This window comes from Molossus molossus, unplaced genomic scaffold (assembly GCF_014108415.1).
Source record: "Molossus molossus isolate mMolMol1 unplaced genomic scaffold, mMolMol1.p scaffold_m16_p_26, whole genome shotgun sequence".
In the NCBI taxonomy this organism is placed as follows: Eukaryota; Metazoa; Chordata; class Mammalia; order Chiroptera; family Molossidae; genus Molossus; species Molossus molossus.
Window position 1 is genome coordinate 3,953,697 of NW_023425362.1, and position 140,373 is coordinate 4,094,069.

General features: G+C 59.6%; 1 protein-coding gene across 2 annotated transcripts; it reads right to left on the reverse strand.

Annotated features, from left to right (window-relative positions):
* Positions 1-620: 620 nt before the first annotated feature.
* LOC118641141 (proline-rich protein 5) lies at positions 621-89,555 on the reverse strand. Of its 2 annotated transcripts, XM_036278201.1 has the most exons (15): positions 89,138-89,555; positions 80,626-80,706; positions 75,790-75,838; positions 74,572-74,629; positions 39,235-39,378; positions 28,694-28,781; positions 23,539-23,670; positions 22,554-22,640; positions 20,297-20,395; positions 19,191-19,301; positions 7,911-7,984; positions 4,999-5,076; positions 3,905-4,033; positions 2,475-2,578; positions 621-935 (listed from the first exon to the last, which is right to left on the reverse strand). In XM_036278201.1, exons 1-15 carry the CDS (start codon positions 89,272-89,274, stop codon positions 621-623), a joined length of 1,686 nt encoding a protein of 561 aa, XP_036134094.1. In that variant the 5' UTR covers positions 89,275-89,555. The 2 variants fall into 2 exon arrangements, with proteins under 2 accessions (XP_036134094.1, XP_036134095.1); XM_036278202.1 differs by lacking the exons at positions 621-935; positions 2,475-2,578; positions 3,905-4,033; ... (6 more) ...; positions 28,694-28,781; positions 39,235-39,378 and adding exons at positions 63,737-64,679; positions 65,796-65,931; positions 69,489-69,629; positions 70,011-70,102 and having other exon boundaries at positions 89,138-89,547.
* Between the last annotated feature and the right edge of the window lie 50,818 nt (positions 89,556-140,373).

A 140,373-nucleotide genomic window follows, 5' to 3' on the forward strand; every position in this document is an offset into this window, starting at 1 on the left:
GTTGTCCTCTCCCAAGGCAGACACATTCCATGGGCAGCAGTGTCCTCCCAGCACCCATGACCGGGCTCCATACGCTCTGCTCCTGGAATGGCCAGGACTGCAGGGCCGGAACGTCCTGGGGCCCTCGGAAGGCCACCCCCTTTACCGCCCCAATTCTCCACCCTCCCCACAGCCACCCCTTTGCAAATAACTGCAGAGCCTCCCACTGTGATCCGCCTCGGCCCCAGGGCACGGGCACACAGGACAGCAACCAGAGTGGCGGCCCCTCTGCCGCCGGCCCCTCTGCCGCCGGCCCCTCTGCCTCCGTTGTGGGAACGCACCCGGTTCAGCCTCCTAAAGCTCCCACAAGACCAGAACCGCCCAGCTGACCGACTGACAGCAGCTGCTATTTTAAGTGACGGGTTTGTAACGCAGCAGCAGTGGCTGCCGGGCACAAGGCCCTGGACCGAAAACGCCCACGTTTACTTAGGCCACGTGGAGTTGACTCCGCCCACAGCTCGGGAAGGTGGGGAGGGGGAAGGGGGACCGAAGGACCAGGACCTGGTACTGTCACTGGCAGCCTCACCAGGAGGTCTTTTAATGGCAAGTTTACAAAACACACGTGTGCAGACGGACAGACCTCAGCGTGACATTTCCAGCACCAGGGGAGTCTCCCGGCGGCTGCCAGGGGACCGAGGCTCGGCGGGCGCGGCGAGGCCTCTGGCGAAGGGGCCGCCCTGCTCTCCTGCCCCCGCCGGGCCGGCCCCCCGCTCCCCGTGGGCGTCCTGGGCGCTGAAGATCTTTCCGTAGTATTCGATCAGCAGTTCGGTGAACAGGTTCAGGGGCACCAGGGCGCCCAGGGAGGACACCCCCTGGGACGGCCAGATCAAGTTCAGCCCGAAGACACAGGCCAGGTTGGAGCTGTTCATTTTGTTACAAAGGCTCTCCCGGGACACCTGGAAGACACACGTGAGACGGGTGACCTGGGGTCCTGTGCGGTGGGGACAGCACTGGGTGGGAGCCAGTGCTGGACCCTGTGTTGCCACCGCCCTGCTCCAGGCCTCAGTTTCCCCATCTGTAAAAGGAAGGGATTGACCTCGATGCCCTGAGGGACCCTCTGGCTCTGACCTTCTATAGTCTCCTAGGAGCCCTCAGCCTCCCCCAGACTCCTCTGACTCCGGAGGACTCAGGTCCCCGCAGGTGGGGGTGCTAGCCCCACGGGCACGAACATGGCCCCTGGCACCACCCAGCCCCTTTCTCCAGGACTGCCCCTGCTCAGGAGACGACTGGGGGGCAGAGGCCCCCAATAAAGGTCATGGGCATCAACCGAGAGCAGCCGGTGCGGTGTGGCAGGGGTGGGCATGGTGGCCTGGCCGGTGGCACGGTCTCTCAGTGGACTTATTGCCTGACGGGCCTCGGGTGAAGTCCTCCGGGGCCAGGGGTTGTTCAAAGGCCCTGGTTGGTGTGGGTGCTGCCACGGGGGCCGGGGGGAGTTCAAAGGCCCTGGTGGGTGTGGGCGCTGCCGCGGGGGCCAGGGGGGGTTCAAAGGCCCTGGTGGGTGTGGTTGCTGCCGCGGGGGCCAGGGGGAGTTCAAAGGCCCTGGTCGGTGTGGGCACTGCCGCGGGGGGCGGGTGAGGGGTGTTCAAAGGCCCTGGTGGGTGTGGGCGCTGCCGCGGGGGCCAGGGGGAGTTCAAAGGCCCTGGTGGGTGTGGGCGCTGCCGCGGGGGCCAGGGGGAGTTCAAAGGCCCTGGTGGGTGTGGGCACTGCCGCGGGGGCCAGGGGGAGTTCAAAGGCCCTGGTGGGTGTGGGCGCTGCCGCGGGGGCCAGGGGGAGTTCAAAGGCCCTGGTTGGTGTGGGCACTGCCGCGGGGGGCGGGTGAGGGGTGTTCAAAGGCCCTGGTCGGTGTGGGCGCTGCCGCGGGGGCCGGGGGGTGTTCAAAGGCCCTGGTGGGTGTGGGCGCTGCCGCGGGGGCCGGGGGGTGTTCAAAGGCCCTGGTGGGTGTGGGCGCTGCCGCGGGGGCCGGGGGGTGTTCAAAGGCCCTGGTGGGTGTGGGCGCTGCCGCGGGGGCCGGGGGTGTTCAAAGGCCCTGGTCGGTGTGGGCGCTGCCGCGGGGGCTGGGGGGTGTTCAAAGGCCCTGGTCGGTGTGGGCGCTGCCGCGGGGGCCGGGGGGTGTTCAAAGGCCCTGGTGGGTGTGGCGCTGCCGCGGGGGCCGGGGGGTGTTCAAAGGCCCTGGTGGGTGTGGGCGCTGCCGCGGGGGCCGGGGGGTGTTCAAAGGCCCTGGTCGGTGTGGGCGCTGCCGCGGGGGCTGGGGGGTGTTCAAAGGCCCTGGTCGGTGTGGGCGCTGCCGCGGGGGCTGGGGGGTGTTCAAAGGCCCTGGTCGGTGTGGGCGCTGCCGCGGGGGCCGGGGGGAGTTCAAAGGCCCTGGTGGGTGTGGGCGCTGCCGCGGGGGCCAGGGGAGTTCAAAGGCCCTGGTGGGTGTGGGCGCTGCCGCTCACCTCGTGCAGGAAGCCCATGAGGTAGCTGAGGACGGCGAGGTTGTGTTCCGGAAGGCTCTGCAGGATCTGGCGGCAGCGGGTCACCCGCAGGCTGCTCTCCACGCCTGCAATGGCGTGAGGGTCCTCGCTGAGTCCTCGGAGGGGAGGCCGGGTGCAGGGAGCAGAGGTCCCCCCGCGGGGCCATGCGGCTGTTCTCAGCAAACCCTCTCTCCCAGCTGCTCCCTCGGGCAGCGTGGCTACTGCCTCCCAGGGACTGATCACTGTACAGACGGGACGTCTCGGCCAGAGGCCGGCAAACTACAGCCCAAGGGTCTGGGGGCCAAATGGCCTACTTTTATCAACAAAGCTTTATTGGCACAGCCACAGTCATTCACTGCCTACAGCTGCCTTTGCAGAGTTGAGTCTGGCCCACAAAGCCAGAAATATCTGCCATCTGGCCCTTTACAGAAAAGTGTGCTGACCCTGCTGTCGACCAACGTAACCCCTTACGATCCCCGGTAGCTCAGGTCCCCACACCGACCAGGGGGCTGGATGTGCTGTCCCGGATTCTGACACCCCCAGTTCCCTCCTGACTACATCCCCCCTGAGCTCTGCAAACTTTAGGTCAAAACTCACCAATCCACACGCAGTCCTCATTACGGAAGCACACCCACAGACTCCAACACACACACTCACACACTCACGCATACTCATACACACACTTGCACACACACTATCACACTCACGCACTCACACATGCATACCCACACATGCACACACACGCACTGTCACACACATGCACACACACGCTTACTGGCATGTAACACACATGCACACATACTCTCATATACACATGCATGCAAACTCGCACACTCACACACGCACACTCACACACACTCTCATGCCCCAGTCCTCGGGCGTGCCGACCTCCCGCTACCCTCGGGAGGGGTCGCCATAAACACTGATTTACAAGCCCAGCCACGGCTGAAAGACACAGACTCCCCTACTATGAACGTTCTTTTCTTTCAGGAAAACAAGCTGTTTTGGACAATTTAAATGAGCACGGAGTTCCCGTGAAATGAGTATTTCTGCGGAACCGATGAGCCTGGAGCTCACCCTCTTGTCCTGGAACCCAGCTTTCCAGCCTCACCTCGTCTTTCTAAGAACACGGTCCCCCCCAGTGGCTCCCAGCACGAGGCCCACCGCCAGCTCTGACGGCGGGCCCTCCAGAGAGAACACCCTCAGGCGAGCAGCAGGGACCCGCTCACTGACTGTCACAAGCCACCGTGTACGCGGCTCCTCCTGTGTGCCAGGCACCGCGCCGAGCTCACCCCTGGCCACCCTGCTGCTCAGCCCACCGTGGACGCTGGTGGCCTGGCTGAGGCTGGCAGAGTCCAGGTGGGGGCGGCCCCTTCCTGGCCCTTGGCGGGCGCCCCTGGGTGGGTACGTACTGGTGATGCCAAGGATCTGCTCATAGGCCTTGAAGGTCAGCAGCGGCTGGGGCAGCTCTCGCAGGAAGGTCTTCAGGACCACAGCGGGGACGTGGACGTCTCCATAGTCGTCAAAGTTCACGGCCTTCCCTGGACAGAGCAGCGTACGTCTGAGTTGACTCTGGGCTGCGGATTCCTGCTTCAGAACGGGCTCTGCGGCAGTGGCTTAACCCTCCCGCGGGGCCCGGCCGGTGCGGCTCAGTGCTTGGGCGTCGACCCCGCACCAAGAGGTCGCCGCTTCGATTCCCGGTCAGGGCACACGCCCAGGTTGTGGGCCTGATCCCCAGTGGGGGTCGTGCAGGAGGCGGCCAGTCGATGTTCTCTCTCATCGATGTTTCTCTCCCTCTCCCCTCCCTTCCTCTTTCTCTAAAATCAATAAAGAAAAAAATTTTTAAACCTCCCGCAAGGAAGAGTCTTATGCTGAGTGACGTGTCTGGGGGACAACTCTGTCCTCTGGAAGTGGGGGTGCTGACACCCCACCCTGCTCTGCGTCTCCAGGCCACCTGCTGAGGCTGGGGCATGTGATCGATTTCTCTGCTGCGTGGTTGGTGCCATCTGGGATGGGGGGCCCTGGCTCTCAGTGTCCCCGGTGCCCACACACGGGGCTGAGAAGGGCTGGCCCGCAAGTGCCCAGAGCCGCCCTGCCGTCTGAGTGCACATGTGACTCTGCAAAGGACAAAGGAGCAGAGTACAGGGGAACCCCTTGTAAGTGAGCTGTCTGCCTGGCTGATGTCACGGCGCTGTGCTGGGCTCTCACTCCGTGTCCCCTGCCTGCAGGGTGCGCCCCGGTACCAGAGCAAGCGCTGAGCCGCCGAGTTGCTGCCCAATGGGCCTTCACAAAGCACCTGCCCACCTGCTTGGCGTGAAGCCTTGAGAGCAGGATGGCATCGTGGGACCACCTGCCCCGGGAGGCTGCCACGGGACTCACCTGGGCCTCTGCCCCGGCCCTGGGCTGTGCTGGGGGTCGGGGGACAGAGCTATGCTGCCTTGGGTATCGGGGCTCTGAGCCCCGGAGGGCAGGAGGCTTAGGGCAGGGTCTCTGGAAGCCGACTCACCTTGATTGTAGAGCCGCTGCACCTCGCGGACCGTCTGGACGCTGGCGGATCTCCGGAACAGGCCCTCGGTGCGCAGTCCTGCAGGGACAGCCCCAGCGTCTCAGGCCCGTGACCGTCCGGCGGCTGGCAGGGTCGCTCTGCAGGCTGCTTCATTCCCCACCGCCATCTGCCACCCCCACCTCCACTGAGTCCTCTCAGTGCAAACGTCTCCGTCTCCCCCATCGCGCCTGCCGCCCGCCGTGTGGCCCCAGGAAGGGGGACGGGAAGAGCCCGGCCCGCAGCCAGACGGGCCGGCCGGGCAGCTCGGCCTCGGAGAAAGTGCCCAGCCACTGGCTTGGCTGCCTCGTCCGCAGCTCGGCCTCGGCCCTGCCTCCCAGTGCGCAGCGCGGGCGGGCAATGCGCGGCGTGTGAGGCACCCAGCGGGCCTCCAAACACGCGGCTCCCCTTTCTTCCCACGCGTGTCCAGTGCTGACCTAACACGCCAGCCGCTCACTGCACGTGGTGACTCACATGTAACTTCAAGTGAAATTAAATAAACTATAAAATCCAGCTACCCTAGGCCACCCCCCTAGGTGGGCAGCAACCCCCATCTGGGAAAGCAGAGACCCCCGTGTTCTCCCTCCCGCTCCCCAAGCGTCCTCCATTCTGAAGCTGAGTGAGCGAGTGAACACGCATGTCCAAGTCTGACCAGCTCCTGCGGAAGCCTGTCCCTGTCCGCACCAGCACAGGACAGCTGCCGTGGACCCTCGCACAGACCCTCACGGTCCGGCCGCTCTAGCCGTCTCCAGCCTCCCGCCGGCCCATGCCCCTCCTGGCCCTCAGCCTCTCCACGTGCGGCTCCCTCTGTCTGGGGGGCTGGGACCTCTCTTTCTTGGCTAAGTGACTGTGGTAGCAAGAATTCTCAGATGGTCCCCCGATTCCAGGACCCTGGGGTACACATACCTTCTCCCAAGTATTCAAACACTAATCTATGTGCCACCGTGAAGGCAGTCGACCTAACAACACAGCGCTTATCCTGGGTGGGCCTGGTCTAATCAGGGGAGCTTTGGGAAAGGGACCAGGTCCTCCTACAGAAGACAGGCAGTCAACGCGCGGGAGTCAGTGCAGGGCCCACAGCAAGGAAAGTGAGACACACAGGCCTGTGGCTCACAGCCAGCAAGCAGATGGGCGTCTCAACCACAGTCGCAAGGAACTGAATTTGGCCAACAGCCTGAGCGAGTGTGCAAGGGGATTCTTGCCCAGAGCCCCCAGAACGGGACTGGCCCGGCCGGCACCTTGACTTTAGCTTGGCGAGGCCGAGCAGAGACCTGGTGTGCCGGGACTTCCGACCTGCAGAAACTGAGGAACACGTCCCTGCTGCTTAAACCACCGAGTTTGGGGGACTGGTCACACAGCAAGGCAGCCAGAGCCGTGACCTCACGGTGTCTCCCTGTCCCCATGACCAGCTCACCCGGCTGAGGTGAGACCCGGGCCGTCACATTACAGCTCCACGGGGCAAAGGTGGCGGAAAGACCACCCACCCGCCCGAAAGGCAGGCGCTGCACTGCGGTCACCGCGGCAACCCCGGCGTCTGGACCGTGCTGGTCCAGGGGCTGTCCACGAGGAAGTGGTCGATGCGGTGCATCCCACAAACGTACTGAGCGCCTGGGGGCTGTTTGTTTTGTTTGCTCTTTTACTTTCTTGTTTCTTTATTGACTTTAGAGAGACGAAGGGAGAAAGTACAGAGAGATGGAAACATCGATGAGAGAACATCGACTGGCCACCTCCCGCACGCCCCCCACCGGGGATCGGGCCCACAACCTGGGCATGTGCCCTGACCGGGAATCGAACCAGTGACCTCTTGGTGCAGGGTCGACGCTCAACCACTGAGCCACACTGGCCGGGATATGTTTGGTTTTAATAAATAAAGGAGTAGCCATATTTTAAAAAAGAGACACTCCCACACTGCCCTGGCTGGTTTGGCTCAGTGGTTAGAATGTCAGCCAGCCCATGGACCAAAAAGTCGTGGGTTCGATTCTGGTCAAAGGCACGTACTTCCGTTGTGGATTGGTCCCTGGCCCTGGTTGGGGTCATGTGGGAGGCAACTAGTCTATGTGTCTCTCTCACATCCATGTTTCTCTCTCTCTCTCTCCCTCCATCCCTCCCACTCTACCCTAAGATAAATGGAAAAATATCCTTGGGTGAGAATTAAAAATAAACAAAATGAGAGACCCTCCCCTTCACAGTTCCTGCCTTTGGTCTTTATGCACTTTTGTCCACTCCTGAAACACACAACAGGAAGCAAAGCACAAGAAATGACACTTAGTCAAAGTGGAGATGGCTCAAAATGACCATCAGACGTCCGGCTGCAGGGCGCAGTCTCACAGGGCTCTGTGTGATTCCGGAGTGCAGCTCCTGGGGCACTTCCTGTCTGGGGGACCCCGCCCCCGCCCCCCAGGCGGCCACCACTTCTCCCTTCACCTTCCCTGTGGATCTGAGCTCTGGCCACAGGTGTCTGGGAGGAGCCACAGGCTCAGCCCTCCAAGTCTCTGAGCACATGGATGGGCTCTGCCAACCAAGCTTATTGATTGTGTCAAAAGAGTCCCTTCTATGGAGGCTTTTACATGTGCCACCTCGTTTGGGCCCCACAACAACCCTGTGAGTCGGGTACTATTATTAACCCATTGGACAGATGAGGAAACAGAGGCCCGGAGAAGGTAAGTAACTGGCCCAAGGGCACACAGCTAGTACACAGCGAAGCCAGGATTCACATGGGACAGTTCAGGTCCACAGCGCAATGCTCAGCCACTGTGCCTGAGCCCAGCCCACCCTGGTCACCCACCCTGCACGGGTTCCCACTCCTCCAGGTCCCTCGGCTGGGGTGCCCAGGACCCAAGACGGTCTCCCAGGGAGGGGCGCCCACTTCCACTCACCTTTCTCTCTCAGGTACGTCACTGTGAACCTCAGCACCGGGGGGATGAGTTCGCCTTGATTTTTATCTTTGAGGCTGAGGGGAGAGAAAAGACAGCAACACTTTTCACCTGGGCTTGACGGGTGATCACAGAGCACGGGGCTCTGGTCCTCTGCACATTCATGGAAACACAGGACCCAAGAGCCCTGCAGAGGGACACAACCTCAGCCCTCGGGAAGTAGGTGGTCTGGTGGCCAAAAGAGTGGCAGAAAGGATAAAACTGAAAGCGTGTGTCTGAGGGCCAGAGACGCACATGATACAGGGGAAACCTGGGCGGGGAAAAGGCTTCAGGTGGGCAACTTCTGTGCTGGGTTTTGAGGGATGAGTAGGAGCCTCAGAGCACAAAAGAGGAAAGGGCATTTCCAATACAGAAACACAGAGAAGGCCCAGAGGTGAGAGATTTGGCCATGAGGGCAGAACCAGAGAACCTGGTCTGGATGCTGATCAATAAAAAAATATCCTTGATGAAAACCCAGTATGTTGCCTTAGACAGATAACACTCAGCCTCTGATTGTACTAATCTGATACAGAGTCACATAAAGAAACTTTAAAACATTATGTACAAACATGAAAGAAAGGCCCTTCCAAACACAGACACATACCCCACCCCACCTGGCAGAATCAGAATCTGGAGCCAGAACCACCCACAGTGAATCGTTCTACGGTGCCCGCTGGGTCCCACTTCACACATTTCTTTCTTCATTTGCTGACTATTCTTGCCTCTAAGGTGGCGTCTTTGAGAGACCTTGGTGGAGGGAGGGAAAGGGGCTCTGAAGTCAGACATACCTGGCTGGAATCCTGCTCTGCCAATTTGTAGCAGAGAAGAATGCGTGTTTTGCTATTCTTATGCAATGTGATCTTTAAACATCAACTAGGGTAATTTGGTTGATTGTGTTATTTGAGTTTTCTAGACTACTTATTTTCAGTCTACTTATCCTATCAACTATTTAGAGAAAGGTATTAAAGTCTATTAGAATTATGTACCTGTTTCTCCTTTCAATTCTACCAAGTTTTGCTGCATGAATTTTAAAGCTCTGTTATTAGTCCATACATTTTTAGGATTATGATGTCTTCTTTATCATGATGAAATGTCTCTCCTCTTTGTTCCTAGACTTACTGCTTGTTTTGAAGTCTACTTTGTCTGATACTAATACAGCCACTCCACTCCCACTTTCTTTTGGTTGGTGACTACGTGGTATGTCTTTTTCCATTCCTTTACTTTTACCCTATAGAGTCTTGTATATTTTTATATTGTAAACATCAGTAAGATCTCCCTTTTAAAAATCCAATCTGAGAATCTTTTTAAAAAAATGTTTTTATTGACTTTTTAGAGAGAGATAGAAACATCGATGTGAGAAACACTGATCTGCTGCCTCTTGAACGCCCCCTACTGGGGATTGAGTCCACAAAACCAGGCAATTGAACTGGGACCTCTCAGTCCATAGATAATGCTCAATCTACTGAGCCACACAGGCTGAGTAAGAATCTTTGTCTTTTAATTGAAATGTTTATGCCACTTATATTTAATATAATTATCATTATGGCTAGGTTTAAATCTACCATGTTGCTAGTCGTTCTTTGTTCCTGTTCCCTCATTTTAGGGCTTTGTTTTGCAGATTCATTAGTAAAACTTTAGGATCCCCTTTATCCCCCAAATATATTAGACATATCTCTTTATTTGTGGTAGGTCTATTTTTACAATATTTTTACATATATTTAATACGGTATGGTTTCCTTTCAAATAATATTATACTACTTTACTTATAGTGTAAGCACCTGACAAGAGTACACGTACACTCTCCAACCCATCCAGTGTTGTCAATGTCATATATTGTATAGTACTCCAATATGTTATAAACGCCACGCTACTTCGTTATTACTTTTGACTAAACAGTCAATTTACTTTCAAAGCTATTCTTCAAGTAGGAAAATAAATTTCTATTTACTCATATGTTTACCATTTCTGGCACTCTTCATTTATTTGTGAGGATCCAAATTTCCATTTGGCATTATTTTTCTTCTGTTTGATGGTCTTCTCTTGACATTTAAAAAAAAAATTTGTTTTCTTTATTAATTTTTAGAGAGAGAGAGAGAGAGAAACATTGATGAGAAAGAACATAGATTGGCCACCTCCTGCATGCTCCTCTCACTGGGGATCGGGCCCACAACCTGGGCATGTGCCCTGACCAGAAATTGAACTGGCAACCTCTTGGTGCGTGGGTCAACACTCAATCACTGAGCCACACTGGCCGGGCTTGACATTTCTTATAGTGTACGTCTGCTGGAAATAAATTTTCTCAGCTTTAGTTTATCTGAAAAAGGTTTTGACTTTGCATTCATTTATGAAAGATTTTTGCCTGGTATATAATCTTAGTTTGACACTTTTTTTTTTTTTCCCTTCAAAAGATGCGAACTTTGCAAACTGAAAAGAGAGATTGCTCCATTGCCCCCTGGCTTACATCTTTCCATTGAGAAATCTGCCGTCACTCTTATCTGTGCTCTTCAGTATGCTGTATCCCTTTTTTCTGTTTATTTTCAAGTTTTCTCTTTGTCACTAGTTTTGAGCAATTTGATTATGATGCTCCTTGGTGTATTTTTCTTCATGTTTCTTATGCTTTTGGTTCATTGAGCTCCTTGGATCTGTGGGTTTACAGCTTTTATCAAATAATAGAAAAATTTTGGCCATTATTTCTTCAAATATTTGCCTGTTTTCTTTTTGGGACTCCAATGATACATACACTAGACTGTAATATTAATATTATGCCACAGGTATTTTTGTTCTTTGTGCTTCGTTTTGGATCATTTTTAAGGCTATGTCTTTAAGGCCAATAACCTTTTCCTCTGCAATTCCTGATTTCCTGTTCATCTCATCCTGTGTATTTTTTTCACATTAGAAATTGTATTTTTCGTCTCTGGAAGTTCCACTTGGTTTCTTTTTAAAATCACTCTTCATCATCCTTGTGTTTTCTCCTACACTCTTGAGCATATGGACCATATTTTTAATAAGTTTTCATGTTCTTATCTGCAAATTCCATCATCTCAGTCATTTCTGGATGTGATGATTCATTTTATGTGTCAATTTGACTGGGTCACAGGGTTCCCAGCTATTTGGTTAACCATTTCCCTGGGAGTGAATATGAGGGCGCTTGGGGGTGAAATTAACACCAGACTTGGAGACTGAGTCAAGCAAACTTCCCTCCTTAATGTGGATGGGCCCCATCCAATCTGTCGAAAGTCTGAAAAGAACAAAAGTCTGAGTAAGGGAGAATCTGCTTTTTCTGCCTGTCTTCAAGCTGGACTCTGGCTCAGAAGGAAACTATACCCTCGGCTCTCTGGAGCCTCGAGCTTCCAACTGCAGCTTTGGGCTTCTCAGCCTCCATTACCATGTGAGCCAATTCCTTATAGTCAACTTCTACTGGTTCTGCTTCTCCAGAGAAACTAGACCAACACACTGGGTTTGTCTGTCTGGATTGATTTTTCTCCTGGTTATAGAGCAGATCGCCCTGCTTCTGGGCACAACTTGTCATTTTTCCTTGAGAATGTTAGCGTTGAGTGCTGGGTTTCGCTGTGTTCCTTTGAAGAGAGACGAACTCCGTTCTGTCTTGCAAGCGGCCATTCGGCAGCTTCCACTTGCGGTCTCCGAAACCTGTGGCCGGAAGCCCCGGCCTGCCCTGTAGGCAGTGTGGCCACCCTGAGAATGTCAGGCTGGGAGCGCTGGACTGCTGGACTCTCCTCCGACCTCTCCCAGTGCCTCACAGAGCACGTTTGCCCGCCGAGCTCCGCCCCAATGCCAGGCCCACAGAAATCAGGACACGCAATGACACGGTTGTGGATTGAAGCTGGCAGGTGCCGGGAAAATTTGTGACACAGCAATAGGTAACAGGAAAACATGGTCATGAGTGGACAGAGCCAGGACTCAGACCCATACGTCTGAGCCTAGAACCTGGGCTCTTACGTATTATCTATTCAGTTTCCGTTGTTATTTCATTGACCCAAATTAGAGGTCAGAGATGGATGTGGGGAGAGGCCAGGTGACCGTCAAAAGGTCCTGCAGCTGGGAGGTAGCAGAGTGGGAGGCAAGGCCAGCCTGGAAACCACCCCACGTTCCTTCTGAGACTCACCAGGTGGATGGCATATCGATTCTGACTTTCATTTTATTCCAGACCGACAGACATTTAACCGTCTGGTCCACACAGCAGTGACAGGTCCTTGCAGGTCCCAATCTCGAAGGAAAGTTCGGGTCCTTGATTTCTCTTCTGCTGACGCTGTGTAGCCGGGACACCAAACAAGCCAGCAGGCCAAGGAGCCCCGAGGACCATCACTGCCTCTGTGGGGTGGGGCTGCCACAGCAATGTGGGCGCGACCCCCGCCCCTCCCCAGCGGGGTTTCCGTGTGTCCCCTCTGGGAAGCAGGAGGTCCAGGGCCCCAGCGCGTCCAGGTGGCCTCTCGGCCTCCTGGGGAGAGAGGATCATGATGGATGCGCCCTTTTCTCTCAGGGCAACTTCCAAGCTGCAGGCTCTTTCCTCGTCCAGTCCTTTGGGAGCCAGACCCATGCAAGTCCTGGCCCTGTCCCGAGGGATGACCCTCAGCCCAGCTCTTAGCCTTTCCAGACTCAGTTTCCCTGTCTAGGAAGCAAGAATGCTGGCGACCTCCCTGCAGAGCCACAGACCTTAGATGGTGGCGGATGGGAATGGCTTCGTTGAGCTGCCAGTCACAGGTACTGACGACTAAAATCACTGGCGAGCCGGGGGCTGAGGGACGTCCCAGGACAAACACAGGTGGCCCCTGGCACGAGTCGCACAGCCAGAGAGCCTGGCTCTGTTGATTCCAAAGCCTGGGCCCGGTACCGTTCCTGGGAGGGGGCTCAACTGAGACACTGAACAGGCCGGACCCCGATGAGCTGTGATCGCCGTGGCTGCTAAACAAACCCTCTGTCTGCAGCGTAGCCGCTGTTTTGTGTTTCAAAAGCAGACGTCGGGAGCGGGAAGGTGAGATTAGGAGGCACTGAGATCCCAGCAGGGAGGGTGTGCCCAGAGCTGCAGGGCCCCAGCCAAGCACTCTTCCCGGCCGGGCATTAGGGGCACTGACACAGCCTGCGCCTCTTACCGCCACCCGCAGACGGGGGCCGGCACTGAATTACTGCTCTCAACAGAGCAGAAACCAGTGTGGACTCCTCCTCCCCTCTGCTCCCCGACTTGCTGGCTCGGAGAGGGGCTTGTTCCAGGGACTGGCTCAGTCAGTGCAGGGAATGACAACTCCAGGGGACTCTGGATAAATGACCCACGTGTCCTGGCGGGGTGGGGACGCCCAGGGAAGCAGGGGGGATTCCTGCACACCACGTTCCTCCCTGTGTATCTCCGTGTGTGTGGGCCGGGGCCAGGTCTTTGCAAGGATGCTTGGGCTGCGCTAACCCACATCTTAAACTAAAGTTCCAGGGTGCATGCAGAGAGGGGGGCTCCTGGAGGCAGAGCACAATTCACCAGGCGGCACAGCGTGCTCCTGGCCAGCCGTCTGCAGGGGGGTCACGCACAGGGATTCTCAACGTAAGTCTTGCTCGTACCCCCTCCCCGTGGGAGATGCGCTGTGAGCACGTTCTTCCCCTGGCTTTGCAGGGAAGGGATGCAGGATAAGGCGAGTTTGCGGCTTTTTAGAAACAGGAGGAAGGGGGAGGGAGGAGGGGTAACCTGAAATGATAACAGGGAGGGTGGGGCAGACCTTTCCTCCTCTGAGCCGGTCATTTGTCTCCTGTCCCCTCCCAATTTCGGAAACAGGCTGGATGGTCGGCGAAGGTCTCAGCCACAAGTCAAGCAGGAGGGCCTGGGCGCCAACAGAACTGGGCAGTGCCCATGAACACCACAGAAAGCGCCGTGCTGTGAGGACCTACTGTGCGCCCGGCACGCTACTAAGCCCGCTGGCTTCATCCCTGTGACCTATTTTTATAGAGGACAAAACAGACTCAGAGAGGCTGAGGTTTTATCTGAAGTCACACAACCCAGGGTTCAAATCAAATCGGATTCCCAGGCCCCTGTACCTGGAGCAATTGAAGGCTTATATTCTGAGGTAGGGGTTCGGTGGGGTGCTGGGAGGCCCTGGAATGCTGCACCCCACCTCTGCACAGCTGGCCCTCTTTGGGAGGCGGATGGGCAATAGGGACAGGTTAGCATCATCAGCCAGACCAGTCCCCCGAACGCCAAAGGGTGGGGGGGTCCTGGCAAGTCAGGCTGGCACGTGACTTAAAACCAGAGCCTACAGAGGCCTGTGCCCCGCCCCCCACGGCCTTCCTACATAGCACACCACACTCTGGGCACAGCACCTGGTGCTGCAGACCAAAGACGATGTCCCTGAGCACGCAGGGAAAAAACAGAAAGTAGACACCTATCACCTCTCTCCTCGCAGAAGTGTGTCCTAGCTCAGCTGAGACCTTCCACTCTGCAGGGAAACCGAGGCCCAAAGAGCCACACGGTCCTGCTGGTCCTCCTTGCCAATGAACAGAACATCCCTGAATCTGCCACCACGGGGCATTAACGAAACTACAACACATCCCGGAAAAAACTGAAAAGGTCCAAAGCAATGGAAAGACAGCCCTGCTCCGGATTCAAAGACGCAACCTTGTTACGATGGCAAACAACCTTGTTAGATGGCAATCCTCCGGAGTGGAGCTAGAGACAGCACAATCCCTCCTGATCCCAGCTGCCTTCCTGCAGAAACCGACACGCTGATTCTGAAATTCACATGGAAATCCAAGACACCCGGAACAGCCAACATGATCTGGAAGAAGCAGCAGTTGGTCGACTCACACTTCTGATTTCGAAACTTACTAAGTTTCAGTGATAAGACGGGGCCACTCCAGCAAGCAGAGCAATCAGAATAGAATGGAGAGTCCAGAAATCACATTTATGGTCAATACGTTTTTGTTGTTTTTATTTTTTTAAATATGTTTCTATTGACCTTTTAGAGGGAGAGAGAGAGAGAAACATTGATGTGAGACAGAAACATCAATATGAGAGAGAAACATTGATTGGCCGCCTCCTGCACGCCCCCTACTGGGGATTGAGCCCGCAACCTGGGCACGTGCCCTGACTGGGAATCAATTGGGGACCTCTCAGTCCATGGCACCATGCTCAATCCACGAAGCCACACCGGCTGGGCAGTTTTTGTTTTCAACCTTCACCAGAGAATACGCTCTTTTTTATTTATTTATTTACTTACTTATTTTTTTAGAGAGAGAGGAGAAGAGAGGGAGAGAGAGCACAAAACATTGATGTAAGAGAAACATCGATTGGTTGCCTCCTGTGCACACCCGACTGGGGATCAAACCTGCAACCTGGGTATGTGCCGTGTCCAGGAATCGAGCCCATGACCTTTCAGTGCATGGGATGACGCCCCAAACAACTGAGCAACTGAGCCGCACCAGCCAGGGCTGGTCAATTCATTTTGACAAGGGTGCCAAGGCAATTCCAAGAGAGAAAACCCGTCTTTTCAACAAATAGTTTGTATAGAGTCATCAGGGAAGGCTTCCTGGAGGAGGGGACTATGAAAGAGGAATAAGAGCAGGCAAAGCGCTGCTCGGCAGCAACTGGCTCATAGAGTCTGACACTCTGTTGCTAAGCCCCAGCGGTCCTGGAGGGTGAGGAGGGAGGGTTTCACTTTCAGTTACAGAGAAAGAAACTAGGGTTGTCAGCTTGACTTCCCAAAGCTGGGGATTGCCAGAGCTGGGACATGGGCTCCCCTCTTCCACCCTAAGGAGCCCCCCCCTTCCCCCCAGGCTGCACCTGCCCGGATAGGGTTGTATTAAATGCACAGGTGCGTATCCGTTCTCTCTCTTCAGGGATGGCAAGCCAGCAAAGACCCCTGAATCTCTGACTTCCCCACAATATACTAACTTCATTAGCTTGTTCTAAGACGATAACTTTCTGTCGTGGGCTTTTGAACTTAACTCAGCCAATTAACATTTGCGAATAGGATTTGGTTATGAATTTTAATGATGTTTATTCATTCATCGCACAAGCAAATTACATATTTGGTGCTTTATTTAATATGCTTATTGCCATTTTATTATAGTTGTTCGCAATGAAATTGCATAAAATATTAATTTAAAGAGGCGATCGCGAGGATTCTCCCTCGACGTGGCACAGGTTTTCAAAGGTCACTCAATGCTCCCCACCGCCCCCGAAAGACAGAACGAACCGACTTCTACAGTGACTGGTCCTGTGTCGGAATGGACCGTGGCTTTTATAAGGGACTCTGCTAACACCTGCCTTGGATCTGGGGCTCAAACGCCGTGTCAACACATTCAGAGAGGCGCCTGCTCCAAACCCAAGACCACCGGGCCCGCGGGCTTCACAGAGCAGAGGACCACAACGATGACCAACTGTGTCCCCAACACTCGGGTGGGGTGGCTTTTGAAACCCATGAGATGGGCATGTTTTGGGGTTTTCTTTCTTTTTTTTTTATCCTCATCCGAGGACATTTTTGCATTAATCTTCAGACACAGCAGTAAGGAGAGGGAGGAAGAGAGAGAGAGAAACATCGATGTAAAAGGGACACATCAACTGGTTGCCACCCGCGCAACCCCAACCGGGGCCGGGGACAAACTGCAACCGAGGTACGTGCCCTTAGCGGAATCGAACCCGGGACTCTCTGGTCCGCGGGCCGATGCTCCAACCGCTGAGCCAAACCAACCAGGGCTGGGTTTTCATTTTTAAAGTTTTATTAGACAATGGGGGTTCTGAACAACGAGGGAGTCAACCCAAAAGGTACTGCGAGTCATCAGGTGGAGGGGTTGATGATGGAAAGGCCAGTGGCCCTGGCCACACCACCAAGGACTCCTGTGTGTCGGGACACACCAGCACAGCAGGATCTCAGGATGGGCCAGAAACAGGTAAAAGGGTCACAGGTGGCTTGGAAATCCCAGGCCTGCTGGCTGGGCATCTCTGGGACCCTCCTCTGAGGGCTGAGTTCTCACCAGCGCCCCCAGAGGGGCCCGCGGTCACTGCAGCTGCATTCTGCACCCTGCCTTCCCGGGGCCTTTAGGGGCTTGGGGTCACACTCATTCAAAAAGAGGTCTTGCCCTGGCCAGTTTGGCTCAGCGGTTAGAGCGTTGACCTGCGGTCTGGAGAGACCCGGGTTCGGTTCCCGCTAAGGGCACGTGCCTCGGTTGCAGTTTGTCCCCGGCCCTGGTTGGTTGTGCGGGTGGCAGCCACTCGATGTGTCCCTTTCACATCGAGGTTTCTCTCTCTCTCTCCCTTCCTCTCTCTCCCTCCTACTCTATCTGTGCAAAAAATGGAAAAATATCCTCGGGTGAGGATAAAAAAAATAAAAATAAATAAAAAATAAAACAAAAAGAGGTCTTGCCCTGGCTGGTTTGGCTCAGCGGTTAGAGCGTCGGCACGTGAACCAGAGTCCTGGGTTCGATTCCAGCCAAGGGCACATGCCTCAGTTGCAGTTCGTCTCTGTCCCTGGTTGGGGTTGTGCGGGAGGCAGCCAGTCGATGTGTCTCTCCCACATTAACGTTTTCTCTCCCTCCCTCTCTGTCTGAAGATAAATGTAAAAATATCCTCGGGTGAGAATTAAAAACAAAAAGGAAAGGATGTGTCATTTGGTGAACTTTGGTTCCAGGTACAGAGGAAGCTCCCATCTGACATACACTGTACTCGCTAAGTGCTTATGAAATGCCTCTTTAAGGGAACACGACTGTGTGTGTCTAGTTGGGGGTCTGGGGGTGAAACCCAAAGGCCCAGAGCTGCATTTTTATTTTTTATTTTTTTTCTTTATTGATTTTAGAGAGACAGGAAGGGAGGGGGAGAGAGCTAGAAACATCGATGAGAGAGAACATCGATTGGCTGCCTCCTGCACGCCCCACTCTGGGGATCCAGCCCACAACCTGGGCACGTGTCCTGACCGGGAATTGAACTGGCGACCTCTTGGTGCATGGGTTGATGCTCAACCACTGAGCCACACCAGCCAGGCTCAACAGGCTTCTATGTAAGAAACACAGGAAGTGATTGACTTGCGTGGGCTGAGCTGTCTGCCCACCAGCGTCTGGCTCTGCTTTTCCTGCACAGTGAGGAGAACGGGTCCAGCTGCCCCACGAGGCTGGAGGGTAACCCCCTCCCTGGCCATCCAGGTGCCTCTGTGCCAGGCCACTGCTCGGGACAGAGGGAAGATGAATGAACAGCTCAGCACCACCCTGGCCGGTTTGGCTCAGCGGTTAGAGCATAAGCCTGAGGACTGAGGGGTCTCGGGTTCAATTCCTGGCCAAGGGCTGGTGCCTGGGTTGCGGGTTTGATCCCTGGCCCCAGTGGGGGTCATGCGGGAGGCAACCAATTGATGTGTCTCTCTCACATCGATTTTCTCTCTTTCTCCTTCTCTCCTTCCACTCTATCTAAAAATCAGTGGAAAATATCCTTGGGTGAGGATTAACAAAAATAAACTCACCAGAGACAGGGAAAACAGCCTGAGAGATTCCGGAGGATAGCCTGCTTGGATGGGGCTGCCATGGAGGAGGGCCCTGTGTGCAATCTAGAGTATCAGGGAAGGCTTCCTGGAGGAGGTGCCCCTGAGCTGAGTCTTAAAGAGTCAAAGATGGCCCCAAGTGGTGGCCCAGAATCCTTTACAAGGAGTGACGAAAGGTTAAACATCACATCATCCAACTCATTCATTTCAGAAATAAGAAAGTTGAGAGGGGGAATGAGTTCAAGGTCACGTGGCTAGTAAGGGAGAGAGCAGTCAGGAAGGACAGGACATGCCACAGTGACAACGGACCCTAAATCCAGCAGTGGAACCCAACACAAATACACCTCTTACTTGTGTTCTGTGTCCCACACGGGTGTCAGCAGGGGACAGACTGTGGTCACACGGGGATGTGAGGTGCCATCTCGACCTGGCTCCCACCCCCACGGGACAAACCGCACACTGGCTCGAGCTCCCTCCCGATGTGACCTGCCCCCGCTGCTCCTGTCTCCTGACCAGGGCAAGGCACGCCGCCACACTTCACTTCCGAGGTGGTGAGACGTGTCCCTGCTGTGGCCGGCCAGCCACCTGGTGAGCAGCGGTGACGAAAGCTGGGGTGAGAACCCCAGGTCCCCAGTCCTCTGCATGCTGCTGGGTCCCCTGCGCGCAGCTGCAGACACGCACACAGCAGCCGGCACCCGGCCTGGGGACAACCTGCCAGCACGCAGAAGCGTCCCATGGCCCCAGCCCCAGAGGAAACAAGAACAGGCCTCGGCCCTGGCTCACTTACTACTGCAGACTGACACCGAACTGCTGGGTGGGCAGAGGGGGCCGCGGCGGCGGCGTCTTGGCGGGAGGGAGCGACCTGCCCTTGCGCAGGTCCCGGAGCTTCTGGTCGTACCTGTGGACACAGCAGGAGCCGGCTCTCACCTGCAGGCCTTGGACCACCAGGGGCCGCCGCCAATATTTCACCCACGTGCGTCTGCACAGACTCTCCCTCTGGGGCAAACACCCTTCCTCGGCTTCGTGATCCAGCCAGCTGTCCCTGCGAAGCTCAGGAGTCACCTCCTCCTAGAAGCCTTCTGTGATCCTCCCTCTCCACTCGCCCCCTCCCTAGCTGGGTTCAGGGCTTCCTGCAGCCTGTCATCACTGCCTTGTGGCCCCTCCTGCCTGGGAGTGTCCCGAGGGCAGAGAGGCTCCCTACACAGCTCAGCCCTGTACCCAGAGGGAGTTCAACATCGCCACTCCCCCTGCAAGGCTGCTGACCACACCTGCGTGCGGCTTGGCCAGGGAGGGCCCTGTTCTTTCAGGGGAGCCCCAGAGAGGGAGATGCAGAGGTGAGAGGGCACCCCCAGCATCAGGGAGCCCGAGGCAGGGTTTAGGGTGCCCGAGGCAGGGTCTAGGGTGCCCAGGCAGGTCCGAGGGCGCCCAGGCAGGGTCCGAGGCATGGGCTTGATTGGGTCCTCTCTGCACTGGCTGTCGGGCGAGGGCCACATGCGTTCTGGGCTCCTCTGCCCCCCATGCCACGGGACTGACGGGGAGCATCACTGCGGTGTCGAATAACCAGCAGACACACCACCAGGCTTCGGCCACACGCCACCGAACGCGCTGTTCCCCCGGGCACCTGTGCTGTTCCTGAGAACACCTCAGTCCGCAGTGTCACCGCCGCCAGAGCCACCCTACTCTCTGCTCCAGCCGCTGCGCGGAGCAGCACGCGGCAGGTCTCTGTCATTCTCTAATCCGTTCGCAGTGGTGGGCGAGGAAAACACCGGTCAGCACGCACCTCCCTCGGCCCCTTCTGCCGAGCCGGCATCCTGCCGGCACGCGTGGGACGTGGAGCCTTCCACACGGACGGGACGGGACGGCGCCGAGGCCGTGGGTCGGGGCGTGACTCACCGCACGACTTCCGGGGGGATGGCCAGCTGGTCACACTTGACGTGCTCCCGGAGGTCACTCAGGCAGTTGAGATAGGTGACTTTCTTCCCAAACTTGTGGCTGAAAAGCAGAAGAGACTGAGACAGGGAGGGTGGCGGCAGGGGCCGCGGGTGGGGAGAACGAGGCTGCTCGGTAGCAGGTGTCCTCAAACCGGGAAGGGCCGAGGCCGAGGCCGAACCGTCCGCTCGGCCGCCTTCGTAAGATCTCAGATGCACCAAGCGCTCGACAGACTCGTCCAGTATGAATCTGCCGGGACCCTGCAGACGTGCGGGAGCCACAGGGCGCCGCAAGGGCGGCCCAGAGAGGGTGGCTTCCCGCTCACCCATCTCCTCTCCGTGAGGGTCCTGTGGGGGCAGGGACCACACCCGAGTCCCCTCCAGGCCACCGTCACCCTGGGAGCCAGCATGGCCACAAGGCCAGACAAACCCTGGACGAGTCAACTCACCCACCTGCAGGCTCAGTCCCCCCGTGAAAACTGGGCTTCTCCCTCCTAAAGGCGACTATGGGTGTAAAGCAGTCACTGTCCAGGCCCTGGCGGACATGACGACTGTGTCCATTGCTATGTTTTCTCATTTACTTTTAAGTGATTTTTTATTTTTCAGTTACAGTTGACACACAGTATATTGGTTTCAGGTGTACAATCTAGTGATGAGACATTTATGTAATGCGGGAAGCGATCCCCCGATAAACCTAGCGCCCACCTGACACAGTCACTACCACACTGTTCCGTGTCCTCTGCTCCCTGGGCTGCAAAGGGGGACAGGAGGGTCGAATGCGGAGCCCGCCCAGCGCCGCTCCTGCCAAGCGACCACCACCGACTGGGCTGCTTGTTTTTCTTCTTTAATTTTTTTTTTTTAATCCTCACCTGAAGATGTTTGTTTTCTTATTGATTTTAGAGAGAGAGGATGGGAGAGAGTAAAATCAAGGTGAGAGAGAAACGTGGATCAGTCGCCTCTTGTAGGTGCCCTGACCGGGACTTGAACCCACAACCTTCCGGTGCATGGGACGACGCTCCAACCAGCTGAGCTCGTCTGCACAGCTTCCCTGAAGAAGACTGACTTACACAAAGCTGCGCTGTTCACCCACACACCGGGTGAGTGTGTACGCGTGCGCCGTGACCGTCTCCACAAAGTGACGAGCACGGCCATCGCCTCAGCTTCCTCCTGTCCCTTTGTGTGTGTGCGCGCATGCGCGTGTGAACACGACGTGAGCTGCACCCTCTTACCCAGCTTTCAAGTGCACGATGCTGCAATGTTACCTCAGGTGCTATGGCGCCCAGGTCTCCAGAACCTCCCCATTTTTTATAATTGAAACAGAACTGTTTTATTAGGAGCCCTGCTTGAGCCTACAGCCGGTGGGAGGCCCAGCTGCGTGCACTAGCTCCCCCTAGTGGATGAGGGGGAACCAGACCGCTGCCTGGACCCCCAGAGCCATCTGCGGGGACAGAGGTGTCAGCGTCAGAGCTTCTGGGAGGCTCCTCGTGCCAATGCAAGAACCTCTCATCGTTCTGCCTGCATTCCCGGTGCCCCTCTCTGGCCGGCCATGCACTTGCTAGAGCCCAGGCTCCACGAATGGCAAGCAGGGCTCAGGACTCTGTACACTGAGGTGGGCAGCACAGGGTTCCTCCAGTCACCTCACACCACGAGACACACTGGGTAGTTCCTTCTCAAGTCCCAGAGTGGTCCAGAGACTGGAAGGGGCTCAGAAGGCAAGTGGGCCCTGGAGAGCAATCTGGGAATCACAGATGGTGTGTGTGCATGAGTGTGTGTGCACATGTGAGCACAGATGGTGTGTGTGCATGAGTGCGTGTGCACATGTGAGCACAGATGGTGTGTGTGCATGAGGGTGTGTGCACATGTGAGCATAGATGGTGTGTGTGCGTGTGTGAGCACAGATGGTGTGTGTGCATGAGTGTGTGCACATGTGAGCATAGATGGTGTGTGTGCGTGTGTGCACACATGTGAGCACAGATGGTGTGTGCATGTGAGCAGATGGTGTGTGTACATGTGTGTGCAGATGTGTGAGCATGAGTGTGCATGTGAGCATAGACAGTGTGTGGTTGAGTGTGTGTGAATTTGTGAGCAGAGACAGTGTATGTACATGACTGTGTGCATGTGTGAGCACATGTATGCGTGTAACGGCTCACTGAGTGAGGTCGCTGGGACCTTGGGAAGCCAGAGCAGGAACGTGGACAGTGGTCAGCAGAGGGGCCGCATACCTGATAAGGGGTTTGAGGACGTTCCACAGCACTTTGATGAAGTTGGTGGGGTGTACGACATAGAGAGCCTTCAAGTTCTTCTTGTACCTGAGGGAAGGCGCATGACTTCAGAGGGTGCCACCCGGAGACACACCTGAGCCGATTCAAGGACGTCGAACCAAACTTAGAAAGGGTTCGAACTCGGGGGACAACGGGCCCCCCCACCCACCACAGCCCCCAGGCGTGCGCACAGCTGTCTGAGATGACCGACCAGAGCTCACTCTCGTGGAGGCCGGGTGGGCGCACACCGGACGGCAAGGTGGCAACGCTCCGAACATGGAAACTGCCCAGACCCTTCCTCCCCCTTCTCCCCTGGGAATGGATTCTGGGGCAGCAGGGAGCCCACCGGGCGGGTCACACAGGCTGCGAGATGGGCCACAGCATCTCACACAGCGGGCGCCAGGCACCCACTTATAAACGAGGTGCTTCTTAGCTTGCCTCCCTGCCTCCTTCCTGAATAATTCAGTCCGAAGCCATCAGGCCGAGCCAAGGCAGCTGGCGTGCACGGGGCGGGGACGGAGCGTGGGCCCGCGGGGTGTCAGATCGGGCCTGCCCACTGCTTTCACATAGCTCGCGAGCCAAGAAGGGCTTTCCCCTTGCACGTGGTTGAGGAAAAATGGAAAGGATGAGCGTTCATGACATGACATGAAAATGGAGTGACGTTCCCATTTCATCGTCCGAAACGACTTCCATGGGCACGTGCTCCCGCCTGCGTGTTCACGCACCGGCGTGGCCGCTCTCGCTATGCGGCAGAGTTGCGTGGTTGCGACCAAGACCCGACCGCCTGCACCAGGACACTGACTGCTGGCCCAGTGAGGACACAGGTGCCACCCCTGCCCCCGTGGAGCACGCTGGGCAGAGTCCCTGGCCCTAAAGGAGGGGACCCGTTACCCCAGGCTCCCGTCTCCTGCCCCGCCCCTGCCCAGCGAGGGTGGCGGGCACGCACTTCCTGTCGAACTCCTTGTAAGCGTTCTGCAGCCAGCGCAGGGCCGGCTTGTTCTGGCTGTTCAGCCCGTAGTGGAAGTAGACAATGGTGTAATCGCTCTCCACGTACTGGTCCAGCGTGTACTTCAAGTACCTGGGCACGGGGCACAGACTGGGTTATGAAAGGCACCCCTTCTTACTAGCACCAAACAGGCTCCCCCACGACGGAAGCTGGGGTGGCCCAGTGGGTGTCAGCCCTGGGCCATGCGGAGACACATCTGGGGCCACCCTGAGAGTCCACTCACCGGGGGCCCGGTCCTCACGGGTGAGGTGGCAGGATGTTAAGTCACTTACCTGAGGTCGCACAGCTAGTAGGTAGATGTGGAAGGCCAAGAACGACCCCCAAATGGCATCCAGGTCAGATCCCTGGCAGCAGGGACTGAGGCTTCCTTTGAAAAAGGGTCTTGGCCCTGGCTGGTGTGCCCAGCGGTTAGAGCGTCAGCCCGCGGACCAGAGACCCGGGTTCGGTTCCCGCTAAGGCCATGTACCTCAGTTGCAGTTTGTCCCCGGCCCCAGTTGGGGTCGTGCGGGTGGCAGCCAGTCGATGTGTCCCTCTCACATCGAAGTTTCTCTCTCTCTTCCCCCCTCTCGCTCTATCTGAACATAAATGCAAAAATGTTCTCGGGTGAGGATAAAAGAAAAAGGAAAAGGGTCTTAGCAGATGTGATTAAGGGTCTTGGGAGAGGAGCTGATGCTGGATTACCCAGGTGTCACACGTCTCCTTATACAGCAGAGGTCAGGAGAGGGAGTCACAGAGGGAGGCGGACACGAGGAGACGGGGGACGAGCAGGGGGTGCCAGCCTCCAGCGCAGGAGGGTGACCGCCAGCCTTCGGGAGCCGGAAAAGGCAGGAGGTGTTCTCTCCGGGGGAGCAGAGCCTGCACACACCCCGACTCCAGCCGCCGGCCTCCAGCACTGCGAGGGGGCGACTGTCCCTGTTTCATGCCGCCTAGTGTGTCTCAACAGCCACGGGAAAGCAGCACAGAGGCAGGACTGGGCCTGGGACTGGACGGGCGCACCCCTCCCTCTGCATTTCCAGAGGGAGCCGTTCCCTCTTTCTGGATCAGCCCCGTGCTCTCATTTTCCCGCATCGTAGGATCCCGGCTCCGCTCTGCTCTTGCCGTGACCACATCCACAGAACAGGCTCCACGGGCCTCCAGTCACTTCTAAGGAGTGGTCACCCCGGGCACCCTGCGGTCCAGCGTCCAAACCCCCACATCACTCGGGACGTCGCACTGGTCATCTCGTGCGTGGCAGGAGGCCGTGGCAGGGCGCCGTGGCAGGAGGCCGTGGCAGGGCGCCGTGGCAGGAGGCCGTGGCAGGAGGCCGTGGCGTTACGAGAGGCGCAGCCTGTCCTTCACCCGGCCTGGCATCCCCGGGAGTCGCCGGCTCCCCGGAGGCCGTGGCAGGAGGCCGTGGCAGGGCGCCGTGGCGTTACGAGAGGCGCAGCCAGTCCTTCACCCGGCCTGGCATCCCCGGGAGTCGCCGGCTTCCCGGAGGCCGTGGCAGGGCGCACACCCGTAGACACCGTGTGCCAGGCAAACGCAGCCTGCTGGAGCTCTGGGTCCGTGGTGTGGACACGCGTCCCCAGAACCACCCAGGAATAAACCCCAGCAGCTGCCACCCGTCTGCAAGGGCTCGACAGGCCTGTCCTGCTGGACACCTCGGTGGGGCTCTCTCCTTGCACAGAAGGCTGTCAGCGCCTCCTTGGCTGGTTTGATTTCTAAACAATATCAACGTGTCCTCTGTGCCGGTGCTGACCACGTGGGCCACTGCCTTGTGTCCACTCCCGTCATTCTCACGGAGACCCCGCGAGGCGGGCGCCACTCTGACCTCTTCTTACGGAGCAGCCTGCCGAGGCCGGCGGGGGTCGGGGAGGGCAGGGCCTGGAAGGACAGCGTGGCTCGGGGTCCTCTGGCCACACTGCCCTGCCCAGTGCGCCCAGCGGGACTTCACACTGCCTGTCGTCCCGCTCACCCAGCGTGGAGCCACGTCAGCACCCGGACGCCCTCTGGGGGGATCCATCGGGGGAGATTCACTGAGCTCACCCCAGACAGAACCCCCGTGGAGACCTCCAAGGGGAGCGCGTCCGGAGCCGCTGAGAATCCCTCATCATTTCCGGGAGGGTGCTCGCTGCTGCCTTTCTCAACCCTCCCCGAGAGGCTCGGTGGGTGGAGCGCCACCCCATGGACGGAGAGGTCCCGGGTCGATTCCTGGTCAGGGCACATGCCCAAGTTGCAGGCTTGGTCCCCAGTCGGGGGCGTGCAGGAGGCAGACGATCCATGTTTCTCTCTCCCCCCTCCCTTCCTTTCTCTCTAAGGAAACTGGGGAGTGTCTTCGCTCAGCTCGCCCGTCCACCCGGTCACTCCTAGTAGAAGCAGGGACCTTTCCTGGCCCCATGTCACCCCACCCCGGTTCTTTCCATCGACACGCGTGTTCCTCCGGGCACTGGACACATCTGCCGCGCATGCTGAGCACAGGACGTCACTGACTGCAGTCGCTGGCTCAGCTCCACAGGCGTGGGCTTATCCCCTCACCCGTTCCCAAAACAGGAGCACACATCTGGCAGGGGGGCGCCCCACCCGGGAGGAGGGGTGACATGCATGGCAGGCATGTCTGCTCAGAGGCCGTGGGAAAGCCTGAGGGGTCTTCCCAGCACCCCCGAAAGCCCACAGGGCACCTGCGTCTAAATTGGAAGAAGATGCTCCCGCCTCCTACGTGTGAGGGCACCCCGAGGGCACCTCTCCCTGGGGCCCCTGTGCGGGAACAACTGCACAGCGGTGCACAGCGGTGCGCTGACCACCCCCTCCGGCAGGGAAGGTCCCCGGGCAGGTGTGGGAAGAGCACGGCGTGCCAGCCCGGCTCATGTCTGTGGGCGGGGGTGGTGCCCACAACTTCATGTGGAACTGAGCAACCAGGTGGCACCCTGGCAGCGTGGCGCGGCCACCACCTCTCTCCAGGTCCAGATGTTTCCATCAGCCCCGAGCACGTCCATCCCCAGGGTCTCCCCGCCCCTGCCGCCAGCCACCGCCAGCCGGCCTTGTGGGACAGGGGTCCTTCCGTCTTTACAAGAAGACAAATTCTGGACTCGCTCCTGGCCCAGGAGAGGCACCGTGGGTGCGGCTGACCCACGGGAGTCAGGGGTTATTTTATTTATTATTTTTTTAAATCCTCACCCGAGGACATTTTTGCATGCATCTTCAGATAGAGCGGGAGGGAGAGAGAGAGAAACATCGACGTGAGAGAGACACATCGAGTGGCTGCCACCCGCACGACCAACCAGGACCGGGGACAAACTGCAAAACTGAGGTACGTACCCTTAGCGGGAACTGAACCCGGGTTTCTCCGGTCCACTCTAACCGCTGAGCCAAACTGGCCAGGGCCGTGGATTATTTTGTCACAAAAGGAACAAATTGAGAAGGGAGTGTGTTGAATCTCGGAGGACCCAGGACAAGTGCTGTCCTGGGACCAGGTGAAGCTCTCCCTGGGGGCCCCGTGAGCCCTGAGCTGGGATACAGACGGTGTCAGCTCCCTGGGGGGGGCACATCCCGGTGGCAGCCATTGGGGCTGAGACTGTCCCGGCACCTGGGCCTGGCAGAAACTCTGCCGCCACCCCTGTACCCCGAGCTGCCGCTGGAGGGGCCTCAACGGATCGGATGGATGTGTGGGTCCGGGGACTCTCACGAAGCACCCGAGGCTTCCAGGCGCTTCTCAATCCAGCCGGGCTTTGTGGGCTGGGGCTCCAGGTGGCGTGCCCTGAGCTGTGCCCTGGCAGTTGCTGGGCTCTCGTGACCAGGATCTGGGGTCTGGGAGCGCAGACACAGCCTCCCGCTGCTGTGGCCTTCGAGCCGTCCCCAGCCACGAGCGAGGCCCCCTGGCCGCCGGCACCCCTCTCTGCCCCTCACAGGGGCACACAGATGTGCCCAGAAACGCCCAGAAACGGGCCGGGGTTCGGCCACGGGATGGCACACAACGCGAGAGTGTCAGAGAGCAGATGCCAGGCAGGGGCATCTCCAGGGCCCCATGGGCACAGGAAGTGCCCAGACCTAGCCACCCGCCCTCGGGCCGCCGCAGGTGCCTGGCTGCACTGGCCTGGCAGCGGAACTTGCTGAACGGAGGACACTTGATTGAAAGTGGCCACGGCGGCCTGTGGAGCAGGGGCTGCCCTCAGCCAGTGGCTTCCTCCCCCCAGACAGTTTGTCACCGGCCGAGGTCTCCCGGACAGAGTCGGCAAGCGGTACCCTGGCCTCCCCAGCCCACTGGTCCCACCGGGAAGGGCACTGGCGGCAGCGTGGCCCTCGCACGAGCACGCAGATGCCAGCAGCAAGGGACAGGGTGGAGGAGGAGTGACGGCGGCCAAGGCCACACAGTGAATGGGAGGTTCTTCCTTCTGAGCAGGAAGCTAAGCAAATGCAGAGGGCCTGGGGTGAAGGGTGGGGGCTCTGGGGAAGAGGGAGGCCCAACAGGGCCTTGAGGCCTAAAGCCAAAGCTCAGGACTGGCCCTGAAGCCACCCTGGGCTGGAGGCAGCTGTCCTGCGGGCAGGTTTGGTGACCTGGCAGTCAATATGACATCTTCCTGGGGAGCCACTAGTCAATCTACGTATGTTAGCCTTTGACCCTGCACATCCATCTGAACATCCACCTGTTCTGTGCTGAGAGACGGCGGGGCATGTGCATGGGGAGGCGTGTGCACGGGAGGCATGTGCACAGGGAGGCGTGTGTGGAGGGGTGTATGTGCATGGGGAGGCGTGTGCATGGGAGGCATGTGCACAGGGAGGCATGTGTGGAGGGGTGTATGTGCATGGGGAGGCGTGTGCACAGGGAGGCATGTGTGCATGGGGAGGTGTGTGCACAGGGAGGCATGTGTGCATGGGGAGGTGTGTGCATAGGGAGGCGTGTGCACAGGGAGGCATGTTTGCATGGGGAGGCGTGTGCACAGGGAGGCATGTGTGCATGGGGAGGTGTGTGCATAGGGAGGCATGTGTGCGTGGGGAGGTGTGTGCATAGGGAGGCATGTGTGCATGGGGAGGTGTGTGCATAGGGAGGCGTGTGCACAGGGAGGTGTGTGTGTGCACAGGGAGGCGTGTGTGGCGGGGTGTGTCACAGGACGGGACTTACTCCAGCAGGCGCCTGTGGTTCAGCTCGTGGGAAGGGGGCATCCGGCAGCAGCTGAACGTGACGATGCGTCTCCCAAAGTGGTCCTCCCCTGTGGGAAGACACAGGCATGAGCCTCGCCAAAGCACCAACACCCAGGCTGCCTCTCTCGGACATAAGAGGTGCAGGCGGCAAGCACATGGCCAAGGCAGCACCTGCCGACCGAGCATCTGCTACACGACGCTCGGGGCGTACTAGCCACATTCATCGTCACCACCAGCCTCCTCGCTGCAAATGGAAAACCTGGCCCAGTAGCCCAAGTCACCAGTGCAGAGCCACAGTCAGACACGACAGGCCTCAAAGCCAGTGTGTGGCGCTCGCTGCTGCCTCGCCCACAAAGGTAAGGCACTTGCCCTGCGGACCCCAGGACTCGGGACCCTGGAGAAAGCCGGGTGGCTGGGGCAGCTGCTCCAGGTGTGCGTCACAGGGCACAGGAGCCCTCTCGGAAGCGTGGCTGCTGGGTCGTGGCCCCCGGCGTGTCCCAGGCCACCCTGGGATTGTCTGGACACACGGTGCTCGCCCCACTCAGGACAGCGGGGGCGGTCTCCTCGAGGGCCACCCTGGGTCTGACCACCTGTGCCCCCGAGTCCAGGCTGCTTGTGCCTTGGCGGAATTATGTCCACATAATGACTGAAGGGCTGACTACAGAAAGATTACAGGACCCGACGAAAGTAAGGCTGTCCCACCCGCCTGGAAATGGGCACTTCGAACGCATGTTCTTTGTAAACAAGTATTTACATCTGGTTTCAGATGTTTACCTGAAGTGAGGATGATCACAAAGCAACCTCATGCCCTTCCAGCTCTGAAAGGTAACGTGTCAGGACCACATACACACATGCGTGCACATGCATATGCACATGTACAAACACAAACACACCTACACATGCAGAGACTCACGAACACGTGTGCACACACATGCACATGCATAGGTGCACATGCACACACACATAAACACACGTGCGCACGCACACACAGACACACACACACTCTGCCGGCCCTGCCCCGCTGCCTTGCAGGACACCTGCTTATTATTCAGGACACGAGCGCGTCTTCCGGGAGCCTGGCAGCCACTCCGCGCGCAGAAGCCAGAGCCGGTTCAGTCCCCACCCGGCGGCCTCGGGGTTCACGGGCTCCTCACTCGCCGGTCCCCATCGTCTGCATGGCGCCGGAACCGCACATCCACTCGCGCGCTTGCCAGGGGGGCGTTCCCCGTACGAGACCTTTGGTGGCTGTGCCCGGGGCACACTGACCCCCACAGCACTCCACCACCTCGAAGGCCGGGGCCCACGGTCCCCGAGACTGGGCTCGCCGCTGGAGCGAGCAGGAAGACAGCTTTGCCTCTGAAGCTGTGGAAGGTCAGACACGGGTGGCACTATTCGTCCTGAAATGAGACCACGTGGGAGGTCCTGGGATGCGCTAAATAATTTGGCAAATAAAGGGTCAGCTCAACCATCATTCTCTGAGGGCCCACCGTGTGCTCGGCTGGGGGGAGAGTGATCAGACACGGCCCTGCCTGTCCCCAGCCCCTGCCTGCCCTCCGGCCCCTGCCTGCCCCCCAGCCCCTGCCTGTCCCCAGCCTCTGCCTGTCCCCCAGCCCCTGCCTGCCCTCCAGCCCCTGCCTGCCCCCCAGCCCCTGCCTGTCCCCAGCCCCTGCCTGTCCCCCAGCCCCTGCCTGTCCCCAGCCCCTGCCTGTCCCCAGCCCCTGCCTATCCCCCAGCCCTGCCTGTCCCCAGCCCCTGCCTGCCCTCCAGCCCCTGCCTGTCCCCCGGCCCCTGCCTGCCCTCCGGCCCCTGCCTGTCCCCCAGCCCCTGCCTGTCCCCCAGCCCCTGCCTGCCCTCCAGCCCCTGCCTGTCCCCCAGCCCCTACCTGCCCTCCGGCCCCTGCCTGTCCCCAGCCCCTGCCTGCCCTCCGCCCCTGCCTCCCTCCACTGCCTGTCTCCCAGTCCCTGTCCCCCCAGCCCTGACTTCCCCCAGCCCCTGTCCCCAGCCCCTGCCTGCCCTCCGGCCCCCGGCTCCTGCTCCTGCCTGCCCCCCAGTCCCTGTCCCCCACGCCCCTGCCTGCCCCCCTGCCCCTGCCTGCTCCCCAATCCCTGCCCTCTGGCCCCTGCCTTCCCCCTGCCCCTGCCTGCCCCCTAGTCCCTGCCCTCTGGCCCCTGCCTTCCCCCCTGTCCCCCCCACCCCCCAGCCCAGGAAAAGGAAAGCTACACGGGAGGCAGGTTCCCGCCAGCCCCACAAGCCCCTCTGAGCGGGCAGAGTCCCCCGACAGCCACACCTGCACATGCAGTGACTTCTGCCCGGGGTCGGGTCACACTTCACAGGTGAAGGGCGCTGTCCTCCTTAGGACGGCCCTCACTTCAGACACCAGCAGCAAGGCGGGGGTCCCCAGGTCACCCCATTTGTGACCAGCTGGCTACAAACTGGAGGCTCCCATCACCCCTGAGGATCGGTCATTCACTAGACTGACTCAGAACTCGGGAGAGGGCCACACCCACAAACACGGCTGATTCCAAAGGACACAGCTCAGGACCAGCCCAGGGGCAGATGTGCAGGAGGTCTGGGGTCCTGCACAGGACACCCCCGTGCCCTCTCCCCATGGAGGCCGGACACGGACATGTCGTCACCACCCAGGGCGGCTCAGCCGTGCCGAGTCCAGGCTGTTACTGGGGTCTCGTTCCGCAGACATGACTGAATCATGGTTCGATCCATCGATCCGCAGGCACCGCTGATCGAATGGCCGCTGACTGATCTCGGTCTCCAGCCCCTGGGAGGTGACAGCCCCATTCCTCTAACCCCACGGCTGGTCCTCCTGGCTCGGCAGCCCCGTCCTGAGTGGTCCTGTCCGCATAAACCATCCAGGGGTCCCCCAAGAGGCGCCTCCCTGGCACAAACCATCATGAATCACAGACACCCCTCTCACTTGGGAAAGTCCAGGATTTGGAGGCTGGCTCCCTGGAACGAGAGAGGAGCGCCAGCCACACTCTACCAGTGGCCCAGACCCTGCGCCCGCCCGTGGTCAGCTCTGCCCGAGGGGCGCACTCGGGGCTAGGGAGGGGCCGACCTCCAGAACCAAGGAGCAGGTGGGCCTTGCTGGGACCCTGGTCCCGAAGGGCAGCCTGGGGTCTGGGCGACGCTGTCGTGTCTGACACGGACACGCCTCCTGGGCTGCAGGCACCCCCACGGGAGACGCTGGTGGGAAGCAGGGCCGAGGCCACCGGGACGAGGACGGTGAGGGTGAACTCTGACCTGCTGGCACTAGGCAGCCGGCGAGGAAGGACGTGGGTCGTTTGGGAGACCCTCTGGCTGCAGGGTGAGGGACGGCCTGAGCGGGCCATGTGCGTGGAAGGGGCTGAGGAGATGGGGACAGAGAGACCTCCAGGACTGGGGAGTGGCCAGCGACGGGGATCAGGAGAAGGCAGCAAGGGGAGGCCCCCGTGCCGGCTTGGACAACCAGGCCATTTGCTGGAGTGGGAACCAAGAGGAGGAGCCGGTCCATGCAAGGGGGTGGTCATCAAGGAGGTGACGATGGCCTGGGGTGGGGGGACAAGAAGCCAGAGTGAGCATGAGGAGCAGCTGCCCAGGTTGGCAGATCCCAGGACAGAGTGAGCTTCGCCCACCAAAGCCACCCGACCAGTGTCCACTCAGTGTCCCGGTGGGGACACGGGTCAGGCACCATCTCGGCTGAGACACGGCAGGAAGCAGAGCATCCGCAGCCTCACGACAGCGACCGACGACCATCGTGAACTCAGGGAGAGACGACGGAGAGCTGCCCAGGGAAGAGGGAGACGGCAGGGCCATCTCGGGGCCACGGGTGAGCAGGAGGAGGTTTCCGGGGAGAAATCTAATGCTGGACTCTCAGAGGACCCCAGAAACCTGGTGTCTAAGAACCAGAGCCCTTCGGACAATGTCAGGACAAGGTAGGTTTGCAACCAGCACCGGCACCCTGGCCACAGGCACAGCCCGCCCCCCTCCCGGCTCTGGTTCCCTGGTTTGCAGGGCGGGTGGGGCTCACAGCCTGTCGGTGCACGCGGGACCTCCTGGTTAGCTGGACCTGGCCAGAGGGGTGCGGAGACAGAGCACCAAGGCAGGGACGGCTCAGGACAATGCCCTCCCACCTGAGATATCTGTGCTCGGTCCCGTCAGCAAGAGGGTAGGAGGGCACTGACCAGGCTGGGAGCCCCGCCGCCTGCCTTCGGCCCTTGTGAGCTCCGTGCGTGCAAAGGCACTGAGGCAGGGACGTGGAGATGGGGGGAGCCCAGCGCCCACCTTGGGCCCACTTCCTTTCCCCAGGAGCACCCTGCTTGTATAAAGCAGCGATTCCTTCACTCATTCATTCAATGAACACGTATTGAGCACCTACTGTGTGCAGGGTGCATGGACCACCATGCCGCTCCGCTGTGAAGGGGAGATGCTGGGGAAGGCATTTTACCCCCCTCACAACCGAAACGGCAACTCGCTCGGCATTTTCAACAGATTTCTAAACGTCCAGCCAAAGTAACGACACGGCGTTATCGACATTCAACCAGCATCCAACAGAGCTTCAGCGCGTGCGGCGGGCGTGAACAGGGGCCCTTACCGTCTCTCTACACCGCTGCACTTGGAAAGTTCCACGGTAAGAAGCGAAAAAGGAGGGAGGGAGAGAGAGCAAAGGCCGGGCACCCCGTCCCCTGGGACAAAATCCATCCCTCAGCAGCCGGGCAGCCCCGGGCCACCTGCTCATCTGCAACATGGAGACAAGAGGACTCTGAGGGGTGCGGAAGGAGTGAATGAATAACTTGAAGTTGGCACAGCACCGGGGCACCGTGGCAGCTCGACCATGTGACCTGCTACCACCTGCCAGGCAGGGCGCTGCGTGCCAGAGCTGTCTTCATGCTCACGCTGGCTGACTCCGAGGGCGGCACCCCCTAGCCCTGGGAACCCCGCGATCCCAGTGGGGAGGCCCCCAGCCTCCACAGCCTCGGGGACCCCGGGGACATCCAGCCTACGCCTTATTAAGCAGTCACCACGGCAACTCTGTTAACAACATCAGTCAATATGAGTAAAGACCCCTTCACTGTTCTCCGGTAACACAGGCCAGTGTATGGAAAACAGACTTCAGAATGATATAATACGGAAGGAAATGAAAACTATCAATGAAATGCAAATTCTGCAAGGCCTGGGTCTAATTCATGACCATCCTTCTCCCTCGCTGTTTACAACACATCGTTCAGGGTCTGGGGCGGGGACCCCAGCTCATGAGGAAGGAGTGACTCCTGCTGCCTCTGCGCGCTCCAGAGCGTCCTGTCCCTCCAGGCCCAGAGGCTGATTAAATGCATAAGGAGGCGGCAGCAGCCCCTCAGGGAGTGGCGGGGGCGGGGTGTTGGGGTTCTGTTTAAGGCCCCTAACCTTTCTGCAGAAGTAAAGGGATTCTGAGATGCCTTCTGTCTGCCGCCCGCAGGGAAGCCCCGCTGGGTCCCAGGCGTCGAAAGGAAAGATGTGGGGTCACCCGGCAGGACCAGACCAGATCCCGTGTGTCCCTCTTTTTCTCTTCTCGTCCCTGAGATTGCCCCCTCCCGATCCTGGGGTCCAGAACCTTCCTCTGCCCGCGCCGCTCTCCGCCTTCGCCCCTCTGAGCTCGCGGCCGGCCCCAGACCGGAGCTTCGAGATGAGCGCTTCTGGAAATACTCACATCAGCTCGTGTACAGAGCACTACCTGAGCCCAGAGCACTACCTGAGCCCTGAGCACCTGGCTGCTGGCTCAGCTGGTTGAGAGGGTTCGTCCTGATACCAAGGTTGCGGGTTCAATTCCTAGTCAGGGCACACACAGGACTCAACCACTAGCCCTGGACGATGTGGCTCAGCGGTTAGAGCATCGGCCCTCAGACCAGAGTCACAGGTTCGACTCCGGTCAAGGGCACGTACCTCGGTTGCAGTTTGTTCCCGGCCCTGGTTGGAGTCGTGCAGGTGACAGCCAGTCGCTGTGTCTCTCACATGATGTTTCTCCCCCCCACTCTAGCTGATGATAATAGAAAGTATAGGGCACGTACCTCAGTTGCAGTTTGTCCCCGGCCCTGGTTGAGTCATGCGGGTGGCAACCACTCGATGTGTCCCTTCACATCGATGTTTCTCTCTCTCTCTCTTCCTCTCTCTCCCTCCCGCTCTATCTGAACAAAAAATGGAAAAATGTCCTCGGGTGAGGATAAAAAAAAAAAGAAAAGTATCCTTGGATGAGGATTTAAAAAATAAATAAGTAAAATAAGTGGGTGAGAACCCTACTCCACAACAAGAGAACTACCCGGGGCCCCAGGACCGCCGCCGGGGCCGCCATCCCCAGGCAATCACAGCGTGAGGACACGGGCTCACGTTCAACTGTGACGATTTCCTACCGCGTCTTTAGGGAGAGCCTGAGCTCAACCCCCAGGCCGCCCACAGTCCCTTCATGGCGCTGAAGGAGCCACAAGGAACCCTGGGGACCCCCGCAGCCTCCCACCAGGAAGGAACCGCCAGGCCCCGCAGGCTCCCCAGCCCAGCGGGTGGAGACGAGAGTCATCAGAGAACCAGCCAAGTTACTTCCCAGGGACCCCGCCTCCTACTTCAGCCTTTCCTCTGCGCCCCTGGAAACCCCACCCCATCCTGCAAGGGCCCCTTCCCAGCTGGGCTGCCCTAGTCCTCCGGCAGGTGGCCGCCATCAGCATCCTCCACGTCCAGCAAAGTCACTCACAAACCCCGTCATGGTCCTGTGCCACGTCCCCAGGGCCACCGCGACTGAGAGCCCGCGGCAAGGCACTAAGTAGGTAGCGTGGACGACAGAAAACACTCCCAGGTAAGGGACGCGCTCTGCATGGAACAGCTGGAGGAACAGGCCCTCGGCACCGAGGCCCAGGAAGAAGCTGGGGTGCTGTCGGGACCATACCGGCACCAGGCAAAGCCGGCGAGGAGGAGCTAACGGAGCACGACCTCACACAGCGAAGGCCACTTCGTGAGGGCACCATGGTCAACACACCAGAACACGACACTCCCTGGCTGGTGTGGCTCAGCGGTCAGTGACGGCCTGCGCTCCCAACAGTCTCGGGTTTGACCCCCCGTCAAGGGATCGTATCTGGGTTGCAAGTTCAATCCCCGGCTCCAGTTGGGATGATTGTAGGAGGCAACCAATTGATCCCTTTCTCACTCTCCCCCACCTCCCTCCCTCCCTCCCTCCCTCCCTCCCTCCCTCTCTATCTAAAAGTCAATGGAAAAGATATCCTCCGGTGAGGATTAACAACAAAAAAGACAACACTCCTAAGAGCATGTGACCCTGGAAACGAATGTTACAATGTTACAACGTTACAGCACGGGCGAGATGGACAGAACCAAAGGGAGGAACGTCCGGTCCGAACAGCCACCGAGGGAGCAGACTCGGTTCTGCAGCAGGGGACAGAGAAAGTCTGGACACGCGGTCCACCCCGCCCGAACCGAAACTCTTGGGCCCAGAACCCCTCAGTGCTCTGAAACACGACCCGGGACCTCAAACAGCTCTTCCAAACCCAAGCAGCTGTTTCTATAGAAAGTTACCATCTCAGAAACCTAAAACAGAAACATTTTAAATACTATTCATTCCTATTAGAAGAATAATAAACCACCCAGCCGGTGTGGCTCAGTGGTCGAGCATCTATCCATGCGCCAAGAGGTCGCCGGTTTGTATTCCTGGTCAGGGCACAGGCGCAGGTTCTGGGCCAGATCCCCAGTGGGGGGCGTACAGGAGGCAGCTGATCAATTTCTGTCTCACCAATGTTTCTATCTCTCTCTCCATTCCTCTCTAAAATCAATAAAGAAAAAAAAAGAATAATAAAGCATTGCAGGTTAATATGAAGAATATATATATATATATATATATATTTTATCCTCACCCAAGGACATTTTTGCATGTACAGATAGAGCAGGAGGGAGAGAGGGAGGAAGAGAGAGAGAGAAGCATTGATGTGAGAGAGACAGACACATTGAGTGGTTGCCACCCACATGACCCCAACAGGGCCGGGTACAAACTGCAACTGAAGTACGTGCCCTTAGTGGAAACCAAACCCAGGTCTCTCTGGTCTGCGGGCCAACATTCCAACCGCTGAGCCAAACTGGCCAGGGCGAAGAACATAGTTTTGATTTCTTATGAAAAGTAACTACAGGCTGTCCCCCCAAAACATGTATACACACTTTAAATAATCATAAAGCCAGTGTTTAGTAAAATACATTTCATTTTCAAAATGTAACAGAATCTATTGCCACCCTGTATATTTGGGACACTCTGTATATTTCCTGCCTTCCTTTGGTGGGACGGGATCTGTGGGTCCATGTCCCCCACCTGCAGTCCAGCATCCATCCCTTTCACCCAAACCCTAAAGGTTTTCTAAGAGGACATCTGGGGCTTGTTGTGGTTGGCCACCTGTCAAAGCCCGTCATCTGTAGGCAACAAAGTTTTCGGACATCATAGAATTTTCACTGATACATCATCTAAGGCAACAGAAACAAAGGAAAAAATGAACTCATGGGACTACATCAAACTAAAAAGCATCTGCACAGCAAAAGAAACAACCATCAAAATGGAAAGGGAACCCACTCTATGGGAGAACATCACTGCCAATGATACATCAGATAAGGGGTTAATTTCCAATGTATATAGAGTGCTCATACAACTCAACAAAAAGGAAGACAAAGAAACCAATTAAAAAATGGGCAGAGGAGCTGAAAAGACACCTCTCTAAGCAGGACATACAAATGGCTAAGAGACATATGAAGAAATGCTCAACATCACTAATCATCAGAGAGATGCAAATTAAAACAATGAGGTATCTCTTCACACCTGTCAGAATGGCCGCCATCAACAAATCATCAAACAACAAGTGTTGGCGAGGGTGTGGAGAAAAGGGGACTCTAATACACTGCTGGTGGGAATGCAGACTGGTGCAGACACTATGGAAAACACTATGGTGTTACCTCAAAAAATTAAAAATTGAGTTACCAATTGACCCAGTGATCCCACCTCTAGGATCATACCCTAAGAAGCCTGAAACACGTATCAGAAAGAATATATGTACCCCATGTTCATAGCAGCACTATTTACAATAGCTAAGATCTGGAAACAGCTCAGTGTCCATCAGTAGACGAATGGATAAAAAAGCAGTGGTACATGTACACAATGGAGTACTACGCAGCTGTAAGAAAGAAAGATCTCTTATCCTTTGAGATGACATGGAGGGACCTGGAGAGTATTATCCTAAGCAAAACAAGCCAAGCAGAGAAAGACAAATATCACATGATCTCTCTTATTTGTGGAATATAATGAACATAACAGTCTGAGGAACAGGGTAGATCCAGAGACGTGGAAGTGGGGTACAGGCTGACAATCCTCAGAAGTGGGGGGCAAACCACAGAACTTATATGCATGTATGCATAACCGATGGACATGAATAACAAAGCCGGGGATGGGGTGGGGGGCTGGGGAGAAGGGTGTCAATGGGGAAAAAAGGAGAAACATCTGTAACAAAAATTAATTAAAAAAAAAAAAAAGCCCATCACTTCGGCGTTCTCCTGTGCTCGGCAGACACCAAAATGTTTGCTTTTCGCATCTCTGAGGACTCTGGCTATTGAGACCCCTGCTCATCAAGAGTCCAGCTCCTTGGGGACAAGAGCTAACTGGAGGGACAGAGAAGGGGGTGCGCTGGGGTCAGCATCACTGGGCTCAGGGACCCCGCGACCGCCGGTAAAGCATTACTCCTGGGCGTGTGTGAGGGTGTGTGCAGAACAGACCGGCATCTGATCGGAGGCCGAGTAATGACCACCCTCCCCAGCGCAGACGGCCGACCCACCCGGTGAGGGTCCGCACAGGGAAGGGTGGAGGAAGGGCGGGCGTGCTCTGCACGAGCTGGACAGCCGTCTTCTCCGGCCCGAGGATCCTTGTGGCCTCAGCGCTGCTGGTTCTCGGGCCCCTGGCCTCCGACCGGGACCGTCAGCTCTCGCGGGGCCCTGGCTCACAGACGGGGCTTCTGAGCCTCCACAGCGTGTGCGCAATTCCTGCAGGAAACCTCCTCTCGCCGACGTCTCTCTGTACCCCATGGGTCCTGCTTCTCTGGAGGGCCCGGACTATCGCCCGCACGCCCCCCCGTCCCCCCCCCAGGCCTAATTAAAGTGACCACTGCCTCCCGCTGAGCGCCCACGGGGCGTGGGGCGGGTCTTGAGTTTTTGCAGATGTTTGTTGCTTTCATTGCCACGTGGCGTGGCTGTGTCTTTGGTTAATGAATCCATGTCATCTCGGTCTCTGCTTGCCAAAGAATGGCAGGACACAGCCGGGGCTTCTCAGGACACCCGGCCTGGACCCGGACAGGCGTGTCATCTGCTTCTCCAAAACGCTGGCAGGAACGTCAGTTCCTGTTGTGGTTTTCATTCCGTGGGCACAGCCAAGCGGGAGGGAAGCAGCCCCAGTAAGCCCACCCCATGCCACAGGGCCCACAGGAAGGCTGGCACTGTCCGTGTCCCTGGGACCACCCAGCTGAAACTCACCTGCCACCTGCAGGATGCCATGTCTGGCCACATCGTAGAAGGGGTGATTCATGCTCAGTGCTGGGCCCTGGCTGGCTGTGGGCTCCACGGAGGGTCTTCTCACTGTGCCCAGAATGGCTGCCTCCTCCTCATCTCTCTGCAGCTCTACGCGGACAAGGAGGACCAGAGGAAGTCAGCTGTGTTCTCCAGGAAGCAGGAGGACATCTTTCTACAGGACAGTCACCATGCCTCATCTGTGCACCCACTCAGTGTGTACCCACTGTATACCCGCCCGTCCTGTGCACCCTCTGTGCGCTAACCTCTGCTGTGCACCCACTACACACCCAGTGTGTACCCACTGTATACCCGCCCATCCTGTGCACCCACTATGCACCCACCTCTGCTGTGCATCCACTATGCACCCACTCAGTGTGTACCCACTGTATACCCGCCCGTCCTGTGCACCCACTATGTACCCACCTCCACTGTGCACCCACTATGCACCCACTCAGTGTGTACCCACTGTATACACACCTGTCCTGTGTACCCACTATGCACCCACCTCCACTGTGCACCCACTATGCACCCACTCAGTGTGTACCCACTGTATACCTGCCCGTTCTATGCACCCTCTGTGCACTAAACTGTGCTGTGCACCCACTACACACCCAGTGTGTACCCACTGTATACCCGCCCATCCTGTGCACCCACTATGCACCCACCTTTGCTGTGCATCCACTATGCACCCACTCAGTGTGTACCCACTGTATACCCTCCTGTCCTGTGCACCCACTGTGCACCTGCTCGGTGTGAGCACCGTGGAATAAGAAAAATGAGACCTGAGGGCTGGATATTGGCCTCTATTCTGACAGGAGTGGAAACTGAGGCTCAGGGAAGGGGAACGACTTCCTAAGGTCCCACTGCTAACTGGCAGCAGGGTGTGGACTCGAACTCGGTCTCCCAGCTCCGAATCCTGACCCGGGCCCTTCTCGAAAGATGCCACACTGGCGGCTGGCGGAAGCCGCGGCGGGGCTGAGGGCAGACACTGGCCCTGCGCTATGAGACGGGCAGAACGTGCCGCCTTCCATGGTTGAATTTTAGAAGGGGCGGCTCCTTCATGCGCCAGGGGAGGGTCTTTCAGAAATCTTTCCAGCTAGACAACAAGGGGGACCTCAAATTGCAAGTCAGGGTAGAGTCCGGTCCCCAGATGCACCGGGTTGAACAGTGTCCCTCCTAAATTCCTGTCTCCCCGGAACTCCGTGCGGCCTTACTGGAAACAGTGCCTTCAGAGAGGACGTGAGTAAGGTGAGGTCGCACTGAGAAGGCCGGGCCCTGGCCCCAACATGGCTGTCTTCATAAGAGGAGAGGCCACGGAGGTGCCGGGGAATAGGAACATACTTGTACCTATTTCGGCCAGCTCCTCCAAGTCCAGCCGGGACATGCTCTGCGGGTGGGCAGGGTGGCCCAGGCACACTGTCGTGATGCCACCTCGGGGGGGTCTGGGCATGGAGTCCTTCCGACACCCTGAGGAAGAAGCACATGGAACCCAGGGCATTTCACACATATCCCTGGACAGGGCTCCCTCTCACCAGCCAGCCTGTGTCCAGGAGAGCAGCGTGGAGGGCAGTGGGGGTGGGCACGGCATCTGCAGGGCCCACGGGCGTCCAGGACACCATCACGCCTGCCTCGCCACCTCCCTCAGAGATACGCACACTCACTCCTGTACCCATTTTATGGAGCAGGTAACTGAGGCCAGCAAAGATCTTTTAGAACTGCTCATGGCTGCACAGCTGGCCATAATTACAGCCAGGAGTTATCCTGAGCTGGAGGCAGCTTCAACACCTGCGAAAACCTAAAGATATCCATTTGTATCCACACAAGGAAACAGTGTATGTCTGTAAAAAGAAACGAAGTATTGATACCTGCTACAATGTGGCCAAACCCCGAAAACAGTACCTACAAGTGCAAGCAGCGGCTGATACCTACTGCCTGACTCCACTCACAGGAACTGTCCAGACAGGCAAAGCCAGAAGGACAGGAAGTAGTGCGTGGCTGCCAGGGGCTGGGGGAGGGGAGCTGACAGAGATAGCACGTGTCCTCTGAAGGTGAGGATAATGTCCTAGAATTGACTGGGGTGACGGCCGCACACAAATGTGAACACACCAAAACCAATGAGCCGCACACTCTCCATGGCGAATTGTGTGGTCTGTGAATTTATCTTAACAGTGGTAGTATTGTTTTTTTTTAATTATCAGTCCTGGCCGGTTTGGTTCAGTGGTTAGAGTGTCAGCCCATGGACCACAGAGTCCTGGGTTCAGTAACCACTAAGGGCACGTACCTCGGTTGTAGTTTGTCCCCCGCCCTGGTTGGGGCCATGTGGGTGGCAACCACTCGATGTGTCTCTCTCACATTGATGTCTCTCTCTCTCTCTTCCTCCTTTCTCTCTCCCACTCCGTCTGAAGATAAATGCAAATATGTCCTCAGGCGAGAGAAAAGAATAAATAAATAAATAAATAAATAAATCATCAACCCTGGCTGGTTGCTCAGTGGTTAGAACATCGGCCCGCAGACTAATGAGTCATGGGTTAGGCTCTGGTCAAGGGCATGTACCTTGGTCTTGGTTCATCCCTGGCCCTGGCTAGGTCATGTGAGAGGCAACCAGTCGATGTGATGTTTCTCTCCCTCCCTCCCACTCTATCTGATGATAAGTGGAAAAACATCCTCAGGTGAGGACATGAAAATAAAAATAAATTAAAAAATTAACAAAGCAGGGTGAAAACAGCACATACATTTGATCTAGGATTTTAATAGTAAAAAAAACAAAAGTACGTTGTTTTTAAAATGCTGTTAAAAGTGGTTTGTCAGTCCCTTTATTTTTCCACGCATGTCCTTGTCTTCACCTTTGCAGAATCCTGGTCTGCTCTTAACATAAGATAGTTATTTGAACTAAACACTCATGATTGACAGTAGAAACATTTTTAAATATAAGCATATTGAACACCTCGCCTTCCTCAAAAAAGAAAAAACCCGTTAGCTAAGTGCCATGTTCCATCTCCATTTCCCAGGTGGGAAAACTAAGGCAGAGAAGGGGTCACGGCCCAGGTCCCCGGCCGTCGAGGGCAAGGCTGCGGGAGGGCCCGGGGGGCAGGATAGGGTCTCTTTGTCAGCAGGGCCACTCGGCCAGCCCGACGTGGCCACACCTGCCCACTTTAGGGGAGAAGTCAGAGTTTAACAGCTGCCAATGTTTAAACACTGGAATCTAATTTAAAAATGAAAGAACAAATCTCCATTGCTCTACTCACACCCTGCAGGCCGGGCACACACCCTGCAGGCCGGGCACCAGAAGACCCGGCTAGAGCGCTCTGAGCAGAACAGCCCCAAACCGGAAATGGCCCAAGTAGCCACAAACAACGGACACCACTGTGACACACGGGGGATGCCACGCAGCTCTGCCAACGGCCCTCCACAGCTCGCGCCCCAACGTGGCTGGTCTCACAGTCACGTTGACCCAAGGGGCAGATACGACAGACGATGTACTGGGAGATTCCGATGTTCAGAAGTTCAGAGCCCGGCAGAGCGAACTCCAGCGAGAGGCCAGAGATGCTGCCTGGGGCAGGGGGCACGGGGGCCGGCCTCTGCGTCTGGGTCGGGGTGCTGCTCCTGGAGGAAAGGGGGGGTGAGCGTGGATGGACTTGGTGGCTGAAGCCCAGACGGCAGCGGGAGAGGGACTGAACATGGGACCTTTTCCTGCCCAATCACAGCAAGTCCCTTGAGCTGAAGGTCAGTTCAGGAGCGACCACAGGACCCCAGCTGGTCCAATCGGAGTGAATTTTAAGACGTCTATAAAAGCTGAGAAGAAATCATTTTTAAATTTCTTCTGCTGGCCCTGCCGGTGTAGCTTAGTGGTTGAGCGTCATCCCATGGATGAGAGGTCCTGGTTTACTTCCCGGTCAGGGCACAGGCCCGGGCTGGGGGCACGATCCTCAGAAGGGGGCGTGCAGGAGGCAGCTGATGGATGTTTCTCTTCCATCAATGTTTCGATCTCTTTCTCCCTTCCTCTCTCTCTAAAAAAAATTAGTAAAACACATATTTTTTTTTAATTTTTTTTTATCCTCACCAGAGGACATTTTTCCATTTTTTTTTTGTTCAGGTAGAGTGGGAGGGAGAGAGAGGAACAGAGAGAGAGAGAGAGAGAGAGAGAGAAACATCGACGTGAAAGGAACACATCAAGTGGCTGCCACCCACACAACCGACCAGGGCCGGGGACAAACTGCAACCGAGGTACGTGCCCTTAGCGGGAATCGAACCCGGGTCTCTCAGGACCACAGGCCGACGCTCTAACCGCTGAGCCAAACCGGCCAGGGCAATAAAACACATATTTTTAAAAAATTTGATAAAACTTTCTTCCGCTGAACCCAAATGCAAGAGGCTATAGGCCTGGAGTTTCCAAAGGTCACCACGTGGAACTTGAGAAAAATGAAGCCAATTGTAACCAGGGTAGTAAAAATCTAGGAAAATTCCTGGGCCAGTGGAATGGGGAAACGGAGACAAGCAACTCAAACAGGGCCAAACAGTTGGGCAGCTTCAGCCAGCTTGTGAATCGTAAGACCTTATCTTCCCCAACCAAGGACACTTGAGAGCAAATGGTTATCTCTCCTCCCTACCCAGAGAATACACAGCTTAAGTCACCCTGGAACTGCTAAGGCAGAACGGGGAGGAGGAAGGAAAGAAGGGAGAGTTTATCTCACTCACTAAACAGAAGTCAGCCATTGGGGGGAAGGGGCAGGAAGGGGGAGTTTTTATCTCACTCCTTAAACCCAGAAGCCAGCAGCCTTGGGGCTTGTCAAGATAAAATCCACCAAGTGTTTCTCATAAATTCTGGGAAAGCCATAAACAAAATGAAAGGGCAACCTTGAGATCTAGTCTGTATCAAGATAATAGTGGGATTTAAAAACCTATAGACAGAAAAGTATAAAGCCCTGCACTCCCACTAGGCTCACTCCTCAGATTAGCTGAGGGCCTGTCTGTGCTTTAGGCCAGATATACTTTGATAGATTCGCTTGCTAAGTCATTCCTTTGAATTCTTTCTCATGAGCATGACAAGAACGGAGGGGGGAACTGCCTTCTCCCTTCTCCTGGGGGGCTGTCCCATAACACCTTCTCTGGTGTTTCTGGTGCCTATCACACAATGGCAGAAGACAGAGCCGGAGAGGGAGAAAAAGTCCCTAGAACACTGTACCTGGATCCAGCTGTACCTGAATGTGAACATGCAATGAATCTCCTTTTCTGCTTGAGCCAGTGTGGAGTATAGATGACCCGTCACTTCTAACAAAATGAGAGCTAATGTTTTTTCTCTTTGAAAAAAACCCAGTGCATATTGAAACACCTGCCGAAACTGCCTCAACAGTCTCTACTTTCTGAGAATAAATAATCAGTGCCGCACTGGGGTTCTCTGTGGTTGTGGACCAGGTACATGCACTTCATTTCTGAAACTTCTGGGTAGAATCTGGCTCAGCAAGAGAGATGTGCCACGTGACCCAACCCCCCACCGCACGCCACGGGTGTCTCCACGCCACGGGACATGATGAGAAGCAGCCGTACCAAGAGCACATTCAGCAGGGCCCCTGAGGACACTGCCTCCCCTTGACCCGGCTTCTGTGCCGAGCAGGTAACGCTCTTAAAACCTGGCCCGCACCGCGTTGCTGGGTAGAATCCCCCGGGCTGGCCTGGACCCCACAGTCCATTCTCAGTGGCAAAATGGTACGACGACAACATTAAAGGACTTGGTTTAAGGGAGAGGGGAGTCTCCCAAAACCCTGTGGACAAGTTTTGTTTCTGCACATCCTCCTCCAGTCTTGGTCCACATGCGTCCATGTTTTATTTATTTTTTATTTTTCATTTTTTTTATCCTCACCCGAGGACATTTTTCCATTTATTGTTCAAATAGAGTGAGAGGGAGAGAGAGAGAGAGAGAGAAACATTGACGTGAAAGGGACACATCGAGTGGTTGCCACCTGCACGACCCAATCAGGGCCGGGGACAAACTGCCACCGAGGTACGTGCCCTTAGCGGGAACCGAACCCGGGTCTCTCTGGACCGCAGGCCGACGCTCTAACCACTGAGCAAACCGGCCAGGGCTGCCCATGTTTTATAGTCGCACCCAGACTGCACACAGATGTTATAATCAACTCTGTCCATGTGCTGCATGTACACACACACATTAACCCAGAGCACCCCAGATCCCAGAATATTCAGCCCAACACCCAGGCCACCAAGAGCACGGCCAGCGCCATCTGGGCGGGAGGGGGTGTCTCTTGCTGCCAGGAGGAGGGGGGCTCAGGGACGGGAAAGGTGTGGAGACAACAACACTGTGTGGAGATAACCTGTGCCGCTCCCATCACAGACTCCGCCGGCCTCGGCCTCAGCCAAGCTTAGCAGCACACGGCGGGACAGCCGGCCCAGGCCACGCCTGTGACGAGCTCTTCCCCTAGAGGTCTACCTGGGCCCTAAGCCCCAGCACTGTTGTGGGGACAGGAGGAAGGACAGCATGCGGAGGAAGCAGACAGACAGCTGGGCGGCCTGGTTAAAAGCTGAGTTAGGCTGGTGGCCGGTGGCCGGTGGGTGGAGCGCCGTCTGGTACACCAAGGTTGCGGGTTTGATCCCTGGTCGGGGCGGCGGGAGGCAACCCCCAATGTTTCCCTCTCACATCAACGTTTCTCTCTCTCTCTTCAGTCAATAAAAACATATCCTCAGGTGAGGATTTTAAAGGAAACAAAGTTATAAAAAGAGAGAGCAGGGTGGTGGGGGGTCTGTTCTAGACAGAAACAAGCCAAAGAGACCTGACACCCAAAGGTGACGTGTGAACCCGCATGGAAGTTTGGTTTGTAAAACAGCAGTGAAAACACCCGGGACAATGGGCAAATCCGAACAAGTCCTGAGCAGTTGACAGTGAAGGGTTACTGCTCATTTCCCAGGTGTGAGATGATTAACAGGTCACACGGGAGGGCGTCCTTCCGCAGGGAACAGTGGAGGCCTGCCTCCTACTTCCCAACTGTCCAGAGAGGGAGAGACAGAGAGAGAGAGAGGGAGAGACAGAGAGAGAGAGGGGGACAGAGACAGAGGGAGAGACAGACAGAGAGACAGAGAGAGACAGAGACAGAGGGAGAGAAACAGAGAGACAGAGACAGAGAGAGAAACAGAGAGGAAGAGACAGAGAGGGAGAGAGACAGAGAGAGAAACAGAAACAGACAGAGACAGAGAGACAGAGACAGAGAGGAAGAGACAGAGAGGGAGAGAGACAGAGAGAGAAACAGAAACAGACAAAGACAGAGAGACAGAGACAGAGAGGAAGAGACAGAGAGGGAGAGAGAGACAGAGACAGAGAGGAAGAGACAGAGAGGGAGAGAGAGACAGAGACAGAGAGGAAGAGACAGAGAGGGAGAGAGACAGAGAGAGAAACAGAAACAGACAGAGACAGAGAGACAGAGACAGAGAGGAAGAGACAGAGAGGGAGAGAGAGAGACAGAGACAGACAGAGAAACAGAGACAGAGAAACAGAGAGAGAGAGACAGAGGAGAACCATTACCAACGGGACCATTTCCGCGTCTGCTGAGGAGCGCGTGCCCGCTGACACCCCTCCCACGCTCTTGGGCACAGAACCATGTTTACGGAACCAACTGCAGAAGGCACGAGAGGGCGAGGGCAGCCTGTGCCCAACTCCATCACCACATCTCTCAGAGGACAAAACCCAGGCTGATGGGCTGAAGGTCCATCAGCCCCAACCACCCACATTTCACCCAGCCATGGACTTGCTACCACCTCCTGCCCACAGCACCCCAGGGCTATGTCCCCTGTTCTTCGAGGTCACCTGACCCTGGAGGCAGGGAGGCAGATGGAGTGACAGCCAGCTGGCCCGGTCCTGGGGCACACACAGGATCAGGTTTGCTCCCTGGCAGGATGTGGGCATGCGCCAGGCAGGGGAGTCCAGAGCCGCCCCACCTGGGCCCCACCTGAGCCCCAACACCCACCTTCTTCCAGTAAAAAACCCACCACTGCCTTCCAAGCCCACCCTTCCCCAAGCGGGGTGCAGATCAGCGGGGAGTCGGGAGGGCGCTGGGGGTGCCACCCAAGCCGGGACCCTGTCCTCACACTGGCCGAAACCACTCCGTACCCGCAGTGAAAGTGAGAAGGAAACTCAATCGCCTGTGCCCACAGCTCTGGGCGCAGCCAAGGCCGCTGGTCGGCAGGGAGCCGAGAGCTCCGTCTTCGTCTGTGGCATCAGCCAGCCTGGCCTCCAGATGTGGGGTCCCCAGGGCCGGTGCTGCGGGGGACTCGCCGCCACCGTCCTTCCACCTGCACATCACCACAGGCAGGAGGGGTCCCCGAAGTCTGATGCTGGCAGGAGGCCGCCTGCCCCCATCCCTGCCCTCGCCCCCCAGGCCTAGATCCCGTGGCCCTTCTGTGGGCCAGCCTGGAAGGCTCTGCCTGTCTTGAGCAAGACAGGCAGCTTGAAAGCCATCTTCTTGGGGCACCAGGCGCCCCGACTGAAAATGCAGGGGTACCTCCCGGGGACTGCCCAGCTCACGGGAGGGCGACGCAGGGAACACGTCTAGAACATTCTGCGTGAGGGCCTTGCAGGAGGCCCTGAGACAGTCCTCGGCCCTGCCCTGGGGAAAGGCCTCCCCGCGGCACCCAATGCCCCAGGAGCACCGCCGAGGTCCCAGAGGACGCTGAGGTCGGGGCTCGGAACCCCAGAAGCCTCTGTTTCTCCTCCAGACCCTGCTGCAACCAACAGTGACGTTCAGTCCTTTTTTCCTGTACAGGCTCCAAACCTCGACCCGATCGCCTGTCTCAAAAGGCACAGGCACCAGAATGTGTTCTGAAGTTTGCTTGCTTAGACGGTTCACCCATAACTGTGCTTCGTGGTGGCACAACGCTGGTTGCCAGGGAGGATCTTCGGGGTGGGGGAGCCCTGCGAGGCCCGATTCCCCTGCGGTGGAGAATAAAATACGGCCGCCCACTGGCTCAGGCGCCCCATTGGCTTGCACCAGAGCCTGGGGCCTCTCCCGCCCTGCTGCGCGAGGTCAGTGTGGAGGGGCTGGTGCCGCCGCTGAGGGGCCTGGAGCTCCCCGGAGGCCGCGCCCTGCTCCCATGGGCGCCGCATGCTCGTCCCGGGGGCCCCGACTGCGCCGGAGGCAGTGCATTCCCGCACCGGGCGAGGCTGGTCCCATCTGCCTGTGGTGGGCATTTGTGTCCCGTCGACGTGGCTGGCCTGCGGTGCCCACCGTGTGGTCAGACGCCATCCACAGTTCTTTCTCATCTTTGTTTCGGGCCAGGGGGCAGGTCTGTCCTAACCAGCCAGTCCCCAGCCTTCTTTGTAAAGGGACCCCAGCCTCTTCCCGGAGAGTCGTCTGAGCTGTCACTGAAATCTCAGGCTACCAATTAATTTCCCCGAATTCATGATGACCTGTCCCCCCAGGGGCTTCTTGTCACTGTGCGGAAGGAAAAGGTGCATTGTCTAGATCAGAGGATGCCCCCGGGTCACCTACCCCTCGGGTACCTGGCTCACCCTCGGGGGAGCTCTGTTACAAGCCTGCGAGTTGTAGATAAGGAAGGCAACACAAAAATAATTGTCTATAGACATGCAAATTTGACTGCATCCTCTCCCACCCTCCCCCCTCCTTCCCCAATGGCCCCAAATTTGCTTCCATCTGCACTTTGAATATTTTGACCTGTAAATGCCTGTCCTTCAGACTTGCTTTTCAACCAGTGACAACATCTGCCAGGTTCCCTCCTGAGTCGAATAAAATCTTTAACACATGTTCGTTTTCACATCGTACGACAACCATATTGTATCCTTTCCTGAAAATCACCTTTTCATGTAACTGTGCTGGGGCTCCCGTCCCCTGGCAGTGAGCAGGCACCGAGTGAAGGAAAGGCAAGTCCATCCCGCCTCAACCTCCACCCGAGTCCACGCCTCAGCCCTTCCCCTCCGCGAGCGGGTTCTGAGCGGGTTCTGAGCGGGTTCTGTGCGGGTTCTGAAGCCCCGGGAGCCTCCCCTGGCAGGAGCCATCAATCAGCACGTGACTAGAGATGTGGTCGGCGGGGATGTCACGCCACAGAGATTTCCAGTCACCCAACTGTTCTATTTATAATTCATAGCAAAATGGTTTGTTGCTATAAAAATATATTTGCACATTACATAAATAGAGCCTCACAGCAATTACCTAAATGCTGTAGTTACAAATTAACAACTACTTACCGCGGGCAAATTAGCACCAGGTTTCATTTGAGGGCATGGGGGGGGGGGCTCACTATGGCATCTGCTCAGCCCCCTCCAGTCTGGGAACAGGGCGCTCTGGAAAGGGGAGGGCGCCCCCACCATCCAGGCCTAACCCCGTATTTCCAGGGAGGACACCCAGAGAGAGAGGGGCTGAAACAGGGTCACACCTGAGGCAGGGAAGCGAAGCCAGGTGGGAGGGGGCAGGAATTCTCGCTCTAAGGGGGTCACCACTAAGCCGGGATTCCAGGGACTCCTCGCAGCACCCCGCAAATAGTAACTGTCACCCCTTTGTCTCAGCTGTCACAGACATACCGACACCACCCCCACTGCCCACTCCTCACAACCCCCACTGGGTCCCTGACTGGAGAGAATGTAGGAGCAGGGTAGCAGGGCCAGAAGCCACAGGACCGGGCATGACCCTGGGTAAGACAGGTGCCAGCAGCGAGGTCCAAACAAGCTGTGACTTGCTGCACAACCTTGTCGGAGGCCTGCCCCCATGTCCAGGGACCCCCGGCACTCAGAAAGGGCAAGGGTCTGTAAAGAACTATTGGGGTCACCCCTGCCCTCCTGCGGTACTCGCAGACAGTGACGTCAAGACTCAGGGCTGCTCCCACGGCCTCGCCCTGCCTGGGGTGCCCAGGTGCCCATTCAGGTGTGCACCTCTCACCTGCACAGCCCCCCAGCTGCAAGGAGCTGCCCACCCCACCTCCAAGAGCCCACCTGATTACCCGAGAGTAATCCTGTCTCCCTCTTCAAGGTTTGTGGGGAAGCCAAGTTGAGACCATCAGCATATAGCTATTTCCCTGGTCACAGGGATGAGTTCATTCAGGCCCTTGAGGCACCAAGAAAAGTTTCCAGGTGCTTCTGGGAATGAAGAGCCCCGTGTCACGAGAGGGCCACTGGAGGAGTCTCTCCACACAGCTGTGTGTGAAGACGAGCCCTGGAATGGCTGCAGACAACTCACTGCCCCCTTGAAGATCCAGAGGCCCACAAAAAAGGGCTGGCATTGCTAAGCCCTGATCAAGCCATGCCTGATCTCCATAGTACCCCAGAGCATTTCAGCTATATGGCCAATGTATCCCCCTTGACTTTCGGGCCAGCTCAAAGTTGAGTTTTCTGTTCATTACATTCGAGAGTGTTCTGTTGCCCCTGGCTGCCTCACCCACCCCAGGCCGGGAGAGGGGCTTCCTCCGGCTCTGGCAGCCCTCAGCTCCATCCCAGGCCTCATCAGCCTGCACCGTGTGTCCTTCTTGACTTAGCACTGTGTGCTCTGATAGCCAGGGCCATTTCTAACTCGCACCCGAGTCTCAGCACTCACCTAGGCCAGGGACGTGAGCAGCAGCTTGGTGGTGGTGGTGGTGGTGGGGTCTGTTAAATGAGAGACAGGCTGGGTCTCACCAACATTCCCAGGTCATTGCCACTGCCCGCCTCGCTCATTCCATTCTCTGCCACCCAGGCTGCTCTGTGCCGGAAGAGGACACAGGGGGGGCCTCTGCCACAATCTCCATCATCCATACTCAGACCTGCCAGGGTGAGGGAGCCCTAAGCCCTCTCCTCTCCTCCCTAAGGGATGTCAAGTCTCATGCTCTGCCTCCCCAAGCTGAGATCTCAGAACAGACCTCTCCCCAACTCTGGACTCGAACATCCCAACAGTCTGCTCCACACCTCCCATGGCACCCTCTGAGTGCCAACAGCATCCTGTAGTTCTTTGAATAAAATTCAAACCCCAACAAACACCTGACGATGCCTTGTAGCCTGGCTCTGCTGCCCTCTGGCATTCTTCTCGTACCACCTCCATTTGCTTCTCTGCTCCAGCCGCTCAGGCCTCTGGTTGCCCCTTAAACACACCATGCCGTTCCTGCCTCAGGGCCTTTGCTCATGCTGCCTCCTCTACCTGGAACATGGGCTTCTGGCTTCTCTGGGGAGTAAGTCTCCATGAATGGTCTCTATTATTATCACTGGCTCAAGTCCAAGTCTGAATTCCCATCTACCACCCCACTGGCCTCCTTGGAAACGGATGTGGGATTCACAAGGTTCCCATAAACCTACTCTCCACCTTCAGATGCCTCTGTACAGAAAGATATGGTTCTAGTTCAGCCAGGTCAAATGCATTCCCTTCAACCAGAGAGAGAAGCGCCCCAGGTCCCAGGGGACGGTCAGGCCACTCTGTACCTCCCAGACCAGGGTCCTGGTCCCGACCTCCTCTGTGCCCCCATCCAGTGTTGGCCGCCAGCCCCTACGCTGACCTCTGGGAGCGGGTGGGGCTCCGGGGTGAGCAGGTGGGAGCGAGGAACTAAGTGAGGTGAGCTGGCGGCGGCCTCAACCTCCTGGAGCTGTCCCGTGGACAGATGCACCGGACCCTGCCCGACAGTGTCTCCTTTGCTTGTCTTTCTTCTATGGCCAGGTGGAGGGGGGGGCACCTCCTCAGAAGTTTCTGGACTCCCGACCTGCCAAACCAGTTCCTTCTGAGGGACAGTCACCAGCTCCAACCGGAAGCGAACTTCTGGCCGCCCTGCTCTGTCCAAGGTCACGGGAGAAAGTGACCGCTTGGCCCTCAGCCTGGGCAGGAGCGGGTCCCAGACGTCCCTTCCACACACCTCCCGGAAGCCCTGCCCCACCCCAGGGGGCTAATACTAGGAAGTGCAAACACACATAAAGGTGGCGTGCCCTGTTTCAGGCACTTGGCACGAACTGATTTGATTGTCCCAAGAACCCTACGGGAAGGTGTTGACTTCGTCCATATTTTACAGATGGGGAAATCAAGGCACAGAGTGGCCAGCAACTCTGGTTAGCAACTCGAGGTCACAGAAGAAGCTGTTTACCGCACCGCCAGCATCGTTCACTCGGAGCCTCGGGACAACCTGCTGCTGCTGATGCCCGAGTGAGAGGTGAGAAAACGGGCCGCAGAAGTGACCTGGGGACAGTCCTCCGCCAGATCGCCTGCCTGCCAGGGACCCAGACACCTGGACAGTGGCCAGACCCAGCTGTCAGAAGTCCCAGGAGCTGGCACACGAAGATGGCTGGGGCAGGACTCAGGACCGAGTGCCACTGCAGTGAGCCCCGCACACAAGGGCTTCTTTGAGGCTGTCCCCACTCCCCAGTGCCTGGCCCAGAGGGGGCCCCGAAAATGTACCCCAGGAGACCTGGGAAGCTTCTGGGTTGAGGAAACGTTAAGTCATTTATCCGAAGAGAAATGGAAAATAGCACTGTTATGCGCCATGCTAATGTCACGCAGATTTGAAGGGCAGTCCTGGCAGGCTGGTGTCTCCACAGAGGGCAGACTGCAGTGCCCTGGGAGGGGGCGGAGCCGGGGGGGGGGGGCTGTGGACACTGCAGCCAGAGCACGCTTCCAGGCCACTCGCCGGCCCTGTGACCTCAGGGAGTCACTAACCCTCCCTGCCTCGGTCTCCTCATCTGTAAAAGGGGACAGTAACAGCCCCAACCTCATGAGGCTGATGTGAGTGAGGAACGAGACAGTCAAGCATGCTATTAGGGCTTGAGAGCCTGGTGACGGTGACCATGACCATTCTGGGGCAGCACGGCCAACAGGGTCACTGGAGGGTCAGGAGGCCAAGTCCCAGAGAGGGAAGGTAACCTGCTCAAAAACAAGTTCTCTGACTTGGCATGTGTCTCTTACCTTCCTGCTGCCCCGTGCCTCAGTTTCCCCGTCAGTGAAAGAGGGTACAATCAGGGAATGGGGTGGATTGAATGTGGTGAGAGACACGCATCAGGCACCTCCAGGGTGGCCCGAGCTCTTGCTGTCCCCTCTTCACGTGAAGCCACCATTGACGGTGTTCCCAGGACCGACTCGGCTCATTAGAGAGATGCCCTGTGTCCACGGGACGTGTAGTCAAGTACATTCCCAGACCCTAAAAGATCTCAGTGAGGTCACATTTGAATGACTCAGTGACATCGTCCAAGTCAACTGCTCCCAACTCCCCCTGTCAGGTTCTTCACAGCCATTTCCACCCCCACTTTACACGTGAGTTACCTCCAGGCACCTGCAGTCCCCCCGTCTGTGTGACCTCAAAGTGCCATACTCTTCCCTGCCTGTCTCCGGTCCTTCTTCCACCTCAGTGGTCCCCTCCTCCAGGAAGTTCTCCTTGACCACTCAGAAGCCCTGGCTTCCCTCCATCACAGAGAGCAGACTCTGGGTCCCCCGTGGGCAGGGACTGGGGAGGCAGTTGTTACAAGGACCAGCTGGGGTCCGGCTAGTGCCCCGTGTCCCCCTACACCCCTCCCTCGCGGCCCTGGCGTTGGTTTGACGAATGCTTTGTCACCGCATTAAAGGAGGAACCCACACACAAGATTCTAAAACTGCCACGGGAGGCCATCAAAGGATGCTCACTGTCGAGTCTTAAACTTTGAGTCCTCACCCGGGCAAATGTGAACACTGCATTTCACAGCCCTCTCTGCGCTCAGCACAGCCCAACACAAACCTCAAGGTCTGCAGGCCTGTCCCCAGCCGGCCAGGTGCCCGCCCGGACACACACGGACGCCCAGAATCCCTCCCTCTGCTTGGCTGACCCTCAGGGGAACCTGTGTTCACCTGCCGCCTCGCACCCCTCCCAGGGCAGGGGGAGCCCCAGGCCTTCTCAGGGTGCCCCAGGCCAGGGTTTGAGAAAAGGGAAAGCATCCAGGGCCTCTCCCCTAACGGGCGATTTTGGAAGCTGACTACCCGCTTGATTTGTTTCTGGCCTGTTAGCTTTTGGGGTTCCATCGCGGTGCGGCAGGGCTCTACCTGTTTCCTCGGCTGGGAACCGGGTGATGCCTGCCGCCTGCCTCCCGGCTCGGGGACAGGGTGAGTCTGCAGAGTGCGGACCGGCCGAAGGGAGACCCCGATTTAGGGGAGGGAAGGGGGGGCAGCGAAAGTTTGGGCAGGTCAGCCCAGACGGACCAGCACGAAACACAGAAACACCGGGAGAAGTGGGGGGCGGGGGGCGCAGACGCCGGGGGAGGGGGTGGCTGGGAAACAGGCGGGCTCCCCCGTGGGCACGGGGCCTTACCTGGCGGCAGACCCGGCCTTCGCCTCACCTGGCTCGGCTCGCGCGCTCCCGGCCCCGCCCCGGACGTGGCTCCCGCGTGGGGCCGCCCTCTCCCCGCCCCTGGCCGGCTCCACCTCCTGTTCGCCTGGGGCGCTGAACGTCCGGGGGGGGGGCCAGCCAGGTCTCCGGGGGGCCGGGCAGGTGGCTCCGCCTTGTGGGCGGGGCGGGCGGGCGGGGCCTGCGAGCTCGGCAGCCCCTCGACCTTTGCCCCAGAGGAGCCCCAGAGGAGCCCCGGTCGGCCCTGGCGGAGCCCGCCTCCCGCCCGCACCGCGCCTGGGGCAGGCCCTCTGGGGAAGGGGTGCGATCTGCGAGGGGCAGGCCCTCTGGGGAAGGGGTGCGATCTGCGAGGGGCAGGCCCTCTGGGGAAGGGGTGCGATCTGCGAGGGGCAGGCCCTCTGGGGAAGGGGTGCGATCTGCGAGGGGCAGGCCCTCTCGGGGAAGGGGTGCGATCTGCGAGGGGCAGGCCCTCTGGGGAAGGGGTGCGATCTGCGAGGGGCAGGCCCTCTCGGGGAAGGGGTGCGATCTGCGAGGGGCAGGCCCTCTGGGGAAGGGGTGCGATCTGCGAGGGGCAGGCCCTCTGGGGAAGGGGTGCGATCTGCGAGGGGCAGGCCCTCTCGGGGAAGGGGTGCGATCTGCGAGGGGCAGGCCCTCTGGGGACGGGGTGCGATCTGCGAGGGGCAGGCCCTCTGGGGAAGGGGTGCGATCTGCGAGGGGCAGGCCCTCTGGGGAAGGGTGCGATCTTCGCGGAGGGCAGGCCCTCCTGGGGAAGGGGTGCGACTGCGAGGGCAGGCCCTCTGGGGAAGGGGTGCGATCTGCGAGGGGCAGGCCCTCTGGGGAAGGGGTGCGATCTGCGAGGGGCAGGCCCTCTCGGGGGAGGGGTGCGATCTGCGAGGGGCAGGCCCTCTCGGGGGAGGGGTGCGATCTGCGAGGGGCAGGCCCTCTCGGGGGAGGGGTGCGATCTGCGAGGGGCAGGCCTTCTCGGGGGAGGGGTGCGATCTGCGAGGGGCAGGCCCTCTCGGGGAAGGGGTGCGATCTGCGAGGACTCGAGGAAGCAGTCATTCCACACATGCGCCCCAAACGTCTTCCGGGCCAAGTGCCGACTTCCCAGGACTGGGGTGGGTCCCCACAGTTTCCACGGTGGGCCCCGAACCTCACGGTGGCTGAGGAGCAGGGAGGACCTGCTGGAGGGAGGGTGTGACCAGACCTTGGGCCCCTAAAGGTCGTTCGGGGCTGCACTTCTGCGCCTGGGCATAGTCACCGCCCATCGGGAAGGCCCAGGCCCCATACCCCGGGAGGGCCCAGGCCAGAGGATGGCGGTCCCCCAATACCCTCGCGTTCCAACTGGGCCGCTGGCGGGGGAGCTCTAGAGGGCTGGTATCAGGCCCCGCATCTGCCACCTCCTTTCTGCTGCACCTCTCAGCCTCTTCGCTGCCCCTCCCCTTCTCCCTGGTGTCTGCAGGTCCCACCCCAGGGCTGGGTCTACACCTCTTCTCATCCACACTCACCCCCAACCTCCTGCTTTCAGTATGCCTGTATCCTGATCCCCAATTATATCTCCTGACTCCAGGCTTTTGCCTCTAACTGCCCCCCAACATCTCCACGTGGAGAGCTCAGCAGGCAGCTCAAGCTCCACCGTCCCCCACCCACGGCTCCGCTCCTCAGCCCCCATCTCATTCTCTGCTGACCCCATCCAGACCCTGGAGCCATCCTAGGCTCCCCGGTTCTCTCGCATCCCAGGTGTGGTCCCGGGCAAGCCCAGCGGCTCCTCCTGCAGAAGATGCCACAGGGCCACCACTCCCCACCTGCACTAGCCCAGGTGGCTCAGGCCACCTGCACGTCTCACATGGCCCGGAGCAGAGCCTCCCAACAAGGGTCTTCCCTAAGGGTCTTCTTGCGCTGCCCTGGCCCCCTTCGATCCGAGTCACAGCTGCAGCCAGGGAGTCCGTTCAGGAACTGCTTTGCCCCGCTCAGTGTCCCGCCCTCTCCTACTCCTGCTCTTTGGGGTGGGGGTACGAGTAGCTCCACAATCCCAGGCTGCTTGCATGGAAGGTGACGTGGGTGCTGGCAGCCCTGGGGTCAGGTGTGGTGACTCTGTGGTCCCCAGTAGCCATTCATTCCATCAACAGCAGCCAAGCCAATCAGGTGTATTGACCCGGGGGAGCTGATTGCAGAGGCCGGTTGACTGGCTCAGGTTCCGGAAGTAACCGGGCCCCAGCCACTCACACAGGCGTTCATCAAGCCACAGTGAGCAGTTCAGGCCAGTCCAGCCTGTAACTTATTGCTGGACTTTGTCTGGAAGGCTGGGAAAGAGGTTCTGTTCTATTTCTCCCCCAGACTTGATGGGGGAGCTTGACGCACTAGGGACACCAGGCAGACATCCTGTGACCACAGAGATCTAGGCTTAGGATGAGGCAGACGTGGCAAGGAACTGGGTCCTTGGTCACATTGCAGAGCCCCTGGATCAAACCCACCCTGAGGCTTGATCTGCCACTGGACTTTCCCATTAAACGTGCCAATAAGTGATCTTGTTTCATCTTGTTTGAACTTTCTATTTCTTACAAAGTATCACATGATAAAACATCCTTATATCTTTTAAGCAAAGTGCTACATGTTACTCTCCTGATAGCACTAACAGAAAAAAACTCCATGGAAGGCTTCTAATTGGCTAATCCTGAGACACATGACCATTCCAGGGACTAGAAGGAAGTCGGACAGACCAAAACTTGTATCTTCCCCAAAGTTAAGACAGTCAGCTTCACACCAGTTTCGCCAACAATAACCGTGAAGTAAGTGAACACGGGTTAGTATACTGGGGACCCATGCCTGGCACTAAGCATCAGTTGTTACGGTTCCCGGAAGGTCAGAGCCAGGGGGCTGTTTGTCGGCTTGCTGCCTGGCACACAGTAGGCGCGGTCCCATCCAGCGGAAGGAATGAATGACCTCGCCGCATCTGCCACCCCCGCACAGCTGCCTTTCCCCAGCAGACTCTTCAGCTCACACACCACACTTGCACGTAGTGTTTAGTACTTTCTTGTTCCCAAAGGACCTGGGCTGCTGAGAAAGCCAAGGACACTGTGGTGCTCACTTTGAACATAAAAGTATAAATCTGAGCCCCTGGATGGATCGGGAACGGGGCCTCTTTCTAGGTCAAAAGTCTTCCCAGAAGCTCTCTTGATGGGTTGGCTTCACTAGCTTTGTGCTGGGTTCTCTTTTCCATTTGTGGAAAGTAAACATTTTTTTTTCTTTTAAATCATCAATGTAAGATTGGTCTCTTCAAGAAAGAAGGACAATTGGCAGGTTTTCTGTTTCAAAAAGCACTTTGGATCGAAGCAAGAGAAAACACCCCCCAAGTGGTCCCCGGCCGGCGGCGTAATTTCATGGTATTACCAGGCGTGGGGGGGGGGGTGCCACTCTCCTCGCTTTTGTGTTTTGTGCAAAGCTCATACAAATTCCACAGCCACAGCTCAGTGATGGTAAAATACACACAATAAAGCAATAATACACAATAATTGTAGGCAAACGAACGCAGGTGCGTCCCCCATTCATAATAAAAGGGAAAAGGAACTGAAAGACCCGGCAGGCTCCCTCCAGGTTCTTTCTTCGGCTCCCTCCCCAGCACGTGTAATCAGCAACCCACCAGTTCGTCATTCCCCTTTGTTGCTGCAACAATAACTCCTTGCATTTCAAATGCTTTGCGGTGGAAGAAGAAGAATGTGCCCGGCAGAGGAATGACAACTGAGTGTGCTATTCCCAGCTTTATTAAATTTGCTCTCGCAAATGTTTATGAAGTCGGAGAGCAGGTTCTCCCCAAGCAGCAAATTCCACATTAATAAGCACTGGGGGATGGAGTGCTGGGAGGAAGGAGGAAATGCAGGTCCCTGGCCCCAGGCCTTGGGCTTCTCATTTGTTTTCTCCCAAATGGACTCTCCCTGAAGGCTGCTGGAGCCGACTTTGTCTGCTTCCAACCAGGTTAAAACCACAGAACCAAAACTTCCCGGCTCAGTGTGGGTGTGACAGCTGGTGTGACCCAAAGATGGCCAGGAGGCCACGTTCCAACCCTCCCCAGGGGCTAGGAGCTGAGGCCTCTCCGGGTCAGGGGCTTGCTTTGCTGCTGCAGCCAGGAGCACCCCCAGCGGGGTTCCCTGTCGTGGGCCCACCAGCGTTTAGACCCAATGCGTCTGGCTGTTCGTACCGACCGCAAACCGAGTCCAACCCCGTGCCTACTCCCCGAGGCTTTGGACCTAATGCTTGGAGCCATTTGGATTTGCAACTGAGCAGGCCACATCCCTGATGCCTATTTGGCATCCGGGTGGGACACGGGTCCTGGCCCCCCACCCCTACACCTTTAAAAAAAAATCTTATTCGCCCTGATCTGTTTGGCTCAGTGGTTAGAGCATCAGCCTGCGGTCTGGAGAGACCTGGGTTCGGTTCCCGCTAAGGGCACGTACCTCGGTTGCAGTTTGTCCCCGGCCCTGATTGGGTCATGTGGGTGGCGACCACTCGGTGTGTCCCTTTCACGTCGATGTTTTTCTCTCTCTGTGTCTCTCTCTCTCCCTCCCACTCTATCTGAACAAAATATTTAAAAAAAAAAAAAGTTCTCAGGTGAGGATAAAAAAAATCTTATTCATTGATTTTTTTTTGAGAAAAATAATAATCTGTTGCTCCATTTATTTGTGCATTTATTGGTTGATTCTTCTCTGTGCCCTGACCGAAGGTGGAATCTGCAACCTCGGTGCAGTGGGATGATGATCTAACCAATGAGCTACCTGGTCAGGGCCCTGGCCCCTTGCACATTTCAAATGCCCGCACTAGTCTCTCTGCCCAAGGTAGTCAGACAACAAGTTTACTTGGCCTGCTTTGCAACCAAGGCCCAGACAGTGGTCGCACCATTGTGACAAAGACCCTAAAGGGGGTGGTGGGACTTTGCCCTGGAACGTATTACACTGGAGAGGGCAGCTGGGTGATGTTCAGTTTGGGCGCTGGCGTGGCAGGTGCAGTGTGGAGATGTGGAGGCTGCAGTGGCTACACGGTTAAGTACCTGGGATGTGGTTGGTATTGGTGCTGGTGGCAATTGTGGGTTTGCTCTAGCGCAGTGGGACTGTGAAGTAGGAGGAGCATCCCTGAGTGGGGAAGCATCCCTGTGTGATGGAGCATCCCTGTGAGGTGGGAGAATCCCTGTGAGTGGGAGCATCTCTGTGAGTGGAGCATCCCTGTGTGATGGAGCATCCCTGTGAGGTGGGAGAATCCCTGTGAGTGGGAGCATCTCTGTGAGTGGAGCATCCCTGTGTGATGGAGCATCCCTGTGAGTGGGAGCATCCCTGTGAGGTGGGAGAATCCCTGTGAGGTGGGAGCATCCCTGTGAGTGGGAGCATCCCTGTGAGGTGGGAGAATCCCTGTGAGGTGGGAGCATCCCTGTGAGTGGGAGCATCTCTGTGAGTGGGAGCATCCCTGTGTGATGGAGCATCCCTGTGAGTGGGAGCATCCCTGAGTGGTGAAGCATCCCCGTGTGATGGAGCATCCCTGTGAGGTGGGAGAATCCCTGTGAGTGGGAGCATCTCTGTGAGTGGAGCATCCCTGTGAGTGGGAGCATCTCTGTGAGTGGAGCATCCCTGTGTGATGGAGCATCCCTGTGAGTGGGAGCATCCCTGAGTGGTGAAGCATCCCCGTGTGATGGAGCATCCCTGTGAGGTGGGAGAATCCCTGTGAGTGGGAGCATCTCTGTGAGTGGAGCATCCCTGTGAGTGGGAGCATCTCTGTGAGTGGAGCATCCCTGTGTGATGGAGCATCCCTGTGAGTGGGAGCATCTCTGTGAGTGGAGCATCCCTGTGTGATGGAGCATCCCTGTGAGTGGGAGCATCCCTGAGTGGTGAAGCATCCCCGTGTGATGGAGCATCCCTGTGAGGTGGGAGAATCCCTGTGAGTGGGAGCATCTCTGTGAGTGGAGCATCCCTGTGAGTGGGAGCATCTCTGTGAGTGGAGCATCCCTGTTTTCCCATCAGGCCTGTCCTGTGGGGTGGGCAAACCTCAAGCTTGGCTCTCCCACGCCCTGACAACTCCAGGAGCTCCCAGCACCCTTTGATAAACTCCTTCACTGTGTGATCAGCCAGTCGGCTTCCGTGGCTTGCAAATGAGAGCCCTTCCTGATCCCTCATCCCTCTTCCTTCTTAATCCTCACCCAAGGATATGTTTTTGTTAATTTTTAGAGAAGGGGAGAGAGAGAGAGAAACATCGATCGCCCCCCGTATGCTCCCAACAAGGGATTGAACCTGCAACCTAGGTATGTGCCCTGATCAGGAATGGAACCCACAATCTTTCGGTGTACGGGACAACACCCCAATCAACTGAGCCACCCGGCCAGGGCCCACATCCTTCTTTGTTGTGCTACCCTGTCCTTCCTTCCTTTCCAACCGCAGACTGACATCAGTCCCAATAGTGAAGGGAGAAACGTCAGCCTGAGTCCTTGTGATGAAGTCGCGGGTCCTCTCTCCTGACAGCGCACAGCCTGGCAGAGCGGTCTGAGCCCTCTGCAAACACACCAGGCAGGTCGGAACCCATGAAGTGCTTGTCCGCCCGACACACGTCCTCTGTGCAGAGCTCCTTAGCCAGAGACGCCTGTTACTCAGGAGTTTTCGGTCACTGATGCGTGTGTGTTCATACAGGGCAACAGACAAGCAGAGAAACACCGCCAGCTACGAGTTGTTTATCTGGAAAGATCCTTGCTACAGATGGAGAAACTGAGGATGGGATACTTGTCCAACATCACAGCAGTGAGTGACCAGTTAGGATGAGAACCTGGGGTCCTGGCTCTGCCCGCGAGGGGTATGCTCTACACACAAACATGTAAAATGTGATATCCCAGTATCAGCCTTGAACCACTCACAGACCATCCTCTAGAGCAGGGTTCTCAGCCTTCCTAGGCCGCGCCCCTTTAATCCAGCTCCTGGAGACGGACAGAGGAGCGGTGTCTCGGTTCCTAAGACCATCGGAAATGTGTTTTGTCTTAGGTGACCCCTTTAAAAAGGCTGTTCGACCCCAAAGGGGACGAGACCCACAGGTTGAGAACCGGTGCTCTAGAGTATTTGGGAGAATGTCTTAGTCAGGTCAAGCCAGGTTATGCTGCAGTAACAAACATCCCCCAGTCTCAGGCTTGCACCCACGTAGGTCTCCTCACTCACGGCATGTCTGCAGCCCCTCACTCCCCGCCGGCTGCAGCAGTCCCATCTGGAACACACCTGTCACCACGCAGAGGGACAGAGAGCTCTGGAGGGCCTCCGCCAGGCAATGAAGTGCTTCAGCTCCAAAGGGCCCAAAGTCCCTGCTGCTCAGAACTCACTACCCAGGGCTGGTCACAGGGCCCCACCGGCCACAGAGGGTCCGGGAAATGCAGGCCCTCCATGTGGTCAGGAGGCAAGGAGCCGAGCATCCTGACCTTGGGGGCTTACCTAGGGTCTGTTCCACTGAGTCCCTGGCTGATGTCCTCCGCCCAGCGGCCTCCCCGCATCTCCCAGAATCCCTGAGGCTGCCCACTCCACCACTGGACACTCCCGGAGCTCAGGACCACAGTCGCCCTGCCGGGGTGCTGGGAGCAGCCCTCCACTCAGTCCTCAGCAGAGGGCCCACACCCCCCGTGGGAAGGGACGCAGAGCGGAATCTGGCTCCTCTGGGGCCGCCGTGTACGGACGCGCCCTCCTGGGACTGGCTCGTTTCGCTGAGCACTGTCTGCCAGGCTCACCCGTGTCAGTTCCTTCCTTTTGTAGGCTGGATCACGTTCCACTGTACGGACAGACCTCACGCCCAGGGACAGGTGGGTGGCTTCCACCTCTGGTTCTGCACGGAGAGGCTGTGAACACGGTGGTCGTCTCTTCCATCGTCTTCAGGTCTTTTCAGTTATAGGTCAAACGGAAAATCGCAAATGACTCAAAACTTTAGAGGGTGCCCCTTGGCACACCCTCATTTCTAGCCTTTCTCCCTGGGTCTTCCCTTCCTTCCCAGGCTCCCTCTGCTGCCGGCAGCTCCCCACTGTGGGGGACCCTCTCCCCTCCAGCACACGCCCCCCACCAGTGATCCCTGGGCCAGTCTACCCAGGGGCAGCCCTCGAAAGCCGCCTTCTAGAGGTCACCCCCGGGCCCAAGGGCATTTTGGGGTACACATACACCCCAAAACAATCGGTAATGCTCAGAGAAGGTGCAGTCAAGGGTGCTAGGAAGGCTCGTGTTTTCCGAAGTGCCTGTCCCACAGTGTGGGCGCGACTCCAGGGGCCCGGCTGGGCTCCTGCCTCCACGGTGAACCTCCTCTGGCTTCCGGAACTGGCCTGGGGGTCTCGCTGCCCAAGGAATGGGCCCACTACCCGCCAGTGCTGTGGAGTGACCCGTGTCCCCCCGATTCCTATGTTGAAGCCCTCACCGCAGTGTGGGTGTATCTGGAGATGGGGACCCTAAGGTTAAGCGGGGTCCTGAGGGTGCACGTACAGGTCAAGCGTCCTGGCGAGAGCTCTCACCGCCGCGAGGTCGCGAGAAGAGGGCCGTCTGTGAGCCAGGGGAGGTTCTCCCCAGAACCAGGCGGTGTAGTCACCCTGACCTCGGGCCCAGCACCCCGACCGTGGGAAACCAGCTTCTCTCGCTCAAGCCCCCCAGCTGTGTGGTTCGGCCCCGAGCAGACTGACCCAGGCAGAATGCAGGCAGAGACTCAGGTGACCGGCATGGCCAGGTGGCACTCAGAGGGCTCTGGGCAGATGGGAGGGGCAAGAGGGCCCTGACCCTCCTGCCTGGGAACCACAGGCGTGGGGCCGGGGCACGCGTACATGCACATGTACGAGGACGTGTGTGTGCCTGAGAGGTACGACTGAAGTTGGGTCTTGGCAAATGCCCCGTGCCACCTGGGGCGAGCCAGGGAGCCTCCCCATGTGGAGGGCCCGGAGCTGGAGGCCACACGGCTGCAGGGGTGGAGAGCAGCCCCCACCCTCACCACGTGTGTCTCCAGCAGGGCTGCGCCCGGGCATTAGGTCCCGTCCGCATTCCAGGTTCCTGTGCTCTGCTGTGAGGGGCAAAGTAACTTGTCCAGGGCCAGTGACCTGCACCAGCCTCTACCCCTCAGGGTCTTTGGGTTCCCCGGGTCCTCCCTCCGGGGGGCCTCTGTACCCCTCAGGATGGGACAGGGGACTGGAGAGCAAGAACCTGCCCCTCCAGCGGTGGGGGGAGGTCTCGGAGGGGCCTGGCATGACAGGCTCGGGAGCAGGGCTGACCACCTTTATTCACGCTCCTCCTGCCCACGGCCCCGGCTGAGGGAGGGCAGGTGGCTCCAGGGCCCGGGACAGTCACCCCCAGGTGGTGCTGCGGGACTGGGAGGTGGCAGGTGGGTCTGAGGGTCATCCTGGGGCCTGGCCGAGCCGCCAGATTCACAGTCTCCGTGGGTGTGGGTGTGGCGGGCTGGGGGTGGCACGGTGATGCCCGTGGGCTGACCATGCACCGGGTGACCTGCAGGAGGCAGCGAAGCCAGGTGCGGACCCCAGAACCCAGTGCTGCTGGGCCCAGGCGGGGGTGGTTTTTCCAACAAAGAGGGTGATGCCCAAGAGGCCGGGGCTGACCGGGGCAGGAAGGGACAGAGTAAAAATCTTGCACGCACACACACCCACGCGAGGCACACACCCAGGCTCCGTGAAAACACGAGGCCTCACACGAGGCTCTGCCGGCCCCTGGCCCCCTCAAACTTCGAGGCGCCAGAGCCACTGCGCCGGCCAAAGTCAATGAAGATGCCTTCGGAGTCCGAGTCCACGGATTCCAGGGCCTGGTCCACCAGGTGCTCGGGGCTGGAGGAGGGCGGGGAGCTGCAGGCCGGGCCGGGCTCGGGGCGCTGCGCGGGAGGGTAGAGTCTGCTGGGGCAGGGCCCCGACTGGGGGTCTGGGGAGGGTGTGAAGTCCCCCGTGGGGCCCTGGCCGGGCACGTCAGTGAGGCCCTGGGAGTCGGGGCAGGAGGTCATCTCGGAGACGGAGTGCCTGCGGATGCCCGTGCCCCCGCCCGCCGTGCCCTCCGCCTCGTGCTCCGCCACGGGGTTCAGCAGCGGAGTGTTGTAGCTCTTGGAGCGCACCACGGGGTTCTTGGCCAGGATGTCCCCTGAGCGGGAGCGGCGCAGGAAGTGCTTCTCTGCAGAGAGACAGACAGGTGTCAGGCACCAGAGACCAGGGGACGCAGAGGGGGTGGCCATGGGCAAACCTAGGCACCTGGGTGTTCCAGGCCCTTCCTCCTGCCTGATGCAGCTCCTCCCGTGAGGACCAGCTGGGCACCTGGCTCTGTGTGACCGTCAGCTACAGGAGAGGCCCCACGGTGCAGATCCGCCCGGACCCAGGCTGGGTAGGGGCGGGTTTCCACTCCCACTCAGGACCCTGCAGTTCCACACAGTGCCGCCAGGTGGCAGGGCTGAGCGTGGTGAGCGGCTCGGGGACCTCCTCTGGCCCAGAGGTGAAGCTCCCTCCTCACCCTGCGGGTCCTGTCAGGAGCCACAGGAAACCTGGGTCTACAGTTCTCCTCCAGCTGCCGGGCCCCACCTGAGCTGAGACCCGACTGGCAGGCGGGTTTTACCCCAGCAGGTGGGGGGGCACCCTGGATGAGGAAGACAGGGCCAGGATGTTCCTCCTCCACCACCTCCCAGGCCTGGCTTCTCCTGGCCCTGCAGCTCGGCGGTCCCCCAGTGTGGTCCCCCAGTGTGGACTTTCCTGAGCTCCTCGCCCACAGCCCTCACGCCACCTTGGGGTTTATCTGGGGGCTGTGCCCTCTTCAGTCTGTCTGCCCGACAAGGGTGGGGCTCAGTCTCCACTGAACCCCCAGGGCCAGGAACACAGCAGGTGCTCGGCTCCCAGGGCTGAGTGAACCCACGGCCATCTGTCTAAGGAGCAATGGGCTGGCTTCTGTGGACACGTCAGGCGGCCCCCGGACACCGGTGCGCCCACCCCCGGCCCGGCCCTCCCGTGATGCCCCAAACGAGTCGGGATTTCTGGGGCTCTGGCATGTGCTGTATCCCCTGCCTGGCCAACCCCTGCCCTCAGGACTGAGCACAATGTGCCCTCGGGGACAGAGGACGCTGCTGGGGTCATCGCATAAACATTATGGTGTCTGCCCACGGGGTCCCCCTCAGCCCTGGAAGGAGGAACCCCAGGTGACCCATCTCTGTGTGACCAGGACCTAGCACACAGCCTGGGCCCTGGGCAGAGGTGGACGGCCCAGTGGTCACCCGCTCCCGCCCACGGCCCAGGTGACCCCTACCTAGGATGCAGGAGTGAGTGAAAGAGCCCTCGCTGGAGTAGAGGCCATAGGTGCCCAGGTAGGGCGACACCACTTTCTGGATCAGCGTCTCCAGGCGCAGGTAGTCCTTGGTCACGCCCCGGGACTCATGCACACCCTGCGAGGGAGACGGGGGGTCACCACACAGCACGCTGTTTCCCTCCTCGGCGGGCTCAGCTCACAGCTACCATGACGGCCCTGGCCCTCCTCCTGTCCCCACGGGACGCTGGCCCTGAGCACAGTGCCTACCAAGACTTCCCAGCCTCTCCTGAGCAGGGGCTGCTAGTGTCCTGCTCTGACACCCCCTGCAGCTGTCCCCAGCAGCTGTGGTCTGAGACCACGGTGACCTGTGGAAAGGCCCTGTGGACGAGGCTGGGCAGCCAGCAATCTGCCCCTCGGGAGAGTCTCTGTGCACCGGCTTCCAAGAAGCTTGGAAGTCCCGCAGGGCCCAGCCCATTCACCGAGGCCCCGCCCCGGCCCCACCCTACGGAGAGGCAGGCAGGAGAGGCTGCCCCTGGGCCAGGCCTGGGTCCACATCCAAGCTGGGCAGCCAAAGCCCATCCATCGGGCAGCTGCTTCCAGACTTCTCACCCAGCTTCTCCCTGGCATCTCCCCTTGTCCAGAGCTTTGCAGGGACCTCCGCCTCCTCTGGTTTTGCCACAGCCAAAGCCCAAGGAATGAGGCTGCCCCGGGACAGCCTTAGTCTAGCTGATGGGGGGCAAGCTCTGTGTCCCCAGAACCCCCTGCAGAGGGCCGGCACGCAGCAGGCGCTTAGTGAGTTGCTTGATGAATAAATGGCAGACGAATGAAGGGAAGAAGAATGAATGAATGGATGACAGCACTCCTCAGGGGCTGCCAGCGGTAAGGGACAAGATACACTCGCGGTAACGTTCAATGACAGTTCAAGACAGCAGAGAACCCCGCTCGATGCTGCTCAGGGAGCCCACTTCCCCCATACACACGCAGACTAAGAGGAAGGGGGGAGAAAGCTGTGCCGTGCTAACACCAGCCAGAAGGCAGGAGGAGCTGTGCTGACTTCAGACAGGACAGGCTCCAGACCAACGACGTACCCGGGACACAGAAGGTCATTACATAATGACAAAGGGGTCGATGCTCCAAGGCCCATAACAATCCTTCAGATACACGAGCCGAACAGAGCGCGAACTACAGGAAGCAGAGTTAAGAGCTTCAAGGAGAAACACAAACCTACTCTCTCAGCTGAAGACTCAACGCCCCTCTCAGAAGCTCAGATCCCGCCGGCGGATCACAGGGGCACAGCCGAGCTCAACGCCACCGCCAACCCACCGGACGTAACGCATCGCTAGCTAGCTCCCCCAAGAACAAAGAATCAGATTCTTCTCAAGCCCACATGGGACATTCGCCAAAACAGACCCCATTCTGGGCCACAAAACACATCTTAGGAAATAAAGAAACAAAAACAAAGCACACAATGTCTCAGGCTACAGTGAGATTTAACCAGGAATCAATACCAGAAAGATAACTGGAAAAATACCCAAACATGGAGTTTAAATAACTCACTTCTAAATAACATATACGTCCAAGAAGAAGTCTCAAAAAACATTTTAAAAGATTTTGAACTAAATGAAAATATAACTTATCCAAACTTATAAAATGCATCAAAAGCGGTACTTAGAGGGAAGTTTATAGTCTTGAATGGGTATACTAGAAAACTCAAAGATCTAAACCAATAATCTAAGCTTCCACCTTAGGAAACTACACAAAGAAGACAAAATTAAGTCTGGAGTAAACAGAATTTAAAACATAAGACAGCAGAAATCAATGAAATTGGAAACAGGGATCAACAGAAAAAAGCAACAAAATCAAAGCTGGTTTTTTTTTTTTTTAATCCTCATCTGAGAGCACCTTTTGCATTTATCTTCAGACAGAGAGGAAGGGAGAGGGAGGAAAAGAGAGAGAGAAACATCAACGTCAGAGAGACACACTGGGTGGCTGCCATCCACACGACCCCAACCGGGGCCGGCAACCGAGGTACGAGCTTAGCGGGAACCAAACCCAAGTCTCTCCGGACCACATGCTGAAGCTCTAACCGCTGAGCCAAACCGGCCAGGGCCAAAAGCTGGTTCTTTGATAAGATCAGTAAAATCGATAAACCCCTAGCCAGGCTAATTAAGAAAAAAGACAAAGATGTAAACGACTACTATCAGAAGAAAAAGAAAAGACGTTACTAAAGACCACGTGGACCCAGGTGTGTTTGAACAAGGAGGGAGTGGGATTCACGGGGGGCCCCATACATCCTCCAGACGAACATAAAAGACCCCAGATTCCCCGGACCTGTCTCTGCACCCAGTTAGTGACGTAAATGAGGGTAACACTGCTGAGCTGTGCTGGGCTTTTCATAAACTTTGTCATTTCATTTCCAGAACTTGGACGCAGTCTGGTCTCTGCTCCCCATTGCGGAGAGGAAGCGGGGGGCCAGGGGCTGCGTTATTTGTGGGCACTCAGATGCATGGCTGTTCCCTGAACTTTGGGACCCTGGGAGAAGGCACTGCAGCTCTGCAGGGGAAGCGGGGGCACATGGTAGGTCCTCAGCCATGACTTCAGACCCATCTGGGACTTGTAAACAGGGGAACGGGTTCACTGGGGAGCTGGGACAAGATCCTTCACAGTGCGGGCCAAGGGGGGGCAACGGCGAAAGACCGTGGTTTGGGGGCGTAACCAGAAGGAAGATAGTCTGGGTGGCAAAGGGGCCACGTCCAGAAGGCTGTGGGGCACAGCGGCCCCCAGGGGACAGCACCACCCCAGCCTGGCCACCCACAAGGATGGGGCTCATGGATCAAGGTGTGACCTTCTTCCTTGGCTCTACCTCCCAGCCGTGTGGCGCCTGCTCCCAGGAGCATCTTGAGGGCGTGACATTTGACCTCTCTCCTATCCATGAACCCGCCCTGCCAGGCAGGAGAGGCAAAGACCCTCAGGGCTCCCGACCTCAGCCGGCTCCAGGTTTGACCCAAAGCCTTGAAGTCCCACGAGGGAGGCAGGCTTGGCCCCCGGAGCTGCCAGGACCTCAGTTCACAGCAGTGCGGCCCCTGAACCTTCAGCCTCCACACCCACCAGCTGCCCTTGCTCTGGGGTCTTCACAGGCCGCCTGGGCCCAGGACCACCTCATGGATCCCAGTTCCGTGGGATTTCCACATGCATGGGGGGCTCAGAACCATGAACAGGCTGCAGCTGGGCAGACTCGGGGGCGGGTGCTGGGCTCCTGGTGGGGACGCCATCTCCCTGCGTGGATGGCGGGGTGGCTGGCGGTGCCCACCCGGCCCTGTGACAGTGAGACAGGCCAGCAAACTGTGCTGTGCTGCCACAGGGCTCTGGGTGCGGCAGAAGGGCTGCTGGGTGTGTGGCTGCCGACAGCTCGCAGTGTCCCCTCACCAGAGCTGCTGGTTCAGATGAAAGCCATCCCCCTCAGAGAGGCGGCCCACAACCCCAGGGACTGACTGATGAGGGGTGCAAAGGCCCCCCTTCCCCGGGACGATTCTGATCCTGGTCACACTCCTGGGCTCCCAGGGGACAGGCTGAGGCCAGCCCCCTCCTGCTTCCCTCTCCCTCTCAGGCTCCTCCCGACAGCGTTCCGCGGCTGACTCCCGCACCCCGACCCCGGCCTCAGGCGCCGCCTCTGGGAGCCCGGCCTGCGCCCACCTGTAGCACCAGCAGCATCTGCACGATGGCGGGAGGCACGCGGGCGTGGGCGCGGGCCAGCGCGTCCTCCAGCTTCACGCTCAGGGTGATGGTGTTGCGGAAGTGCAGCAGGGCCAGCTGCCGCACCGACGGCTCCTTGCCCTGCGGACAAGCCCCGCCCACCGGTCAGAGACCCGCCCTGCCTCCGCCCCCTCCGGTCCTGGGGCCAGACACAGGGGAGGACCCGCCACCCCGCGCCAGGAAGGGTGCTGGTCACACACAGAGCCCCTACTAGGCGCTGGGCCTACTACGTGCTGCGCAGGCTTCCTAGGGCCTTAGGAAGGGGCAGACCTGTTTCCATCTGTGGGCGGGAACCAGTTTGAGTGGCACAGACAGCGAAATGGGGGAGGGGCAGAGGGCGTGCCCGGGGCAGGGAGGGGAGGGGAGGGGGCGTGCCCGGGGCAGGGAGGGGAGGGGGCGTGCCCGGGGCAGGGAGGGGAGGGGGCTGCCCCCCAGGCTGAGGTCTGGAGTGAGGCGGCTCACCTGCACCGGGTAGAAAATGGCCTGCAGTGTGGGCAGCACGTCGCTGAAGAAGAAGTCCCACGTCTCGGCCAGCGAGTCCAGCAGCTTCTGTCCTGTGGGCACAGGGAGCCGTCACCGCCTGTGCCGAATGGGCTCGGCAGACACTTCGTGCCCTCCCAGGCCAGAGGTCATCCCTCCGTCCACGGGAGGGTGCAGCAGCTCAGGCGGGGTTCCGGGGTCAGGAAGCGCCGAGGCAGGCCCCCGAGGTCAAGGGCACAGAGCACGTCCGTGCCTCGGCTTCCCCAGTAGTAACATGGGCAGTAACAACAGGCCCCCCCCCCAGAGCCGGAGGGGTGACATGAGCTAGGGCAGAACAAATGCCGGCGGGTGCCTCATCCGACCCTCCTGACCGCCCCACCAGGGACGTGAATCCATCCACCCATCCGTCCACCCTTCTCTCCCTCCACTCACCCGCCAGTCTGCACATCCCACAGATGTTTACATCCTACACGGCACCAGGCCTGACACCCCCAGCTGAGCCCCAACAGTCCCAGGCCCATCACATGACAAAGAAGCAGGACACTGGACAGCAAGTATGAGGACAGGACAAGGGGTGACCTCACTGGACAAGTGAAGAGACCAAGCCTCCGAGAGGTTCAGTCTCTTTCTCAAGGGCCTGGGTCCCTGCCAGCCCAGGCTGCCTGAGGAGGGATCTGTGGAGCCAGGGAGACCATGTCCAACTGTAGCAACATGCCCCTGGTAGAAGAGAGGAGGAGAGGAGGAGAGGAGAAGGCAGGGAGGGCTTCTTGGAGGAGGTGCTATCCAAGATGATTCAGGATGGCTTGCCGGACTGACTGACACCCTGGGTGTGTGAACCACAAAAGCAGATGTGTGGAAAGTAGGCAGTTGGACAGGCTCTGCAGGCATTTCTGCCAGCCCTGGGAAGGTGCAGTGCCACCCTCAGGGTGGACAGTCCCTGGGGGATGGGAGAGCCGAGGTGTCCCCAGGCTGGCTCCGGGATCCCCCAGGAAATGCAGAGTGCTGACCCCTCAGCCTTTCCACTGGAAAGAGCAGAGTTAGGATGAAGAGCCACTGGGGCCAGGAGGAGCCGACCCCCACCTGGAAGCCAGACTAGTCATCAGCAGGGGCGTGGTGGGCGTCTCCGGGTGAGGAGGGGCCAGTGCCCCTGGCTGGCAGGTCTCCCAGACTGCACTGCTTCTGCCTGGCTGCTGGAGGTTTCCATGGGAACGAGAGCCAGACAAGAGCCTTGGCCTCTCCTCTCACTTTCCTTGGGCTCTGGGCCCCACTCCCTCCGCCCGTAAAGTCTTGGGGCTGTTTAGGTGCTGGGGCTCTGGGAGGGGAGCCTGGTGGGGGCCGCCCGGGAGGCCCAGCCCAGCCGCGAGGGGGGTCCCGCCTCTGTGTCTGCTGGCATGAGGCTCCCGGCCTCCCCGGGGGCCCACACCTGGGTCTGTGGTGGGACGGGGTGCTTGCAGCCCCAGAGGCTCTACCAGAACACAGAGGTCCCTTCAGGTCCCGCCATCGCCGGCAAGAAGAAAGACAGCTCAGTCCCCAGGCCGGCTGTGGGGTGGCCCTGGGCGCAGGCCAGGCCAGTGTCCGCTGAGCTCGGGCCACTGGCCGGCCCCCGGTTGGAACCGCAGCAGAAAGCAGATGATGTAAAACACGGAGTCCAGGCCCGGCCAGAGCCGCACGCCGGCCGAGGCCGGGAGCAGTCTCACTAGCTGGCCAGGCTTTCCGTTGGGGATGTGGTTTGGGGGCGCTGGGGTTGTCGGGGGTGACAGTAGGCTGCAGTAGTCCAAGCCTTGCTGTGGGGCACCAGGGGAGCCCCGCACCCGAGCCTCAGTGCAGTTCCCTGTGAAATGGGCGCAGGCACCATCCCGCGTGCACGGGGCTAAGAGAAGACGCTGGCTGTTGTCACGACGACCAGGTGAGCTCTGTCCCTGCTGACGTCAGCAGGACCCAGGCAGCGTGGCGGCCGAGCTGGTTCTGCCCCGGGTGGGTCCGTCTTCCTTCACCGTCTTCCTTTCCTGAGTGCTGAGGGCCAATGTGAGGGCCTGGAGACCAGAACCAGTGGGCGTCGGCTCGGCCTCCGCCCGTCTCAGGAACGCTCGGGTGACCACGGGCCTGGCTGCTGAGGGGGTCGGCAGCTGCAGCTGCAGTCCACCTGTATCAGCCATCACGCTGAGACCAACCTACACGTCGGACGGGTCCCGGGGAGGAGCCTCCACCTCTGGGCTGGTCTCCAGGCAGGCTGGCGAGAGGGGCAGGCGGCGAGGGCCTGGGGCTGCCCCCTGGCCCGCAGAGGCACGGGCGAGGGCAGGCGGGCACAGGCGGGCACAGGCGCAGTCTCCAGAGCGAGCTCTTCCTGCGGCCCAGCCTGGGTGGGAGGTGAGGAGGCCCTTGAGGCTGTCCTTGGGGTGGGGGTCGGTGATCATTCCCAGGGCTGGAGGAGGCCAGACGTCGTCCTTACCTGACCCCACTCTGAGGCTCTGCGCAAAGGCCACCGCCTCCTTGCAGCCCTCCCTGACTGCCAATGTGAAAATAATCCGTTCTTCCCAGGGCTCCCTTCGCCCTGACATTTGGCACACTGGACTTGCACTGTCTGGCCCTTGGATGTGAGGCCCTGCTAGGGCAGGGTCTGGGTCTCCTCCATTTCCAGGTCCCCCAGGCCATCGGGGCCTGACCACCCCGCAGTGCTCAGACAGGGAAATGTGTCTGTGGCTGGACGGGAACCGGACACCAGGCCCTCTGGCCTCCAGCCTGGGGCTCCGGTCCGTCCCTGAGGCCTGGGGTCTGGACCGGGCTGGCACTCCCTGCTGGGTGGCCTGGCGGGCTCGGCACTGTGGGCAGGAGTCCACCGAGCCGCACAAAGCTCCCCTTCTCCGCCGATCCCAGCTCCCCTGGGCTGCAGCTGGTGGGAGGCGCAGACACCGCCGGAATGTGCCGAGTCAGGAGAGGGGCGTGGGAGGGCGTCTCCCCCAGGTGCTGCGTCCGCGCTGGCCCGTCCTGCAGGTTTAGGTGTTGCCTCCTCCAGGAAGCTGGCCCAGGACTCCTGGGGGCTGTCCCCCCGCCCCCACCTCTGGGGTTCTCATGGTCCTTCTCAGGCTCCTGCCTCAGCCACGTCCACGGATACGCACAGAAGGGGCGTGGGAGGAGCGGGACACGCAGCCCCGAGCTCACCCAGAGCACACCAGGCCCCAGTGTCCTCTGCACAATGGACTCACACCCCCTTTAGGGTCAGAGTGGGGACCTGAGGAGGCATCCTGGGCGGCAGAGAAGAGCGTGGGCTCAGGAGCCAGGGTGCCATGCAGCAGCCACGTGGCCTGGGCACCACTGAACCCACCGTGACTCGGTTTTCCCGCATGTTCAGTGGCTACAACATGGTGCCTTCTTCACGAGGTTGGGGGGCAGGGTTCCAGTGAGTTAGAGTCAGGACAGAGTCTAGCAGAGTAAGCATGTGCCCGGTGCTCGGTGCATAGCAGGTGCCCAACAAGCACCCACGGAACCCGAACCCAACACAGCCTGGCACACAGCAGGCCCTTGGCAAAGGCTATCGGCTTGGGCTGGGTCCTCCAACACTCTGACCTCTCCCTAGCCTAAGGAGGCACACACTTTGGTTGTTGCCCCAGGGCCCACGGATGTCGGGAGCCCGAGGGTGCCGGGCCACGGCCCGGGCCGCTGAGGCTCAGGGCCTGCAGGAGGGAGAGACAGTGGTCGGCCAGGACCCTCCCCTACTTGCTGAGGCCTGAGCCGAGCAGAGACTGGATTGTATGGGCCACGAGAAGGGCAAAGGGTGTGTGCTCCGGAGTCAGGCTGGCCCGGGCTTGAATCCCGCTGCCTCTGCTCCTATCTGTGGGGTGGCCATGGACAAATCGCTTGTCATCACTGGACTGCTCCCCAGCTGTGCAACAGGGACAATGACCCAAAGGCCTCATGGGTGGGGTGGGCATTAAAAGAGAAAACTCCCTGCCCAGCCGGTGTGGCTCAGTGGTTGAGCGTCGACCCTGCACCAAGAGGTCGCCGGTTCGATTCCCGGTCAGGGCACATGCCCAGGTTGTGGGCCCAATCCCCAGTGGGGGGCGTGCAGGAGGTGGTCAATCGATGTTCTCTCTCATTGATGTTTCTACCTCTCTGTTCCTCTCTCTCTCAAATCAATAAAGGAAAAAAAAAGAGAGAGAGCTCCCAGCGCGCCCAGCAGAGAGGCCCCAGCAGCCCCACCCAGGCATCGGCACCTGCTCCAGCCTCAAGCCACTTCCCCGCGAGCCTCGGAGGTCGGCGGCTCTCTGGCTGCTGTGGGCAGCGGGTGCGGCAGAGGCCTTCTCCGCGACCTCTCTCGGGCCTCCTGGGCCAGGTCTCAGCCTTGCTGCCCCTGACGCATCGCTTCTGTCCCCCCCAAGCAGGAGAGCCGTGACCTCCCGCCAGGACCTGGGGCCGAGGCGAGGCCGCAGCGCGTGGCTCCCACAGGCTCCTGCTGCGCCGCCGTCCCTGCGCTACCACGATGCCCAGCGGCCACCCACCAGCAGTGCGGCCCCGCACACCGGCCCGGCCACGGGCTGCCACTCACCCTCATAGAAGCGGATCTTGTCCCTCAGGATCACCATCCCTTTGGTCAGCAGCTGGTTCTGAAAGGCACACACAGAGACGCTGTCACCGCCGCGGGGGTGCCCTGGGCTTCCCAGCGAGCAGGGCCCCCAGGAGTCCACCACCACGCAGCCGAGGCCCAGGAGGGAAGGGCTCACGGACATCCCACCTCGGCTGCCACGGAGCCTGAGCCTCAGCTCCCCCCGGGGGACACGACAATGACCCACCAGGGCCTGTGACAAGGCAGGCGGCGCCTGGAGCCTCAGCTGAGCCGACCGGCAGGCAGCCTCTGCGCCACAACACGGGGGGCCGGGGGGCCGGGCCTGCGTCAGTACCGTGGGGCGCACACCACGGGGCCCTGTGCATGCTGCCCTGGGCACTGGCTGAAGACGGATGCCACCCTGTGGGCTCGGCACCATTCACAACAGCCGAGGCATAAATGCCCCAGCCCCCACCCACAGGCAGGGGGACGCACAAACGGGGTGCACCCAGACAGTGGGGTATTTGGCTGTAAAAAGGAACGAGGCATGGAAGAACCTCAAAAATGCTGTACTCAGCGAAAGAAGCCACACACAGAAGGTCACAGTGTGTGAGTCCATCCCCTGCAATGCCCAGGCTCGGAAAATCCAGCCAGAAAGCACCTCAGCCAGGGGCTGCGGGGGAGGGGAATGGGGGCTGATGACCAACTGGGGTTTCTTTGGGGGGGGGGGGGTGACGACATGTTCTGGAATTAGACAGTGGTGAAGGTCACACAACTGTGTGAACACACGAAACACACTTGTCCACTTTGAAGGATAGCAGGTGAACCGCGCCTCCACCAGGCCACGTGACCGCGGCAGGTCCGTGTGCTCAGCAACCCAGCAGGCCGGCCGCCCCGATGGGGGCCAGGAATGCCATGCATGGCAGCGCCTGGGACAGAGGGGCCTGGGCGACACCGACACCCCGTGGACGCCGGGGGTCCCACTGACATTCCGGGAGGTGCACCAGCAGTAACAGAGCTGCCCCGAGTCTTGCCAGGCACCAGGCGCAGTGCTAAGGCTTCACCTGAACCTGATCGTGCAACCTGCACAACCGTCCGCGGTGGCTAAATGGGGAAACTGAGTCACAGCGCGGCGGAGGCCCAGGAACTAGTGTTCCATGTGGCCATGGAGAGGAAGTGACCCCCGTCCCTCTGGCCAGCTCAGGACGCAAGACCACCCACCTGCAGGTACTCCGTGAAGAAGGACCCCAGCTCTGTCTTCAGCAGCTGCCTGTGGGCCGGAGGAGACAGGAGTGAGGCGGTGGGAGCCGGAGCCCAGCAGCGGCAGCAAGGGGGCCCCAGGAGCTCCGCCGAGGGCCAGCGGGACACAGCCCCTCAGCCCGATGTGAGGGCTGGGCACGTCACTTCCCACAGAGGGAGCTGAAGGGTCCCCAGGGAAAGGGGCCAGTGCGGCCACTATCTCACAGGTTCTTGGGAAGACACCGCTCCCACCTGCCCACGTCCCAGAGCAGGCGGAGCCCTGGCACCTCCCTGGCACCTCCCTGTGGCCCGAGAAGGTGCAGCAGGAGGGTTGGGGGAAACTGAGGTCATGGCAGACCCTTGGCCACGAGCTGTCGAGTCCTCTCGCCCTGTCCCCCGTCGGCGAGTGCAGGTGTGAGCGTGGATGGGGGAGGAGGGGAGGGGGGAGGGAAGCAAGGAAGGTTCTGGAGGACCCAGCAGGCCAGCAGCGCACAAGGGCCGGAAGCGGGCTGGCTCTAGGGGAGCCCTTTCCTCCACTCACACCTCGTGAACCCAGGGCAGGGGTGAGGACGGGCCACGGCCCTGAGCTCAAGGCCGCGGCTGCTGACCGTGCCGTCTGCAGGGTGGCCTTCGGTGGGGAACACGGCCGACTGCCACGCCATCAGCCTCCAGCGCCTGCACGCAGGTGCTCACTAGTGACACTGGTCAGCAACCAGTGTGATTCCCACCGCTAACGCCTCCCTGCCGGTTCTGTAGGACTCCGCCCGGAGTGACGGCCACCTGGGAGCCCCTCTTCCCTGGCCCGAGCTCGAGGGTTCCCGGCAGAGAGGGGAGGTCGCACAGGTGACTCCAGCCGGAGCCCTGCTCGGTGGGGACCATGTTCATGCCACCGACGTGGAAACTGGGGCCCTGGGCCTGCTGACAGGCTGCCGGAAGGCTGCCCGACCTGGGCTGGGCAGAGGACTGGCTCCCTCAGCGCAGAAAGGGGGACCCACACCCCAAGGCAGCTGCGCGTGCCGGGAACAAAGGGACACCACCTAGGGGAAGGGCTTTGGGTGGAACAGCCGGGGTGTCACCGAGGGGAGACAGCCATGGGCTGGGCTAATGGGTCAGAAGGCAGAGGCCATGTCTGCCTTGTCCTGAGCCCAGAGGGCATGCTGGGTGCTGGGAGCGAGGGCTGGCAGGACCTCACACGAGCTGTGGCAGGATGGACAATCTATCTCACCCAGGAGGGGCTCCTCAGGACCACAGCAGAGCTCCTGCCCAGCCCCCAGGACACAAGATTCTCTCCAAGGAGACCAGCGGCTGTCACACTGAATGTCACACAGAGTCCGTCCCACAGACACCCAGCCTGTGGGGGACAGGACAGGCACAAGAACCCAGAGTGCACAGCAGCGTGGGCCACTAAACGTGGGGCAGGTGGCCTTCCACAGGTGCGCACAGGCAGGCACCTGGGCCTCAGTCGGTTTCACAAGGTGGGGCACGCAATGGGCACGCGATGGGCCCTTCGCTGGCGATGCCACAGAAACCAGGGCAAAGAGGTCTGGATCCTTAAGTTAGATCCTCTGCGACCCAGAGCGCCTAAGTCTCTAAGGTTTTTCTCTACCTAGAAAAACAATCGTGCAAGTGTGCACCTCAGAAGGGGGGGGGGGCGAGGGAACGGATCAAGGAGGACCAGGTGGACACGCTGGACGTCATCAAAGTCAAACTTCTGTGCATCGAAGGCCACCACCAAGGAAGTGAAGAGACAGCTCATGGCATGGGAGAAAAGATTTGCAAGTCAGTACCTGGTAAGGGTCTCGATCCAGAATATATAAAGAGCTCTTATAATTCAACAATAAGGAGACAAAGAAGCCAACTAAAAAAAATGGGCCAAGGATGTGAGCAGACATTCCCCTCGAGAGACAAAAGTGGCCAATAAGCACACGAGAAGATGCCCAGTCATGTCATCAGGGGATCTAAACCATGAGATGGCACTTCACCCCCCCAGTACTGTTAGACCCAGAGTGGAAAATGAGTACTGGTGAGGATGTGGGGAAACTGAGTCCTGGTTCAGCTAGTGAGCATGTGGAATGGTGCAGCACTGTGGAAGACAGCTGGGCAGCTCCTCACCAAGCTCCGAGAGGGCTGTGATATGACCCAGCAAATCCACTCCGGGTAGAGACCCAAGAGAAATGAAAACACATGTCCACACAAAATCCTGTACATGATGTCACACCAGGACTACTCATCACTCCCAGCAGGTGGGAACAACCCAATGTCCATCAACAGACGGATGAGAAACCAAATGGTGTGTTTTCTATTCAATGGAATATTACGTGGCCATAAAAAGGAATGAAGTACTGATGCCGGTTCCAACGTGGATGAAGCCGGCCATGAAAGGCCACGTGAGCACTGTGATTCCTTTTACACGAAGTGCCCAGAACAGGCAAATCCACAGAGACAGAGCGTTGGCAGGTGTTTGCCAGAGGCTGAGGGAGGGGGAAATGGGGAGCGACTGCTAATGGGAACAGGGTTTTTTGGGGGTAATGAAAATGTTCTGGAATTAAATAAGGTGATGGCTGCAGAAATTTGTGAATATGCTAAAACGCTGAACTGTACATTTTCTTTTCTTATTATTAAAAAAATTTTTTTTCTTTATTGATTTTATTTTATTTATTTTTCAATCCTCCCCCGAGGACATTTTTTCCATTTTTTGTTCAGACAGAGTGGGAGGGAGAGAGAGAGAGAAACATGGACGTGAAAGGGACACATCGAGTGGTTGCCACCTACACAACCCAACCAGGGCCGGGGACAAACTGCAACTGAGGTACGTGCCCCTTAGTGGGAACCGAACCTGGGTCTCTCTGGACCGCAGGCCGAAACTCTAACCGCTGAGCCAAATCGGCCAGGGCTCTTTATTGATTTTAGAGAAAAAAGAAAGGAGAGGGAGAAACAGAAACATCGATGAGAGAGAACATCAACTGGCCGCCTCCTGCATGCCCCCCACTGGGGATCAGGCCCACAACCTGGGCATGTGTCCTGACTGGGAATTGAACCCGTGACCTCTTGGTGCCTGGGTTGATGCTCAACCACTGAGCCACACCGGCCGGGCTGAACTGTTACTTTTCAAAGAGTGAATTATACCGAAAAGTAAGATATATATACATATAAAATGGGGGGGGGGGGTGATGGGCAGACGTCAGGGTCCTGTTACTAGTCACCACCCTGGCCCTGCCCACGCCTGGGCACAGCTTTCTCTCCCAACGACCTTCGAGAACCAGAGGACAATTCGGATGACGAGGCAATGGACGTCGTCAGTCACAGGCTCTTGTGGGATCAAAGCTAATCACCAATTACGGATTTAATGCGCAATTAAATCCACTTAATTTAATGTGGCCACATGATGGAGAAGAGCTGGGGGGAGGGGGCAGTCCTGAAGGACCCACACGCCCTGGGGTCAGGGGTCTAAGTCCTGACTCCATTGACTAGTCCTGTGACCTCGAGCAACGCACGATCTCTGTGCCTCAGTTTCTCTATCTGTAAAATGAAACAAGGTGCCCATTCTTCAGAGGTGCCATGAGGAGTTTAAGGCATGGCACAAGGCTGGCATAGAGCAAACTCTCAAAAGAAAGGCTGTTGTTATTACTTAACAGTGCCTGGCACTGAGTTCTGGATTGGCTACGAAGTTGCCCCAATAACCTAACTGGCCAGGAGCTCCGCAGCTCACGTCACCTGACCTCTACCTGTTTCTTAAGAAAGAATCATGGGGCTGTCGGGGGTGGGGATCCCGGGGCCCAGGGGCACATTTCTGCCTCCCCCACACCAGACACTCCTAAGGGAGACCAACTGCTCTGGACTGTCCCCGAGGGCTGACAGGGGCATGTGGTCTGGGGTCACAGTGTCCCGTCCCGCCCCCCGACTCTGTTTATGCTGCTGGTGGGGAGGTGCGGAAACTGCTGGAGGGTTGTGCTTTGCTCAGGAGTTTAGAAATATTTCCTTATGTTCTGTTGTTTAAACATCCAGCAGCTTCTTCAGCCTTGCGAGAAAACCCCTTTCCCTAAGCGGAGGCACAGCAGGGACCCGGGGCTGCTGTGGTCCTCAGATGAGCCTGAGAAAACCTGCCCAGGTCAACAAGCTCCTGCTCTCCCTCGCTGAGCCTCAGTGTATCTGCCCAGAAGGACCCTTCCAGCTGTCATGCTGGGGTGGGGAGGGCTGACCCGCCCCAATGACCCTTCTGTTCCCGCCTTGAGCGGACGAGGTCTGCACGACAGGGGTGGAACAGCACGGAGGCGGCACAAGCCTCCTGGTAGCAGCTGTGTGGCCCTGGGCAAGTCCCTCGCCCTCTCTGAGCTGTGGCCGCTCCCCTAGAACACAGCACTACCGGGCTGGCCCGGCAGAGTCCCTGGAAGCCAGTCTGTCCGGGGCTCCTTCCCAAGTGCTCATTCCTCAGCCGCTCAGGAACGAGGGGCGTGCGGCGGGCGTTAATGGCTTTTCCGGAACGACACTCCCGTCATTAGGCAGGTGGGCCCTTCCTCTCTCACAGAATAAATATCTTTCCTGATGCTCATCATCAGTGGGGAATGTGGGCGTTATTCTGAGCCACTGTCCAAGTCCCGCCCTGTGTCCCCCGCACGGATGTGCTCGGGAGGGGTGCTGAAGGCCCGCAGCCCGGGAACTGTCGTCCCCACGGCGGTCACTGCCTCCTGCAGCTGTCAGGGTGGAATCGTGGGCGAGGCTGGTGGACGGGTAGGGGGTGCCTGGCGGGGCTCCCACCCTGGCAGAGCCTCCCCTGCCTCTCACAGGCCCGGCCTGGGACCGGACGGGACAGCCACTCACCGGACGCCTTCGTTGAGGCTGAAGAGCTCCTGGTCGGGCAGCCCCTTGCGCTGGAAGACGGCGATCACCCCGTTGTGGATGCTGCAGGTGGGGAGAGAGGAGTGCTGAGTCCAGGCGCCCCCGGACCCTCCGGCCTCCCCCGGACCTCCCCTCGGCCCCTCTCCGCCGCAGCCTTCCTGCCCGGGTCAGGGAGCAGAACGGCCGGCCGTTCGGTCAGACAGGGCACCTGGAGAGCAGGGACCCGTCGACCCGCAGGGTCCGACCCACACCAGCACCTCAGTTCCCAATCTGACCCCAAGATCCTGCGCCCCAGCAACCTCCTGTCACCTCTCCAGGACACCCTATGGACCCCACACATATTCTGCTTCCCTTTCCGTGCTCCTGAACCCTCCAAGCCCAGAAACTGGGGCCACCCTCTGATGGCCTCTCGTCCCCCAAAGTATCCAAGTCCCATTGGCTTTCTCGCCCTGGGCTTCAAGGTGCCCCTGCGGCCCGCCTCCCTGATCTGCACCAGCCCTGCCGGGGGAGCCACCTGCAGGTCCTCTCTGCTGCTTGGTCCTCCCCCTGTCCCTGCCTTCAGCTCACAGGCGGCCGCCTGCTTCTGTGTGATCTGCTACATCGTTTCCACCGCGACCACCGAGCGCAGGGCCCTGTGCTGCTCCGGACTGTGTGCCCTGCGCCCGGCTCAGAGAGCAGCATGGTATCTGATGAAATTCATCCTGACGCACTCACCCTCCAAATCCAATCGACCCCGCCTCCTCCATCTCTGCTGCAGCCTCCTCTCCCTCCCAGCCCCGGGCCCCTCCCCGCTCGCCCGGACCTCGGATTACGCCTACCGGCCTCCCCACATCTGCTGCAGCCGGTCACTCCCCTGCCCAGGCACCACCGCCCAGCAGGCACAGAGCAAGGCCTGGATGTGGCGTTCGAGGCTCCTCAGGAGAGAATGCTCCCCTCCCTCACTCCCGGGCATCCTACACACGAATCCAAGTGCTGGAGCTGCCTGGGGACCACACCTCTGGGTCTCTGTCTCCCCTGCCTCTCCTGCCTGGAGGGCCCCTCTTCTCTCTGCCTACTAGGCAAGCAGCTATTCATAATGGAGCCTTGACTCAGAGACCACCACCTCCATGAAGCCCTCCTGACTGCTTCCCCTCCCTGTGTAGACTCATGTCCCAGCACTTTGCTGATTCACTTTCCTGTTGTACCTCCCACTGGCCACGCCGCTCCCAAGGGTGAGAACCAGGTCCCACCACCCTCCACCCTGGTTCTGAACCTCACCACTTCGGACTGGCTGCATGGCTCTCGGTGTGCAGGGGACAGCTGGACACACGCTGCTGGCCACATCACAGAGCGGGCCGTGGCCACCGAGCTCTGGTGCCCTTGTCTGCCTTCACCAGCTCCACCCTTCCCAAAAACATGGACTGGCTGTCCACTTTTCAGATGGGGAGACTGAGGCTCAGAGGCAGAGTTCCGTCTGGGAAGCCAGACTCGCCCAACAGCTGCTGCCCTGCCCCTGCGGCCTCCCCCGGGAGCCAGGTCTGTGCTGGGTCCTGGCTCTGTAGACAGGGCAGGGGAGGGGCCCCACGTCCCCGGTGGGTGAAGCAGCAGTGTGGGGACGTGCCCAGGTTCCACAGCTGACCCCAGCTGGGCCAGGCTCTGAGACCACACTGGACGCTCGCCACCTGACCCAGGGAGCCCGACGACTCCGGGTCCGGCGTTGGAATGCTGCTTATTCACATGACCAGGGACACAAGTCCTCGAACCTGTCTCCTGTCTAGGAAACGGGGTCGCGTGTGTGCCTGCCCCCAGGTGCTTCGGATGAAATGCCGGCCTGGCCAGGGCTCAGCTTCAGTGCTCGGTCAGGCCAGGAGAGGGTTCGCCTGTTCCAAGTCCCTGGTGGGCCCAGCTCCCCGTTTACAGACAGAAAAAGAAAAAACCCAATGGGAAATCTAATGGCTGCTAGGAAGCAGCTGGGGACCCCCCCCAGCCTGTGGGGGCTGCTGGGGGTGGAGACATTGTGTGGGAGCCCCACCCAGCTGTGTGTCTGGGGTGGGGTGTACCAGCCACTCTGGAAGCTCAGAGGGACCTGGCCAAGGTCTCCCTGGGACCCGAGTCAGGCAGGTGGAGCCCGGAGGCCCTCGAGGCCTCGGTGACCCCCAGGCCTAGAGCTGTGTTCTCAGGGACGTACGCTTACCAGCCCTGCTGTCCTTCCTCTTCGCCCCCTAAACCTTCTGGAGGGACCCAGGCCCACTCTGGTCCCCCGTCCAGAGGTGACCTTACACCACATGGCTTTGGAAGGCCAGGCGGGCAGGCTGCACCCCTCAGGGCTCGGCCCCTCCATGACTCTCGCACCACCTTTCCCCTGCTCCTGGCCTTTGTCCCTGCGGTTCCCTCATCTGGAGGCTGGCCTCCACCCACTTCCCAACCCCCCAGGAGGCCAGGTGCCTCCTTCACACCTGTGTGGGGAGAGTACCCGACCCCGTCTCCTGTTTGGGTTACTAATTAGTCCCCACGCACCTGGCACGGGGGCAGCAGAGCGTCACCCAAGGCGGATCTGTGGTGAGGAGGCAACACCTCGCATCTGTCAGCACTTGGGTCTGAGCAGCCCCGCCCACCCAGGGTCACCCTGAGCCCTCCATCCGCACGGCCACCTCCAGCCCCCACCCAGGCTGTTTCGGAGGTGGGTGTGGGTTTGGACGCCAGCTCTGGGCTTCCTGGCGTATGTCTCAGACAAATACTCCGGCCGCCTGTGCCTCAGGGTCCCCATCCACACAACGGGGTTCCTAATCACAGCCCCTAAAGGAGACAATAGGGCAGGTGACAGCACGCCGCGGGTGGTCACGGTGTGGGTCAGCAGCGGCTCTGGGGAGGGGTGTGACCCCAGGGGCATTGCCAACAGCTCGGCCACCTGCTCTGTGGTTTTCTCAATCTCTTCCTTCTAACCACCGTACCAGGGGGGACTGTCACACCCAGGTCGCTGAACACGGAGGCGACAGCCTGGAGCCCCGGGCCCACCGTCCTCCCTCCCAGACGTGGCAGTGGGAGTCGGGCCGGGGCGCAGGCAGGACCCAGCTCCTTCCCGTTTCTCTCCGGCTGAGGTTCCGTGTTCCTTTCAAAGTCCGAGCTGGGTAAACAGAAAACCTCGCTGTGAGCCACTGGGGGAGGAAGGGCAGAGAGGGTGAGAGGACCTCCCGCGACTGTCAACCCCAAAACAGAAGTGAAACCCCAGCTGTGCCCGCTGCTTCCTAGACCAGGGGTGGGCAGGCCCAGCCAGGGGAGGGCCGCGGTCCCAGGGCAACTGCGGGGGCCTCCTGGCACTCCCAGGAGAGACCTTGACCCATCGCCTCCCTCCGGCTGCCGCTCCTCACCGGGCGACCGCTCATGGGGCCGGTCCCCTCCTCAGGCAGGAAGGCGGGACGCAGGGCCAAGTCCCAGCCTCTCCTGCCTGAGCACTGGGTGGGCACAGGGCCGAGGTCAGGACCCTCAGTGAGGCTCCAGGGTGCCCAGGATGGGGCTGGTGGGAAGGCTGCCCAGGACTGGGGAAACGTGAGGCTGTGAGGAGGGGCCAACTGTGGGGCTCCGGGCCCTAGGACCCCCACTGCGGGCTCTCCGGCCCAGTATCACCTGTGTGTTGCCCACCTACCGGGCAGAAAGTGAGTGGGTGGGGGCCGCCCAAAGCCTCGTCTCTGGTGGGTCAGGCTGATGGGACATCTGGGGACCCCTGGAGGTGGAGCCCTGCCCTTCCTCGGCCCCTACCCTCTCTGGCCCTGGCCTCCGCAAGTGTCCCCTCTCCCTGTGTGGTGCCCAGAGGACCGACCGCTCCTCAGCAGGGCCCCTCTAGCGTGCCCCTGCCCTGCCCGCCAAGGGTGACCGGGGAGCCAGCGTCCTCCTCTCTGCCCCGGGGTCGTGCCCAGCCCCGAGGAATGAAGCGGGGGACGGCCCGCCTCCTCTGCACGCGCAGGTGGGAAGCACAGAGGCAGGTGCCTGGGACAGTCCTGCCCCAACCTAGGCCCTGACTGGAGCCCCGGGGAGGTGGGGGTGAGAAGAGACCTGTGGGCAGTTTTACCTGCTCCAAGCAAACAGGTATCACTCACACCCTGGTTCCGGTCCACCTTGGCTTAAAATCACCCCCAGGGCTGCTGCCTGAGCAGGAGGCCCCCCGCTGACCCCCGCTCCAGGCAAGGGGCTCACCTGCCTGGAGGTGGGCACCTGCGTGGGCTCTGACCCACCTGCCCTCGGCTGCAGAGGGGAAGATGGACGCTGTGGGTGGGGGAGGTGGTGGCCAGGGCACTTGGTGGGAGGAAGGGAAGCCCTGTGTGTGGCTGTCCTGCGGCCGCTGTGACCACTGACCACAGACCTAGAGGCTTAAAGCAAGTCGAGTTGCTTCTCTGCAGGTCTCTCAGCTGGAAAGTCTCCGGCGGGACCGGAATCAAGGTGTGGGTGGGCTGGCTCCTTCCGCAGGCTCCAAGGCAGAACCTGACCTTTCCCGGCCCCAGAGGCGCCGCATTCCTGGCTCGGCTCCTCCCTCCATCCACAGCTCTGCTCCCCTCAGCGTGTCCCTCCATCTCTCATCCGAGTCTCCCTCTCCTAGAGACCCCTGTGGGACACCGGGCCCCCGGATACTCTCCCTCTCCGAAGATCCTGAACCACACCTGAAAAGTCCCTTTCGCCCTACAGGGTAACGTACTCACAAGTTCTGGGGAGCCAGGGTGTGGGCATCTTGGGGGATCATTCCTCCACTGACCACACGCAGGCTGCCTCAGAGGGGCAGGGACTCGGGATCTAGGGCCCGACCTGCAGCGAGGAGGTGGGGGTCTGACAGGCCCTCACTAGCCTCTGACCCCCACTCTCAACCCACCTCCTCTGGCCTCTCAGCAACCCCCACGGCGGCAGAAGGCTCTGGAGTTGGACCCGGAGGGTCCCTGTCACTCTCTGAGCCTGGTCTGCAAGACGGGCGACGTGAGTCCCACCTTGAGTTGCTTCAGGGACGAAAGGTGCTCCTCCTACCTGAGTCTGGATGGGGCGACACCATCTGGGGGACAGGATGTCATGGCCCCTCAGCAATGCTGAGGTCTGGGTGGGGAGCACTCTGTGGGGTGGGGCCAGGGCAGTGTAGACCGGGGGGCGGGCTCCAACCTCTGAGCTCTCGCCCACAAACCAACATCGCCCAGCCCCAGTGGGACACGAACTCACACGTGTCCTTGGGCTGTGGCTTCAGCCCCCAGACCCCATGAGCTGACAGCGAGCTCCCAGCCTCGGAGGCGGGTCTGTGGGGAGAGGGACGTGTCACCTGCACCCGTGGGCCCGCGCCCTCCTGCCCACGCTCAGCTCTCATCCATCCTGCATCTCGGTGGGGTTTGCACCGGGCTCTCCGAGCCTCCAGCATCCGGGCAGATCCGGGCCCAGCGAGGAGCAGGATGTCACAGCGGTTAGCACCCTCTGACCCAAAGGCAGGTGTAGGGGACCAGTGGTGGGTTCTGGGGAGCTCCCTCCACCCTCATCTCTCACAACAGAAACTTCATGGAGAGGGAGGCCCCACACATACATGGTCCCCACCTTGAGGAGGGGGGCATGAGGGACTCCGATGGGAGCGGCAGGTGGCCTTCTAACCTCCCCCCACCCAGCCTCTGCAGCCCGAGCACCGAGCTTGGCCCACGGGGGCTTGGCCCACGGGAGACGCCTGTCTCACAGAGCAGCAGGTGCCGGGGAAACAACCCTGTTCCAACTGACAGTCTGCGAGGGCGGCCAGCCTGGCACCCACCTCTCAAACGCTCTGCACCCCGACCGGAGGGAACGGAACACGGGCCGCAGCGCGTGTGGCCCGCAGGCGGTGTCACCGGGTTTACCTTGCTCCTAGCACCAAAGCCAACCTGCAAACACCTCACTGGTGTACTTGTGTCCTGTATACTCCCTGGAGGCCTGGACTGAAGCTCTGGGCGGCTGTGGACTCTGCTGACCGGATGCCCCGGGCTCAGCCCAGTGCTGGAGAGTTAATGAGTGAACGAGTGAAAGAAGGAACAAACGTCCGGGCCGGTGTGGCTCACTGGCTGAGCGTCGACCCTGCACCAAGAGGTCGCCAGTTCGATTCCCGGTCAGGGCACATGCCCAGGTTGTGGGCCAGATCCCCAGTGCGGGGCGGCCAATGGATGCTCTCCCATCGATGTTTCTCTCTCTCTCTCCCTCTCCCCTCCCCTCTCTCTAAAATCAATAAAGAAATTTAAAAAGAATGAATGATTGCATGGCTAAGAGATGCACGGATTCCAATCTCACAAAATGGAGGCAGAGACTGGAGTGAGGTGGCCACCAGTCAAGGATCCGCCGGGAACTGGGAGAGAGGCAGGGAAGACCCTCCCCTGGAGCCTCCGGAGGGAGCACGGCCCCGCTGACACCTTGATTTTGGACTTCTGGCCTCCAGAACCATGAGAAAATAAATCTGTTGCTTTAAGTCACCCAGTTTGTGGTGATGTAGTACAGGGGCCCCAGGACACTAACGTGATCACACAGATAAAAGGGGGTACATTTGGACTCAAAACGGGGAGTCGACTCAGCAAGGCAGGACGGACTGCAGCAGGTCCTGCCTCTGGTGCGGCTATTGTCCGCTGGGCCCGGCAGGGAGCACTGCAGAGCCCAGCGGGCCCCGGCCCCATTAGAGCTGCGCAGGCCCTGGCAGGAGAAGGCTCCACTTGGCTCAGCCCCTCCTCTGCCTGGGGAGGGGACAGGAGGACTCGGGCTCGGCCTTGTTCTCCGTGGGCTGGTCTCCCAGGGCTCTGTGTCCCCCTCTGTACCTCCCTGGGCTATGTTGGTGGCAAAGTGAGCCGCGGGACATGAAGGGGACTGACCCACAGAAGTGCAGGGTTGGGGGGCAGCTGAGCGGGAGCCTTGAGGTGCTCGCTGTGGGGAAGGGCATGTTCCTCTGCCGCCTGCCAGGCCCGGGAACAGAACAGAGCTGAAGCTCCAAAGCTCCCTTAAGTGCAAAGAGGCTGAGGGACCCAGGTGGCCTCTCCCAGAAGACTCAGAGCTGGCCCCAGGGTTCCCCACTGGCCCGGGGGACCCCAGCGGGGCTGACCACAAAGGGTGCGGCTCACGAAGCTGCAGTGGGTGAAAACTCAGGAACCAGCAGACTCCCGAGGAGCCGCCCCAAACTTCAACCCCACAAGCCCACCCCGACATGAGTTCGGGCTTGACTTATGAGTTACAGAGGACCCACTACACGCCAGACACTGTGCCGAGAACGTTAACACCCATCTTCACATTTAATCCCTACAACAGCCCACTTTATGGGTAAGGAAATTAGGGAGCAGAGAGGGTAAGTGACTTTCTCAAGGCCACACAGCAGGGAAGAGGCAGAGCTGGGACTGGAACTAAGTCTGTTTGGCTCTTTCCACGAAACCACAGTAGACACAGGAGCAGGCAGGCAGCTCTGTCTCCTCAGCTCCAAGAGGATAAAACCGCTGTTAAAAACAGTGCAGTCACTGGGTCCATGAGGTTCCCCAGTAGAGTGTTTCTTCCACTGTCCCCACATGGGTCCTGTGAGAAGGAATGTGCATGCTCTGACAGCTAGGGAAACTGAGGCAGACACGTCCCAGCCCTCAAGCAGTTTGCAACTTGGGAGGGGTCTGAAGACAAGCACTGGTGGGTGACAAAGTGTCCTGCCTGGTGCTCGGAGGGTCTCAGTTTGGCAGCCCTGTGCCACCACGATGCTCATGAAGTCTGGCCAAGACCACAGCTGGAGGAACACCGGGCAGGATTTCACTGCCAGGTGTATGTGGTGGGGGGACAGCATCCACAGCCCCCCCAAACCACCTCACTCTCCTCCTCGTTTTCCTTTCGGTGGAAATATCTATTTTTGAAAAGGGCCGGTGAACAGCCACGCTGGGGAATCCCACTAAATAAACCATCTCTTTTCCGGATCCCAGCCTTGCTCTTCAAACAAAGCTAGGAGGGTGGAGGGACTTCCCACGCCCCTGCCTGTCTGGGAATGGCCCCTGGGGGAGGGTCGTCTGAGGAATGCGGGGCAGCTGCTGCACCCCTGCTGACAGCCGGGAGGACCAGGGGCCGCTCGAGGGAAAACCGCCCGCCCACCCCATCTGAGCGCAGAGACAGGAAGCGCAGCAGCAACCGACCGACTGCGCCCGGGAGGCTCATCTGCGAAATGGGAAAAATACTTCCTGCTGTATTATCTCCCGGGTTGCCATGAGCACTGCAGCGGAGACGTGGGAAGCCCACGGGTGGGAGGCCGGCACGCGGGCTCTCGCCCACCCCAGCCCCCACGAGCCGGGCGCTTCGGGACCAGCCCGGGTCCGTGGTGCGGTCCCTCCGTCCTAGAAACACGTTGCACTAAACTTCCCTTCCCGCCCGCCCAACTCCGGCGGAGCAAGTTCTTGCGAACTGCGAAGTGCGTGGTGTCCACGCACCGCTCCCCGCAGGGGCTCGTCCTCGCCCGCGGACCGGACCGCGGGCTCCCGCCCTCCGGCTTTGGGCCCGGGCCCTCGGGGCCGGGAGGGCGCGGCCTTACCTGTTCCAGGTGGCGTTGGCACAGGCCCGGCGCTGCTGCGTGCCCCGCTCGTCCGCGGAGGCGGCGGCCGGCTCTCTCTTGCCCAGGTCACTGAGGCTGGGCGAACTCATGAACTTCAACCTGCGGAGAGTCCTCATGGTGACCCCGGCGGCCCGCGCCGCGCCCACGCGCGTCGGACGCCGCGCCCTGCGCCACGCGCCCAGCCGCGCCGCGGGCCCCGGCCGGCGCTGCGCTCACTACGAGGAAACTTGGGAGACAGCAGGAAGCCGAGCGGCCCTCCGGGGGCCCGCCCCGGCTCCACGCCTCCGCCCCGGGCCCGGCGCCGGCCGGCCCTCCGGGTTAATCATTGCCCGGAGCAGCGGCAGCGTGGAGCGCCAGGAGCACGGCGGGCAGCGCGGACCCGGCGCAAACAGAGGCCGGGGGCGGGGCCGGGCGGGCGGGGCTTGCGGCCGGGGGCGGGGCCGGGCGGGGCGGGGCTTGAGGCCGGGGGCGGAGCGGGAAAGAGGGCGGGGCTGTGCGGGGCCAAAACGGGGGCGGAGCCGTGAGCTGGGGGCCAGGCCGGCGCCTCTTCCTCAAACCCCCCCAGCCTGTCCCCTCCCGGGTGTGCTCCACCCGCTCCGCTCTTCCGAAGACCACACGTGCCCGCAGGAAACCAACACGCACGTAGGAACCACCCAACCCCAAGCGCCTCCTGACGCCCCTCCTGAACTCCCCCACCCCGCAGTGCCTCAACCACAGTCACCCCTCCTCCCCGTCCCTCCCCACAAAGGCTGTGTTCACACAGATCCCTCAAGATCCTACCACAGGGACCTCTCCGTGGTTCCCATGAAAACAGGCAAAGCCTCCAGCGCCCTGGGGCACCTCAGGCCAGGACCCCACCCACCTGGCTACTCGAACCAGCCTCCTCTGGCCTGGAGGAGTTGCCAAATTGGGGGCTTGGGGGAATCAGGAGTGGCCTCCCCAGGGCAGAGACCTGCAAAGCTGTGGCTACTCCCCCCCCCCCAGGTCTTTGGGATGATAAGAGCAAGTGGGTTCCCTAAGTCCCCATAGCTAGTGAAGAGTAACCTCACTGCGGGGAGCCCCCTGCCCGATTGGCACAGCTCTTTCAGATGCTTGATCTCAGGCCAGTCCCCCTGGAGGAGGGAGGACTTTCCCATTTCCCAGTTGAGGAAGCGGGCTCAGAGGGTGAAGCAACTTGCCCAATGTCATACGGTCAACAAATGACAGAGCGGGGCCTAACCCAGGCCTCCTGAGTACACGGCACAGACCCACCCGCTCGGCTTCTGGGATCCCCACAGGGTCCACCCACCCCCTGCCCCCATCATCAGACCGCAGCTGTGCCCTGGTCTCCCGCCCTGGCCTCTCCTGGAGCTACGCCCGTGCTGAGTAGGTCCTGGTGTCACCAGAGCCCAGCCCCATGTCTTCCCATAAATGCTATCCCCCCACCGCCCTGTGAATCCATGGGGGGCGAGGAGGGGCTGTCCTAGAATCTCAGCATGAGAAGGATGCTGAAAGCCCCTACCCCATGTTGTACAGAAGAGGGAGACAGACCCAGAGGCCCCTGGGTCCCCTATCCCAGAGTGTGTGCACCCTCGCTGGCGGAGACCAAGCACCTGCTCCCTGGGAAAGAGGCTCCCTCCCGTGGGGTGGGGGTGGGGCACAGCTGTTCAGGAGCCAGCTCGGTGGGACACACTGTGGGGCGACATTATTCCCACCCAGACAGAAACCTGCACTCAGCGTGAAGGAGGCAGTGGATGGGGTTGGCCAAGGCCCAGCTGAGCAGCGAAGGGGCGTCTCCTGCGGCCCCAGGAGCCAGGAGAGCCCATCCGGGTGTAAAGTCTTGAGAGCAGACCCTGTCCAGGTCAAATCACTAGCACTTCCTGAGCTCCTACTGTGCGCCAGGCGTCACCCTTGTCCCAGGGAGGCAGACATTGCAGATAGACTCTCAGCTCAAAATCGAGGGTGTGGACACCTTCGGCCCCCGGGCTGCCATCTCCCAGGCTGAGGCCCGCGTGACCTGACGGGTGCCCCTTCCTCGTGGTCACCCAGTCAAGCCCCTGGTGGCTTCTCACCCCGTTAGAAACACCTGTGGATTCTGCCTCCTCCACCTCCACTGTCACCTCTCTAGGCAGAGCTGCTGGTGTCTCTGGCCAGGAAGAGACACCTCCTCACCCCCCCTCCAGTAAGGGGGCCACACAGGACACCTCTCTTCCTCACGGTGGTCGGAGAGATCCTTGCTTGGCATCCTGGTGGGTTCCGGTTCCCACGGCCTGAGGATCAAGTCCAAAGCCTGGAGGGCTTGAAAGAGCCTCCCCCACCTGTGCCCTCGCCCCCCAGCATGTCTTTCCCGTCCCCTGACTACCTTTACCCTGGGTGAGACTCAGAGGTCGCCCTCTGGTCATTTGGTGGCTTTTTTGTCCTATGCCATACGCCGAACAGTGGTGACTTCGACACTCGGTGCCCCCCGCGCACCGGGCGCCCCTCACGCAGCAGGCACGCAGCAGTCTTTGGTTGAATGGCTGGAGCCACACCTGTCTCACAGGAGGGAGGGATTGGACCGCATTGGCACAAACACCAGAGAAAGGTGCCATCCTGGACGAACGGAGTTAGAGCACGGGTGCTGGCCCGGTGAGACGGGCCCGGTGAGGCCTTCCCAAGCTGGAGGCAGGCTCTGCGGAGGGGCTGGCTGTGTTCCTCAGCACACAGGGGGGAGGGCCCCTGGCTGCCCGCGGGCTGGACGGGCCAGCTGGTGGGGAGGAGGCTGGACTCTGGGAGGGGAGGGGTGGCCGGGAGGGCGTCATGGTGGAAGGAGGGCTGGGCTGCAGCAGGGGTCTGGGAGAGGTGGGCATGGCCCAGGGGTTTAACAGCCAGCTGGACCAGTGTTAAGGAAGCAGCTGTACCGGCCAGGCCCCGGGAGTCTGCACCCCACAGCCCAGGGCCAGGTGCCCTGGGACTCAGGTGAGGTGCTGGTGACAGGCAGAGACGGACAGCAGGTGGTGGTGGTGGGTCGACAGCCCAGGGAAGCAGCAGCCCCAGGGCCACAGAATCTGAGGCAGAGGCCAGGAGGGACCAAAGCCATCACAACCCCCCAGGGCAGGGGCATTGGGCGCCAAGGGCCAAGCCCAGCCCTCAGATGCGTTTTGCACAGCCTGTGGGGGAGACCCGAACCAGGAGTGCGTGCCTCCAAGGCTTTACAATGGAGGGATTGACACGGAAACCTCATTTCTGGCTTCCCAAGAAGCATCAGATGACCGGGCCTCCTGGGCCTGGGCCCCACGTGACAGCTGTCACTGCTGCCCCCGCAGCAGGCTCAGGGCTCCAGGTGCCCACAGGCCTGCCGCTCACTTCTGGGGTCTTCCGGGCCTGCTCAGGGGCAGGCGACTGAGCAACTGTATTGAGGGGTGGCCCTGGGCAGGGCCCATCTGTGCTTGAGAGTCAGGAAAGGGAAATGCTCTCTTTCAAAGGGGATGGGAGCCCTGGCCAGTTTGGCTCAGCGATTGAGCATCGGCCTGCAGACCAGGGTCCTGGGTTCAGTTCCCACTGGGGCATGTACCACAGGAAAAAAAAAAAATTAACCTAAAGGGGATGGGAGGAAAGGGGGACCCATTCACATGCCCCCAAAGTTTCCAGAGTGAGCTCCTGTCCTCCCCCAGGATCTACGTCCCCCTGGCCAGCAGGGTGTCAGCAGCTGGGACAGGACCCTGGTCAGCATGTTGGACCCCCGACCCTCAGGGCTTGCCCTTCTGATGGGAGAGGGAACCCTCCACTGGGTGGTCAGAACTTGGGTCCACCTGGCCCTGCTGTCAAGTCAGCTGACTGCTAGGGCCTCGGTTTGGGTTTGCCCATCTGTAAGATGGGTGAGGTTAGGGTTGGACCCCTGCCTTCTTCCCAATAGAGCCTCTGCCGTTGGCGGGGCAGGGAGCTGAGGACCCTCCAAGCCCTTCAAAGGCCACACGCACCCTGTAGATAGACGTGGCTGGAGACGGTGACCCTGGCGTCTGATTTGTGTGATATGACTGCACCGAGGGGCTGGCCCAGAGGTCCATCTTCACAAGCACAGCACGGGGATCTGCAGGACGGGCCTGGCTGCAGCTGGGAACCCGGGAACCGAGATCTTGGGGGGCCGGGCCTCCTGAGGATAGCTGCTGAGCATCGCAGGGGAGCTGCTACCTGGGCTGCACCCCCAGCCTAGCACAGCCTCCCACTCCCTTCTTCACAGACGGAAGCCTGAGGTCCGGGGACCCGGGGCGGCAGCGATCAGGGCCTCTCTGAGCCCAGGAGTAGGGACCTCAGGTACACCTGGCCGAGTTCACAGCTCCATGCCTCCAGCCTGGGTGTGAAGCAATGGGGCTAGTCTGTCCCAAAGGGGCTGGGTGAGAGGCAGGGCAGAGGGCGGCCACTTGAGTCACACTGCCTCTTCTAGTCCTCGTGGGGCTGCCAGGCAGGGGTTACAGATGGAGAAACTGAGGCCCAGGAAGCCAAGGTCAGAGTCAGCGTGGAAGCGGGAGCCAGGCCCGCTGAGCAGGAGAGAGACTGGCCACCTCTGTTACCTCGGCCGGCCATGACTTCAGCAGTGCCCACCACTGGGCACTGCCAGTTCTGAGGGGCACTTCTGCCCCCTGGTGGTGAGGCCTGGTGTCCCCTGAGCTGACGGGAAAGTCCTTCCCACTGGCTGGGGAGCCCTGGGTCAGAGGATACTCTCAGGAAGGCGCGTAGCGGTGTGCCAGGCACGGGCAGCCATCTCATCCCTTCTCTGGGAGGGACAGAGATGGTCACACACCTGCCCCGTGAGGGGGTGAGGTGGGAGGAGACGACGCACACAGTCGTGGGGGACACGCCAGCTCCCACGCTAACGGGGACCCAGCACAGAGCAGGCCCTGGATGAACAGCAGTCGCAGATTCTTTACTTGGATCAACATCGTGAACAGAGGCAACGCCGGCAGAATGCAGGGTGGGGGAGCTAGGCCACCACCACCGGGTGCCGTCCTCCAGCCTCCTGCCCGGCCCGCACACTGGAGTTGAACACCGAGAGGGCAGTCTTGCCATGGCGGCGTAGCTCAGTTGGTGAGAACATCGTCCCGATACACCAAGGTCGTGGGTTTGATCCCCAGTCACGGCACGTGCAAGAATCAACCAGTGAATGAATCAGTAAGTGGAACAACGGGTCCGTGTTTCCCTCCCTTCCTCTCTCCCTAATCAGCGAAGAAAAGCGACGGCTGTGCTGGGGCCCCGTGCGCTTCCTGGCCTGCATGCCCGGGGGGCACCCCGCGATCGTCCCCACCGTGCGGCAGGGAGACGGAGGCCACGGGGCAGCGGGGACAGGCCGGGCTTGACCTCCAGCTTTCTAGTCTCCCCAGGGCACCTTCTTGGCCAGCAGCCTCTTCTTAGAAGAATCCTTGGGCGGAAGGAGCACCCTGCGGATCTCACAACTCACCCTGAGGAGGGGAAGCCCAGGAGGGAGCCCGAGCGGCTGGGGGGCTTGGGGGGCCGCAGGAGGGCTTTCACCCACTCACCCACTCACCACCCTTCCCAGTGGGCCTGGGGGCAGGAAGCCCGAGGGTCCTAGCAGGGACTCAGATCCCACCCGGTAAGCATGACAGGGTGGTACAACTTGGCCTGCACTGTTGACTCTGTCGATAAAGCCCAAACTGCCCAGCGAGGGGCTGCTGTCGGGTCATCTGGACTCTGCCAAGTCCAGGGTGTCCACCCAGGGGGGCGTTTCACTCGCCGCCCCCTGCTTCGGCCGTGAAAGGTGGACTTGCTGAAGGAGGAGCCACTGCTGAGATTCTCTGGATGGATGGGTGGGGTCCCATCTCCCCACGAGGGTGAGAGGCAGCCCTCACTGCTACCTGCCCCAGCCGGCCTGCCCACACGTCCCCACCATACCCCTGCCAGCTGGGCAGCCTCCTCCCCCACCTCCGGTGGACGCTGAGGGCCCCGACTCTGATGTCACCTGCAGGTCCCGGGCTGCTGAGAGGCAGGGTGAGGCTGGGGTCCTCACCCCAGTCCCTGGCTCCCCCCTGGTGGGTTGTGGACTGAATTCAGGGACCACCTGGAGAAGGCTGGGCCTCCCCCACCTCCAGCCTGGTGGGTCCTGCTCCCCTGCCGCCCACCAGCCCCTGAGATCTCATGACTCCTCCGCCGCCACCCCTCCCCAGATGGGCCTCTGGCCGGGCCTCGCTGTGGCTGGAAGGCTCCTTGCTGTCAGCACTCACGGCCCCTCGTGACCTGCACCGCCCGCTCGCAGCCCCAGATGAGGCCCTCTGCCTGCAGGACGGCCCCAGCTTTGGCGTCCCAGACCCTCCGCAGTCTGGACACGGCCTCCAGGCCTTCTGTTTCTGCTCCAGCTCCCGGGCCCTCCAGGCCCCTCCCCACCCCACCCCCAGCCGGGAGACAAAGCCAAGGCTTGTTCTGCAGACTCGCGGCCTGCTCCCCACTTGGGCCTTCACCAGCCCTGCCCTCCGCCTGGCCGCTTCCGCCCTCCCCCCAGCTGGTCTCCGGTTCAGTGATCACAGCAGCAGCGGGGGCAGGACCGCGGCTGCGGAGCAGAGCCCACCGCCCAGGCGGGACCGTGGCTGCCGCTGGTCGGGGTTGACCGTTGTTTGACTGTCTAACTGTGCCTCAGTTTCTTCATCTGTAAAATGAGAATGTGGGGGAGGAAGAAACTTCACCCTTGAGGTTCTTTTATCTGGTCGAATCATTAGACAGACACGAGACATAGGTACAAGTGAAAATAACCAATTTAGTGCATACGGACGTAGGGGAACCCCGTGTGCGTGAGCGTCGGACCCTCCACACAGGAGAGGTTTGGGGCATGCCATTCGGAGCCAGGGGTGAGGCGAGCCGCCTCGGGGGCTTCAGGGTCATTGCTCCACCAGGGCAGATGTCCGGTAATGAACAGTTTGCCTGACCGTACGGGCAGGTCAGGAAAGGTCGTCTCTGAAACTCTCGCTATGAGAAGGCCCCTGCTTCCAATGCTTGGTGGTTAAGGGGAAGGACAGACATTTCTCTTGAACCTGCAGCTCAAGTTGCCTTTAGCTCAAAGCTATCTGCATGCCACAGAGCCACCTCTTGGGGTGACTCCTTCTGAACCCCCACAGCATCCCGACAGCTTCCTCCCTGGGTGGTCCCAAGGAGGTAAATGTGTGCACAGCTGTGAAACACTGAGCAGATGCCTGGCCTCCCCTGGGGACACCTGTCCCCTTTCCCCACCCCCGCACCCAGTCCTTTCTCCTCATGGCTCAACTCAGCTGCCAGTGCCCAGGCCGCCTTGCTCTGCCGTGGGCCAGGGCCCCGAGACTGGGCCCCTCCATCGAGCTGGGCCCTCCCAGCGCTGTGGGTCTGTGGTTCAGAGCTGCAGGCAGAGTGCCCTGGGCCCCGACTGAGATGCTCGGCTGGACCAGGCCCCGCCCCGGGTTCCCTCTCTCTGCTTGTAGAATCCAGTCTGCGCCAAGAACCCTCCGTGTCTCACCGCCTGGCCTGCCTTCAGCAAGATTCTCCCATCTCCCATCCCAGACGCTTCCTCTTAGTATTTTTCCGTCCATGGAGCCCGCTCAGCCCCTTGGCTGTGAACCTCCACTCGTCCTGGTTGGAGTTGAGTCCTGTCTCCACTCGACCCCCTTGCTCCGCGCCCCGCCCCCACCTCGCTGGCAAGGCCTCCTCCTCCGTCTGGAAATACAAGGGCTGCAGACCCTGGTGTGACCCGACGTGAGGCTATGTAGGGTCTCGGGCCACCTCACTTTGTGTAGATTATGCAGAAACTGCCCCCATCTATAGTGACAGACTCCATTATTGTTCCAAAAATCGGACAGGAATTCCCAGATCACACCTGCCCTGCGGGTGTCGGACCTGGGAGGGAGGGTCTGCACCCCAGGGAAGAGTCTCAGAGCTGGGAGGTGGCCGAGCCCCATTCCCCTGGCTCCTACCATGGCCCGGATTTAGCAGGACAGAGGCGGGAGCCCGACGGCTCTGCGCGCCGAGCGAGAGGCCAGCCCCTCCTTGGGGAGAGCGGGGGTCCTGCACCGACCACTGGAAGGCCGAGAGGTGGAGGACTTGAGAACTACACAAGCAACACTCCTTCCTGCGTGTCTCCTCGAAGTGCTGGAGAGAAATGTCCTAGACATCTAAACGCACGAGGCAAACCACCAGGGGCCAGACCAATGACATTAACACCAGCCTAAGATAACAGCCCGCCGCAGTCACATGTAATACTGATCGTACTAAAGGCCAGCGGAATGCCCGACATACGCAGTAACACAGAGGGACGTTCTCGGTGCCGGATGCGCCTGGCCACCCCCCCCCCCCCGCACGCACAGCTGCAGGTGGGAAAGGGACACTGTCATCAATCCAGCCAGCAGCCCCCACAGGTGACCCGATCAAACATTCCGAACTGGGCAGGTGTGCTGGTAGTCACGCCCCGGGCCTAGGGAAAGGTTATCTTTGCCGTAAGCAGGTAACACACCTTTGAAATGCCTCCTTTCCAGACCCCGGGGAGGGCTGTCCACCCTCAGGGGAACACACCGGCTTGTTACCTGTCTGTCCTCGCTCTCCCCCACCTCCAGGGGACCGTCCTTACGTGCCCTCCTTAAATCCACGCGCACAGAAGAAACTGCGAACTCTCACTCCCAGACGCACTGGGGACCTTGCTGCTCGCGCGATGTCATCGGTGCTGCTCCATAAACTCGCACAGAATTCTCTGCAGGTCGGACGTTCTTACGTCGGCACAGCAACCCCACCACCGCCGTCCCCGTTTCACAGATGAGGAAACCGCGCACACCCCGCGCTGGGGGAGCCGGGTTCGGGCCCGGGCAGTTGCCCCAGGGTCTGCGTGAACTGTTCCACTCCACGCGTGCTCTGATGTCCACTAGTTGCCACTGGAAAAGGATGTGAGCGAGAAGCCTGGGCAGGAAGTGGGGGTGTGGTGGCAGCCCTGGAGGGTGCGGTGGGTGTGGCAGAGAGGTGAAAACCAGCCATCAGGGGACAAGACCCCGAGCAAGCAAGATGGTGGCACGTGCAACTGAGGTCCCCACGCAAGGCCAGGGGTCTCGGGGGTTGCACCCCTGGAAACTGGGCAGCCACGGGAAAGACCTGCTCACGGACACAGAGAGGTTAGAGGTTTGCCTGTGCCCACCTGCGCTCCGGCCAGGTGAGGGCGGGTTGCCCTCACCCAGGCTGAGGTTTGCCTTGACATCCCTCCTCGGTCCAGAAAGCCCGAACAGTAACTTGGGAGCAGCCACGGGCGGGAGGCCCCGGCCCACCCTTAAAGCCTGTAAATGAACGCAGGGTCTCAAATGACACACCACACAAGGAAACAGGCCACCACGAGGGAGGGAGAGCAGACAGCACTTGTCGGCATGAAATCCCCAAGAGCTTCAGCCGAGGGACCGCGGGCCAGAGGCTGAACAATGCGCTTGCTTAGCATCGTTCAAAGACGTGGAAGAAAGTAGAATAGATGTGTGGCCGGAACCGGGATCTTCAGAGAGGAACCTCACAGGATGATTTGATCATCAGTTCCCAAGCGGGTGGGGGAGCGTAGTCACACCCCAGGCACGGAACATCTCTCGTGAAAGGTTTATCTTCGCCTTCAGCCAGCCCCGCCCACTGTTTCTGTGCCTGTGTGAAAAGCCTGTTTTCAGACCCCTGGGGGAGAAACCACCCTCAGCCCAGAATCTCCTTAACTCTCCTGCAATCCGCCCAGCCTTGCTTTCTCGCCTTTCAGTAGGCTCCTGCCCTTCCCTCCTTCATTCCAAATGCAGAGAGGGGCCGAAAGCTGCCGGTCCTCAGCCTAGTGAGGTCTTGCTTCCAGGCATATCCTCTGTGGGGCGCAAATACGTTTTTATAAAAACCCCTACAGGTTTGGACATCCTTACCTCGACAGGTGTTATAAAGCCAAGTGCCTATTTGGAAGCCAGTGTTCAGGGCGAGTCACAGTGGTACCGGCTTGGAAGCCAGTGTTCAGGGCGAGTCACAGTGGTACCGGTTTGGAAGCCAGTGTTCAGGGCGAGTCACGGTGGTACCGGCTTGGAAGCCAGTGTTCAGGGCGAGTCACGGTGGTACCGGCTTGGGAGCCAGTGTTCAGGGCGAGTCACGGTGGTACCGGCTTGGGAGCCAGTGTTCAGGACAAGTCACAGTGGTACGGGCTTACGGGGCACCTACCTGGTGTGAGAGGACAGGACCTGGGAGAAGGGACCTGCCACCTCCCTGCTGACGTCTCTGTCCTTCCTTGTCCGTGTAAAAGTCCCGACTGACTCAGGTGCCCGGGCGTGTCCGGGAGGGTGTTAGGTATGGTAAGTGGAACCGGGGCCCGTCCCAGGCTCCACACTCCTCCCACCCTGTGGGCTATGGAGTAAAGGCCCTCTGTAAGCAGACCGAGACCTTGGGAGCCTGGCCAGCACCTCTAAGAAAGGCCAAAGATGCTACAAAGCCATCGTAATCAAAACAGCCTGGTACTGGCACAGAACAGGCAGAGAGGTCAAGGGAACAGAACAGAGAACCCAGATATTGACCCAACACAGCGTGCACGATTAATATTCAACAAAGGAGGCAAGAGCAGACACTGGAGAAAAGACAGCCTCTCCAATAAACGGTGCTGGGAAAATTGGACAGCTATATGCAAAAAAAAAAAAAAAAAAAAAAAGAAACTGGACCACCAGCTCACACCATAACACAAGAATAAACTCAAAAGGATAAAAGACTTATATGTAACTCATGAAACCATAAAAATCCTAGAAGAAAATGCAGGCAGAAAAATCTCAGACATCATATGTAGCAGAATTCTCACTGATACATCACCTAGGGCAAGAGAAACAAAGGAAAAAAGTTAATAAATGGGTCTACTTCAAACTAAAAAGCTGCACAGCAAAAGAAACCAACATTGAAATGAAAAGGGAACCCACTCTCTGGGAGAACATATTTGCCAACGATAAGGGGTTAATATCCAAAATATATAGAGTACTCATACAAGTCAAGGAAAGAAAGACAGACAATCCAATTAAAAAGTGGGCAGAGGACCTGAATAGACACCTCTCCAAACAGGACATACAAATGGTCAGGAGACATATGAAAAAATGCTCATCTCTAATCATCAGAGAGATGCAAATTAAAACAACAATGAGGTATCACCTCACACCTGTCAGAACGGCCGCCATCAACAAATCATCAAACAACAAGTGTTGGCGAGGGTGTGGAGAAAAGGGGACTCTAGTACACTGCTGGTGGGAATGCAGACGGGTGCAGCCACTGTGGAAACAATATGGTGTTACCTCAAAAAATTAAAAATTGATCTGCCAGTGATCCCACTTCTAGGAATATATCCTAAGAAGCCTGAAACACCAATCAGAAAGAATATACGTACCCCTGTGTGCATAGCAGCACTATTTACAATTGCTAAGATCTGGAAACTGCCCAAGTGCCCATCAGTAGATGAGTGGATAAAAAAGCCATGGTACATATACACAGTGGAGTACTATGCAGCTATAAGAAAGAGAGATCTCTTACCCATTGAGATGATATGGAAGGACCTGGAGAGTATTATGTTGAGAGAAATAAGCCAGTCAGAAAAAGACAAGTACCACATGATCTCACTTATTTGTGGAACATAATGAACAAAATAAGCTGTTGACCAAAAAAAATCCAGAATCATGGAACAGATTGACAAACCTCAGAGGGATGGGGGCTGGGTGGGAAGAGATAAACCAAAGAACTTATAAGCATGTGTGCACAACCAATCGACAAGGACATTGGGCTGGGGAATGCAGGAGGGGGGTGGGAGCAGGAAGAGGGGGTCAATGGGGTAAAAAGGGGGACATCTGTAATATTTTCAACAATAAAAAAAGAATAAAAAAAAGAAAGGCCAAAGAGAGCCCTTCTTGGCTTAGTGGCTAGACCGTCGGCCTGAGGACTGAAGGGTCGTGGATTCAATTCCCAGGCAAGGGCACATATCTGGGTTGCAGGTTCAATCCTTGGCCCTGCTTGGGGTCTGCAGGAGGCAACTGATCTATGTGACTCTCTCACATTGATGTTTCTCTCTCTCCCCCTCCCTACCTCCCACTCTCTCTAAAAATCAATGGAAACTATCCTCAGGTGAGGATTTAAAAAAAAAAGAGCCTGGTTGGTGTGGCTCGGTGGGTTGAGACTGAGAGGTCCTGGTTCGATTCCCAGTTAGGGCACATGCCCAGGGTGTGGCTCGATCCCCAGTAGGGGGCGTGCAAGAGGCGGCCAAGCTCATGTCAATATTTCTATCTCCCTTCCTTTCTCTCTAAAAAAGAAAAAAAACAAAACAAAACAATAAAAACATTTAAAAAAGAAAAAAAGGCCAACGAGAAACTGCTTCTAGAGGTGAGCCTGGATTGTAAGCAGCTAGTATTTTGATCTCACACAGTTTAACAAGGTACATCCCCCTCCCCCTGCATGCTCTGTTTTCTTTCTTTTTTTTTTTTATCCACACCCGAGGACATTTTTCCATTTTTTGTTCAGCTAGAGTGGGAGGGAGAGAGAGAGAGAGAAACATCGACATGAAAGGGACACACCGAGTGGTTGCCTCCTGCACAACCCAACCAGGGCCGGGGACAAACTGCAACCAAGATACGTGCCCTTAGTGGGAACCCAACCCGGGTCTCTCTGGACTGCAGACCGACACTCTAACTGCTGAGCCAAACTGGCCAGGGCTGTTTTTGGCTGTTTTCTGTACTCTATAAAACAAGAGCACCAGCCGCCGGTGCCCCCCTCCCCCGAACTGTGAGGCCTGTCTGCAGGCCGGATGGGACTTAGTGAGACAACTTCATTGGTGGCAGCTGGTGTGGTGACGAATTTCACTGGTCGGCCACCACTGGTGCACGGACGAGTCCTAATAAACCCTCGTCCTTCACGGCCAGTACTCTGGGTTATTTCTTTTTGAATCCACAAACAATACACTGAGGTCTTCTGGGACCCCAGCACTTTGCCTAACAGCCCCAAAGTCCACTCCTGCCTGGGTCGCATCGATCACACCTGCACAGACACACTTCAAGGTCCCACTTCAAGGTCGGTCGGAGCTTTCTGCTACTCCGTGCCGAGCGAACGCCCAGCTGAGAGGAATCATGTCTGTGAGTGTGGCCGGCAAGTTCCAGGCCCCCACACCCTGGACTGGAGCCTGCCAAGCCAGGGGCCTAGATCCCTGGAGTTTTCGGAGCCCGGGACGCGCTGAACTACCGGCGTAACTCCTGCAGTGAGCGTGCCTTCCGCTGGGGACCAGGCGTGGCTTCCGCAGCCTCCCCGCAGGCGCTGGGGAATGAGCCTCGCCCCTCAGTGTGCAGCATCACCGCGCTCAGCTCACCGATTCGGAGCAGAGGAGGGAAACCATTATTTTTGTTTTATCCTCACCTGAGTTCATTTTTTGCACTTATCTTCAGATAGAGCGGGAGGAAGAGAGGGAGGAAGAAAGAGAAAGAAACATCGATGTGAGAGAGACACATCGAGTGGTTGCCACCCACAGATCCCAACCGGGGCCGGGGACAAACTGCAACCGAGGTACGTGCCCTTAGCGGGAACCGAACCCGGGACTCTCCGGTCTGCGGACCGACGCTCTAACCGCTGAGCCAAACCAGCTGGGCAGAAAACATTATTTTGGTAGTTGGACACACTGGGCTCTATTCTCGATCGAGGTGAATGACTCATGGGTTCCGAAGGTAACACATGCAACTTTAAGATCACGGGGGCTCATGGGGTCCCGCGTGCAGACCTCTCGAGGACACCCCGCTCTCCCCCCCTTGCAGTCAGGGGAGCCTGAGGACCCTGCCCCAGACACTGAGGTCTAGGATCAGCCAGGCCACAGGCCCACAGACTGCTGCTCAGCACGGGGAAGCCGTCAGGGGCTCCTAGGAGGGTGGCCCCGGGACACCACTACCAGGAAGCGGTCTGCACCTGAGGCTGTGTGAGTCCAGGGACCCTCTGCTCTTCTCACTAGGAAGCTCGTCAGAAGCGGGCCGTGTCTCCCGTGTAGCCCTCTGCCTGGCGGGGCTGCTTTACCCCAGGAGCACCCTGCTGACGATCAGACCCTGACAGGTGACACAGGTGTAACGCGGCGAGCATTTCCGGCCCAGCACAGGCCCGGAGGACGCCCACGCACCCGGCCACTGCGCCGCCGTGGAGGGGCTGCAGCCTGCTTTGCAGACAGGGTTGCTGAGGCCGCGGGAGGGGAGGTGGGTGCGCCGAGCAGCACCTGGGGCACCCCCGGGGCCCACCTGGCAGGGCAGCAGCAGCCAGCAGCCTGCTGCCTGGGGCAGGAGGGGCGGGCGAGCAAGGAGACTGAGGGTCCCTCTCCCAGGCCCTGGGGCCCCTGAGACCTCCGGCCCGCCTCCCCCTCCCCCCTGCACAGCGGTGTCGAGTTCCTACACTGTCCTTACCCATCAACTTCAGTCATTCGGGGACTGACTCAGGGGCTAAGACAGGCCATTTCACGGAACCCACCCGGGCCCCTTTCTGTTCCAGCACCAAGAAGCAGGAGGACGTCAGAGTCTGGGCTCGCAAGGAAGGGTGCTGGGTGACCTTGTTCCCAGGCCCTTGCCGCCCTGCGTCACCCCCAGGAAGCCAGGCCCAGAAGCCCCGGGTTCATCCAGCCCAGCTGGCTACTTACAGATGGGAAGACCGAGGCCCCGCACAGGGTGGGCCACCTGCTCAGCCAGGAGCAGCGCTGTCCTGCCCGTGGGGGAGCAGCCGATGCTGAGGTCCCGCGGGTGCCGGCACCCACCCCCTCTCTGCGGGGCAGCCCCCCCAGTCGGAGCGCCCTCCGATGAGGAAACCGAGGCCCCGAGGTGGGAACTGACTGCCCTGGTTGCACCGCAGGTTGGTGGGAAGGGCTGAGATCTGAGCCCAGCTCGGACCCGGAGCCACACACCTCACACTGCCACTCCCGCCTCTGCCATCAAGTAAGGGGAACGCGACGGCAGGCCACAGCCTGCCTGGGGGCTGCCCTCCCCCTGCCCTGTGCAGTCCCCGGGGGCAGTGACGGAAGCAGGAAAGGAAGGGCCAGGACTCCAGAGGACACCGACTGCCTTGGGGTTGTCCGGTGTCATCCAGCGTCGCGTCATTGCAAACAGGCCTGGAGGGAGGCCTCTGCCCAGCCAGGCCAGGGCGGGGCACCGCCCAGATGGACGGGGCGTGGACTGACGCAGTGTTGATAAGGACACCGGCAGGGAGACCAGAGGGCCAGCCCTGAGCTCAGCACCCATGTGCACCCACTGGGAGGGCTCTGGAGGGGACGGCGCAGGCACGCAGCTAGCCAGAGCCAGGGCAGGCGGTGACCCTCTGACAGGGCATCTCCCCCACTGCGGCGCTCTCTGCCCCAGAGCAGCGCGGTCCTCGGGGTGCTCCCCGGGGTCGGGGGGCTGCAAGGCTGGTGCCCAGACAGCCAGGCTCTCCCTCTGGGGCGGCCGTGAGCTCCACTCGGGATGGAGCCAAGTGCAGGTGGTCCAGGGGCAGCTGGAGCCAGGTCTCCAGAGGTGGACGGGTGGGGGGCCCCCAGGCACGGGCCTGGAGGCTGGGAGCAGAGTGGGTGCCCTTCAGCTGACCTTGGGGTGCCTGAGGAGGTTTGGAGGGAGGCATTTCGGGAAGACCCCACCTGAGCGTCAGAATTCCAGACTCTCAACTCTGTCCCCCGCAGGCCTCCCCCTGGGCCCGTCCCCACGGCGCCCCAGGAGCAGGCCGTCTGCGGCCCCTTCACGGAGGCCCCGGGCTGAGGGCTGTGCCGTTGGCCCGGGGCCCCGGCCCTCCCCCTCCTCCTCGGTTAAGAAGTATTTCTGGAGACGCTGCCCTGTGCTGGACACCGAGCTACACGCTGGATCTGAATCGGACCTCGGCCAAGTCTTCGGCCCTGTGCCGGCCTGGGTCTCTTCGGCCTTTGCGAGGACAGAATGTGGGGGGTCCTCATTGTACCAGTGGGGGACAGAGGCCCACCCGGCAAACCATGAGGCCGAGAGCCCAGCGTCTGAGGCCACACCCAGGGCGCCCAGCCCAGCCCACCTTCTCTGCCCACCTTGCTTACCCACAGGGGCCGAGAACCCTCACCCTCTCCCGGTGGAGTCGGGGAGGGGTGGTGGGCCCTGGCGGGGGCCTGGGCAGCCCTCCTCCTTCTCCCTCCTTCCCTTCGCCCACCCACGGCCCACAGTGCCCGTCAGGGCTGAGACCAAGGGCATGGCCTCCAGCCTGTCAGCTCGAGGCCCCCTCCCTGCGACGGGCTGGCTCTTCTCACTTTCGGGTGAAGCGAGAGGTCGCCTCCCTGTGCTGGCCCTGCCGTCTGTGACCCGTGGGCAGACGTGCTCGGCGGCTGTGACACCTGCGCCCAGGCCCCGGGGCCTCCCGAGGGGCCCCTCGGACCCACCCCACTGTGTCTCCACCACCCACGGCCGCTGCCCACGCCCCCTCGGGCCTGCCCTGGGCTCGTCCGCGATGCCCTCCTTTGGTGGCTGCTCGGGGCGGTTGTGAAGTCAAACGCAGGTCCCACCTCTGTGGGTTGTTCTCGCAGCCCTGTCCCCGAGGTGCCTTCTGCCTTGTCCCCCCGGGCAGTACGCCGACCGCAGACAACAGAGCTCAGGGAGGGCTTGAGGGCTGGGCTCTGGAACTGGTTCCAAATGGCACTCATCTGGTCTAAACTGTCCCCCCTACACAGATGACAAACAGGCCTGGAGGCTCAGGGGCCAGCAAGGGCTGTGGCGGAGGCCAGCTCTACCAAGGTGGGCTCTGGGGACAAGCTTGGTCCCTCACTGTGGGCTGGCCTCAGTTTCCCCATTCTGTAAAATGGGGACACAGCAGTGCCTGCCCCCTAGGGCTGGAGTAAGGATCTCAAGGACTCCTTAGCGTCAAGTCCTTTTCACCCCAGCAGCAGGCCAGTGGGGGTGTCCTCAGGGGAAGCTATTTCAATTCTTTTTTTTTATCCTCACCCGAGGACTCTTTCCATTTTTTGTTCAGGTAGAGTGGGAGGGAGAGCAAGGAAGAGAGAGAGAGAGAGAAACATCGACGTGAAAGGGACACACCGAGTGGCCGCCACCCACACGACCAACCAGGGCCGGGGACAAACTGCAACCGAGGTACGTGCCCTTAGCGGGAACCGAACCCGGGTCTCTCTGGACCGCAAACCGACGCTCTAACCGCTGAGCCAAACCGGCCAGGGCTATTTCAATTCTACAAGGAGCCTCTGCCTGGCCCCCAGACCTGCAAGGAGAGAGATCTTGTCCCCCGCCACCCCGTCTTCACCCGCCTCCAGCACACTGCCAGGCCGGGCCTCCTCCGGGCTCCGACAGTGTCAGGTCACCAGCCACAGGCCTGTGTCCCGCCAACCCCCAGGAGGTGCCCAGCGGGCAGGGGCTGTGCCCTTAGGACAGCCGTCTCGCAGGCCTAGCTCGAGGCTCCCAAACGCACGTGAGGCGTCACTGAATGGACTCGACACGGTGAAAAGGACACGAGAGCTGGAAGAGGAACGAGGCAGCGGGGAAAGCTGTGCGCCCACCCGGCACGCTCCCTGCCAGCCTTTCCCGTGCGGGGCTGTGGCAGCCGGGGCGGGGCACCCGCGAGCACCCTGAACACAGGCCCGCGCCCTGCCCTTCTGTGGACAGAAACGCTGGACGTGAGGTCGGGCAGAGGGTGAGCCATGTGCAGTCAGTGTTCAAGGAGCGGGAGCTCAGGAAGGAGGGCCAGCCCTCCTGACCCCCGGCTCTGCACCGCACCCCCACAGCCCCATCTGTCCTGACTCCCGCCGTCCAGCTGAACACCATTGCCTGGGACGGTCAGGGACTCGGAGGGCCCGTCCACGGAGACAGGTCACGAGGAGCACACCTGACAGTTACTCCTGTCTCTACCACAGGTCCTACAGCCCCGCCCTGGATGTCCCTCACTCCCTCACTCTCCTTCATTCAGCGGACCCTCCTGGGGTCCCACTCTGTGTCAGCCCTGACCTCGACCCTGGGACCCAGAGATGGATCAAGCAGAGCCTGGCCCGTGGAGCCCCGGCCGGAGGGAAGGACACTGGGACAGGATCGTGCCCGCAGGAGGTCCTAGTGGATCAAAGACACGAACGAGGACTCCGGGGTGGAGGACGTGGGAGGGGCTCTGGCCCACCCTCCTGGGGTGGACGTGGGGCAGCCAGGAAGGCTTCCTGGAAGAGGAGGAAATCTGCCAACAGGCACTTGAAGAATCAACAAAAGCCCCCAAGTGAGAAAGGGAGGAAAGGGATCCAGGCAGCAAGGGCAGGGGGGGCTCCGGGGAGGGAGGGACAGGCGTAGGGAGAGCAGGAACGCGGCCTGTGTGCGTGTGTGCAGGCGTGGGCAGTGAGGGGGGCAATGGGGCCCCTGGTCCAGAAGTGGGAGTGGAGATGACCCTGGCCACCCACAGGGTTCTCTGCAGCAGCTCCCTCTCCAGCTGCCAGCAGGGAGCGAGGCTCCCTTCAGACTCAGCTTAGAAGCTTCCCCTCCAACCATCGACCCAAAGGCCCCGGGGCACCTGCTGGAGGACTTGCAGGGAGAGTGGACTGCACAGCCTGCTGGGCCTCTGGAAACCAGACCCGGTCCCAAGGCCAGTCGATGCCCATCACACAGATGTGAGGATGTGGTAGAGAGCAAGGACACAGGAGCGCGCCGCCCTGAAGGAGGCCGCGTTTACCCCCAGTTCACAAGTCAGAGGCCACGGCTCAGAGAGGCGGAGCCACCTGCCAGAGGCCACACAGCGTGTAAGTACTCAGTAAGTAGGCCTCAGGCCCCGAACCCAGCCCTCCCTGGCCCCCTGGGCTCCCACCAAATGGGTAACTGTCTCCCGCACCCCTGGCCCGTGCACCCAGAATGTGTTTTATGAATGAGTGAACAAAAGGATCCGAACGCCCGCTCGCCCTCCCTCCACGCGGCAGGAGGAAGGCGCCATCTGCTACTGTTTTTTTTTGTGGCTGTTACTCTGGAAATCAAAGTGACAAACCAGAAGTCACAGCTCCGCTTTGAAAGGAGGAGGAGAGACAAACAGCCCTGATTCAGGGCAGGGACAGAGCAGGGCCCAGCGAGGGGAGCCAGCCGTGGGACGGACGTGCCCGCTCGGAGCCTCGGAGTCCCCGCCGGAGGGGCGGCGCGAGAGGACCTACCTCGCTGGGTGCCGTGGGGACTAAGGAGGTGCGACCCTGCAGGGGGGGTGCGACCTTGGCCCAGGCCTGTGTCCTCCGCCGGGTGAGCTCTGCACTGCCCTCAGCCCTGACCGCCCTGGACGCCGGCCTGTGTGCAGCCCAATGGCTTACACATTAGGAGGCCTCCACGTGGCCAAAGGGCAGAGGGGCGCGGAGAGCGCCGGCAGGCTCCCCGTGACTCAGGCCGGGGGCAGGGGTCGCCCCCGCTGTACCACATGCAGGGAAGCCCAGTTGCTGGCGGTTCTGATAAATATTTTATCACTGCTCCCAGAGCAGACCCCAGGAAGGTGCAGGCAGCCTCGGAGCCTGTGGGGCACCCCCTCCTGCCCGGACAGAAGGAAGTGGCTGGGCGGGGGGCGCGGGGTAGGATCGGGAGCCCAGACAGCGAGCTCATTTCTGTCCTGCTGTGACTTCAGGTCAGCTCAGCTCAGCAAGTGCGCCGCAAGCCTCGCTGGGTGCTGGGTGCTGGGTGCTGGGTGCTGGGTGCTCAGCCCTACCCCACGGAGAGTTCCATCCTCCTCTTCACATCTAGAACACCCGCTCTCTGCCCTTAGCCCAGTCAAATGCCCCCTCCTGCTGGCCCAGGGCCACGGCCACCTCCTCCAGGAAGCATTCCTGGCTCTCCCCTTCCCACTGTGTGACCTTGGGCAGGACCAGCACATCCCCTGAGTCTGTTTCTAAAATGGAGCTGATGACCCCCACTCGTGGGGGACAAGCTGAAACTGTGTAAATGTCCCAGTGCCTCGCTTGCATGGAGACTCATACTATGTGGAGGGGACGGGAACGTCAGAAATCAAATCAGTAGATATTACTGAGCATGGCTGGGTGGGTCACAGAGAGCCTGGCTCCTGCGGGCAGGGATCCACAATTTAACCAAACAACAACAACAACAGTAATAACTGTTATCAGTGTCTAGCCCCTGCCACAGGCCAGATACGTGACACCACATCCCCTCATTTACTCCCCCAGCAGCCCTGTGATGTGGGGTTCTTCCCCCCAATTCATGGCAGAGCAGAGAGATTCAGAGAGGGGAAGGGCCCTGCCAGGGACCACACATCCTGGCGGGGTTGACCAGCTGTCCTGCTGGGACTTTGGGGTGTGACCTCGGGTCAACATCTGCTTTTTACATCACTGTCCACAAGGAGGCGCCCCTGAGAGGGAGATGGTCCGAGAAAATGATGCAACAGCCACAGGGCCGGATGTGCAACCGCTGAGCAGACCACCATTGCTACATGGGAACCCCGAGACTACTTAGGAGCAGGGCGCATGCTCATAGTATTACATTAAGTGAAAAAAACCAGGATACGAAACTTCACATGCGGTGCGATGACACCATGTAAAAACAGTTCTACATGAAGATATATTTATCAAAAAAAAAAAAAAGACTAGAAATGATACACAAAAATGATGATGTTCAGGGGGTGAGGTTATAGGTAGAATTGGGGTCTATTTTCCAGACTTTGTACAACACGGCTAGGTCGGTTTTATAATTAAAATTTTTCCTTATTAATAGAACTGGTCTGACTCAAGGATTTATTGGGCACCTGCTGCCTGCCCGCCCGTGCTCAGAGCTTCCTCCTCTCTCAGCCTCAGGTTTGGTCTCTGGGAGGGACGAGAGGACACAGCTGTCAGTGATGCTGAACTTGAGACCCCTCTTCCCTGCCTCCTCATGGCTGGGCCTCCCCACCTCAACCCACCAAGGTCAAAGCCAAGTTCAGGATCTTCTCCCGGAAGCTCCTCTCCACGTTGAGTCAACTGGACAGGAACCATCACCACCACCTATTCAAGTCCTAAACTAACAATCACAGAGGCTCATAAGATAGTGAGCTCCCCATCACTGGGAATAATCAATCAGAGCAGCATGTCTATCTGCCAAGAAGTGGCCTCAATGGCTGGCTTTCAGTCCATCTTAACCAGACATGATTAAAGTCTTAGCAGCTGTGTGACCTAGGACAAGATACTGACCTCTCTGTGCCTTGCCTTCCTCATCTGTACAATGGGATCACGCGGTGACCTTATAGGGCCTCGGAGGGTAAAATGAGGGCAAATATGTGAATTTCTAAGATGCCTTCCAGGTGCATTGTGAGGGCTGCATATATGTTTATCATTATTTCTCAGCTTTACCTGACCCACCCCTGGGAGCTAAGCAGGGCAGAAATAACGATTCCTATTTCACAGATTTGAAAACCAAAGCACAGAGAGTAAGCCCCTCAGACTCAAAGGGTCAGTGGTGGAACGGGACCAGAACACGGGTCTTCTGGTGCTGATGGGGGCCGCCCCCTCTGCCTGGGTCCTCTCCTGGGTTCTCTTCGGGGCTCCAGGCAGATCGGCTTTGCTGGAAAACCGCTTCGGGAACACGAAGAAGGCCTTTAACCAGCCCAGCTCTGGCACAGAAAAGCAAAACCTTAAGAACCTTCCAGAAAATGAGCAGGACTTCCGCTGGGGTCAAAGGAGCAGCTGGTCCCTGATGGCGAGATGTCCTGATGACATTCCCTCACCTTCAGGCAGGTAGCACAGTGGCAGGCACACCTCGTACCAGGGACCCGGGGTTCGAGCCCCAGCCCTTCCCCTTGCTGCCTGTGTTTCTGGGTAGCCACTGGCCTCCTGGAGCCTCAGTTTGCCCGTCTGTTGACTGGCCTGGCCATGATCACCTCTGCGCTGGCAGGGGGCGCGGACTGGGGCAGTGCCCAGGGCTTCTTCACACAGGGCTTGGCACACAGTAGGTGCTCCCCTTGCAGAGGCAAACCTTGCAGAGGCCTGGCACGCAGTAGGTGCTCCCCTTGCAGGGGCAAACCTTGCAGAGGCCTGGCATGCAGTAGGTGCTCCCCTTGAAGGGGCAAACCTTGCAGAGGCCTGGCACGCAGTAGGTGCTCCCCTTGCAGAGGCAAACCTTGCAGAGGCCTGGCATGCAGTAGGTGCTCCCTTTGCAGGGGCAAACCTTGCAGAGGCCTGGCATGCAGTAGGTGCTCCCCTTGCAGGGGCAAACCTTGCAGAGGCCTGGCACGCAGTAGGTGCTCCCTTTGCAGGGGCAAACCTTGCAGAGGCCTGGCACACAGCAGGTGCTCCCCTTGCAGGGGCCTGGCACGCAGTAGGTGCTCCCCTTGCAGGGGCAAACCCCGGCTTCAGAGTCAGAATGAAGGAAAGCAGAACTCCGAGCTGGAATGGACTGCAGACTTTTTCTCCAGGACCCTTTCAGACGGGGCCGGGGTGCTTCCCACCTGGCCAGCTGTGGACAGTTGACGGTGATGCAATGGTGATCTCCACCTCTGTCCCCACTGCTCTGCCCAGAGGGGAGATGGGCACCACAGCTGAGGAGCCCCTGTGCCAGGCACTGAGTGGCCCTGTCCGCATCCTCTCGACCCCAGACGTGGACATAACACTAACAGTTATACGAATACTGACGGTGACACCAGAGCCAATGCCAGGCGGCCTCACACAGACCCCGCAGCGCTGTCCCGCGAGGCCACGTCCCGGCTGTCCCACTCATAGCCGACCGGAGGGCGCGGTCCTGAGCCCTTACATGAGGCCATGTGATCCTCACAGCAATCTTACGCAAGGAGTGTTGCAATTACCACCTCTTAGAAAGGGAGGCAGACAGAGGCTTAGTAACTTGCCAAGGTCACACAGCTAGCTGGTCAGAGGTGGGGCCAGGATTCGAACCCAAGCAGCCTAGCTCTAGAACCCATCTCTTTTTTATTTTTATTTATTGATTTTAGAGAGAGAGGAAGGGAAAGAAAGAGAGAGATAGAAACATTGATGAGAGAGAACATCGATTGGCTGCCTCCTGCATGCCCCCCACTGGGGATCGGGCCTACAACCTGGGCATGTGCCCTGCCTGGGAATCGAACCGGCAACCTCTTGGTGCAGGGTCGACGCTCAGTCACTGAGCTACACTGGCTGGGCTAGAACCCATGCTCTTACTAGCCCAAACCCTTTATTCCAATACCCACTTTGCAAATAAGAGAACTGATGCTCAGAGAGGTTAAGCAGCGTTACCAAGGCCACACAGCGGCTACACAGTGCTGCTGAGGTTTGTAACAGTGAACCTGACTCAGGTCCCCAGCACTTGCAGCCCTTCCCTGGCCCTGCTGGCTCCTCCTCTGGGCCCCCAGAGCCGAGGGTCTGAGGTCAGAGCCAAGTCCTCGAGGTGGCTCCAGCCCCGGGACTTAGTGATCCCGTCACAAGAACTGTGCCGGCAGACTTCAAAGCCCTCATCCCACTAGGCACTCCCCACCCAAGACTCAATTTTGACGCATAAAGGAGGGATGCGGCGTAAAGAAGAGGGTTGCGTTGTCACCAGGAAGCCACCTTGCTGTTCTACTCAACCGTCTTGCCAACCCGCATCTCCCGCTCACAGAAGCTGGCTGGCCCTCCTCCCTGGCGGCACGCGGGGGCTTCCTGGCCGAATGCAGATGTCCTGACCTGCCGCGTGACTCCAGGACCTGTCAGATGAAGTCTGTGCTCCCCCTGCTTCCTGGGTCTCTTGGCCTCACTGGGGAGGCCCGTGTCCCCTGCCAGGCCCGAGAAGGCCTGTGGAAGAGTGACTGAAGGAACGACCTCCTGTCCTTCTGTGGGTGTCTCTTGAGAGCTCTGCTCTCTTCGCAGATGTCCTGGAAGAGGACTTCCTCCCTGTCCACCGACACCCCCGACTTGGGGTACCCGGGCAGGGCCCAGTCCCGCCTGAGTTTCTGCTCTCCTGACAGCAGGGCGGCACCTGGGACACAGGGCTGCTATCCCCCCCCCCCCCGCCTGTTCCCCCCACCCCACCCTGCGCCTGCCCGGAGCAGGAGCTGGCCCAGCAGCCCCCGCTGGGTCCCCAGAACGCACCCGGCTCTGCCCAGGCAATTCCGCTCCACCACCACCAGGCCTTTCAAGCCATCCATTAGAAACAAAAAAATCCATTAGCTAACAAATGTTTCTGCACAGACTGCCTTCCCTGCTGATGAGAAATTAAGTCCACGAGTGTCCCCACCCCGACAGTTAAAATAGCCGGATCCACACAGAGTGCCGGGAAACCCACATTCCTGGTGGGCTTGTGAGGGTTGGGCACTGTGCCTCCCCTGCCCAGAGAGGTGGTTGATAGCATTCCCAGTGTTTAGATGAGAAACTGAGGCCCAGAGGGGCAGAGTGACTTGCTCAGAGTCACACAGCCCACCAGTGGTGGCCTGGGGTGCTGACCCAGGTCCACCTGACCCTGCAGAACAACCCCTGCCCAACACACACACATTTTAAACAAAGGCCTCAGAATCCCAGACCATTTGGCAGGAACCCCTGGGAGACCCTAATATCCTCTGACTGAGGGGGACCTGGGCTCCGAGCAGAGTGGTGTGCCCGGGCCCCTGGGGACCCCCAATGCCTGCCAGCCAGAGGGGGCTGAATGACCTCTCCCATCGCCATGGCACCAGCCAGGTGCTCACACCTGGCTGAGCCTGGAATGGGGGTGGCTGTAAAATGCGAATTCCTGGTGCCCCCATCACAGGAAGAGGAGCCCAGGAGGAGGCATTTGGCAAGCCTGTCATTAAAGAGAACAATCCTGAGGTTCCCGACCCCACTCCCAGAGCCCCAGCTGACCCCCCCAGGAACGGTTCTCGGGTGGCACCCATGCAGGAGCTCTGAGGGACCCCCTCCCCACACACGGTCCAGAGCATGGCCTTTGAGATCCCCGGGAACTGGGTATGGCCACACTCTCCCTGAGAGCGTCACTCACCACCTGGACAGCCGGCCACCCCACGTGGGCCTCAGGGCAGCTGCACACAGACCCCACCGCTGCCCGGCGGCGGATGGGGAAATGGAGGTTGCCAGCAGGAAGTGGCCTGGGCAGAGCTGACCACACCCTGCGACCCACGGGCCAGAGACCCTCCCCCAGCCCAGCAAGCTCTCCCTGCCCGGTCCACTGGGAAGAAATCTTAGAAAGCGTCAGGCCCTGCTTACGCGCACAGGGCCTGGCGCACGACCCGGCCCTGCCAGCCCCTGGCCATGCGGATGTGCCCAGTGTGCCATCTCTCCAGAGACGTGTGTGGGTGTCCCGGGCTCTGAGGGCACGGAACCCCCACTCCCCCAGCGGCCCTGGAGCCCCTGCCTCCGGATGCGCCTGCTGCGCGAACCCACCCACTGCGGGGCCAGCGTCTGCAGGGAGGTGTGGGCCCTGCCAGAGCAGGGGGGGTGGGGCCCCCGCCGAGCAGGACAGACTCCTGCAGGCAGGTGTCCCCCTCCCCTCCCACCTTTGTTTGCTCCAGGAAGGGGGCAGCGGGGGGCTGCGATGGGGAGCGGGCAGTGTGGGGAAGATCAGGAACCGAGGCGCCGCGAGGGGCTGGACGGGCGGGCAGGGACCCACCCACGAGACCCAGAGAAACTCAGACACAGGTGAGGAAAGGGGGGCGGGGCGGGGGGCGAGAGAAACTGGGAGACAGGACGAGCTGTCGGGAGGTCCCGGGAGAGACCAGGTGGGAGACAGTGGACCCCCACTCAAGGTGGACCCCCTACCCGACCCCGGCTCCGCATTCGGCGCGACACCGCCGCGCGCGCGCACACACACGCCACTCCGCCCGCGACGACCCGGGCCCCCGCCCTCCACGGCGGCGCGCGTGTCACCCTCGGCCCACCCTGCTCCCTCCCCCGGCGGGGCCTTTGGGACCCGCCGCCGCCGCTCACCTTGGTCCGCGCGTCACCGCCGCCGCCACTGCCACCGCGCCGAGCCGAGCCGGGCCGAGGGAGGGGACCGCGGAGGCCCCGCCCCGCCCCGCCCCCGGGCCCGCGCAGGACGCCGGGCGCCGCGGCCACCCGGACCCCGGCGGTGGGGGACCCGCAAAAGCGGGGAGGTGGGCCTCGGGCACGCCCACCGACCAGGGCCCGCCGCGGGGGCCGACTGCCCTCCCCGATCCCCGCCCCGGTGCACTGCGCAGGCTGGGGGTGGTGTCCGCCAAGGAAGGGGGCGTCCCCGGTTACCAGGGTGGCCCAGTTGGGCTCTCCGGCCAGTGACCCACTCCTGGGCCGTCCTCTAATGTTCCCCGAGCGCCCCCTCCCCAAGCCGGTCGGTGTGGGCGCTGGGAACCCCGAGGGAAAATCGGACCCTCGGACCCAGTCACTGCCCTGGGCAAGGGGGCGGATGCAGCGAAGGGTCGGGTCCAGCTGCCGAATAGCCCACGGCTAGGGCTGGAGCGCACCCCGAACTGCTTAGGGATCCAATTCCTGGCCCCACCCAGACTCACAGGCTCTGGGGACTCCCGGCATCTGGGTTTTAACCATCCCTCCAGGTGATTCCCAAGCTCGTGAAGTTTGAGAAGTACCGCCCGGGGGCAAACATGCAGCACCCCACGTGTCACACCCCAGAGTGAGCTTTGTGACACTATGTTGGGGTGGGGGTGGGCTCCTGGACCAGGAATTCTCCGGCCAGATGAACAGGACGGGGTGGAAGCCAAGCAGCCCTGTGGCGAGGGGCCAGGCGCCCGGCTGGCATCGTGGTCATGGTCACTGGTGTGCACGTGCTCACAGACAGCGACGGAAAGTTTCGAAATGTAGCCGTGGAAGTATTCTTGCCCGTATTCAGTCCTAGCACACCTTCCCCATCACTGTGAGTACTGGATGCTAAGTCTCCCAACTCCCAGAAACTGTTAAAATGGGACAGGTCAGGCGACAGGCCTTCCTGGTGACTAGAGGCCAGGAGAGGGAGTAGGCTGAGTAAGTCTGCCTGAGCTGCAGGCGGTGCGCCCCAGGCCGAGAGGGCGTCTGGGCAAGGGCCGAGCTGGAGCAAACACGGGGTGAGTGTGTCCTCTGGACCACCGAGCACAGCCTCCCCTTCCTCTCTTCCCTGCTCTGTTTTCTTTACACTTGGACTTGGCATTCTATTCTACAGTTCTTTCTTTCTTGATTTTTTAAAATTAATTAATTTTTGTTACAGATGTTTCTCCTTTTTTCCCTTAATAGTTTTTTTTTTTTTACATTGATGTCAGAGGGACACATTGATTGGTTGCCTCCCACAAGACCCCGACCAGGGCCGGGGATGAACTGCAACCGAGGTACGTGCCCTTGGCTGGAATCGAACCTGTGACTCTTTGGTCCATGAGCCGATGCTCTAACCACTGAGCAAAACTGGCCAGGGTGCTTCTTTCTTTCTTTTTTTGGGTACGTGCCCCTAACGGGAACTGAACCCGGGACTCTCTGGTTCTTAGGTCGACACTCCAACCGCTGAGCCAAAGCGGCCAGGGCTAGGGTGCTTATTTCCTTATTGTTTAGTTTGTCCAGTAGGGTATAAATTCCCTGAGAGAGGGGACTTGTCTTTTCTTCACCCCAAGTGTCCCCGGTGGTGAGGACAGTGTTTGGCACCTAGAAGGTGCCTAATAGATACTTGTTGAAAGAATGAATGAACGAATGACCCGATAATAAGTGGTGCTGGTCACTTTTCATCTGTGGACACCCCCCCTCCCCAAATCCATTCTCTGTGGGCTCTGTGCCCACCCTGGTGGACTGTGCCCCATGTGGTGCCTGGTTGGGTCTGGGTGATGGGAAGCAGCTGCTAGGAATCAGGGAGAGGACAGAGGGTAGGCTCCTCCGCTGACCACTGGCGGTGCCTTCCAAGGCTGCGGCTCACACCAGCTTCTACGGAAACACCCTGTTCTCTCTGTTTGTTCCTCCAGCCCCAGGGATGGCAGCTTCCCGCAAATGCCAGCCTCCTGTCGGAACCACTTGGGTAAAGGCTGTCTTCTGCTGGGACCCAGACTGAAACAGATATTACCTTTGTCACTTTATAGATAGCTGAGGCTCACCAAGGTTATTACATGTGCCCAGCCAAAGACCTTAATAGACACCTCGCCGAAGAAGACACACAAATGGCAAATAAGCATGTGAGAAGATGCTGAACACCCCGTCGTCAGGGAAACGCACACGAGAGCAGCAGTGAGACCCCACCGAGCCCCGACGGGAAGGCCGGAAACAGAGCGCCGACCACACCGCGTGCTGGCGGGGACGGGGCAGCCGGGACCTCGACCCTCGCCGCTGGGACCTCGACCCTCGCTGCCGGGACCCCGACCCTCGCTGCCGGGACCCCGACCCTCGCTGCCGGGACCCCGACCCTCGCTGCCGGGGGTGCAGGTGGCACAGATGCTTTGGAAGACAGTCTGGCCTTTCTTACAAAACTGCCCTCAGCAGGTGGACGTCCTCTTACCCTCCCGCCTCCCAGTGCATTCCTGGGCCTTTACCCCGAGGAGCTGAAACATCTTTCCACCCAAAACACTGCACGTGGCTGTTCATGGCATCTTTCTTCATACCTGACAAGACTGGGAGGCAACCGAGATGCCCTCAGCAGGTGGGCCATTCAGACAATGGAAAAGCATGTAGCACTTTTGAGTTATCAAACCACGAAAAGACACAGGAAACGCAGATGCATGTGACTAAGTGAAAGAAGCCAGCCCTGGCCGGTTTGGCTCAGCGGTTAGAGCGTCGGCCTGCGGTCCAGAGAGAGGAGCCAACCTGAAAAGGCCACACACCGAGTGCTTCCAACTACATGGCGTTCTGGAAAAGGCAAAACTATGGGGACAGTAGAAAGATCAGTGGTTGCCAGGGGCTGGGGCAGGGAGGGATGAGCAGGTAGAGGATTTTTAGGGCAGTGAAACTATTCTTTATCATACTATAATGGTAGACACATGTCATTACGCATCTGTCCAAACCCACGGAATGTACCGCACCAAGAGTGAACCTATTGTAGACTATGGACTCTGGATGACAATAATGTATCTGTGTAGGCTCATCAATTGTAACAAACTCTGCTTGGGAATACTGATCACGGGAGGCTGTGGGTATGAGGGGACAGGAGGGTACGTGGGAAATCTCTGTACCTTCCACCGAGTTTACCCGTAAATCTAAAACTGCCCTAAAATATAAAGTCATTAAAAAAAAAAATGCCCTAGACCATGCAGCAAATAGGAGTAGAGCCGGTATTTGAACCCAGGACCTGATCTAAAGCCTCTATGTCTGGTTTAGCGGGGGTTTTGAGCTCTTCTTCTCCGAGGGGACCAGGACTGGGGTGAACAGGAACAAGACACACGTGACCCAGAAGGCAGCTGACCCCTGGAGCCCCAGGAGAGGATGCTGGCTGTGCTCCCATGATGCCCTGTGCTTCTCCTGGCCACTCCAGCCTGGCTGGACACGTGTGTGTGTGTGTGTGTGTGTGTGTGTGTGTGTGTGTGTTCTCCCAGGTGAGGCTCCGTCCCCTGGGCAAGGCAGCTGCTGAATGTCCGCCTCCTTCCCTTGCTCTCCGAACGCGCCCAGCGGCCCCAACGTGGCAGGACCGTCCTGGTGCCAGGAGGCCACAGGCTCTGCAGCTAGCAGACCACGGCTGAGCCCCTTGTCAAGAGACCCGTCCACTCTGAGCCTCAGGCTCCTTGCCTTCCAGTGGGGATGGCCACACCTGCCATTTTCACAGGTCTGTTCTTTCTGTGTTCACTGGTTGAGTCATGACAAATACTGAATGAGATTTTGCTCGTTGCCTGGCATGTAAGAACCGGACTCTGCAGGTCTAAAGCCCTGTGCAAAATGTCAATCTCTGGTGGATATTCTACCTCCCAACACTGCCCCTACGGAGACCGGGTCCTTCTGGGGGTCTCCAAACACCCCACTTGGCCAACAGAGCCTTTGGTGCCATAGCAGGGCTGGGCGAGAAGCTGCAAACCCGAGGGTGCTCTGCACGGGGGGGTGGGGTGGGGTGGGGTACTTTGGAGACACCTGCCTGGTCACAGCAGACAGGGAGACAGACGGGCAATGTGCAGTGATTTTCCCAGGGTCAAACGGTGTGCCAGGCTTGTAATGCACCCCCCCCCCAAGATGCCCATGTCCTGGTCCCCGGAGCCAGTGAATATATTACCTTTCACAGCAGAAGGAGACTTGCAGGTGCAATTAAGGACCTGCAGGTGGGAAGGCAGTCCCGGGCCATCTGGTGGCCTGATGGCATCACAGGAATCCTTACAAGAAGGGGCAGGAAGTGCAGAGTGAGAAAGGGGGTGTGACAGGTGCTTTGGGGAGGGAGGAAGGGGCGGGATTGCTGGAACGCAGGCACCTCTCAGAACCGGAAAAGGCGGAGAGGTCGTCTTCCCTAGAACCTCTGACCGCACGCAGCCCGGCAGACTGTGGCCCAGACCTGGAAGAGGGAAGATCTGGGTTGTTTGGAGTCTGTAACTCCGTGGCCGTGTGTGAGAACAGCCACAGGAAACCAGTACGCACAGCGGGACCGAGACCGGAGGCTGGGTCTCTGCCGCTCAGCCGGCTCCTGGCCGGGACCCCTATGCCTTCCATTGGCTTCTTTTCATGGGACGACCCTCCCAGCTCGGGGTACTTAAGGAAGAGGAGGCCCTGCCCAGACCCCAGAGCTTCAACGGAAAGAGGCAAACAGTCCCCTAGAGGCCGGCGCGGGGTGACTGGTAGGCCCGGGAGCAGCGCTCAGAACCTCGCCTGGAACAGCCTCTGCGGAACCGTCCACCCTCGAGGCCAGCTCGGGCTCGCCTGCTGCTGTCCTGACCGCCCTGTGCCACAGCTGCGCCAGGGGCCAGCTTCTGGATGCGCGGCCCTGATCTGTTTGCAGTCTTAAAAAGTAGCTGCTCTGTAGCCTTCTGTGACTGGAAGGGAAAAAAAGGTTTTCTGAGTAATAAGACGACGTTTGCATGCATTTTCCCCGTTGTGCACTGTAGCGTCTCAGACTTGACCTTGCAACATATACGCAAAATTATGTTGCATGTAAAGGTCAAGTCAGATTTGACCTTTTTGTCCCCGTTGCTCCCTTACAGGCACCGAGCTGGGCGCCCCCTCCTCGCCCCCTGGGCAAGCACCTGTCAGTTAGGGGCAGGAGCTGGCCTGGCAGGAAGCCAGGATAAACAGCAGGAGCTGTTGCGGCCCCTTCCTCAGGGCCTCCTTCTTTCCCCTGGAATGGGAAGTCCTCGAGAGCAGGGGCCCGGCCTTCAGCTCCGGGTCCCCGGGAGGCAGCCCAGGGCTTGGCCCACAGTAGGTGCTCGGTGCCCGGCAAATGACGGATGTACCTTGCAGAGCGCAGTACAAAGTCAGCCCCCGAGATATTTGGACAAATGTATGTTTCACTTGTGCACCTCACCTGAGCACCACACCTGGACACCTCACCTGGGCACCACACCTGGACACCTCACCTGGGCACCTCACCTGGACACCTCACCTGGGCACCACACCTGGACACCTCACCTGGGCACCACACCTGTACACCTCACCTGGGCACCTCACCTGGGCACCACACCTGGGCACCTCACCTGGGCATCACACCTGGGCACCACACCTGGGCACCTCACCTGGGCACCACACCTGGACACCTCACCTGGGCACCACACCTGTACACCTCACCTGGGCACCTCACCTGGGCACCACACCTGGGCACCTCACCTGGGCATCACACCTGGGCACCACACCTGGGCACCTCACCTGGGCATCACACCTGGGCACCACACCTGGGCACCTCACCTGAGCACCACACCTGGACACCTCACCTGGGCATCACACCTGGGCACCACACCTGGGCACCTCACCTGGGCACTTCACCTGGGCACCTCACCTGGGCACCACACCTGGACACCTCACCTGGGTACCACACCTGGGCACCACACCTGGGCACTTCACCTGGGCACCACACCTGGGCACCTCACCTGGGCACCACACCTGGGCACCTCACCTGGGTACCACACCTGGGCACCTCACCTGGGCACCACACCTGGGCACCTCACCTGGGCACCAGGCTGGGCTGGAGGGGTGGAGACCTGGGCCTCCTGACTCTCCATCTGTCAGCCTGGCTCCCGCACTAGGTTTATCCGCCCGGGTCTTGTCCCAGCTGAACACCAGGCTCTCTGACTCCAGCGCTGGCCTGGCCCCTGGCCCGCCGGTCACAGCAGGGCTGAGTCTGGTTCAATTCAAGGAGCGTTCTCCACGTGCTTCGCTCATGCTGGGCTCTGAGTTTGGGGCTGGGATGCAGATGGGAGACCTGGGGAGCTCTGGGGGTGGGGCTGAGGGGGTTGAAGTATAGAAGTCAGATCCAAAACCAATTCTGTCACTTGGTGTGACAATGTCTCTGTCACTGAAGGCCCAGAAAGGGCCCTGGGGAGCTGGACATGGAGACCTCTCCCATCCTGGGAGGTTAGCAGGAGCTCCCCACAGAGGGTGAATCTCGTGAGACTCCCAGACAGTGCTCATCCCGCAGGCCAGCGCCCTCGAACACAGAGCCTCTGGTTAAGGGCTCCAGGCCCGATGCCTGCCCACGAGGGTCTCGGGCTCAGCTCCAGGTGCTGGACCGAAGCAGGGGTGCCCGAGAGGGGAAGTCGGCAGGACCCAGCCTGCCGGCCGTGCATAAGATCCCACTTCTGAGAACACTCACTCACCCCTCCCCTACCCTGGGACAGACTTAGGGATGCAAGAGGTCTGAGCTGAGGCCTTTCCCAGGTAGCCAGTGAGCCAGACAGCGCGGCCCAGGTGCCTTCGGTCACTGCCCTCCGATTCCCAAACGGAGCCAGCTTGGCCTCTGCAGGAAACCCAGGCCCAATTTGCCCTAAAGTAACTCGGATGCTGGGCGGCCTCTGGGCAGAATAGCTGCCCTTCAATGCAAGGACCTGCCCTCCCCACTGAGGCCGTGGTGGGGAGGCGCTTTGTAGCTCCCCGGGTCTTCTGCATGGACAGTCTTCCTGCTGGCACGCAGACGGGCTGGGACTCCAGGACAGGTGGAGTGGGGACACCCTGCCTGCTTCCTGCCCCCTGGGAAACCCGCCCCGCTTCCTGTGCTGCGATCTGTGGGTCCCCAGCAGGCCCTCGGTCCAAGGGGTGAGGCTCCCTGGCATCCGAACTTGCTGAAAGTTAAAAACTCTCTTTTTGTCATGAATGGATTTGGTCACGTGCTTTTTGGCACCTATGGAAATCATGACTTTTTTATCTTTCTTTCCTGTCGACGAAGTGAATGCCATCGATTGATTTCTGAATATCACGCCGACCTTGCATCTCCGGAGAAAAGCCCACCTCGTCACGGTTCACCGTCTGTGTACTGCTGGACTCGACCGGCTAGAGCCGTGTCGAGGATTGTGCATATATGTCCATGAGTGATATTGGTCTGCGATTTTCGCTCTCTCCTCTTAAAAAAAAAAAAAAATGTTCTCGCCAAGTTTTGGTATCAGGGTACTTCGAACGTGTTAAAAACAATTTGGGATGTGTTCTTTCCTCCTCTGGTTTCTGAAGGGTTTGTCCTTTTAAACAAGATTGGTATTATTCCTTCCTTAAATGCGTGGTGTTCTCCCGGTTCCAGGAAAAGGTTCTTAACAACTGTGAGCAGCGGAGACGGCTCCTACCTGAAGCTGCAGAGACATGAGGCTGGGGCTTCGTGCTGTACTGGGCTTGGCAGGCAGGTTCAGGGCCAAGGACAGGGCCCCCACGGACACGGCTCAGAGGAGCACGTCTAAAGCTTGGTCCGGGAGGAGACTTTGTCAGAGTCCTGTCCCAGCCTCAGAGCCGGCCCACCACAGGGCTGCCACCCTACAGGGGGGCCTTCCCGAGGACCGGGACCCCCTCGAGCCGGTTTGCTCTGATGCCCACGGTGGATCGGGTGGGCTGGGCTTTTTCAGGGGCTCACACGTTCCCTCCTGCAAGCCAGCCGGGAGCACAGTTCCTGCCTCGCTCTGTATTTATTTGTTACTGATTTACAGCCGAGGAGAGGCGTAGGACCCTGTTTCTGGCTCAGATAACAGCCTCTTCACGTCCAGCCCTTGAAGGATGTGGTTTCATGTGGGCAGCATTTCCCTCTGCTCCGTCCCTTCCTGGCTCCCCCGTCTGTCCAGAGCCCACCTGGCCCAACTCCTTTCCCCGAGCAGCTGACACACATCCTCCAGGGGAAGGGACAGAGGAGCCCCGAGCACCCCCTGTCCGCCTGCTGGCACGTGTCACTGGCTCCTGGCAGAGCCCGCTCACCAGGCCCTGCTCCCTGCAGGAAAAGCCAGACAGTGTGGTAGAGTCCGAGGAGGAGTCAGGAGAGAGGCAACTCCCCTTCTCTGCTGCTCCCCCAGTGTGGCCTGGACCAGGTCACCCCCTCTCTGGCTGGGTTTTTGACTCAGGAGGGTAGGAAGCTGGGAGGTTGGGAGCCCTGGGCAGAGACCCCACGGACCACCCAGCCTCCGCCCGCAGAGCGGGATGGTGGAGACAGTACCCTCCCCGGCATCAGCTGGAAAGTGGGCTCAGACAGGAACGTGCTGTGGTCACCAGCAGAAGCCAACCGGGGTGATTTAAAGAGGGGGATGCGGCGTAAGCGCTGGGGCCCCTCCAAGCCAGTCCTGGATGGTCAGGTGTGCAGACTCAGGGGGCTCAGGGGGCTCAGGGGGCTCAGGGGGCTCAGGGGTGTGGGAACTGCTGCAGGGATCCGAGGCCCCGAGCCCTGCCCTGCCCGCCGAGGGCCTGGCCTGGGGGGTCCTGCCCGGGCCTCCCATCCCTGGACGGGAGCCCTGTCTGCCTCTTACCCACTCCTCAGCACGACGAGGGAGAGTGAACCCTGCACCTGAGTGGGGCTTGGCCCGGAGTGTACACACCCGGCTTCGGGGGTGTCCGGCTCAGAGGCCCCTGGGGCGGGGTGGGTGGGGTGGGGTAACAGGACCTTGAAATCCTCTCTGAGGACCGGCCAGGGCGGAGGGATTTACCCCACGAGAGAGCAGGTATCGGAGCTTAGTGCGGGAGGCGTGGTCTTCAAAGCCAGCGGGGGGAGGAGCCTGTCAGGAATGCCGGTTCCTGGGCACCGCCACTTTCTGAATCAGAAGTCCGGGCTGCAAGGAGCCCTTTCTCCGGGCGCTCCTGGTGCACCCTCAGAGTCTGAGGATGCCTGGACCTAGATGGGGGTCCCTGCAGTGAAGGTGAACTCATGACTCTCCTACAGGCGTTAAGTGAACACGCGGTAAAGACTGGCTTTAGCTCGTGGGTGAATGAGAGGGACCAGGAGGAGGTTACATAGTTCCGAGGAAAAGCCCGGAGGGGACACGCGCGGGCAGTCAGGAGGCCGAGAGGAATTTGCTGGTAGGTGCAAACCGGCTCCTTCGATGGGGTGGGGGACCCAGGCCCCGGACCGCACTCCTTCGCGTTCCTGTATCCTCACGACTCCAGGGTTGTGAGCTTGTTCATGCGAAGGCAATGAGAGGCACAGACCCTCACCCTCAGCTGGTGGATAAATGTGCCCAGCGCTCCCCGGAAAGGGCACCCGTAGTCCCCATTGGCTCTCCCATTTTACCTACATGGGGTTTCTAGCTGAAGACCTGCCTGGCAGAGTCTCGGGATTCTCATGAGCAAAATAGGCTGATGTCACCCTTTCTGGGGGATCAGACCAGACCCTGGGAGCAGAGCCCCAGGGGCCCTGAGTCCGGCACTGGTGAGGCCTGGTGTGCAGACGTGGGTGGACTGGGTGGCGAGCAGTCTTGGCCCCAGGACAGCCTCACAAATACCAGCACATGCTGGTTGGGGAGCAAAACACATGAAGAGGTGGCCCCCCTTCAACAAGGCTTTCTAGGCGACGCGTTGGCCCCACAGACTCAGAGGAAGTGGGGTGGATGGGAGGGCTGGGTGTTACAATGTGGCCGAGTTTTCTGTGGTCAGACAGGAGGCGGGGGTGGAGAGGGTGGAAGGATGCTGCTTGCTAGAACGTCCCTCGTCCCCACCAGCAGAGGCCTGGCCTCCCCACCGGGCTGGGCCCCAGCAGCTCCCTGGGCTCCTGGCTCTGCCCACAGCTGAGCCCCGCAATGGCCCGCCTCCCGGCTTCTGCTCTGACCTCACTTTCACAGGCGGAGACCGGGGACCATTCGGGAGCTGGTGAAACGGACGAACCCTGCAGCTGACTGTCTCTTTCTTACTCGGGGCACATACCTGCCCTTCGCTGAGCTGCCAGCTAAGAGGGTTAGGCCCAGACAGACTGGCTTGTAAACTTTGAAATTCACCCTCCTTCCGTCTGGCTGGAAGTCCAACAGGTGGCGGTGATGTGACGTGAGCATGTCAAAATCATCTTATCTGCGGGTACAAACATATCCTTTACAAGTGGGGCAAACGGGAGCCAGCTGGGACAGAGGCAAGGCCCCTCCCCCTGCCAAGGGCAAGAAAAAGGCACAGAAGGGGGTGGGTCTTAACATACCTGCCGCTTTTCCGTCCTGAGGAGTAAAAGCACGGCCGGAGGTGGGGTCGGAGGTGGGACAGTCCTCCCGTCTTGTGAGGGCAGCAAGCTCTGTGTTCTTGGCTGCTTTCCAGGGAGTTTGTGCAGGGAGGTCTGAGTTTCCGAGGCTGCTGTAACAAAGGGTCACAACCTGGGTGGCTTAGAATCACAGACATGTGTTGTCTCCAGTGCTGGAAGCCAGAGGTTAAAACTAAGGAGTCAGCAGGGCCACCCTCCTTCTGAAGGCTCTCGGGGAGAGTCCTTCCTGCCCCTCCCAGCTCCTGGTGATGGCTGGCAGTCTGCGGTGATCCTGGGCCCATGGCGGCGTCCCTCCCGTCTCTGCCGCCGTCTTCACATGCCCCCCTTCCCTCTGTCTCTGTCCACGCTTCCTTTTCTGATAAGGACATCGGTCATATTGGATTAAGGGCCCACCCACCCCAGGGTGGCTTCATCTTCACTTGATTACACCTGCAAAGACCCTGTTTCTTAATAAGACCCATTCACAGTTTCTGGGCGAACGCGACTTTGTGGGGACATGATACGACACAGCGTAAGTGAGCATCCAGGAAATACAGAGCTCTTCCTCCCTCCCGGGCAGAGGGCGGGCCGCTAACTGCCTTCGGAAAAGGTTCCGGTTCCCCGAGTTCTGGTTCCTCTCCTGTGACACAGCCTCTGAGCCCGGGGGCCTGGGCACCTTTGTGTGGTCCTGTGAGAGTCATCGGGGCTTGGGGAACTGGGGCGTCAAATGCTGACCCTCGGCTCCTGCTGCCACCACGAGCCGCAGACCGTCCTTTGTCTCTGAGCCCGGCGTCTCGTGTCTTCTGCCAGCATCCCTGGGGCTGTGTGCGGCAGGCTCGCTGGCTAGCTCACAACAGGGCAGATCTCTGCGCGTCCCAGCTCCTGCCAGTCGTGGTGTGGGCACCTGTGGCTGAGCGCATGGCCCTGTGGAGCACGGAGGAGGGCAGTGTGCAAATTGTGGTGTGAGGATCGAGGAAGAGAAAGAGGCAACGAGATGGGGGCTGTGAGGAGGAGAGTGGCTGTGAGGGTCTGTGGAGGGGGTGCTTGGAGAGGCCCCGCCCCCGCCCTGCCCATTCTCCTGGCCCTGTAGCAGGTGGTGCAGAGCGCCCCCCCCACCCCGGGCACCTGCCAAGTCTTTAGTCTCATCAGGGCTTTGCGCAGGCAGATGGTGTGGGTTAGGGGAAGTGAACAGGGATGGGTGGTGAGCCTAAGAAGGGTCTGGGATCTGCCTCCAGGTGGCTGTGGGCATGGAGGTGAGACCCCAAAGGCTGGAGGAGCAGGGAAGAGCTGGCATCTGGCCGACATCTGTGAGGGGGCCCCGAGCTCCAGGGGGTATGATATGGACCCAATGGCCTCTGTCTGATTCTGATGTTCTGCACTGGAGTGGAAAACCTCCTGAGGGCAGAATGAGGCTGCTGTGGCGCCAGCCCTTGCCCAAGGCCTCCTACTCACTTCCTCACTGACTCCATATGGTTGAGTTTGTCCCAGACTGGCTACTGCATGTGACGACAGAACACTGATGCCAGGAGGGGGCGTGGCTGAGTGCAAAGAGCCAGAGCGTCACTGTGGAGGCTCCGGGTTCTAACCCTGCTGCTCTGAGCCTCAGTTCCCTCGTCTTCAGGGGGATGAAATGACTGCCTGGCCTGCGTCCAGCCAGGGTGTGGACTGTGGCCACGCACAAGCCTCCCTCGTGGGTGGTTGTGAGTAAACAAACTCATCTAAGGAAAGCACCTTATAGTCAAGCTCCCCGTACCCCCACCCGCAGGACCTGGAGACCTGCCCCACCCCGCCCCCACACAGCCGGGACAGGGCTGGGCAGACAGTGTCCAGACACCTGGAAGAGACAGGGGCTCACTTAGGGAAGGGTCTGGGCACAGGGCCCTTTGCCAATCCCTGTTCCCTGAGGGCCCAGGATCACAGCCGTGGGAACTGGGGGAGAGGGGGGTTAGGGACCAGTGATGAAACCAGGAGAGCCAGCAGGTGGGGCCCCCAGACTGTGGGCCCTTCAGAGGTGGGGTGACAGCACCTGGACCCAAAGGGATGGACGCTGGTTGCACTGAAGTCTTGCAGCTTCACTTTTTTTGGCTGTGGGTGGGTAGCAATCCTTCCCACGTGGGCATGGAATGTGTGCAGCACTGAGGTTTTCATGAGGCTGCCGTGTGCCCAGCCTTGGCACCAGCCCCGGCAGCCCCTCTCAGACTTGATTGCTCCTAGAGACGTTGGGCTCACCACTCCCCTGTCTTCTGAGCTCTCACTGTGGGGTTCAGGTTGGAGAGAGATCTTTCTTGCCCAGCTCCCCTAGTCCCCTCTCTTCCGCTTCCGCTGGTCTGCCCACCCATGGGCTGGGTGCCTCCACTGGGAACAGAGTTAAGGTGGGAAGATGGATCCAGACCCCACTGAAGTCAATTAGGAAAGAAACTCTCCACTTTTTACTCCATGTTCTGTACAAGCTGGGCTTGTCTTCTCATACCCTCCACCCGTCTCTGCCTAGAGCGCTGCACCTCGGCCCCAGGACCGACCACAGTGACCCAGCCGCCTCCAAGAGGAGCTCCAGCTCGGTGTCCACCAGCGCCCCTCTGTGGCTGTTAGGTTGGAGCCGGTTGGGAAAGAGGCAGTGCCGACCCGCAGGGACTTCAGGCCCGGAGCTGCGCTTGGCCTCAGCGCCTGGCCCGCAGCAGCATCCCCACCGGCTTCCGCGGGGGCGCGCTGTGCAGTGGCTGCCCCCCCCCCCCCCCCCCCCCCCGGCTTCCCACAGCTGCTTCCTGCCCAGGCCGCCTGCAGGAACCCAGAGCTCCGGGCCCCCGCAGGTGCTGGCCCGCGTCCCGCTACCCTGCCCCAGGGCCTCAGGGGCTCTGCCTGCGGGAACACCCGCCTCCCTGCTGGTCCCATCGAGCGTCGGCTGAGCCGAGAGGCCAATGTCTAGGCCCTGGGTTCCTGCTGGTGGCCTGGGTGTGACCCAGAGTGGACCCTGGTCCTTGTAGACTTCTGTCTGCTTCGGCCAGCAAGGGCCTGGGGTACAGTCAGCCCCCAGCTCACAGAGCAGATTTAACGTGAGTCCCCAGCACAGTCCCGACCCCCAGCAAGGGCTCAGGAAGAGGGGGCATGTCAACAGCCGTGGGACCCGCACACCTTCCGGCCTCTGCCTGAGCCCGAGCCCAGCCCCACACCGAGGGCCTGAGGGTCATCAGGCTAATGGAGTGGATGAGTGAGCACAGGAATGATGTCCGCAGCCCCCCACCCCCGCCGGCTGGGAGCTCTGGGCCTGGCCCTCTTTCCCTCTGGAAGCCCAGCTGGGTGTCCTCCCCACCCGCCCCCTGGGGCCCCGGGCCTCCCGAGTAGGAAGAGGTTCTGAGACACAGGGACCTGGACAAACCCCATCTCTCGGCATCCAAACCTCGTGGCTGCTGGAGGGCCAAGCACATCTGAAAAGGTTTCTCTCGTTAGGTAGAAACTAGAAACATCTGCCAGGCACAGAGAAATAAGTAAGTCCAAGTGCCCAGCGTTTGCTCTGTGCCAGCCTGGGAAGAGGATCGGGGGACAACAGGCGCCCCGTCCCTCACTGCCCCCACCCCCGCCCACGCATGCTCTCGAGACCCCCTCATTGTCCCATCTGCAGGTTAGGAAGCAGCTATAGACCCGCATCTGTGGGCTTCTCAAACCAGGCCCTGTCCTCCCCCAGCCCCAGCCCCAGCCCCAGCCCCACCCCAGCCCAGCCAGGCCCCAGCCCAGCCCCAGCCCCAGCCCAGCCAGGCCCCAGCCCCAGCCCCAGCCCAGCCCCAGGCCCAACCCCAGCCCCAGCCCCAGCCCCAGCCCCAGCCCGGCCCCAGCCCCAGCCCGGCCCCAGCCCAGCCAGGCCCCAGCCCCAGCCCCAGCCCCAGCCCCAGGCCCAACCCCAGCCCCAGCCCCAGCCCCAGCCCCAGCCCGGCCCCAGCCCCAGCCCGGCCCCAGCCCAGCCAGGCCCCAGCCCCAGCCCCAGCCCGGCCCCAGCCCAGCCCGGCCCCAGCCCCAGCCCGGCCCCAGCCCCAGCCTAGCCCCAGCCCCAGCCCAGCCCCAGCCCCAGCCAGGCCCCAGGGGACGATTCCTGGAGCAGCAGGAATACCACAAACAAATGCCAGGGGACTCTCACCCCGTGGGCCGGTGGAGGGTGAGCGCCCCCCAAGTTTCAGCTCAGCAACATCTTCGGTGATGATGACGTGTGTCTGTCCACAGCTGGACACCGCAGGGCAGAGTGGTCCCTCTGATGGAAACACCCACTTCTGCCAGCTCGCGGGGGCCCATTTGCTGTGCATTTCAGGAAGGGAGCTGGCTCAACGATGCCCCGCCTGAAAACCCACGCTAAGGAACGTTCCGGAACTTGGGAGACCTGCACGCGGTTGGTCAGAGCATCACAGGTACTAGAAGAAATAGGCACCATGTAAAGGCCCAACAAAAATGACTCGTGTCCTGGCCGGTTTGGCTCAGCGGTTAGAGCGTTGGTCTGCGGTCCAGAGAGACCCGGGTTCGGTTCCCGCTAAGGGCACGTACCTCGGTTACAGTTTGTCCCCGGGCCTGGTTGGTTCGTGTGGGTGGCAACCACTTGATGTGTCCCTTTCACGTCGATGTTTCTCTCTCTCTCCCCCTCCCACTCTGTCTGAACAAAAAATGGAAAAATGTCCTCAGGTGAGGATAAAAAAAAAAAATGAATTGTGCCCTGGCTGGTTTGGCTCAGCGGTTAGAGCATCAGCCTGTGGACCAATGAGTCGTGGGTTCGGTTCCGGTCAAGGGCACATACCTCGGTTGCGGCTCATCCCTGGCCCTGTTTGGGTTGTGCGGGAGGCAACCAGTCGGTGTGGCTCTATCATGTCGATGTTTCTCTCTGTCTCTTTCTTTCTCCCTCCCTCCCACTCTACCTGATGGTAAATGGAAAAATATCATCAGGCGAGGAATAAAAAAAAAAAAAGAGTCATGATGTGATCGCTCATTCTTTCTGTGGACTGGGACGCAGCCGCTAGAATTAGGGTTATGTGCAAGACACGGGGACATGCTTATGCGACTGTATTACATGAAAACAACCCCCCACGAGTCAAAGATTCGGTGGAGCATCACCAACGTGCAGCAGAAGCAGAGACTGAGACCCGGAAGGAACACTCAGCTGCTTCCAGCCACGAGCTGTGGGCCCTGACAGCCCGGGGGGTCTGCTCTGTCTAGGGTTCCAGACCAGCGCTTCCCAGCCTCTGCTGGTGTTATTTTGAAAGCGGACGAACACGTCAGGGCAGCTACCCGGGCCCAGAGCAGCCAACATCAGAGGGAAGGAGCCGCCGTCCTGCACCGTGACTGCCCGAGCCCTCTGGCTTCTGTCCGCGTCAGCCCATTTCACAGATCCCGCTGCCGAGGACGCTCAGACATCGGGCGGGAGGGCAGCACATGGCAAATAAACACGCGGTAACAGCTGTTCCTCTTCTGCTGGCACCCCAGGCCCTTCAACCAGCCTCTCAGATGCTGAGACCCACCCCCGCCGGACCCCACCTGTCTCCAGATGGGGCTCAGCGCCTGGCTCCCCAGCCTTTCGCCCCGAAGGCTTCTAGCACGTGCTGTTAGCCAGCCCTCTCCCGTGCTCCCCTCCCCCTTGGCTGGATACCTCCTTTGGCCTTCGCCCCTCCTGGGAAGCCCTCCCCGTCCCCGTGGAGGCAACAGCTGTGTTCCGGTCAGGCTTCCTCATGAGGGAATGAAGTGACCTTCCTGTAATTAAGCTCTTTTTTTTCTTTATCCTCTCCCGAGGACATTTTCGCATTTATCTTCGGATAGAACGGGATGGAGAGAGGGAGGATGAGAGAGAGAGAAACATCGATGCGAGAGAGACACATCAACTGGTTGCCACCCACACGATCCCAACCGGGGCCGGGGACAAACTGCAACCGAGGCACGTGCCCTTAGCGGGAACCGAACCCGGGTCTCTCTGGACCGCGGGCTGACGCTCTAACCGCTGAGCCAAACCGGCCAGGGCTTATGGGCTTGTATCTGGACTGTCCGCTCCCAACCCCCGCTGGTCCTCCCTTCACTGTGGGACATGACACCAGACACATGTCAGGGGCCCTGGGAACCAACTGAAAATGAGCTTTGCCCCTTCGGATGGATGGACAAGGACGTCCCCAGGCAGTGGTGATGCCTGGAGGGTTACCTTTGAGCGGGGTGGGGTGAGGGGTCCTTGGTTTTTATAGGTGAGTGAGTGGGAGTCCTGGTCAAGGTGTCCCAGCTCCAGACCAAGCCGCTCAGTGTGTGGGACCTTGGTTTGCCTTCCTGTGAAGTGGGCACAATAAACCTCGCCCAGCCCACTGAATCGGAAACCCTCCGTTCCTCCCCCAGGGGGGCGTGCCTCACACGACTGCCACACTCACAGGCGCTGAGCCCGGATGTGTGGGGGTGTCCTCCACCCAGCGGTCCTGGGAGCCGGCTGGGTGCCCACAGGGTAGCTCAGTGCTGATGCTTCCCACCTGAGATGGTGGCAGAGGTCTCGGTAAGGTCTCAGTCCCACGAGACTTCAGATGCCAGTTGCGAGTAGCAGGCCTCCAGCTTGCCCGTAACGGCTGTCCCACTCGGCTACATGTCACAGGTTCCCAGGACCCCTCCCCTGGGATTTAATGATCTGCTGCAGCATCTCACGGATGTCGTCAGACAGGTGAGCAGCCAGGTGCAGAGACCAAAGGTGAGGCCTGGGAGGGTCCCAGCGCAGCAGCTCCTGTGCCCTGGGAGTTGGGTGGGTCACCTTCCTGGTGCGTGCATGTGCTCACCCACCCAGGAGCCCTTCAGACCCCACGCTGTCGGTTTAACGGAGGCTTCGTCACCCGATCCATCGGCTGCTTGTCTGGCCCTCCCTCTCTCTGGAGGATGGAGGTGGGGTGAACATTTCAAGCTTCTAATCAGGGCTCGGTCTTTCTAGTGTCCACGCCCCATCAGGAGCCCACCCGGGGCCACCTCATTCGAGCGCTCCGATCACTCAGGAATGTACAAGGGTTTCAGCAGCTCCGTGCCAGGAACGGGGGGCAGGGACCAATATAGATTTTCTACCATCTCACACCTGCCTCACCAAGTGGTGGGGCCAACTCAGAGCGTAGGGGGCGTGGCTGTGGCCCGAGCCAGCCAGTGTACCCCTTGGCTGGCTGGTGTGTGTGCGCACGCGTGTGTGCATGTGCGTGCATGTGCATGTGTGTGCATGTGTGTGTGCGTGTGTGTATGTGTGTATGCAAGCACAGAGGGGATGTTGTGTATTCCTGAGGGTCTAGCCAGCTCAGGCCCAGCTTGGGGTGTGTCTGTCCTGTTCAAGCTTCTCTGAGTCTTCGCCTGCCCTGGCTCAGCAGGGGTACCAGGCAGGGCCCTCCCTCCTCCCTCCCCCAGGCTGGGCCCTCCCTCCTCCCTCCCCCAGGCCGGGCCCTCCCTCCTCCCTCCCCCAGGCCTGGCCCTCCCTCCCTCCCTCCCCCAGGCCTGGCCCTCCCTCCCTCCCCCAGGCCGGGCCCTCCCTCCCTCCCTCCCCCAGGCCGGGCCCTCCCTTCTCCCTCCCCCAGGCCGGGCCCTCCCTCCTCCCTTCCCCAGGCTGGGCCCTCCCTCCTCCCTCCCCCAGGCTGGGCCCTCCCTCCTCCCTCCCCCAGGCTGGGCCCTCCCTCCTCCCTCCCCCAGGCTGGGCCCTTGGTGTGACTTGGCTGAATGCAGACTTGGCCTGTTTGCGTGCGGGTGCCCCATGGGTCCTGCTCTCACTCTCCGTGCCCCTAGCAGGGGAGGCTGGGCTGTGAAATCCGGGGCAAAGGGTGGTGCTGACTCTTACCCTCCTTAACTTAGCTCATTGGGCCGGGCCAGCCCCTCCACCACCCTTGACCAGCCTGCAGCCACTGGAGCCAGCAGGAAGAGAGGGTCACAGGAGTGGGTGGAGTCATTCCCGATTCCCAAACAGCATCACTGGATGGCCTTTCTAGGCTCCTGAAAACCCTCCCTCCCATCCATCATCCACCATCCATCCTCCATCCATCCATCATCCATCCATCCATCCTTCATCATCTACCCATCTCTCATTCACCCATTACTACTCCTCCATCTCCCATCCATCTACCCACCCATCCATCCACGTCCATCCATTCACCCATCTACCCATCTCCCATCCACCCATCCATCCATCCATTCACCCATCTATCCATTTCTCATCCATCCACATCCATTCATTCACCCATCTACCCATCCACCCATCCCTCCATAATCCACCCACTCACCCATTCATTCATTTATCTGTCCATCACTGTCCCTCAGCTGATGTCTGCTCTGTGGGGCTCCGGCTGGGTGCTGTAAACACAAGGGCACCAGTCTGGTTTTTGATCATGGGGAACTCATGGTAGGAGACAGGGGCAGACAGGACCCACCTCAATGCCAGAAGATGGGTGCTGTGACGAGGGGTGCCCAGTGAGGCTGGGAGGAGACTCTTGGACTTTTTAGGGTGGCAGAAGATGTGGGGGGATTTGAGTGAGGGATGAGGCTGTGGGGCCTGCTGTGGAGGGTCCCAGACACTGGCTAAGAAGCCGAAAGGGAGGGGGCGCTTTAACAAGACGGATCAATTCACATGCCTCACAATTCACCCTCTTGAAGTACGCAATGTGGTTTCAGCATATTATCAAGTGTGTGAAGCCACCAACACTATCTGATTCTGGAACAATTTGATCTCCCCGCAGAGAAACCCTGTGCCCACTGCCAACACGCCTCCTCCCTCCTACCCCCAGGCCTTGGCACCACCATCTGCTTCATGTCTCTGTGAACTGGCCTGTGCTGGAGACATATACCACGTGGCCTTCTGTGTCGGCTTCTTTCGCTGAGCACCATGCTTTCGGGGGCATGGCGATGGAGCAGGCGCTTCGATCCTTTTCATGGCCGAGTAATATTCCGCCAGAGGGACGGGCTCGCATTTGCTTATCTATCCATCCGTTGATGAACACTGGGATGGTTTCTCTTTTTTTCCCCCCCTATTGGGGATAGTGCTGCTACCAATTTTTGTGTGGAGATATGTTTTGTATTCTTTCGCGCCTGTTCTTAAGGGTGGAAACGCTGGGTCGTACTATCACGGTTTAACGTTTTGAGGAGCTGCCAGGTTCTATTTCAAAATGATGGCACCAATTCACCCCCCTGCAATGCATTAGCGTTCTGATGTCTCCACACCCTTGTCAACCCCTGTTATTGTTTCCTTTCCTTCCTGGCTCCTAGGGGTCCAACGGGGGATCTCAGTGATCTTCATTTTCCTGACGACTAACCACGTCTAGCGCCTTTTCATGCACGATCAGCCACCTGTGTATGTCCTTTGGAGAAGTGTCTCCAAATTATTTGATAATTTTTTTTTAAAACAAGGTACGTGCCCTTAGCGGGAATTGAACCCGGGCCCCTCTGGTCCACGGGCTGATGTTTTAACCGCTGAGCCAAACTGGCCAGGGCTAATTTTTTTTTCTTTATTGATATTTTTTAGAGAGAGGAAGGGAGGAAAGGAGAGGGAGAGAGCGATAGGAACATGGATGAGAGAGAACATCGATTGGCCGCCTCCTGCACGCCCCCCTCTGGGGGTCGGGCCCACAACCTGAGCATGTGTCCTGACTGGGAATCGAACCGGCGACCTCTTGGTGCAGGGTCCATGCTCAACCGCTGAGCCACACTGGCTGGGCTATTTGATCATTTTTTTTTTTTTTTTTTTTATCCTCACCCGAGGATATTTTTCCATTTTTTGTACAGATAGAGTGGGAGGGAGAGAGAGGAAGGGAGAGAGAGAGAGAAACATCGACGTGAAGGGACACATCGAGTGGCTGCCACCCGCGCGACCAACCAGGGCCGGGGACAAACTGCAACCGAAGTACGTGCCCTTAGCGGGAACCGAACCCGGGTCTCTCCGGACCGCAGGCCGACGCTCTAACCGCTGAGCCAAACTGGCCAGGGCTATTTGATCATTTTTTAACTGGGTTTCCTTTAATTGTTGAGTTGAACTACTTAAAAAATTTTTTTTAGTTTATTGATTTTTAGAGAGAGGAAGAGAGAAAAGATAAACATATATGTGAGAGTGAATCATTGATCGGCTGCCTCCTGCACATCCCAACCTGAGATTGGGGATCGAACCTGCAACCCAGGCATGTGCCCCGACTGGAACTGAACCAACCCGCCCCCCCCACCCCCTTCCAGCCCGGACAGGAATCGAACCAACAACCCCCCCCCCCTTCCGGCCCACAGGACGACGCCCAACCACTGAGCCACACCGGCCAGGGTGAAAGGCTTTAATTTTGATGAAGTCCAATATATTAATTTTTTTCTTTGGTTGCTTATATTTTGGTGTCATATTTAAGACACTGTCGCCTAAGCCAAGGACACAAAGATGTGAACCTGCTTTCTAAGAGTTTCGTAGCTGCAGCGCTTACGTGCAGGTCTCGGAGCCACTGCTAGTAATTCTGTGTAGGTGTGAGCTGGGTCCAACTTCACTCTTTGAACATGGGCCTCCGCTGTCCCGGCCCCAGGTGGCGACGGACGGTTCCTTCCTCCCGCGCCCTGGCTCCCTTGTTGAATATCAACGGAACACAAACGTGTGGCTTGTTTCTGGGACCCACTCGTCCTTCCCTACGCCAGTGTCATGCTGTCCAGATCCCCGTAGCTTGTCGTACATTTTGAAATTGGGAAGGAGGGAATTCTCCAGCTTTGTTCTTCTTTTTCAAGATTATTTGGCTTTTCAGAATCCTTTGTTTCTCCATATAAATTCCGGGCAATTTCTGCAAAACAGGCAGCTAGGATTTTGGCTGGTGGAGGCCCTGTCCCCGGGGGGTTGGGGGGAATGGGGAGCCACAGAGAGCTCTGGGCAGGGGGGTGACAGGGTCAGACTTGTGTTTGGCTAAGACACAGGTGGAGAATGGGTTTGAGGGCGTGGGTTAGGTCCAAGGACATGCAAGGAGAAGAGGTAGAAACGGGGGTGCCAAGGGACAAGGAGCCCTGGGGGTGGCAGGGAGACAGGGCCTGGGACTGGTGAGCTGTGGGAGGAAGGACAGAGGAGGTCACCTCTCCAGCAGACCCGGGCCCCACTTTCTACTCTGGCTCCTGGATTCCTGACCTCTCCCTCTCTCAGCACAGGTTCTTTTGTTGTTAATCCTCACCTGAGGATATTTTTCCATTGATTGTTTTTTTTAGAGAGTGGAAAGGAGGGGGGGGGAGAGAGAGAGAGAGAGAGAGACATTGATCAGCCGCCTCCTGCATGCCCAGGACAGTGGATGGAGCCCACTACCTGGGCATGTGCCCTGACCGGGAATGAACTGCAACCAGGTGGTGCAGGGACACATGGGCCAGGGTGAGCTTTGGCTTTTAAATGTCCATTCGGGGATCTGGGGGGTCCTGCCACTCAGCAGACACATGACCAGTTCACTTCCCCTCCGTCCCTTGTCCACGGGGCCAGCAGACAGAGCAGCTGCTTGGAGAGGGTGCTGGGGAGAGGACAGTAGTTTGGTGGTGTCAGGCATCGGAGAACTCCCCCTGCATTGGCGGCCCTGCCCCCGCACGCGGCGCCCCAGCCCCACCCCATTACTGGGCTCCACCCGGCCACCTACTCCGAGGATGTGCCGCCTTCTCCCCAGCGGCCACCGGGGGGCAGCAGAGCCCCGCAGATCCCGTCGCGGGCGCCCTAGCGGGCAGGCGCGGCCCAGGACGAGGTCCGCGGCTGAAAGCCTGTGGGGCAGCGCTGGGGCACCCGCACCTGCACCCCTCGGCACCCCCCGGGGCTCACCGTGCAGCGCGTCGGCGAACCCTTCCTGCGGGTGTGGGCAGCAGGACTGAGCACTGACCCGGCCCAGGGCCCCGCGCCTGGAGGGAGGTCCGAGGGCGGGGTGGGAGGCAGTGGGGACAGGCCCAGCTCAGCCAGCTCCCCGCGCGGAGGCCCCACGCGCCAGCTCCAGGTCTGCGAACAGCGCTGCACCCGGGACCCAGACGTGACCCGGGGGGCCCAGTGCCAAGTGCGTGTGAGGGGCCCTTCGTCAATAGAGGTCCCCGTCGAAGATGGTGACGGCCGAACAGAACCGAGCTCGGCCCTTCCGAGCGTGGCCCGTGGGCCGCCCGGCTGCACACCCGGACCGCGGGCTGCGCAGAGCGGCCCCACGAAGCCCTCGTCCGCCGCCCTCCAGTGCTCACAGCGCCCCCGATGGGGACGGGGAGGGGGCTGTGCAGAGGCCCATTTCACAGACGCAGAAACTGAGGCTCAGGGAAGGGAAGAGACCTCCCGAACCACCACCTCTTCCATCTCCGGGGCTTCCTGCCTCGGGTCATTGTCATGGCCCAGGAGCCCGGCCTGGGCCGCTCCCCCCTTAGACGCGGCCCCCTCGCGGGCGCGGGGGACTCCGTGAGGCTGGGGAGTAGGGGGCAGCGATGATGAGAAGTGATGGAGGCGGCCAGACAAACCGGAGCGTCATTGCCCGGGAGCCGGACCGACGCCCCCGCCGGCCGACGCCCCTGCAGGCTCTCCTTACGGGGTGACTGCGCTCAGCCGCTGCGGCCGGCAGGGGGCGCCGTCGCCCTGTCTGAGCGCTGGGAGCAACCCCGGGCTCCCGGCCGCTGTCCCGGGCAGGGCGCGGAGGGGCGGGGGTCTGGGGCTCCAGGTGCCCTCGGAGCCCCACACTCCGGGGCGCCTCCTCTCCCTGGGCCCCCGCTTTCCCCACGGTTGGCTCGAGCGGGGCCAGGCCGGGAAGAGCCCTGGCAGGGTCAAGGGTAGCTCATTTCTGCGCTCTGGGCCTTGCGGGCGGGGCGGGGGGGGGGGGGAGGGGGCGCTGTAGCCCCTCCCTGGTGGCGGCGCGGGCGAGGGGTCAGGCCGTGGGAGCCGGTGTTGGAACCCAGGTGTGGTGGCCTCTGTCCTGGGTCACTTCTCCGTCGGGGTTTCTCACCCCCCCCCCCCCCCCCCCCCCGCCCCGCAGCAGCAGCAGCTCTGCAACCAGGCTGTTGTCCAGAGTCCTCCCTGCACTCGGGTGGCCCGTGAGCGGCCCCGGGGCCCTTCCCAGCCCCGGCCTGGTGCAGAGCTGGCCACAGAAGGCTCTGCTTAGGGGCTAATTCCCTCCTCTGCGTGCCTGCCCCCTGCTTGTCGCCAAGGCTTGGTGCCACACCACCTCCTCCTGGAAGCCCTCTGGGGTCCCCAGGCGGGGTGGGCGCCCTCTACTCCCCCTCTCCAGCCAGGACAGCTCCCCGCTGTGACCTTCAGACTGGGTGCTCCCCAGGCAGGAGGGGGTCTGGCCCATGTCCTGGCCCCGGAGAGACGCTCAGAGAATGCCGAAGGAGGGGGGCAAACCAAGGCCCGAGGATGCATGCCCGCTGCCGTCTTCTGTCCCCTCTTCTGGGCAGCCCGCTCCCTGCCAGTCTGAGGCCCAGTTAGCTGGGCAGGGGGAGGGCTGGGAGGCTGCCGGCGGCAGTGGGCAGTCCCGCTGGCCTGGGCGGGGAGGGGAGGCCTCTCTGGGCTGGAGCACAGCTTTCTCCGCTGGTGCCCAGTCAGGTCAGGGGCTTCTGCAGGGTGAAGGGCTGAGCAGGGACGGTGGGGTCCCCCGGGAGCCTGCCAGTGGGGTACACGTCCCTCTGGTCCAGCCTGTGTGTGTCTCGGGGCTGAGAGGGAGTGGACACCTGCGCCCACTGGCATTCAAGGCCCACCTGGAAGCGAACCACCGAGATGACCCTGAGGGGGTCATTTTCACGTGGGGGCAGCACAACCCTGGGCTCCTTGCCGGGTCTCCCCCCTGTGCACCCTGGGGGTGCACTGTCTCTCCGGGAGGGCACCCAGGGCATGCCATGGGCAGAGTCTGAAATGACCTCTTGTCTCTGGGTTTTGTGCGTACTGTTCCCTCATTCCTGCTGTGGGGGTCATCCTCCTCCATCCTCAGCCATCCCTACTCAACGGAAATGCCTCCCCCAGGAAGGCTTCCCTGATGCCCAGGGTGTGGTCGGTGCCTTTCTCGCGCCCCACAGTCCCAGGGCCTCTGTCTGTCATGTGCCACTCTGGAGCCTTGCCCGCAGGGTGCTCCTGGGGCAGTGCAGGTGACCAGGAGGGGACAAGGGCTGCAGGCAGGGTGACAGGCAGGTGGGTGAGGAGGGCCAGGGCGGCGGGCGAGGGCAGTGGGCGTTCTCCGGGGCAGGAGGAGGGGACGTCCAGGAGGCCCTTCTGCAGAGAACCGGGCCCGCTGGAGCGGGTGCGGTGAGTGTGCCCTCACCGGGTTAAAGGTCACTGCTGGTGGAAACGTAGAGGGGCGGAGGGAGGCCGTCGTCCCCGCGTTCATACCCGTGATGGACGTCTGTTCTGTGTGCAACGACAGCTGTCATGCTGAAGGGCCTCCCAGGGCAGAAGGGCTCACCCTCGGGTGTCCCCCCACCTCCTGGCCTAGAGCCGCCTCTGGCTCAGTGCCACCCTGTGTCCTGGGCATCAGGTGGTCAGCGCAGGCCCAGACACAAACCAGACGTCCCCAAGACAGGTCCCAGAGGTCCTGGGCTGCAGAGCACCCTGGGCCCGGAGAGAGCCAGCGACCTGGGCCCTAGAGACTCATTTCTGTGACAAGTTGGGGGAGGGAGCAGCTTTGAATTAGTGGTGGGAACAGGTGGTGGGGGCTGAAGTCAGATGGCTTCTACTGGGGTGCCACCACCCACTGGCCATTGTCCTCAGAAAGTTCTGCTGAACGTCTTGGGCCTCAGTTTGCTGCATGAGGGAATGGGGACGGCAGGGCCTGTGCACGCAGGGCTCAGGTGTGAAGTGAGTCTGGCGTAGGCCTGCTCAGCCCTGTGCCCAGCTCGTCCTCCATCTCCCCACCCTGTGCTCCCCACCCCCGCCCTAGTGCCCCCGCCCGCAGCGGAGCCTGTTGGCCGTCAGCACGGGCCCACCTCCGTGCCTGCGCCCGTGGGGCTGTCTTGTGTCCCCTTCTTCTCCTTCTCTCCCTACTTTTTTCA

Excerpts from the sequence above, each read along its gene's own strand:
- LOC118641141 (XM_036278201.1), bottom strand. The coding sequence starts at position 89,274 with ATGAGGACTCTCCGCAGGTTGAAGTTCATGAGTTCGCCCAGCCTCAGT. Across the intron at positions 74,630-75,789 it reads TCTTCACGGAGTACCTGCAG|AACCAGCTGCTGACCAAAGG; the intron begins GTGGGTGGTCTT and ends TGTGCCTTTCAG. Across the intron at positions 39,379-74,571 it reads CAAGATCCGCTTCTATGAGG|AGCTGCAGAGAGATGAGGAG; the intron begins GTGAGTGGCAGC and ends TTGTCCGCGTAG.